This window comes from Pinus tabuliformis, chromosome 4_2 (assembly GCF_031772625.1).
Source record: "Pinus tabuliformis cultivar Carrire ecotype Pingquan chromosome 4_2, CPIR1, whole genome shotgun sequence".
Classification (NCBI taxonomy): domain Eukaryota; kingdom Viridiplantae; phylum Streptophyta; class Pinopsida; order Pinales; family Pinaceae; genus Pinus; species Pinus tabuliformis.
In genome coordinates, this window is record NC_142304.1 from 430,888,612 (window position 1) to 431,032,790 (window position 144,179).

The 144,179-nt window shown below is 38.5% G+C and overlaps 1 pseudogene; it reads right to left on the reverse strand.

The window, feature by feature from the left end:
- Positions 1-103,902: 103,902 nt before the first annotated feature.
- LOC149169804 (malate dehydrogenase, glyoxysomal pseudogene) lies at positions 103,903-104,694 on the reverse strand (annotated as a pseudogene).
- Between the last annotated feature and the right edge of the window lie 39,485 nt (positions 104,695-144,179).

Here is a 144,179-nt window from a genome sequence, read left to right on the forward strand (position 1 = left end):
TTCAGTTTTAACTGAACCTAAGATCACAAAGCTTGAGTTGAGGGCCCAACCTTCGACTCCACCAGAGGTTAAAGAGAAGTGCGAGGCTACTATCAAAGATGCAGTTGCAACAGTGGATGCTGCAGTGAAGGATTTCACTGCGCTCTTCGAGCAGTCGCTCGAAGTAGTTAACAGTCTGTAGGAATATCACAACCTGCAGAGATTAGAGACTGAGGTGAGGGAATTGCAACAAAGGTATGATGAGGTCAAAGTGACAACGCGCATTTTCGCCCTTACGCAGAGGTTGGCAAAGCTGTAGGAAGCAAAGGCACTGAAGGAAGAGGTGGATGCAATACGACACAGGGAAGTAGTACTGAAGGCCAGATTGGGGTCTTGGCTAGATGAAGCCTATGTGCTCATGACCACCATTGAAGGAAAGCTAGTGAACATGTAGACGACACAACAACAAATCATGGCAAATAGTGCAGGACCAACAACAGAGTAGCTGGTGGAATAGGTTAAACAGGTGGCGACGTAGTGTGCTGCCGAAGTTGCAGTGGTCCAAGTAGACCTGGGAGGTCTTCACGATAAGATCTCCGCACCAGTAGAGTGACATGGGGGCGAGTCGCCATATTTGTGTTGCAGGCCTGTTGGGAACGAGTCCCCTAGGGTCAGTTTTGGGGCAGAAAGCCCAAGTTTTGCATAAGAAATGCAAGTTCTCTGTTGTGGCAACAGAGCGCGAAGATGTAAAGAGTCAATAAGGGTTTTTGCCCTTATTTTATGTAACTTGTGTCGGCTTTAACAGATCCACCCATGGTCCGCAGACCATGGGATTGTATAAAAAAGGAAGTCTTAGAAGAGTCTAAGACAATTCAATTTTGTGAGTCTTGCTATGTTTTATGTAACGGGTATGTGAGAGATAAGAGCAAAGAGTCTTAGCGTAGGAAAGAGGCTCTGCAGTTGTGTGCACAAAGGCCTAGGGTAGAAGTCCACAACTGAGTGCACGGAGCCCTGTAGCTGTGTGCATAGGGTAGTTGGTGTCTATAAAGAAGATCTGAACATCAATAAAAATAATTATTCTAGAATTATCTATGAGCTATTTTACTTATGTTATAAATGCATGCGATTATGTTATGACAACTACTGTGTTTATGTTTTAATGCTATATTGATGCGTGAATCTATATGTTCTACTTTGTTGTATGAACGTAAGTAAGAATATTTGTTTATGTGAAGATAGTCATAATACATGTTAAAGTTATCCACTACTTAAGCTAATTTGGGTAAATACAACAATGGAAGTAATTACAGAGGTGCGTAAGTGTCTGATCCTCCTATCTAGGGTATGCGAAGGACAATCGTAGACCTTCGCGAAGGTTTGAAGAGTGGATAAGAGAAGTATATCAATAAGCCCTAAAAGGCTTATTGACCTGCGCGGAGGAAGACTTGGGGTATAAAAATGACATCACTACCATCTCTGGGTGTGGAAACTTGGTTTTTGCATCCCCCCATGCTACTTCGGGTAGGGATTTTCTTGGCTAATTAACGCTGAACCTGGGTTAGGGCCCATAAAACCAACATGAATCCAATATGATGTTGAGAAATGTAGGACTACAACAATACCAGTCATGGAAAGATGCACAGAAATAGGAGGCCCACCAGGAGGTTAAAAAAGAGGCTCCAGTTCATGATTCAAATCCTTAAAATGGAGAACAAGTTCAAGAATGTAGTAATAAAGTTTATGAAGATTCTCTAATTTATTATTCATATGATTCAGAAGAGGACGAGATGGTTGTAGATTGTCAAAGTGTTCTACTTACAAACAAGTGGGGAGAAGACTACCAACAACTGCTCTTTCAAGAGGAGCCCAAAGTTGAAGAGCCAAGCAATGTCTGTGGTTGCCTGTTGCAGAAAGATACCTCCTTGGAAACTATTCAAGAAAGGGATGCAACTATAATTTTTTCTCATTCGTTCCATGATCGAATAGTCTGAATTTCTTATGGGGTGCATGACTATTTTAGCCACTGATTTTCAAGAACACAACTCAATCATAAGATTCATGGAGGAGATTAAAATGCTTGTTTTAATTATTAAATTTATAGAGAATGAAGGCATAAGGTCTAGTACCCTGATGTTGAGATGGTATCATTGGAAGGTCAAATTCACTTGGGTGAATTGAGCCTTGTACCTAAGTAGGATTTTACATAAATAAGCTCACTAGCTGAGAATTTGTAGTGAAGGGCAGGGATTTATGTGATGGATGAGTCGGTAGCTATGATTCCACAACATCACCAAGGAAACCATAGTCAATCACTCTCGACTCTAGAAAGTGGGAATTGAAGTGGTTAAAGACCACGGAAAATTTTAGGGGCTAATATTCACAGGTGGGATAATTTTCCATGAATTTTCCAAAAAAAAGATTTGCCAATTTCCATTTTTTTCTTAAATGATTCCCCCTAATTTTATAGTACACCATTATTTTACCTTAAAAATTGGAAAAATATTATATCGAATAATATAAAATCATTGGAAATATAAATATTTCTACGAAAATATCAACAAATGTTTTACAATTTGCATACTAGGCACTAGTAAGATTCGCTAAGGTTTCTAAATTTTAAGATAAATTTCCATCCTTCAAATTTTCCCTGTTAAAGATGAAAGTAACAGGAATTGACCGAATAGAAAGGGAGGCACATCACCGCAGAGATTGGTCGGATCAGAGGCCATCATAGGGATGGAAGGCAGCTATTTTCTTCATCTATCATTCTGTTTTCCTTATTTCCTTTTATTCCGTAAACTCTGTATTTTCAAGAACAAAATCAAATCCGAATGCAATGATTTTGGGCAGTAGCCATCGCACGTCGAGAGAGCTAGTCAATGAGACAACTCGACCTAGGGCTGAGATATTTTCATAACTATTTTACAAATCTCCCCCCCTCCTTATCCAAAAGTCGAAGAAACACTTAACGTAGGTTCCAAAATTTTGCATATGAGGGGTCCAAATTCTGTGATTCCACTTTGGTTCTATTTGTTTGTTCATGAGGTCCTTGAGTGATAAAAATGTAAATGTAATGGATTGGTGATTTGGACTCATCATGAAGGATTAATTGATCTCTTTGGTGATTCCAATCAGAGCAATGTGTAGTATGTTTCTCCTTTGTTTGAGTCACTTAATGTAAGTTTTCTCCCTTTGAAATAGTGTAATGAAGCTGACGATTCCACTCTAATTCACGGTTGTATATTTGCTGCTAAGTAGTAACCGTACTTGTGGTAATTAAAATTTTACTTGTGCTATTTGATAGCCTACAGTACCTGTATGAGCACAAATTTACTTATTCTAATTAGTGACAAATGTATTCATGATGTATATATCTTGGGACCTTAATTAGCGCTCCACTATTTCTTCCATTCCACCTCTTTAGTCTTCGATACTTCTGCAGGAACATTGTTGCTTAGGATTCTGTGTTGTATCTATCCCTATGCATCGAATTCATTCTTTTCTTTGCTTCTCTTCATTTTGGTACAATGCCAATATTGAAGCTGCCTATTGTTGTGTGTCGTCCACCAGAACTAGAAATTTCTCTTTGATATTAGCCTGATTTATCCCCTGATATTTAGATCCATGTATTTGCTTGAGTTTACCTTGATGAAGGACTATTTAACCAACCCCCTTGAATTATTTCTTTTCAAACTATGTGACAGTTGGAGTGTAGCATACTTCCCTCAAATAATATTCAAAAGCACTACTCTCTATAAGATGCCCTAGGCACTGGTCTTCTTTCAACCTAGAGGCTGTTTCTAGGAGGCTTATATATATTCTGAAGCACTTGTGCGATAGGTGATAAAAAAATCTACAACACCATATATTCTTGATAGAGTGCCAAAGATACATTATCAAATGGCTTCTTTGAAATTTTTCTCAACATTAAATTTATTTGTGCTAGTTTATAGCTTTTGGAATGCATTGATTTAAATGAAATGATAATGCACATGGAAATTTATGGTAGGAGTAGGAGGCTATATTTACTTAGACGAGCCACTTTAGTGGGAAAGCATGATTACTGGTAACTACATGTTTCTTATTTTGTTTTCACACTTTTTTATGTATTTAATTGTGCAATTATAACTAGAGATTAGGTATTAATCATTGTTTTCTTATATACCATACTAATTTTGAGTTTCAGTTCTTGATTGTTCTCCAATATATATATATATACATTTCAACATGATTGAGTTATATGCCTGGATCATAATATTTGTATCAGTGTTTTATTTATTATCTAAGTGTTATATGATCTTGATTGAAAAAACTCTTGAACTATACTTAATATTGTGCTTACATGGAAAATTTGTGATTGTTTCATGCTCTTTGAATTTTGTTCCCATTTGGTGTTTTGGTGTCCATTCTTTTAGCAATATCTAGAGATAGGAGGTAATTATTTTCCTTAAAACCTTATCTTCTTATGGACCATTTTGATCTACACTTTCTTCTCAATATTTATAGAGTTTATAGTTCGTTAAATAAAAATTAAGATTTTAGAGTCTAAAACATGATTCAATCATAGTGATCATGAAGCAATGAAACAATTTGAATATGGCGAAAAATAAAAGTAAATATTTCAACATTGCAAAATTAAATTCATAATTTTAACTTCAATTGTAGCAATGATGATTTCCTTAAATGAATAAGGAATATCAAATTTAAAAGTTAGAAAACAGTAAAACATTTTGAAAAACAACTATTGTAGAACTTGAAACCCTTGAGATCTCAAACCTAAACTAGTTTGTTATCTACATAATTAGGTTTTGAAATCTAGCTACCCTCATATGTTAATTTTTCATATTGTTCTATGTTATTTCAGTTACTTCAGCTCAATTAAATTCTTCATTAAACAATGCATCCAATTATTAGCAATGTTTCCAATCATAAATAGTAATTGAAGATAGAACAATATATGCAATGATGGAGACAATAACACAACCAAAAGGAACACAAGATTGGTCAAAGACCAGGGAAAACCCCACAAGGGGGAAACCCATTTCAAATCTTCTTCTTATTAGACTGTCATAAAATGTTTCAGTAGAGAGTACAATGAGCCTAATACATAATATTTAAGTAGAAATTTACCCAATACAAATCAGAAATAGACATCTAGAATCACTGTACTATAGCGAGAAACCTTCTAGCCTTCAGACATCTATGATCAAATGTCAAACCCTAGCTTAGAACCCTGGTCGCACTCATCAATAAATTCTATGAGCGAATGTCACCTCCTGGTCACTCTTTGAGGCATTGTGAGCAAGTGACACTGAATCCCAGTCACTCTTTGAGATATTGTGAGTGTGTGACTATGGAGCAGAACATACTCAAACCCTTTGTCACTCCCTGAAAGATGTTATTTGAGCGACTATGATGCCCTAGTCACTCCCAGAGGCACTGCATGCATGCGACTATGGTAAGAGCTTCCCATATCTGATCTCAGGGCCTTGGTTGCATCCTTCAATATGATATGTGAGCGATTGTGGCTTCCCAGTCGCACTCAGAGACATTGTGAGTGTGTGATTACAGTCAGATCTGACATGTGGCGAGCGTGTGACTGGAAAACAAAAACCCTAATATGTACGAGCCTCAGACCTAAAAATTTGGACCCTAAGTGAGCTTCCTCTGACGAACCTGTGCGAGCCAAATAATTGACGAATAGAGAAAATATGCTTGATGATTATAATGTTCAAATGAGCTTGAGGTCTCTTATATTTATAGGCTACCATGAGGGCCCATTTTATGTTGACGCTTACCTATCCAGTTGTACATGTGTGTAGGGCAGACCTAATCCAATGTACATGAGTGGTTTCATAAATTCAAAAACCAACTTTTTCTTATCCAAATGAAGTGATATTTAGGTCGAATTTGGTCCTCTCAAAAATAGGAATTCAATGAAGTCATCATCTCTACCATCTGAGCTGTCCAAGGTGGAATTTGACCCTAGTTGCATAAATTAACATCATGACTATATTTCCATCTTGGTATTGATGCTTCATATTTTCACATGCAATGATGTGAAAATTACTATTAATATTCCATTGGAATATTTCATCACAAAAAATATTGTATTATGCTGAAATATTTAATTATGCAAGTTTATTTCCATATATATTTCTTTTATTAGCACTAGATTATTGCTGAAATTTGTGAAAATAATTGAAATGAAAAATAAAATAATAAGAAAATGAAAACAACATCCACATAAATGAACACAATATGTATTCTACAAAACCTATTATGGGAGAAAACCAAACTAGAAGGTGATTCTTATTCTTTGATCTCTTTTATTTAGTTATGAAAATGTCAATTCAAAGAAAGGACACTCACTATGGAGCTGCTAATGACACTAGGGATTGAATGGTTGCTACTAACTCTTTTTCCTCCCAGTATTATGCTCTTAAACCCCACTCGGAGACACTATGGGCATGAGACTATAGTCAAATCTGACTTGTGGTGAGTATGTGACTAGAAAATAAAACCCTAATCTCTGCAAGCCTCAGACCTGAAACTTCAGACCCTGAGCGAGCTTCCTTCGACGAACCTGTGTGAGCCAAACAATAGAAGAATATAGAAGAATATGGTTGATGATTATAATTTTCAAATTAGCTTGAGGTATCTTATATTTATAGGCTTCCATGAGGGTCCATTTGATGTTGAGGTCGACCTGTCCAATCGTACATGTGTGTAGGCCAACCTAATCCAATGCACATGAGTGGGTTCATACATTAAAAAACCAACTTCTACTTATCCAAATGAGATGATATTTAGGTAGATTTTGGTCCTCTCAAAGAGAGGAATTCAATGCAATCATCATATATATGATATGAGCTGTCCAAGGTGGAATTTTACCTTAGTTTCATAAATTAAAACTCCCTCTCAACTAGGAAGAATTCCACTTGCCAATATATGTCTGTTGATCATCACATCATCCTGTCATGATGTCTTTAAGTCGTGACCATCTCTGCTCAAATTTATTTGCTGAAAAATTCTTGAATCTAAAAGAAGAAGAATTAGGGAGAATTATCTTCCACCCTCTATCTCATGGGGGAGTCACATATCTCAACCTCATATGGAGCAATAGGATATCAAACACACATGGGAGAACACTCGACCTTGGAACCACATTGGGGAGAATATTCTCAACCTGGAACCATAAAAAGGAGAAAATTTCAACCCAATCCCATTGCTTGCTGATCTTCCCATAAATGACCCTCAAGAATCATGAGGTAGAACACCTACATCATAATCGACTTGGGTTGTACACCCCAAGTACACTCTCAACCCATTGGCCAAATATGGAGTGGTATTCCCAACAAGCTTGACTTGTGGGCATGATGCCAACTAGGGTATACTCTGCATAGACCAGATAAGGGAGAAACATCTCCAACGCTATGTAGATAAGGGAGTAACATCTCAACCTTGTGGGTAATCGATAGGGGTGATACCCTATTGTCCAGAGATCCCTCAACCCCAAGAGCCCTCTATATCAATTCGTCACCTTGAGAGCTCAACAAGCGGGAAGAGATGGCTCAGTGTCCTTGATCAAGGTTGTCCCTTATCAGGAGGGGTCACCTCCATCAATCCAAGCTGCTCTATGAAGACCAAGAACTTCCTTTTAAGTAAAGCTTTGGTGAGAATATCTACAATATATTAATCTGCCAATATGTGATGGAGTCTAAAAACTCCTCTCTACACCATGTATCGAATAAAGTGAAATCGAATCTCTATGTGCTTGGACTTGTCATAAAATACAAGATTCTCTACCAAATGGACCCCACTCTTTCTGTCGCAATATATCAATGTAGTGTCTAGGACCTGCTCAAAAAACTCTCCAAAGAGCTTCCTCAACCAAACTGCTTTGCACTAGCCATGCTAGTGGCAATATACTCTTCCTCGATGGTACTCATTGCTACATATCTCTATTTCCTGCTCATCCATGATATCATGGAAGATCCAAGAATAAAACAACATCCATATGTACTCTTCCTGTCGATAACATTTCCTGCCCAGTCAACATCAGTGTATTCATGAAGTTGAATATCTCCGACAAAATATATCAGACCAAGTGTGATCGTCCCATGCAAATATCTCAATATATGTTTGGCAACAATCTAATGTGCATGGAGGGGCTCAGTCATGAATTGACTCAATGTTTTTACTGCATAGCGTATGTCTAGACATGTGTTTACAAGGAATAAATTCTTGAAGTTCATTTCCATCAGGGTAGCCATGGATTTGCATTCTGTCATTCCAAATATTTCCAACAACTTCACAACATATTTTCCTTATGAAAGGAAAATATCACCAGGTCTTTGCCACACCTCAAGGCCTAGGAATTAGTGCATGAGTCCAAGGTCCTTCATCTCGAATTAAGAGGCTAGCTCCCTATTACACTCGATCATTAGAGGCTCACTACCTGTTAATATTATATCATCAACATAAAAAACCAAAATCAGTCACATACCTTGGACTACCTTGAAGTAGAGATTGGGCTCAACATTGCTTCTTATGAATCCCAGTTTCATCAAATAACTATCTGTGTGGGCGTACTAAGCTCTGGAGGCTTGCTTCAAACCATACAATGCCTTCTTCAACCTGCAAACACGCATTCTTTGATCCTCCACTTCAAATCAATGTGGTTTCTCAACATACACTTCTTCTTGTAATATGACAAGAAGGAATGTGGTCTTTACGTGCATCTAATGAAGAGTCCATCCTTGACTTGTGGAAAAGGCTACTATCGAATGGATGGTTGTGTATCGAGCCATAGGTGTAAATATATCATCATAGTCTTCTCCCTCTTTCTGTGAGAATCCTCGAGCCACAAACCTTGCCTTATATTTATCAATGCTACCATCAACTCCATGCTTGATCTTGAATAGCCACTTTGAATTCACCATAGATTTCCCCTTCGGTCTCAGCACAACATCCCATACATCATTCTTAATAATCGATTCATATTCCTCGGCCATAACATATTTCCAAACTTTTTTTATTTTACGGTTTCTTTGAATGTGGAAGGCTCGGATTGAATCATAGTGCTCATGGCTACAACATATCCCTAGTACCTGCATTGCTGCTTCCTTTCTCTAAATGATCTTCGAATGGGAATATGTCTTTCAACATCTTGTAAAGTGTCGCAGAGCCAAAGTGGTCTCTTCCTAGTAGGGGAATCACTTAGAGGAGGATCTAAGGGATCGATAGGTTCCATGGGATCATCAACAATATCAATCTTAGACTCGGGCACGAAAGGACCATCTAGAATATACCAGCCATTAGTCCTCGTCTAAGGAGGAGGAGGAGGTGGATGAAGGTTTCTTTCTTTTCCAAGAGAAACATCCTCATCGAATGTTACATCCCTACTAATTTCAACCTTATTTTGACCAAGAATATATATTCTACATTATTTATAGTTTTCACAATAACCAACAAATTCACCTTTTCTTCTTGTTGTTTCTGTTAGCACTTGAAATTTCACCTCAAGTTGAGAAAGGTAAACCTCAAGGCAACATCAAACCGCTTAGCCTCGTAGCTAGCCCTACGGGGCTGGAGAGGGCTCTCTCCGGTCTATCTCAGCAAAAAGTTTTCTAAAAGGGGCTGAGATGACTTTAAAAGAAACTGATTTTAGGCTAGTAAACTAATAAAAGGGTTTTTAATAAAATGTCAGGGTTTTTCTGGGCTGCATGGGAAAAGTAACAGCTTGAACAGAGAAATATAATAAAAAACACAGATTATCGACTGAGGCAAGGTAGGCAAGAAATTTAACATCAAATTTAGATTAAATGGGATGGCAAGACTGCTGAGGAGCTAACAAGGGCATAGGAGATGAATCCTTGTCAAACAGAAGAAAACATTAAATATGAACAAACTTATAGGCAGAGCATATAATACTATGAATTCTACCTAAACACTTCATTTGTTCAATTAGAAATGATCATGAAGTGAAATGAAACATAACAGTTTACATATGAAACAGAAGAAAAACTTATGCTAACTTTCATACCACAGGAATCTCAGAAGTCAGAGCTGTGAAATTTCATTAAAAATCTCTGTCAAAAACTGTACAATGAAGCTCTGTTACACACACCTCTCAGCACTCAGAATTCTCTCTCTCTTTTACAAAAAATTATTTTTATACATTAAATCAAATAAAAACAAAAAAAACAACAGATCGACCCCCAAAACAGGGGCGCTGTTTCAACTAAAGCCATGAAAATAGAATAGAATCCTCAATCTGCTCTTAAAGATAGATGAGCCTTCCATTATTCCAGCGTGAAGACAAAAATAGGCAAACGAACCTATGAATGCCACTTTGCAACTGCTCTCCAAATTTCCGGAAATGCATTGCCACTTTACGGAGAGGGTCAAACTGCCATATATGCTCTTTAAGATGAATCAAATGTGCACATATTGCAATGATTGCCACCTAGGAAATGCCATTTTCTTATATCATTTTTTTACGGTTTCTGCTCGTTGATAAGGATATCCATTTGGATTTCCTTTATTTCCTTTCAGAAATCTGTATTCTTTAACCAAACAAGACTGGATATGATCATTCAAAAGAAACTGTGAGAAACCAACAAACTTTTGAACATGAAAATAGTATGCAAAATTCACAGTTGTACTTATAATGCCTATTTCATGTGTTCGAATAGAGTTGGCGACATGCTTTACACCGACTGTAATCAAGTTTTTCCGGTTTGAGGCATTAGAAACTTTCTCTATGAATACCTGTGTATTTTAGATTATAAGTATGCGAAGCCACAACTATATGAAAGTCCTTTGAAAGTCCTTTGACCCTATCCGCATATCTGAGTGTATTCAGTGTATGTTCAGATGAGCCTGCATTTGGAGAAATACAGGAGATCATAACTGTGCGTGAATCACCAACAAATGAATCACAAAGCACCTCTGTCAATTTACTTCCTCGGAAAGGAATGCGGATATGATCATTGTCAAGAGCCCGAATGCACTCCTTCAAAGCCAACAAGCTCTTATTGATCTCTGTTCCTTGTTTGTCTATCATTGTCTGTCGTGTCTGCACCACGTTCACTTCCAGCCAGGTCAATAAAAGAAAGCTTCCCAACTGTTTTTCCCCTTTCATCTTATTGCCACTAACGTGTCTCTTAACAACTAGCTGTAATATAGCATGAGATCGTGAAGACTCCCCATTGGCACCTGTTGAACCAGTACTTCGGGATGCATTTCCTTTTTCAATATAATCCCTCACAACCTGAACATCTGAGATTTAAAATTCTTGCAAACCAACAATGCAAACCTGTTGTCGGCCATCTAATTTGTACATCGTGACACCTTTCATATTTTTGTAGTGTTCACGTGCTTCCTTTCGCAAATCAACTAACTTTAATAACTCCCATTTGCTGTAGTTAGAGCCCCTGCACACAGGCTTTTATGATTTACCTCTTCCATACGATGCCCAGCTACACTATATAACAGCTTCTCTGACAAGTCCATAATATACTCTTTGTCCAAGTTCTAAAGCTACTGTTGAAAGATCTGAAGTCTGAAGAGCTACAGTGAGCTCTTTATTTGTGATCCAAATAGTCAATAATGGTTCGAATTTATTGACACTTTGAGAAGTTATTTAGGACAAGTCCTAAAGGGATGTTCTGAAGCACAACGCTCTATAAATCCAAGACTTCTTATGACCTGAGCAATTGACTGTGGATTAATCAAATTTTTGGACTGTGTATAACTCAGCGCCAATCCAAATTGACTGAAGTGACAATAAAGATCAGAATTGTATGTTTCGAATCCTTTATGACAGAGACAAATATTGGGACAAAGATCTGTGGTGAGTCATCATACATAAAGTCGAAATCTAGAAGAAAGAATATGTATGATGTAAGTTTTTGTGACACAGTGATCCAAGTTCGTGTAGCATATCTCTCAATGATGATGTAAGTTCCAGTGGTACCATCTCTTTAATACACTGTTGTAATCAAGACCCCAAGGAAATCGACCTTTTATCTCTCTGTCTTTCTGCCTTTGTTACAGCTACATTAAAGTCACATGGATCCACTCGATTGAGAATACACATGTACAACCAACCAAATGAATGTGTCCTCTGAAATTTGAATCTTTGCTACAAGAAAAGCTCATACGGTCATCAAGGAAAAAGAGCGCTCAGTTCTGTGCAAACAATGGTTTATTCTCTCCTCAAAATGTACCCAGAAAACATAATAGAGGCTAGTTGCCTCAACCAACAAGGGAATACGGCTCCCACGACTCCAATCCATCCTTCAAACAATGGTAGTCGCATAGGCCACCACAATAAATACAAACCCTTCCTCGAAGATGAAACTCTTGCTCCTCCATTCGAATATTGGTAGATCCACCTTGGTCCTATCTGAGTTGCAACACATTCCATTGTCACAGGAGAATAAGAACAGGCATAATTGCAGTGAGGGCAGCAATTTCAAGAATTAATGTACCATTCAAGTTGCTGACAAAATCTTTCTTAATCTGCTTGTGAGGATTGAGGCAAGTACTGTAGGACTCCATTGATATATTATGAAAAGTGAATATTCTGAATTGTGCTTGTGCAGGGATAGGAGCTTGAAGTCGCTGCCATTTGAAGAGTTGGAGAATAAATTACATATTCTAAAAAAAAACAACATTAAATGATTTCTTCTTCAAAACCCTGTTTTGAAGAAGAATCAATCGCACACTGACATGAGACGGAGTCTAACATCGGCTCCACTTGGGATGGCAGCTGCCGCTTCGTGGAGGTGCCAAGAACCACAGAACTTTGGGAGAGCAGACAATGCCTCCACCCATTGGGCAATGGAGTCATCATCGACACAACTGAAACTGAACTCGAACTGATTTGATTTCAAGACTGAAATGACTGAACAACGACTTAACAATCTTCAAGCAAACTATAACAATATGGCTGCTTATTTATTTACAACATCTACTCTAATCTGCTGTACAAACAATAGATCAGGTAATACTGAAATGCCAGATTAACCATTCAAGTAAACCTGAGAATGATGCCGGTTGAGAAAGCTTCCACCAGGTCACAAATGCAATCGCTGGCAGCCCTTCATGCACGTAATGAGCCTGGTCACGGAAAAGACAGCCTGATCTATCAATCAAAGTGAAAAACATGTCCATATATGCTGCAATAGGATCACGGAAGCCGGACTCTGTTGGCTGTCCCAACTCTGCAATGCATACTTCCAGCTGCACATTGTCAATGTAAACATCTATAGGCGATTCTATGATATCTTGTTTCGAATGAGGAAGGATTTCCAAGAACTTTTTGGGGTCTTGGAAATCATATGACTGAATTTGCTCATCTAATTCTTGAATCTCCTGTTCGATTCTTTCAACAATTAACTCACAAAATTTAGCTTTGAAGAACTTTGAAGATTTCAACCAATGAAGCAAGGTACTGAAAAAAGCTTCATCAAATTCAGAATATGCTAACTCATTTCTTATTCCTTCTATAGCTTCACACAGGGCAGGGTTTGCCACATACTCTACCATTGCATGAGTGAATCAACAAGCACTGGAATGTCTAGATCGAATTGGAGTCGCCAGGTGAATGGTTCAGCCTGCATATGTATCTGACTGCTGTCCACCATCAGCATCAGATCTGCGATGATTTCATGTACTGGGACAAGACAATCAACAAGTCGAATGTTTTCCCCAGTATGGTCGCCAATATGTTAGCGCTTGAAATTTCACCTCAGGCTGAGAAAGGTAAACCTCAAGGCAACATCAAACCACTTAGCCTTGTAGCTAGCCCTACAGGGCTGGAGAGGGCTCTCTCCGGTCTATCTCAGCAAAAAGTTTTCTAAAAGGGGCTGAGATGACTTTAAAAGAAACTGATTTTAGGCTAGTAAACTGATAAAAGGGTTTTTAATAAAATGTCGGGGTTTTTCTGGGCTGCATGGGCAAAGTAACAGCTTGAACAGAGAAATATAATAAAAAACACAGATTATCGACTGAGGCAAGGTAGGCAAGAAATTTAACATCAAATTTAGATTAAATGGGATGGCAAGACTGCTGAGGAGCTGACAAGGGCATAGGAGATGAATCCTTGTCAAACAGAAGAAAACATTAAATATGAACAAACTTATAGGCAGATCATATAACACTATGAATTCTACCTAAACACTTCATTTGTTCAATTAGAAATGATCATGAAGTGAAATGAAACATAACAGTTTACATATGAAACAGAAGAAAAACTTATGCTAACTTTCATACCACAGGAATCTCAGAAGTCAGAGCTGTGAAATTTCATTAAAAATCTCTGTCAAAAACTGTACAATGAAGCTCTGTTACACACACCTCTCAACACTCAGAATTCTCTCTCTCTTTTACAAAAAATTATTTTTATACATTAAATCAACTAAAAACAAAAAAAAACAACAGATCGACCCCCAAAACAGGGGCGCTGTTTCAACTAAAGCCATGAAAATAGAATAGAATCCTCCATCTGCTCTTAAAGATAGATGAGCCTTCCATTATTCCAGCGTGAAGACAAAAATAGGCAAACAAACCTATGAATGCCACTTTGCAACTGCTCTCCAAATTTCCGGAAATGCATTGCCACTTTACGGAGAGGGTCAAACTGCCATATATGCTCTTTAAGATGAATCAAATGCGCACATATTGCAATGATTTCCACCTAGGAAATGCCATTTTCTTATATCATTTTTTTTTACGGTTTTTGCTCGTTGATAAGGATATCCATTTGGATTTCCTTTATTTCCTTTCAGAAATCTGTATTCTTTAACCAAACAAGACTGGATATGATCATTCAAAAGAAACTGTGAGAAACCAACAAACTTTTGAGCATGAAAATAGTATGCAAAATTCATAGTTGTACTTATAATGCCTATTTCATGTGTTCGAATAGAGTTGGCGACATGCTTTACACCAACTGTAATCAAGTTTTTCTGGTTTGAGGCATTAGAAACTTTCTCTATGAATACCTGTGTATTTTAGATTATAAGTATGCGAAGCCACAACTATATGAAAGTCCTTTGAAAGTCCTTTGACCCTATCCGCATATCTGAGTGTATTCAGTGTATGTTCAGATGAGCCTGCATTTGGAGAAATACAAGAGATCATAACTGTGCGTGAATCACCAACAAATGAATCACAAAGCACCTCTGTCAATTTACTTCCTCGGAAAGGAATGCGGATATGATCATTGTCAAGAGCCCGAATGCACTCCTTCAAAGCCAACAAGCTCTTATTGATCTCTGTTCCTTGTTTGTCTATCATTGTCTGTCGTGTCTGCACCACGTTCACTTCCAGCCAGGTCAATAAAAGAAAGCTTCCCAACTGTTTTTCCCCTTTCATCTTATTGCCACTGACGTGTCTCTTAACAACCAGCTGTAATATAGCATGAGATCGTGAAGACTCCCCATTGGCACCTGTTGAACCAGTACTTCGGGATGCATTTCCTTTCTCAATATAATCCCTCACAACCTGAACATCTGAGATTTAAAATTCTTGCAAACCAACAATGCAAACCTGTTGTCGGCCATCTAATTTGTACATCGTGACACCTTTCATATTTTTGTAGTGTTCACGTGCTTCCTTCCGCAAATCAACTAACTTTAATAACTCCCATTTGCTGTAGTTAGAGCCCCTGCGCACAGGCTTTTATGATTTACCTCTTCCATACGATGCCCAGCTACACTGTATAACAACTACTCTGACAAGTCCGTAATATACTCTTTGTCCAAGTTCTAAAGCTACTGTTGAAAGATCTGAAGTCTGAAGAGCTACAGTGAGCTCTTTATTTGTGATGCACTATTTTACCTGTGAGGGCAGATTTTCACAGGTATATTCATACCATATTCGCCTCTTATTGATCTCTGTTCCTTGTTTGTCTATCATTGTCTGTCGTGTCTGCACCACGTTCACTTCCAGCCAGGTCAATAAAAGAAAGCTTCCCAACTGTTTTTCCCCTTTCATCTTATTGCCACTGACGTGTCTCTTAACAACCAGCTGTAATATAGCATGAGATCGTGAAGACTCCCCATTGGCACCTGTTGAACCAGTACTTCAGGATGCATTTCCTTTTTCAATATAATCCCTCACAACCTGAACATCTGAGATTTAAAATTCTTGCAAACCAACAATGCAAACCTGTTGTCGGCCATCTAATTTGTACATCGTGACACCTTTCATATTTTTGTAGTGTTCACGTGCTTCCTTCCGCAAATCAACTAACTTTAATAACTCCCATTTGCTGTAGTTAGAGCCCCTGCGCACAGGATTTTATGATTTACCTCTTCCATACGATGCCCAGCTACACTGTATAACAGCTTCTCTGACAAGTCCGTAATATACTCTTTGTCCAAGTTCTAAAGCTACTGTTGAAAGATCTGAAGTCTGAAGAGCTACAGTGAGCTCTTTATTTGTGACCCAAATAGTCAATAATGGTTCGAATTTATTGACACTTTGAGAAGTTATTTAGGACAAGTCCTAAAGGGATGTTCTGAAGCACAACGCTCTATAAATCCAAGACTTCTTATGACCTGAGCAATTGACTGTGGATTAATCAAATTTTTGGACTGTGTATAACTCAGCGCCAATCCAAATTGACTGAAGTGACAATAAAGATCATAATTGTATGTTTCGAATCCTTTTTGACAGAGACAAATATTGGGACAAAGATTTGTGGTGAGTCATCATACATAAAGTCGAAATCTAGAAGAAAGAATATGTATGATGTAAGTTTTTGTGACACAGTGATCCAAGTTCGTGTAGCATATCTCTCAATGATGATGTAAGTTCCAGTGGTACCATCTCTTTAATACACTGTTGTAATCAAGACCCCAAGGAAATCAACCTTTTATCTCTCTGTCTTTCTGCCTTTGTTACAGCTACATTAAAGTCACATGGATCCACTCGATTGAGAATACACATGTACAACCAACCAAATGAATGTGTCCTCTGAAATTTGAATCTTTGCTACAAGAAAAGCTCATACGGTCATCAAGGAAAAAGAGCGCTCAGTTCTGTGCAAACAATGGTTTATTCTCTCCTCAAAATGTACCCAGAAAACATAATAGAGGCCAGTTGCCTCAACCAACAAGGGAATATAGCTCCCACGACTCCAATCCATCCTTCAAACAATGGTAGTCGCACAGGCCACCACAATAAATACAAACCCTTCCTCGAAGATGAAACTCTTGCTCCTCCATTCGAATATTGGTAGATCCACCTTGGTCCTATCTGAGTTGCAACACATTCCATTATCGCAGGAGAATAAGAACAGGCATAATTGCAGTGAGGGCAGCAATTTCAAGAATTAATGTACCATTCAAGTTGTTGACAAAATCTTTCTTAATCTGCTTGTGAGGATTGAGGCAAGTACTGTAGGACTCCATTGATATATTATGAAAAGTGAATATTCTGAATTGTGCTTGTGCAGGGATAGGAGCTTGAAGTCGCTGCCATTTGAAGAGCTGGAGAATAAATTACATATTCTAAAAAAAAACAACATTAAATGATTTCTTCTTCAAAACCCTGTTTTGAAGAAGAATCAATCGCACACTGACATGAGACGGAGTCTAACAGTTTCCAACTTGTTCCTTTTGCTGTTTGACACATGAAAATATACAGGGCATAGAAAGATACAAATATGGATAATGTCAAGCTTAAAAACTGTGAACGCTTCTTCAAGGTTTTTATTTTATAATTCTTGATGAGGCACCCTATTTTGAACATATACAATAAGATGTGTAGCTTCTCCCCAAAATAACTTTGGCACCTTTTGATCATGGAACATGGCACGGGTAGCTTCTAATATAGATATGTTATTCCTCTTTGCTAATACAATTTTTTCGGGTGTAGATGGCACAATTGTTTCCTTCTTGATCTCGTATTTCTTGAAAAATGCTATGAACTCATTTGACAAGTATTCCCCACCATTATTGGACCTAAATATTTTGATTCTCTTCCCTATTTTGATTTTCGATCAAAGCTTTGAATTCCTTGAACATTTCAAAGGCTTCATCCTTGTGCTTCAAGTAGTATATCCATGCCTTTCTTGAGAAGTCATCAATGAAGGTGATGTATTAGAGATGACCACCAATAGAATGCATAGGCATCAAACCACATATATTGGAATGAATGAGGTGGAGGATGTCATTTGTCTTGTTCTCACTAGAGGGGAATGGTCCCCTTGTTTTCTTTCCACTCACACAACCTGGACACACTCCATCATGATGGGCTCGAACAACAAGAATACCTGAGATCAATTTCTTCATTTTCAGAAGAGAATCATAATGTAGATGAGCCAATCATTGGTGCCACAACTCACTTAGATGATTGGTATTATGAACCAATGCTATAAGTGGCCTTCAAGTGACTCTATAGAGTCCTTAAATCTTGATCCTAATGTGAACACATCTCTCATAGGTGAACTAATAGACCAAGACAAATTTTTTCCCTTGATGAAGGCAACCCTCATACCTTTATATTCCAATGTGATATAGATACCAAATTCTTCATTAATCCTGACACATACTTAACATCATGCAACAAAATTGATTCCCCAAAATTTAAATGAAATTTGACAGACCTAAAATATTTCACAGGATGAGTGGAGTTGTCTCCAAGAATAATCTTCAACTTATTTTCCCTCTCTACTAGATTAGAGATAACTTCCTTATATTAAGAGAAATGATGAGTGGCCCCACTATCAACCAACCAGCTATCCCACGAATCCGGAGGAGAAGAACTAGTCAGGGAAAAATAAGAATGTATTTAGATTTATTTATAGCATTACTTTCATACTTGGGAAATCTTGACTTATTTTGAGGAGGATGATATTTTTCACGGTTGCTTGAGGTATCTCTTATTCTTCTTTCGATCGTATTTTCTTATTTTCTTATTGTATTTGATGTTGCTTCTAGTGTTGTAATGTGGTCCTTTGCTCTTGGCAGGACAATATCGTGCATAATGACCCTTCTTGTGACAATTATAGCATTCAATATGAGATGATATTCTATCATTCCTTCTTTTTGCATTTTGAGGAGGAGGATTTCTTGATGGACCTCCTTTTCCTTTCTTCTTCTTTTTTTCATGAGTGATATATGCACCGGGCTCTCCCTCTTCATGCTTTTGAATTCTTCCTCTTGATACCATCCTTGATTCTTATTGAGTAAGATTTCCAACAATTTCATCAAATGACAGGAGGAAATTGCTATTGCCTATCGTAGTAATGAAGGTTTCCCAAATAGGAGGGATACCTTTAAGTGTCACAATCATTAATTCCTCGTCAGGCACATTTTCCCCAACTCTTTTCAAATGATCTCTAAGGCAACACATCCTCATGATATAGGATCTTACAACTTCTCATTTTTTCATCTTGGTGTATTTGAGTTGATATTTCAAATTCACAATCTCGTTCAAATTGTTGATTTCATACATGCTGACTATCTTATCATACATGTCTTTAGACTTCCTTAAATTCCCGACATATGCAAGTAAATTATCTTGTAAACCATCAGCTATAATTTGTTTTGCTTTGTACTCACCTTTGTTGTACCTATTTTTGAGGGAAGCGAAAGCATTTTCTGGAGGCTTGGGAATTATTCCTTGAATGTATTCCAACACATCATTGTTGCCAGCTATGATCTCTAACCTAAATTTCCATACAACAAATTTTGATGAGTCACCCAACTTTTCATGCTCCTTAAAGGTAGAGGAATACATCTTGACTTTGTCTAGATAAGCTCCTTATACTTTCCAATGAAGATGGATTCAATGCTTATCTCCTTTTGGGATTGTCCTCATCTTAGCTCTGATACCATGTTAATTTTTCATATTGTTCTATGTTGTTTCAGTTACTTCATCCCAATTCAATTCTTCATTAAGAAATGCATCCAATTATTAGGAATGTTTCCAATCATAAATAGTAACTGAAGATAGAAAAATATATGCAATGACAAAGGAGACAATAGTACAACCAAAAGAGACACCAAATTGGTCAAATACCAGGGAAAAACCCCACAAGGGGGAAAACCCTTTCAAATCTTCTTCTTATTAGATTGTCATAAAATGTTTCAACATAGAGTACAATGAGCCTAATACATAATGTTTCAGCAGAAATTTACCCAATACAAATCAAAAACAAACATCCATAATCATTGTACAAAAGAGAGAAAACTTATACCCTTTAGACATCTATGGTCAATTGCAGTTAACTATTAAACCCTAGCTCAGAACCCTGGTCGCACTCATCAAGAAATTCTGCGAGCGACTGTCGCCTCCCAGTCGCTCTCGGAGGCACTGTGAGCAAGCGACTTTGACTCCTAGTCACTCCCTAAGATACTGTGAGTGTGAAACTATGATTCCCTAGTCACTCCCTACAAGATGTTATGCGAGCAACTATGATTTCCTAGTCACTACCAGAGGAACTGTGTGTGTGCGACTATGGTTGGATTTGCCTAGATATGATCTCAAGGCCTCAGTTGCATCATTAAATATGATATGCGAGCTATGGATTCCTAGTCACACTCAGAGACACTATGAGCGTGTGATTGTAGTCAGATCTGACATGTGGTGAGCATGCAACTAGAAAACAAAAACTCTAATTCATGTGAGCCTCAGACCTAAAACTTTGGACCCTAAGCGAGATTCCTCTGACGAACCTGTGTGAGCCAAATAATAGATGAATAGAGAAAATATGCTTGATGATTATAATGTTCAAATGAGCTTGAGGTTTCTTATATTTATAGGTTTCCATGAGGGCCCATTTGATGTTGAGGCCGACCTGTCCAATTGTACATGTGTGTAGGGCAGACCTAATCCAATGTACATGAGTGGGTTCATAAATTCAAAAACCAACTTCTGCTTATCCAAATGAAGTGATCTTTAGCTCGAATTTGGTCCTCTCAAAAAGAGCAATTCATTGAAATCATCATCTCTTTCATCTGAGCTGTCCAAGGTGGAATTTGACCCTGGTTGCATAAATTAACATCATGACAATATTTCCATCTTGGTAGTGATGTTTCATATTTTCACATGCAATGATGTGCAAATTACTATTAATATTCCATTGGAATAGTTCATCACAAAAAATATTGTATTATGCTGAAATATTTAATTTTGCAAGTTTATTTCCATATATATTGCTTTTATTATCACTAGATTATTGCTAAAATTTATGAAAATAATTGAAATGAAAAATAAAATAATAAGAAAATGAAAACAACATCCACATAAATGAACACAATATGTATCCTACGAAATCTATTATGGGAGAAAACCAAACTAGAAGGTGATGCCTATTCTTTGATCTCTTTTATTTAGTTATGAAAATGTAAATTCAAAGAAAAGACACTGACTATGGAGTTGCTAATGACACTAGGGATTGAATGGCTGCTACCGAATCTTCTTCCTCTTGGTATTATGCTCTTAAACCCCAATCCTAGTATATATTCTCTACTATGGAACAACTACAATGTTGAATAATGGAACCTCCCTTCTCTTCTTAGCATCCTAGTATTTGGCATAGCTTGATAGCCATATAGGTTTGCCTCAAACCTCAATTACTGTTACGTTTTATACCTTACATAATATTTTTAAAAGTCCACATGTGTGTATCCCTACATGTATGATTAATAGGGCTTGATGTGGCATGCTCTTAGTACCATGGTGGTCAACAATTGAGATCAACTTGTGGGAGGTATAACTTCCACATATGAGCTCTAATTGAGGTTATTTTTTCACCATTTGAAAGATCTTTCCATGTAGAATGAAATTGAGAGGCTAGGAGATAATATTTAAAACTTATAACCCAAAAAGTATCATTTGATGCCTCAAAATGGATCTATAAAGTTCAAGACCCTAAATTTCCAAATTGGCACTTGCCATTACAATGGGCCCTACAAGCCAATTCCTCCAATGTTTCCTCCTAGAAAGTAACAAGATAGATGAAAAATTATATAGTGATCCATTCCAGATCATACCTTCCCATTTAAGTAAAATTGTAATCCTTGAAATATTTTACTAAGTGAGGTGAAGAATTCCTCTACCTTCTCCCTAGAGTACCATTTTTCATTTCCTAGAAGTTTTCCTTTCAACCCAATTTATCAAAGTTTATGATGCCATTATCTAGTAGTTTGATACTTATTATACAAAACTATATCCTCTACCAAATATTCTTCAGATTCTTGTACTAAGTCCTACATGGTAGATGGGGACTTCTCCTTATTTTCTTGATCCAACACATAAGGCTTATATAGTTTCATATTTTCCACATTCACTACCACGTAAATGTTCATTTATGGTGGTAGACTAAGTCAATACACATTATCACCTACCTTTTCCAATATCTCAAAAGGGCCATACTATAGAGCCTTGATCTTCTTAACAAGACCCTATAACCTTTATTTGTTTATCTGCAACCAAAGTTTGTCTCCCATCTTGAATGTTTTCTTAGTTCAATGCTAATCATGTTGGGCGTTGTACATTTCTTTTCAATGTCTCCAATACTTGCAAATGGATTTGCATATATTTTCAACAAAAAATATCCACTTCCAATGCTTCTCTTATGATGTCTTCCCTTACTCCTCCTTATTGTCCATAAACAACATCCAAGGGCGAATGTGAAAAATAACCAAAACAAGTTTCAAAAATGGGACTTACTAATAGAGGTATGAATTGCTTTGTTATAAAAGTTTTAGAATATAGTTCATATTTCATCCTACTTCTTTGGATGCTTCTAATTACAAACCCTCAAAAGATAAACTAATATCATATTTTCATACTTCAATCTACCCACCTATTTCTATATGGATTTCCATAGATCTCTTCAACTTTATGTCCATATTTTTCAAAGTGTAGTCTAAAAGGCATTGAGAAATTTGGTATAACCATTTGCGATGATGCTCCTTGGTATCCCAAAATGTACCCATACATCTTCAAAGAACATTATTACTACTTCTTATTGTTTAATGGTATTTTTTTTTACAAGGTGTAAGAATTCACATCTTGCCGAACCTATTTACGGTCACAAGAAAATAATCATGTTCCTTCCTAGTCATGGGAAAACCACCCACCAAATTCATGGAAATTATTTCTAAGGTTGAGTGGTTACAAGTATGGATGGTATAAACCTTTATTTTTTTTACTGGGCTTGTTGGCACAATACATTACGTATCCTCTAATATATTGAACTATATCTTATACTTTATTTTGAGCCAATACACATACCTTTGTAAGTTGGAAATTGTCTTCCCAACACGAAAACATTAGCAACCTTAAAGGAGTGAGCTTCTCTAATAAGATGCAATATTACACATTTAGGGACATAGAGCTTTTATAACTTGTAGATCAACCCATTTTGAATATGATAGTCATGTTCAAAAATCTAGGGGCAACTAGATTATGTGATTTATCTTACTTTGTTAACTACTTGTGATGTATTTTTTACTTAAATTGATTAGCTTCTTATTTTTCTTGATTATTATTGTGTTTTATATCATCAAACAACTACCAAAAAATTAATATCAATTATACAACAAGACACAAAATGTACACTGCAAGCCAGGGCCAAAACCTCTTCTCTTGAGATGAAAACCCAAAAGAACTCTTCTCTTCTTATAGAACTTCAAATGACCAATTCCAAGACCTAATACCCTTGTCAAAAACCCCTAAAAGACCAAGCCAAATTTATTTATTTATGAGGAACTTTCACCTAGTAGCTTCCAACAACTTTTACCTAGAAGCTTCCAACAACTTTGACCTAGCAGCGTCCAACAACTTCAACCTAGCAACTTCCAACAACTTCAACCTAGCAGATTTCAACAACTTTGACCTAGTTACTTCCAACAAATTCGACCTAGTTTCTTCCAACAAATGACTTTCGCAATTTTGACTTCCTGAACAACAAATTATGTAACTTCGACTTTCCCATCAACTTCTGCAATTTTGACTTCCCCAACAACTTTTTCTGCAACTTCGACTTTCCCAGCGACTTCGAAAACCCTAACACAAGAGAGAGAGAGAGACAGGTCCAAAGCTTCGATCTTGATTTTATTCTTCTTTTCCTTCTTTTTATTCCTTTTCTTTCTATCTTCTAACTTATTTATTCTCGATATCAAACTTGCTTGTATTGCTCTTTAAATGAGGTTGAGTTCCTTCTTATATATAGGTTTCTTAGGAGGTCAAATTTTTGTCCGTGAGGTCAATTTGATCCTTCTTGTAGGCTGACTTGTTTGACAAGGTCTTGGAGGGCCTTTATGATACTTTTGACTTTACAAAAAAAATTCTTTACAAGATACAATATGCCCAAAGGGGACTTACATGTATGATAATGACTCTTTTGACTTCATAATTCTATGCCAAGCCTAAAAGCACTCAATGGGTGCTTGACCTACAAATAAATTTATGTTGAGCATGAAACCCATGCATCAAGAATGAAAATAATAAATTTCTTCTCTTTAATATCAAATATATAAAATCATGATTACAATAAACATTATGAAGATCAAACCTAGTTACATATTTCAACACTCCCTCTTAACTGGGGAGGTATTCATAATACATACATGGTACTTGGACATTCTCATACTGAAGAATTATCATAAGAAGAGTCAAAATGGTAAGCCATATCATAAGCTATTTTATCATCTTATATCAGTGCATCTCTTCATACCAACCAACATTGTCACATAGCAAGGCCTTGACTAACAACTCTATCTCTCCATAATATCAGAGCACAATGCTATCGATACAATGGCTAATAGTCACCATCATCATTGCCTCTTAAGGCACATACCCCACCTGAATTTTCACAAGGTATGTCCTTCTAAGACAATTCCTGTCTTGGAATATCATATCCTCAAGGATTTTCCTCTTTGACTACTCTTTCCTATTGGATGCCCTACCACATCCTCAAAGAGTATCAGAATCAACCTAAGATGCTTACCCAATCCTCCATTCTTTCTTCATAACATGAAGAAAATAATAATGTTTCTATCTCTCCCTCTCAACTATGGAGGATATACTCATTCCAGTAAAAGGAATATACCCAAGTTCCTACTTTCCTTGGAACTTTCCCAAGCTTCCTCTTAATTAGGGACTTGTCTCTAGCATAATTTATCAAATCTTTGGAGGATATCATGGTATATCAGCTACTTGTATGGATCATCCTTTCGATGTCATGAAATTCAACTTCTTCATCATGGATCCTTTATCTTATATATCTTCTTCGTAGGGCATCAACCATATTTTCCATCACTTCCCTTCAATGAAACATAGTTTTGAACCAATAGTCATGTCATCCTCTCCTTCATCAAGAAGAGACCTTCCAGTCCACATTTGGCTATTATTTATACAAATACCTCTTACAAGTCATGTTTCTTTTAGAATCTTACATCCAATCTCGTGAGCACTAGTTGTAGGTAACTTATACAACCCTCTTTTGGTAGCCCTTTTTCAACCCAACTAGATGATTTCTCAAAAATCAGAATGAATAGTAAATCAAAGTTACCTTTTTATGATGACCTTTTGTCATGAGATTATCTTCTAAAATCAACATCCTGCACATGTATGAACTCATCTCCAAAACATACATTACCAAGGTTCTCATTTTCCAGCACACATGTCAGGGTATTTATACCTTCTTCATGGAGATGTCATAGCTAACATTTCTAATCAATATTAGATGTTGATTCATTATCTTATCTTACGTAACTAGAGTTACATACTTCATGAACTCTTCTTCCTTTATTCACATATTGATTCCCCATGAATTTCTATTCATAGTTCCTTCATCATAGGAACCATAGTTTCCAACCACCTTATGAGGTCATATTGATTTAATTTTGTCAATATGTAGAAGGGTTCAAGGCATATTGTCTACATGCCTTCATGCATCATTCTAATGGAAGAGTTTCTTCTTCTTCAATCATGCTCATGAGATAGAGAATTCAACCACTCTTTCTATAAATATATGATGACATGGCTTTATCTATCAAATATATACATACCTCTTCCTCCTTTTGGTCATCTAGACTTCCTTCTAGCAACTTCCTTTCCTCGCTTGAAGATGAAAGTACTTCATCCAACTTGACATGATGCACATCTTGGTCATCATACCTTACATGTGGATTCCACACAAGGTGGAATGTGGACTATCTACGAGGCACTTTCTTCTTCTTTGTAGAGGTGAACCTTCTAATGAATATTCTAAGGGAAGATCTTGATGATCCTCATTCTACAAGTGCTTCTTTCTAATAATGATGATGTATGATGATCTCTTTTATCTTTTATCTTTATATATGACTTTTTCCAACCATATATACTATTATTTCGATTGTATTTTCATGCTTTCAATGCAGATACCATGAGATAATTCCTTTCTATCATGATGACTGCTACAACTATGTAGACTTTCTACTTCAGCTATCCTTCCATGCTTATGATGATGATTCCATCTCTATTTCAGATCTAATGCATCCTATCATTATTGTGATGATTTCTATCATGAATACTATGTTTTATAAACTTGAAAAGAACTAAGTGTAGGAGATTATCTCAGTCATAATAGAGATATTTCACTCCCTCCTTTTTATTTTTCAAGCTCTTCTATTTCTTCAGCGATATGGGCTTCATTTATTTCCTTTCTCTTCTTATTGTCCTTCTTGATTTTGGGACAATTCCTTTGAAAGTGCCTATATTCATTACACTCATAACATTATATCTTTGACATATCAATCTTCTTATTTTTCCGAGGATCAAACTTTCCAAACTTTCCTTTTATCCTAGTCATGACAACATATGCTTGAATTTGTTCATTTCATCCAACATCACTCTTTTCCTTCAACCTAGTTTCTTCAATCTTATATAATGACCAAATTTCATTGAATGGAGTGGCTTCCTTATTTCCATAGGTGCTTGATACAAAGTTTCCCCATTCATCAAGTAGTGCATTGAGAACAATGGTGGTCATTTCTTTGTCAAACATTATTTATCCTGATTCTTGTAGTTGATCTCTTAATTGAGACACCCTCATAAGGTATGAGGCTACCCCTTCATCCTCAGATACCTTCATTTTATATAATTCATTTCTAAATGATAGTTTTGGGTGTGTGTTATATTATTTCCATGACTAGCCCCATATGCGAAGCTATGCGGTTAGAGTAAGGGTGGCCAACTCCCCCTTTGTTGTGCCGGGAACAACGTGGGGGTCACATGAGGGGTGGAAGCCGCCCCTATTAGGGGGTTTGAAGGGGTGGTAGGCCCCCCCTATGGGGTCCAGGTCAGTGCGGCGGGAATTTTTTTTTGGACCCTATATTGGGTGGGCGAACCTACCTATGGTTTTGTGCATGGGTTTCGCACATGGTTTTGGGCATGATGGTTTTCTGCCCATGGTATATTGTAGATACGGTCAAGGGAACTATGGTTATGTTCTAATATAAGGTTAATGGATTGGGGTTTATGAATGCTTCAACATGTATATATATGTGTTGTAACATTGAAAGGAATATATTGAAAAATCAATCTGGTAGTCCTAGTTTTGGGATCTAGGGGAAAATGTCTGTGTATATTTGTTTTATGTTTTATGCTCTCACCATTATTTATTTTCCGTTTTTAGAATTCATATGTAGATAATTTCTGTACATGGTTAAAACCTACAAATATAACTTCTCCTGCAGTGCTTACGGAAAATAATTCTACCAACTTTTCATAGATATCTTTTGATTTCTCCAAATTTGCTACATAAGGGATGAGAGAATCCTTGATTGATTTTATGAGGAATATTTGAGCCCTTATTTCCCCTTTCATATACTTCGATAGTGCTTGAGATGGTTTGGAGATTGAACCCTTAACATATTCAATAACTACATTCTCTATGAGCATAAAATCTATCCTCTTCTTCCATGCAAGAAAATTTGATGACCCAACTAGTTTGTTGCTCTCCTTGTAGAATTAAATGTTGATAGTATATTCATACATAAATATAAAGATACTTAGTTGTCAAGTGAAGATGTTACTAGATGATGATATCTTCAACTTGATGTCTTCTTGATGATGTTGCTTCCTTGATGATATTCTTAAAGGATGTTTGAGATGTGATACTTGATACAATGCGAGGGAGATCACCTTGATTTGTTTGATGATGATGGCAATGCTTCTTCTCCCTTCCTTGGATGATAATTTAGAATGTGGAGGCTTCCCATGTTGCTTCAAATGTAGATTCATTCTTTCAATGGAGGTAGGGTTTTTGAGATCTTTTTCTTCTTCCAAGAGTTGTGATTATGTGATCCTTATGATGTGATGGATAGTCCTCTTCGATGCTTCTTAGTTTACTTGTCCCTTATGTATCCTTCTTCCAAGTGGATGATCTTCAAGCTGCCTCTTCTTGTCTTGTCACCTTAGCTCTAATACAATGTTGAGAAATATAGGGGCAACGAGATTAGGTGATTTATCTTACTTTGTTAACTTCTTGTGATGTGTTTTTACTTAAATTTATTAGCTTCTTCTTTTTCTTGATTATTATTTTGTTTTCTATCATCAAACAACTACCAAATAATCAAGTTCAATGAGACAAGAGGACACAAAATATAAGCTACAATCCAGGGCAAAAACCTCTCCCCTTGAGGGAAAACAAAAAATAACTATTCTATTTTCTTAGAACTTCAAACTACAAATTCCAAGACCTAATATCATTGTCAAAGACCCATCCAAGACCAAGCCAACTTTCCTTCTTGATGAGCAACTTTAACCTAGCAACTTCCAGTAACTTCAACCTGTAACACCCTCCTCCCACAACTACCCAAGTTAACTGGTCTGCTTTGGTAAACATGTGATGAGAAGCTACTTATGATGTGACTCAACTCCCCATTTATAGTTAAGGAAGTGGAACCGAAAAATCCAAATCAATCTGACCTTCCTCAGGAGCTACAAACCATTCACGAGGAAACCAACCCTTCCAAGTGCTTAACCCATGAGACAACTTGACATTTTACTGATATAGACCCTTAGCCGCTCCCATGACAAGCCATGAATGTGACTAAGGCCTTCTAGTCTCTCCTATATCAAGGCATGCCAACGACTATGGACTTTTTTAGCTATTTCTGAGCCACTTTTTTAGGGCTAGGTCTCAAGCCACTACCCAAAAATTCATGAAACCTTCAAAAATCATAAATGAAGATGGAATAAGACTATAAATGAAATCATTGTTACAAGTACTTGATCTAACCCCTACTAGTCATGACATGCATTTCGTCAAACATGTCACAAATATGTAATCTATAGGTCATAACAACAAATTTGAGCATAGGGGTCTCATACTTATCTGAGATTCAAAAGGAAGCATTGATGCCTTATCAAAATAGCTACATTACCATCTATTAGGTCATATATTCACTGTACATTCATTTTATAATCAACACATGATGAGAGGCATACATCAAGTTTGTCATTAAACACACTCATAAACAACATATCACCAACAAAAATAACAAGGATATAACAACCATAAGAATCACATATGAAACCATACATTTACACATGAAATACCAAGGATAAGGAGCTCTTATTAATGAATGCATAAGAAAACTAGGTCTGGGACTTCCATGAACCACCCGACCATAGATTGGGTTGAACCAAATCTTTCTTTTAGCCAATCACCCCCGTGCCATATTCCGAGCATGAATGTGGGACTCACAACAAAACCAACCAGGGCTTCCTTAGGATTTACCGTATATCCCACCACGGTATTCCTAAGCCCGAACCCTCAGCAATACAACTAGGCTTTACCGTAATCCCCACTAGATCACTAGGCCCTAAACAAACATGTATTCTTATGGATCTCTCCACCTAAACCGTGAGGAATTTTTCTGTTTCAACCTCTCAGATTTACCGTGTATCCCACCATTACTGGTCAAGGGATTCATAGGCCTACGAGGTCACCACCCTCTAGAGTTTATCGTGTATCCCACCATTACTGGTTAAGGGATTCCTAGACCTAATAAAGGGTATTCACCTCTGAGATTTACTATATATCCCACCAAGGGATTCCTAGGCTCAATCGAGGTGTTCACAACAAGGCTTTACTGTGTATCCCATCCCAAGATTCCTAGGTCTTGTGAATAATATCGGAACCACCCCACTCAACTTCAATTCCATCTAAAAATATAACTCAACCAAATATAAGAGAACCCACGGCACCATGGCTATTGGGAAATGGAAAGTCAAGGCTGAAAACATTGTCACACCTGGAAAAACCCATGCTAATGACAACAAGAGAGCCAAAAACACACATGCATGCCCAAAATAGTAAGGAAATGATACATGCAACTCGATACCTACAAGTAATCCCATTTTAGCCACTTGATCCTCCTCTTCCTTGCTTGATCTTTGCTTCCCTTTGCCTTCTTTGTCATTCATTAGATTTTGTTCCTCCAATGTTAGAGTGCTCCAAGAATGCTCTAAGCATCCACGAGTATGAGAGAGATAGAGAGTAGAGAGATATAGCTCCAAAACTAAACTGACGAAAGGTACCAACTGATCCTCAAAATCCTTTATTAATGGGGCCTCTGTTTTCTACATTTTCTATTATTTTCCTTCATTTCATCCTCACATGCAACCTGTGACCTTTCACCATCCTTTTCTCCTAATTTCCATTATTTTCATAAATAAAAGCCCAATTAATGCCTCATGCCTTTCTAAAGCATTTTCCATGTCCTTTTCCAATTTCCTTAGCCATAATAAACCAAATGAACACACACACTAGGATGTCTTTGCCCAATATTTAGCTTGGAATATGTGTCCCTCGACCTTGGTTATTATTTTCCTTTATTAACTTTATTACATGGAATTTTGACTAGGGATGTTACAGAACCCTCCCTGTTGGGGGAACAACGTCATCGATGTTCAATGACACCTCCAACCAACAAGACTGCTGAAAAGTGAAACATATTTCCCATAAAGCTTTATAATTTACCTTGTTGCAGTATTTACAATGATCAACCTGCTAAGAAGCAAACCAACATGACAACCATAACGATATGACACCCATACTACTTATTGGAACTTTATAACACAACTCATGTCAGTATTTACATCCATATAGATATATACATACACTAAAACACCACACCAAAACATATACCAAAAGACATATGCTCAACCAATGAATAGAGAAGGATACATAGCACGTGTCTGATCCGCCATCTCCCATGTAGCTCCATTAGGCCCAAAGTGCTTCCACTACACTTTAACATGCATGATTGCTCGGTTCTAAAGCATGAGCATCTTTCTTTGCAAAATACACTAAGGTTCTAGCTGGAATTATCATTCTAGCTCCAAATGCAATACAAACAAGTCAATCATGTGATTAAAATCTTTAACATACTTCGTAAGAAAGGACACATGGAAAACATAATGGTCTTTCATTGTCGGAGGCAATGCAAGTTGATAGGCTACTAGTCCAATCCTTTCAAGAATCTTGAAAGGTCCACAAAAGCACGGTGTCATCTTGGCACACGATCCAATCCTTAAGGATATATTCTTCATCTTGATGTGCAAATACACTTATTCCCCAACCTGAAACTCCTTAAACATCATGTTCCATTCTATATAAAATTTCTGTCTGTCTTATGTTACCTTTAGATTCATCTTGATTACTTTCATTTCATGTTCCATCTCTGCCAACATATCCGGTCCAATCAACAACCTGTTGACTGGATCACTCCAACTGATGGGAGTATTACAACTCTGTACATAGAGTGCCTCAAACAAACTCATCCTCAGTGAGTCTTGTTAACAATTATTATAAGCGAACTCAACCAATGGAAGGTACTCCCATCTCCTCTATAGATGCATCCCATACATCCTCAACATGTCCTCCAATATCCTGTTGACCCTATCTATCTGTCCATCTGTCTGTGGATGATAAGCTATGTTGAAGGCCAACTCTATCCACAGACCTACAAATATCTCCTTCCAAAACTTGGAAGTGAACTTAGCATCCGTATCTGACACAATACTCATTGGAACACAATGCATCCTCACTACATCTTTGATGAATTCCTGTGCCACATCACTAGATGAATACATAGATTTTACTGGAATGAAGTGCACTACCTTTGTCAATCTTTCTACCGCGACCATGACGGAATCATGCTATCTATATGTCCTGAACAAAATTGCGATAAATCCATGGAAATTACCTCCCACTTCCACTTTGGAATCAAAATCGATTATAGTAGTCCACGTGGCTACTTACATTCTTCTTTCACTTGCTAACAATCCAAACATCTAGCCACAAACTTTGCCACATCCTTCTTCAGATTCAGTCAATGATAAAAATTATTCAACGCTATCAATGTATTTTGGTATCATGGGGGACCTGAATATCGTTTTGCATGAAACTCTCGCAAGATAGTCTTATTGAGATCATTGTTGTCTAGAACATATATCTTGTACCTAAATATGATCAAAACATCTACTGTAAGATGATAGTGCACATCCTTCTCACCTGTACCCTGCTATAACCTATGCATAAGATCCATGTACCTGCCATCCTGATGTCTTTACTGTAAGATACGATCCTGTAAGTTTGTCCCATAAGAACTCATAACTGCTATATGATTCACCTGTATCCTCCTGCTAAGAGCATCTACAACCTTGTTCTCTTTACCTTTAATGTGCTTTATCTCAAACTTGAACTCACTAATCATGGAAAATCATCTAGCTTTCATGGCATTCAGATTCAGTTGGTCAAATAAGTTTCTCAATCCACTATCATCTCTCATCAATACGAACCTCCTTCCAAGAAGATAATGCCTCCACATGTTCAATGCATGGATGATCATTGCCAACTCAAGATCATGTGTTGGATAATTCTTCTTGTGCTCATTTAGTTTCCATGACTCATAACACACTACCTATCCTTCCTACATAAGGACTCCACCAAGTCCTCTCTTGCAAGCATATTTACACACCACAAACTCTTTGTTTTTATTTTTGATCTTTAACACTAGAGCATTCATCAACAACTGCTTCAATTGCTCAAAACTTGTTGCATATTCTTCTGTCCATTCAAATTTCTTACCTTGCCTCTACAATGACATAATACAATATGAAATCTGAGAGAAGTTCCTGAAGAACCTCCTACAGTAACCTGCCAACCCCATGAATCATCTTCAGGGAAAATTTTAAGGATAGAAATTTATCTTAAAGTTTAGAAATCTTGGCGAATATTACTAGTCCTTAATATGCAAATTATAAAAGGCTTGGTGATACTTTTATGAAAATATTCATTTTTCTAATGATTTTGTATAGTCTCTATAATTTTTTGGCAATTTCTAAGGTAAAACATTCTTATACTATAAAATTTGCGCAAATTATATTCTAAAAATTTGGAAATTCATGAATCTTTATTTTGAAAAAGCATGGAAAATTAGCCCACCTGCGAATATTAGCCCCTAAAATTTTCCCTGATCATCTTACCTCATCCATATTTCTAGGAGCTACCTACTCCATGATAGCCCTTATCTTTTTGGATCCGCTGCTATGCCTTCCTTGGAAACAACATGTCCCAAGTAATGTACCTCTGTCTGAAATAAATTGCATTTGCTGAGCTTAGCATGCAACTGATTCTCTCTCAGAAATATCAATACTACTACTAAGTGTTAGACATGCTCTTCCTCATTATTAGAACATATTGAGATTTTATCAATGAATACAATAACAAACTTGTCTAGATAAAGATGCAACACACTAGTCATCAAGCACATAAAATTAGCTAGAGCATTAGTCAAACCAAATGGAACTACAACAAACTTATAATGCCCATACCTAGTCTAGAAAGATATGTTGTAAATATCCTCTTTGTTAATGTATACCTGATGGTATCCTGATCTAAATTCAATCTTCAAGAAAACTGCTTCTCCCTTCAACTGATCGAACAAATCATCAATCATCGACATAGGATACTTGTTCTTAATGGTCACCTTGTTCAACTCACTATAATCAATGCATATCCTGAGAGTACCATCCTTCTTCTTCACAGACAACATTGATGCACCCCACGATGATACAATTGGCCTAATGTATCCTTTTTCAAGCATTTATTTCAACTGTAACTTTAGCTCTAATAAGTTTGGAGTGCTCATCCTGTAAGGTTCCTTCGATTCTGGTGTTATCGGGAAAACTAGTGTCTATATAGAGCTGCTAGTCCCACTAAGGCTGGTAGCTACCTTAGAAACAAACACACTAAAAAATACTTTCGTTTTCCTTTATGAGAAATAGATAAGAGAAGAATAAGGAGACCAACCTCTGTCTTGCGCTTGGTTCCTTGCTCGATTCCTCTCTCTTCTGGTAGGTCTTTGCCACTTGCTTCCTTGTCTACCCAGCTTCAAGGAGTACCTGTAGAATCAAAGCAGCATAACACTATCCAAGAACATAGATCTATTATCATAAACAATATAGGATCAGATGTACATTAACCACACAAATGCATAAATCATCAATCATACAAGAATGTGGAGGAAAACTTGAATAGATTTATTGATAATCAAGAAAGAGCAAAGAGGATTACAACCAATTGTTCTGACCCAGCATCATCCTCTCAGCAAGAAATCCCTTCTTCACCTCATGAAAAGCTTAGATCACCCAACACTATGATATTGCACCAAGAAAACAGCAACACTTCCTTACAAGATACAAAATTCCAGCCTCTGGATCTCTGGGATGAGGGATCCATATATAGATGTCTGCAAGGGAGGTGAGTCAGCTTTTGAGATTTGATTAGTATCTTCTCTCTGATAGTTATTGATTCCACTTGGAGATTGATGATCTCTTACTCATCCCTGGTCGAATTCAGAGAGGCAAGTGTCATAGGAGAGGTTTCTGGAAGATTCCATGCTCCTCCACCTTGCAGATTGACCCTGCCATTTGTCCCTTCTCGCCCATCGCACCCAATAGAAGGGTTTTTTGACATGCATCACACCTATTGTGTGTATTCAGGTGGGATGCAACGCACTTTGCCTATGGAGCAGGTGAAATGGTCCAGTTTTGACCGGTTCCGAGTAGTTTTTCATGGAGAACTTCTGGGAGATGCTGTAATCAGTTGACCTTGTTCTTTTAGGGGATGGAACAACACCTTTAGGGACTTAGGAGCCCTTGGTTTATGGACATTTATGCTTGGGGTTGCAGTGCCCAAAAATGTCTATAACAGTTGCCCCCTAAAGCATGAGGTCGTTAATCTTTTGATGTCGGGTGAAATGCTTTATCATGAAGATCCGAAGTTTTTTCGAGCTGGAAGGCGACTTGTAATAAGATACAATACAATACATTATCTTCATATTATTTTCATGATCTAGCTGAGGTGGGCATTCCCATGCTCAGCTTTATAAATTCATTTTCATGTACATAGGACAGACAATCGTCTGAGTGTAGACTGATGATTCTGGTAGAGCCATCATCCCTTAGATTGGATGATTATCTGTGCAGCAATGATGTACATTTGATGTCTTTATTTTCTTGAATATATATCGCAACCCGGATGGATGAAACTAGATCCGGGGTCTTCAATATCGTTCGATCTTCACTCAAAGTACAAGTCGATCCATGTGAGAGATGTTCTGAAGTCGAACATGGAAAGACATCGCCTGATTACCAGCCAATGATGTAAACTGTTAACAGGCGCGAGAGAAATCATCGATAATGATGATGAACCTCAAGGTACTGCAGTACAATTCACGTGGTGTGAATAAGGGACTTGGCGTCGAACACCACGTAAAATCTTTCGGTAGAAGGCCATTGATGTAAACCTGTCGTCGGAAGTGAGAAACTTGCCATTGAGGCATGCAAGCTTCAAAGTACTGAAAGGGTTGTTCCTAGATCGACTTCTTGGATAATGAGCTGATGTCGAAAAGAAGCGATCTGTCATAGGAGGGCCTTAGTGAATCCCACATCAATGACACGGAACGGAGCAAATGATTTTAGTGGAGGTGAAAATGATCTGGTGATATACGGTTCAGGGTGGCAGTCATGAAAGAATGGAGCGAAAATGTATTATAGTGGGTGAGACACAGGTGAATTCTCTGGGCGACTTCTCTTGAACATATCGACGACACTGACATGATGGATTGGTAGCATTAACCCCAAATGTGGATGGTGTGATGGAACCATGGTGATGTGACCAGTGAATGGAACAACCCAACCCGACTCGGATGCGGAGTGAAAGTGTCATGTTCAAGAGCGACTTGCTACCAACAAAGTTTCTTCAAGTTTTCTTCCCAAAATTTCCCCAGTCATTGCTGACCAGTACCTCTTTATTTTTGTCAAGCTTGAGGAGGACAACATATGCTTGTTCTATAATTTGCCCTTCGCGCAAACCCATCGCTATGTTTTAATGAGCCTAGCGATAGTGAAACTCGTTCTTGTCTGTTATGGACAAGTTTGTCGCTATTAGGTTTTAACGAGTTTAACGACAAAGATAACTCGGTCCTTTTCAATTTTAGAGAGTCTGAAAAGGGACGTAAAAGAAACTCCAAAAATCCTTTTTTGTCATCTAATCCCCTAAGTCCGAAAAAGTATAAAATAATACAAAAGGGATGAATTTTCGGTAATTTTAATGAGCCGAACAAAACAAGCGCTCGATCTTTTTGTGTAATAATCCCTTAGGTCCAAAAATATTAAAATCTAAAGGAGGGATAGCACTTCCGGTCACTTTAACGAGCTGGAGAGGCCAATGGCTCGACAATCTTTTCATATTTTACGAGTCAGTTGAAAAGAGCTTAAAGGAGACTCGTTTTTTGAGGAACGAGTGATAGATTCGGGTAGCAGCTGATTCCAGGTAAGGTTTGGAATTTTCCAATCACAGCAGTGTCACAAGGATGGCTAACAAGATCACTCTTCGCAGCTGTTCCTCAAAAGGGGTAAACAATCAAATGGAGGTGAATGATCAGCCAATACAGAGTGGAGGTGATGATGAGAACATGACCAAGGCTTCAAAGGCTGAAGTAATACATTCACGATGGTTATTTACCAGAAATTGGTTCATTTTTTAATGAGCTTAAACGCTGGGGGAAACACTTGCTCATTGCTTATGTTTATTTTTTAACGAGCTTGAATTCCATGTTAAAACTGCTCGATATAACGGTCATTTCTTGACTTTACCATTAATGACTTTGTTCCTTCAAAGGTTGTGCTGCATGCTCAATTGCTTCATCAAACTAGTTAGAAATGAACAATACATGTTTGGAAAATGAGTTAAGACACTAATATTTTACTTGAATTACGTAAAAAGTAATTTAAAAGTGCTTTTACCCCTCATTTTACCATTTCATTTGAACTTTGGTCTGTTGGAGCCTTGGAGGTGCTTTCCCCCTTGATTTTCACTAGCTGTTCCGGGAGATCCTGTGGACGATTTTTGGCACCGTCTGGACCAGGTAGGAGCTAAACCTGAGCTCTTTCATTTCATCCTTTCCATTTTGCATTCTGAGCCTGATTTCTGGTTTTTCTGAGCCTCTGGGGTTTGAAAAACTCGCTCTGGCTCCATCGCACCCTTTCTATATCGAAAGGTGCATTGCATGTAGGCCTACCCACTGGACAATTGGCATGCAATGCACCCAGAACACTACTGGGGGTGCGATGGGCACAGGGAGGGAAATTTGTGCACAATTTTCAATGGAAATTTTTGCCTGTTTCTCACCAAATCAAGATCTAACTCTTCTCTTGTTTGTTTTCAGAGATTTATTGGAGCAAAATGCCTATTACATGGCGAGAACGTGAGCATGAAGAAGATGACATGCTTGCTTTACATGATCTGGCTACGGTAAATGCACTGCAGAACTGTGGCCTGTTCAAGTTTTTCCGCATCTCTAGCATGAGGCAACAAATCAACTTGTTGCAGTATTTGCTCGATGCCTGGGACCCTACCAGCTAGGTGTTCCAGATTAGGGGCAAATCCATCCCCTTGACTGTCGTGGAAATCTATTTTTTGACCGACTTATCGAGGCGAGGTGCCCCTATCTCCTTATCAGGTTCGGCCCGTGGGGGTGAATCTGTGAGAGATTACATTCACAGGTATTGTAGAGAGGGATCTCAGCCGAGTAAAGACGGAAAGATCATCATCCGAGATGTCACTGACAGGTCCCTGAGGACCATTCTGTTCACCTTTGGTAGGATGGCTGGTAGTGTGGCTCTTCATGTGGCCAACCGGTCTTATATGCAGTATGCCTTAGAATGCCTCGAACCGAAGGTGTTCAACTGGTGTGATGCAGTACTCTTTGTGATGAAAGAACAGTTGACCAAGGTGAAAAACAGAAGATTGAATAACTTTGGATATGGTTCTATTTTGACCGCCTTTGCCTTGGAAAAGATCCCGTTGATGCAGCCGCAGTATATTTCACTTGGTTTACCTCCACCGACTGAACCACGGATGCACAGATGGGTCGACCATATGTCCAGACATGCTGGTCAGTCTCAGGTTTCCTTTTTTGATACCTTCTTCAAGTGGTTCGATCGTCAAGAGATGGTTTTTTCCAAGTATCCATATGCTGGTATGGGCTTCCTGGGTGACCCGGATTTGGTACTGCCGGCTGGCGAGCAGTGGGGTGCCATTGGTAAATTCTTTGACCATATTTCTATTTATCGTTTCTCTTTATAATTTCCTTGTGTTTTATTCTGTCAAGACTAATTAGAACTCATGTGCTCATGTAGATGTTGGTCCCGTTCGGCCAGTAGTATGCCTGAGAGTGCCAGCTGCCGCTCCAGCAGGAGACGCTGTGGGAAGGGCTATCCTTCGCGACCTTGATGTGGCCGAGACTCTTTCAGCATTACAGGATTAGGTTGAGGGCCATTTTGTCACATGGAATAAGTCGATCTTGCGGACAAGATAAACCTTCCTAGAATCTAAAGAAGACCTAATGACAAGCAAACCAACCAGACGCTATCTTTCTCTAAATATGCTTTTATGAACAATGGCAAACAAGTGTTTTTAGGGCCTACCTTAGGTCCAACGCAATCTTGTGGATGCCCTCGCTCCTTCGATCCAAATGAGCTCCTTTTTCGCGAATCTACAAACACAAACAAGACAAACAAATTAAATAGCACCTGAAAAGCCAAAATCATAAAACATATTTAACATGAAAGTCAAGGAGTCCATGAAACAAATAACATAAGATACTTGTTGAGAAAAATGAGTTTGATTGTATTAATTAAAAAGAAGAAGAACTTTACAACCTTTTCCTTGATGCTGTACAAGCTCCTCCCAGGGTCCAGCAAGAAGTCTCCTCTACTTTGACAATTTTCACTCACTCCCCAATGAAGCCAAAAAGGTATGTGATCTCTCCTCTTAAGCTCAACTAGGAAGTCTTGATTTCACCAGCATTTACCCTAAAAAATGTTCAGCTTCTAACCTCCCCAGCAACCAGCCCAATGCCTGTATTTATAGTGCAATGGAGGGAGGTTACTAGGTCCTCCTTCAAAGGGATAAAGCCCTCCTTCAAAGGGATAAAGCCCTCCTTCAAAGGGATAGCTCCTCTCATCAAGGGATTAGCTCCTTCTCTTTTGGGATGCATGAACCACCTCAGAGTGAACAATCCACGTCAAAATTCCTTCTAGAAACCTCTAGAATTAACCCAAAGTGAGTTTTTTAAGATAAAACTTGCGCCTTTTGACTTTCACAGGGGTCTGCACCTACACCGTTAGGGACAGAGCGGGCAGGTCTGCAGTTTTTGTACACAGAAGGTGCGGGATCGCAGGTGACAATGAGAGAAAGTGTGGAACCAGAGTTACATTGATTTTTAATGTCTTTCTCCCATTTCCAAAGCTTGAATTGAAGAGCTGAGGTCTGAGACTTGCTTAGGAGGACAGTACAAGTGATGATAGACCCATACTGACTGCAAATAATCATGGTGACGATATTTTTGTGTAACAGATTGCCCCCTAAAGTGCGAAGTCTGTAGTAGATGAGGATTTCATTGATCATTTAGGAAGAGTGAAGTACTTTATCATTTCAAGGATCATCTTGTGGAGAGCCCGGTTGGAACCTTTAAAAACATTCAATGAAAGATATATATATGAGATCATATCATCGCTGAGGTAGGCATTCCCATACTCAGATCAAAACTGACTAGAAAAACTAACTACTGCTCTGATATAGGAATGATCTTGTAAAAAATCACAAGTATAGACTCAGGTGGACACAGTATGGACGCAGCCATATGTTTATGAATAGTCCATTATATAATGAATACAAAATTCCTCGTAGCCTGGATTGTGGAAACCAGATCCAGGGTCTTCATTTCTACTTCCCGAAACAGTACGATTCTATCCATGCGAATGAATGTGTTGATGTCGAACATGGTAGAAACCACTTGATTACTAGTCAATGATGTAAACTGTTAACAAGTGTGAGAGAAACCACCAGTGATGTCAATGGCTCTCAAAGTACCTAGTACAATCCATGAGATGTGAATAAATGTGTTGATGTCGAACATGTCACGGAATCCTTTGATCGAAATTCAATGATGTAAACTGTCGTCAAAGGCGAGAAACCTGCCATTGAGGCATGCAGATCTCAAGGTACTGACGATTTCTAGATCATCTTTCTAGATAATGAGCTGATGTCGATAGAAAGCGATCCGTCGTAGGCAAGCCCACAACACGAAATCATAGATCAAGTTGAAGAAATTTAGTTGCAAGGAATGACTAAGGGATGGTCAAGATGGATGACAGATATTTTGCAGATGAATGTCTTATTGGCAGTGACCTCTTGAACACATAATGACACGACAGATGGTTTGGTGACAATTGACCCAAAGTTAATACCCAGAAATCGGCTGAAGACTTTCAATGTGGTTTGATCAACTGTTAGGCAAAGGATTTCCCAACCCAGGTGAATAAAAGTGTCGTGTTCAAGAGTGGTTACAAAGTATGACAAACAGATTCATTTTTCTCTCTTTTCCCCCACCATTTCTGGCAAGTACCTCTTTATTTTTGACAAGCTTGAGGAGGATAACATTTGCTTGATTATAAGCTCATCCTTCAGATGAGTCCAACTTAGTTTAAATTCGAACCCTAAGAAGGAGTGGTTTGTTCCTGTTTGTAATTGAACAGGTCCTTTACTGTGAAATTTTAACGAGTCCAGTATAGGAGAAACTTGGTGTTTTTCAATTTTAGAGAGTCTGAAAAAACTTAAGAGGACTCTAGGGTTGACCTTTTTCGTAAATTTGTGTCTCCCAAGCCCGAAAAAGTATAAAATAATACTTGAGAGAACCGCTTTATCTTTTACGACCAAGGAGTACTTTTCGTCATTAGTGCCTTTGACCCATAAAAGTAAAAAAGCGATCAACGACACGTCATTTTATAAACAATATCGAATTTGAAACGACAAAAATCCGGCGATCTTTTCATGTTTTTACTGTCAGAAAAGAGCTGTAAGTGGACCGTCTTTTAATTCCATTTTAACGAGTTTAAAAGAAACACTCGGCAATCTTTTCATGTTTCAGGAGTCAGAAAAGAGCTTAAAGGTGACTCTAAATGTTTTTTCGTCGAAAATGATAGATTTCACCCGAATAATCCGTTATCCTGCACAAAAACACAAACATTACTCATACCTGTTTGAAATAGATAAAAATGTCGCAAAAATACCTTTTCAAACTGAAACATAAACAAATTTGCAATTTATTTACTCAAAAAACTTATAAAAAGGGCCTTCGTCAATTCATTTTTACCGTTTGAGTTTGGGTGAGAAAATAGTGCTTTTGCTCAGAAAACTTCCCATGAAGATTGCGGAAAATCCAACCGTCAGAATCGAATGCCGCCTTCTCCAGGTAATCCACATCATCCTGCTCTTCATTTTCAACCGTTTCATTTTTTGTTTTAGTCATTTATTTTCATTTTTGGGAGGGTTTTTAGGCATAAAACCCGTGCGTGGGGGGCCGCAGGTTTACCACTGCTGGCCTGCAGACCCCGACTTTTTCTCCATTGGGAAAAAGCTCGGGTTCCGCACCTTCCATGTAGACAAAGTGCAGTCCCACGCACTGTGTCTAACCCGGAGGGTGCAGTCCCCATCGCAAGGGTTTTTAACCCAAAAATTCTCAAAAATGGACCAATCAAAATAATTTCTATCAATTTAATTTATCCTTATACTTGATGCAGAGAGTACATCATGCTAGATTGGCGTGAAGGAGAGCATGAGGACGTGGATGCCGCTGCATGGAATCATCAGCCTTCACTTGATGCTTTGAGGGCGTGCAGCTTGTACAAATTCTAGGCCATTCCTGGAATGAGGGCTCAGGTGGATTTCTTACAGTGGATGGTTGACAGATAGATCGTACAGGACCAGTGCTTCTTCATTGGAGGTCACTAGCTCGAAATCGAGCTGGAAGACATATATTTCTTGACTGGTTTACCTAAGAGAGGTGAAGACTTGACTCTATTTGGGGCTAGGGCAGGTGGCCAGTCTGTCAATAGCCTCAGGTTAGAGTACTGCAATAGCCAGGCTAGAGACAAAGGGATAGACATAAAGACCATATCCCGTCCTGAGCTCATGGTGATTGCGTTCACTGTCACCAGACTTTGCGGGGCTGCCGCATTACATATTTCCACCGGATCCCAGATGCGTATGGCAATTGATTGCTTTCGAGGCACCATCTTCAACTGATGTGATGCTGTGTTGGCCAATATGAAAGGCCAACTGACCAGGGCCAAGAACGGATGACTAAAGACCTATGGTTATGGGGCTTTAGTCGTGAGTTTTGGCTTGGAGAGGGTTCCTATGTTGATCCCGCAACACCTTACTGTTGGAGCTGGGCTTCCTCGAGAGCCCAAACTGATGCGATGGGTCGCAGTTATGACCCGTCACCCGGATGAGAGGACAGAGGTTGCTCGATTCAAACCTGAGTATTTCCAATGGTTGGAAAACCAGGTCTTTTCTATTCAAGACTTCCCTTACGCTGGGATAGATTTTTTTGGTGACCCAGACATGGTTCTTCCACTAGGAGAGCAGTGGGATGAGTCAGGTAAAATCCTTTTCAACATTTTTCCTATTTTAATTTTTTTTTGTTATTTTTCCATCGTCTCAAAACTGATAGCAAAAGTTTCAAATGCAGATGTGGGTCCACAGCGACCAGCCACTCTCCAGCCTTACGAGAGGAAGCAACCAGTTGCACCCGCGCCAGCCCCACAGGACGAATCAGCAGAGGTTTTGGCCGAGTTGGAGGGTCATCTCGAGTGTTTGACAGGAGATATTCCGGAGACCACTATAGATGACATTCCTCGTCGACTTCAGCGCTATGTGATTGGGGTCCCGGGACCTTTTAGGAGGTTCCTTTGCAAGGTGGCCCGTGCAGTGGTTTCTTATAGAGATCATCACCAGTGATAGGATGATCGCCTATTGTGGGCACATGTGACATTTTTGTTTTTTGTACTTATCATTTTTGCCGATCATAAGGTGTTTTTCAACCTATGATTGAGGACGATGTATTTTTTGACACACTCCTATATATATATATATATATATATATATATATATATATATATATATATATATATATATATATATATCACTATTACCGACTTATCTCGTAAATCATGTTATGGAATGGTTTTAAATTTACATGTATGATTATTGCAAATGTCTATTTAACATTCGAGAGGCAATTGCATCTGCTAATGTATTTAAAGATCTTGGAATATGCTGATATTCAATGTAATCAAATTCATGTTCCAAGAGACGCACTCTCAAAAATAATCTTAATAACACTGGATTTCTAATGGCATACACTCTATTAAGCTGTAATACAACGAGTTCAGAATCTAACCTCACTATCAAACTTCGAATCCCAAATGAAATAGATTTAGGTAATAACTCAATCACTGCACTATACTCGGCAATGTTGTTCGTTGTTTGACGGAGGCTTACCCCATGCATAGATACTAACTCGTCAGAGGGCGAATAGATAACCCAAGTTGCGGAAGAGATGTTCCATGTATTACGACAAGCACCATCAGCGAAACCAATGTATGTTTGGAGAGGCATTGACATCTGCAATATCAAGAGTAAAACCAAGATAAGCAGGAATAATGACAAAAAAACACTCTCTAATCTAAGCACACTGTTTAAACTAAAACACACCAGCTAGAAAGAAAAACTATCCTAACTAAAAATCTCCATACCCATCCGTTAAGCATAATACCTCTTCAAGTAAAGACCATTTCTGGGTTTACCCAAAGAGTCCCCGTCAAAGTCTACCAATTCATAGGCCCCTTTGGCTAGCTTTCGCTTGACAACATAGGGACCATGCCACATAGGAACAAATTTTCCAGCGCCTAATTTATCATTAGCTTGATTGTAAACTAAGACTAGATCTCCTTCTGAAAAATTTCGAGGGGTCACATTTCGATCATACTAAGCTTTCATGCATTTTGCGTGAGTCTTGATCGCCAATGCAGCATCGCGTCGATTCTCATCTAATTGAGCCAAGTATAACAAACGTTTTTCCTCTTCGGAAGTGGCTGGAAGTAACTTGATGGCCATTTGCAGTGACAGTATTTCGCATTCAATGGGTAACACAGCTTCCAAACCATAGACTAGTTCGAAAGGAGTGAACCCTGTTGATGTTTTTATTGAAGTTTGGTACGCCCAAAGCGTTGAAAATAGCATGTTGTGCCAATTTGACTGATGAATCCCAATGATTCGTTGGATCATGATAACTAAAAATTTGTTGATGGATTCAACCAGACCATTCGCTTGTGGATAATAAGGGGTTGAACTATCGTGACATAAACCAAGCTGGCCTGTAAGTTCGGTCATCATAACGTTTCGAAAATGGTGCCCATGATTAGTGATTATCGCTTGCGAGACACCAAACCTAGCAATTATATGATTGAATATGAAAATTGCAGCTGTCTTGCCGTCTGCCTCAAATGTAGGCATCGCCTCGGCCCACTTAGTAAAATAATCTATCGCAAGGATGATATACGCATGCCCCCCGGGCGAGTGAGGGTTACATGTAATAAAACCGATACCCCATTTGGCAAAAGGACCAATAGCAATTATAGGGTGGAGAGGAACAGGTGGAGCGCGCATCTTTCGATAAAAAATTTGGCAGTTGTGGCATTTTCGGACAGCCGTAATACAATCTTTAAATAAAGACGGCCAGAAGTAGCCAGCGCGAAATATCTTCTGGGCTGTGGCAAACCCAGACATATGACCGCCACAGGCTCTAGAGTGACAGTCATTTAGAACCCTTTCAGCTTCCTCGTGAGTTAAGCAACGCCGAAAAACAGAGTCCGCCCCATGGCGATAAAGAGTATCTCCAATAATCCTGAATTGTTGGGACTGGAATCGAATTTTTCGACGTTCTGACCTTGAAATTTCTGGCCGAAAGGATTGGGTCTGGAGATAAACGATGATATCCCCATACCACGGATCTAAAGTGCTGATTAGAAACAAGGATTCGTCCGCAATGGGCTCCTTCGACACAGTTTCCGTGTCAGCACGCAGGAAGTCACACATTAACTCTGCAAAAACTAAAGATTTCTTAGACTTGGATTTTTCGAATTCCAAGTCGAACTCCTGCAAGATAACGATCCATTTAGAGTACTTGCCCCCTAGCAATTGCTTGGTCAAAATGTAGATCATAGGGTTGCAATCCGAAATTACTGTAGTTTTACGTAGTAAAATGTAGTGACGAAAATGTTGGACAGCTTGAACGACTGCCAATGCCAATTTCTCCACATGTGAGTATTTTAGCTCAATTGGATTTAAAGTCCGACTAAGGTAATATATCACATGTTCAGTTTCGAATTCATCTTCCTGTACTAAGACCATTCCAATGGTGGAATGAGAGGCGGCGAGATACAAGAAGTAATCCTGGTTGTAGTTGGGAGGATGCAACAACGGTGCATGGGTCAATGCGTGTTTGAGTGCATCAAAATATTTCTGAGCTACCTCATCCCAATAGAATGGAGTATTTTTCTTCAACAATCGGGTAAAACCCTTTGTAACCTCGGCGTAGTTAGGAATGAATCGTCGTAAAAAGTTTGCTTTTCCTTGCAAACTTTGGAGTTGGCGAAGACTCGAAGGAGGAGGCAATTTGATGATAGCTTCGACCTTCGAGGGATCAACGCGAATGCCGGCTTTCGAAACTACAAACCCCAGCAATCGACCCGTTTCTATACAGAAGACACATTTGTTTGTGTTTAACCAAATCCGATAATGCCTACACCTCATAAAGATTTCTCGTAAATGGACGAGGTGATCAGCTCGATGTAATGAATGAGCAGGTAGGTCATCGAGATAGGGTTGCACAATGTGCTTGATGTCATGAAACACATAAGACATTGCCCTTTGAAAAGTTGCTCTAGAATTCTTAAGCCCAAAAGGTAATTTTCTATAAGCAAATGTTCCCCATGGACAAATGAAAGCCGTTTTTGGTTGATCGACAGGTAGAATATTGATTTGATTGTATCTGGAAAAACCGTCCATGAAGGAGAATATTTCACTGTCGGCACAATCATCAATTATTTGATCGATATAGGGAGTTGGGTAATTGTCCTTTGGACAGGCTCGATTAATGTCCCTATAGTCGATGCATATTATTATTGTTCCCTGTTTTTTGTTAACTGGAACAATATTCGATACCCAATTCGTTAACGGGATCGGATAAATGAAACCTGCTTTCAATAATTTTTCAACTTCTGCTTTAATTGCAGCAGCTTTTTGTGGGTGAATCTGACGCAAACGTTTTTGGATGGGTTTAGCGTCCGAGTAAGTCTTGATCTCATGAACAACAATCGCGGGATCAATCCCTAGAATTTCCTCATAGGACCAGGCAAACACGTCGCGGAATTCTTGAAATAGGGCCTTATATAGTTGAATTTCATCATTTGTACATGAGGCACCTATATGAATGTTCTCAACAATTCCGAGCTTAACCGAAATGTTAATAGTAATAGTTCGAGAGATGTTTCCCAAATTTAACTCTGAATCAGGATGTTGCATTGGATTCTGAGGTTCCTTGACATATTCAGTTGTAAAAATTGATGAGAAATCATTTTCAAAACGATCAATCTCGGGTAAAAACGAAGATCTGTGATGGAGATCTTCCCATGGTAAATCATCTACACATAGGATTTCACAAATTTGCTCATCAGAGTGAACAAGTTCAGAAAACGTGATTAAATCCGAGCTTGAAGTGAAAAGTGATTCCTCATGGACCACATTCATTAAGTCATTTTCGGTTGAAAATGGGTTGGCAAAAGACTGCACGGCTTCATAGGCAATTTCATATGGACTCAAAGGCATGGCATTACCAAATGATTCTATCTCAGATTCAGAAGGAATGATCCAAGGATCATCATAAACAATGGTGTCTGATGTAATTATATGAATGGTTGTAAATGAAGACGATGCGTTGATCGGAGGAAAAGGAAAAGTTCCCAGTAAACCGACATCTTTAACTAGTCCTACTCCAACATCCTTATATGGGATAGTAGTTTTACCGACATGCTGAATACTCTCAGAAGAGGCTGGGTCGGATGAAAAATAAGCCAGCTGGTCTATTGTTATGATCTTTCCATTATGTGGAAACTTTATTACTCGAAAGACCGATGAAACGACCGCTGTCATAGCGTAAGACCAACTTCGACCCAAGAGAAGGTTGTAATCTAGAGGGGCATCAACCACCTCCACATCTAGACTAACGATTTTTCCTTCAACCCCTATAGGCAAATCCTGTAGAATGCCAAAAGGATGAAACCCACAGCCATCAAAGGCCTTTAGAATTGTCGGGGATTGATTTAGCGAAGGAGAACCAAGCGATCGCCAACACTGTATCGACATAATACACATTGAGGCTCCCTCATCAATTATAGTCCGATGAATAGGCCTGTTTTTGACTATCACTAGAATCTGGAAAGCCATTTGATGAGGCAAACGCGGTGTACTATTTTCTAGATCGAAAATTATTAGGTTCGAGTCCTGAACGTCAACAGCTCCTATAGCCGACAAAAGTAATTTACGTTGTGCTGGACATGATTGCAGCACTTCCAAAGCCGACATTGCTGAGGGTGAAACAGCTAAATCCTCAACAATGTTATAATTCTGAGCTACTCTCGCATGTGGATTGAAAGCTGACTTTCGAAGTATACCCTTGGCGGGCGGTTTGATTACCAAGTCTGGATTAGGTTTCTCGATCTGTAGTGGATCGGAACCGAGAGATGAGGTTGATGGATTAGAATGAGAAGATTCTGCTTCTTTACCATCAACAGGACTTTTACTACCATAATCTTGCGATCGAGTAGCAATCCTAACATGGGACATCATCAGTATGGGTTCTTCATTGGCACTCGAGGATGAACCTATCATCTTACTGTCTTGAGCCGGAAAAGGATCCTTCAAAACAGCAGGAGTTTGGGAACCCTTGACAATCTTCACAACCTCTGCACGATGAGGGCAGTCTCTTGTAAAATGTTCATCGTCACAAATGAGACAAGGATAACGAGGTTTGCGCTTTTCATCATTGGATTCCACCTTTTCAGGTTTCTCCTTTGAACTTTTGTCCGTTTTATTCTTCTTCTTTCCTTTCTTCTTTCCACCGGATTTTGATTTGGCTGTAGATGACTCTACAACGTGAATATCGGCAGAAATCTCTGCAGAAGAATCTCCTGTTGGGGAATCAGGCAAGGTTATAATAGGAGAAGAATTCTTGGAAGATTTCTTCTTACTTTTAGTGTTAATCGCACCAATCATACCATCGGCGGCATGAGATCTCGAAGGAGCTGCAGCGATTTGATTTTGCTTAGGAAGATTGGGGATTTTCTCGTGTAACGTACCTGACTGAGTATAGACCAAGTCAAGGTATTGTGCTTGAGCAATCACTTGCTCCTTAGTAACAACTCCAGCTTTAGCTACATCTTCAGTGATCTTTGGCAACAAAGATTTTACAAACCACTCGGCCAAAATCTGATCCGGAATAAATACCTTCACTAAACACCGTCGACGTCTCCACTCATGAATATGATCTGAAATATAAGTTGATGTCGATTGTTTTAACGAAGTTAACAATTCCGTGCCATTGTCATATCGGACTGGCAACTGAAAATGAGTTAAAAACGAGGTAGCTAACTGACTAAAATTATAAAAAGTGCCTCGTGGTAACTCAATGTACCACTTGGCCGCGAGACCAATTAGAGTGCGCTGGAAAAGTCTAAGATGGATTGAATCATCTGAAATGGAGTTAGACGCACACCAGAGGTGGTAAGTCATCACATGGTTCGACGGGTCCTCTCCTGATTTACCTTCGAACTTGGGAATGTCACTGGGCAACTTATTCGGCAATGGCGGCCAAAACGGAAGATAATTAATGGGATCGTTCGTTAGGCGCGACAAGTTAGGCAAGTCCAAAGTTGCGATAAATGGTAACTGCTGATTAAGATCCCTAAAACTATGGGTCATTAGACTAGCCCCAGGAGGAGGATATCCAGGATAACTAGGAATAGGAATTGCATTCAGGATATTGTATCCTCCCAGAAAACCAGGATTAACCAGATTGTACTGGGGTTGTTGAGGTTGATGATAAGTGTACCTAGGATACGGTTGATACTGATAGACTGGTTGCTGCATGGCAGGACCGGATTGGTACTGTCCCTAGTATGGTTGATAAGTAAATTGTGGTTGACTTGTGACAACCGTACTTGAACCAGGTTGTCCTACAGGCATCTGAACTGAAGTTTGAATCATAGATCCAGACGGTGGTAAAGATGTCTGAGGAGTAGATACAGGAACAGTAGAAACCGGAGCTGTCGATACTCCAGAAGTAGGTGGGGTAGATTGAACAGATGTTGCAGCAGTTGTAGCAGTCGTTTGAGGTGGAGTACGAGGTGTACTAGGCCCAGGCTGAGAAACTACCAAAGGTACAGAAGTTTGAATGTTAGACTAGATTGGTTGCTAGGGTGAACCAGAAACTAAGGGTTGTCCAGTTTGATATGACAACTATACACTTGGCTGCAACACCTGTTGAGTTTGCGATGGATCCCACACTATATTCATTTCGGGGTACTGACCCATAACAGGTTGAGAATACTAAGGACCATAACCGGGTTGAGGGTAGGATTGATAATTGAAAGGTACATTTCCCATTCCTTGAACATACGTTTGACCGGAGGGTGGTTGGAAACCTTGGTTTGAGTACTGACCTTGGGGTTGATACCCTTGAGGCACATACTGATACTGGGGTTGACTTTGAGGTATAAATTGATACTGAGGTTGACCTTGGGATACATATTGAGTCTAGGGTTGACCTTGAGGACCGTACTATCCCATAGGTATGTACTGTCCTTGAGGTTGCCCCCCAGGCGTTAATTGAGGCTGCCCCCCAGGCGGTAACTAGCCACCTTGAGGTTGAGGATTGGGAATAGAACCTGACATCATAAGAATGTCTTCTACACTCAACGACTTAGTACCATTGCTTCCAGTTAATAACCCTTGCTCAATGGGTTGAGGAGATGCTCCCGAAAAAGTACTAGAAAGGGACTGATACCCGGAGGGAACAGAAGGACCGCCATACAAAAAGGATTCGGGCAATTGAGTAAACATGGATGACTATCCTGACATATTTACGGGAGTAAAATAACCTCTAGGTGTTGGGTGATAAGGAGCACAAGGTGGTGAAAAACTTAACCCTGAGTTTTCTAAGAAATTAGTCAAAGAAAGATACCAAGAACTGCTCCTAAGTGGACTGTAAAAAATTGATTCACGCTCCCTTAGCTCAATAACAGGTTGATTTTCAGGGATAGGGATGCCTACTTCTTCTTTCGGAGCAAGTTCTTCAATAGCAATAAGTCCAGAAGGAAGATCTTGGGTGATTACTCTTTCTACCCTACATGAACCAGGACCACTAGAAGTTGGAGAAACAAACCCCGATGTCGGAGTAGCAGCAAATTCACTTTCAGGCTCGGATATTTCAGGTTCCTCACCTATATCACTAGTAGATGAAAAACTACCAGTAACTTCGGAAACAGACACTGACTGTGGATTATAATCTGCTACTAACGGTTGAAAATTAGGATGTACTATCAAAGAAGATTCTCCTTCTTCAGGTGACCCAACTCTACTGTCTCTAGGAATTACAAGGACTTTCAAGCCTTCAAGCTGGCTCGGTACTTCCTCAGGAGGTTGGCCCCGAAGTCTACGGGACTTCCTTAGTAACTCAGCCACATTTACAAACTCAGGAGATTGGCCCCGAAGTCTACGGGACTGCCTTGGTAATTCATCCACAGTTAAAGATATTTAACTACTTCACACGAAAACAAAGTAAAATCTCAATGAAAACCACCTAAAGTCTCTAAATAACCAAATAAATTTGAATCACACGCCTAAAGAATCTAGGAGATCAAACACACACAAACAGTAACTTTCCGTACTGAAAACACTAGTTGGTGATGAAATCCAACGTCGCAGAGTTCAATACAAAAATGGTGGTTGGAACAGTTACCCCGACAACCTGCTTAATGAATAGACTAGCACAAGTTCCTCCACTTAACCGTCTCGAGTGAAGAGAACCCCCTAGAAAATCCAAGTGAGTCTAGCCGAGGTCTGCTCCAGGTACAGTGGGATCTTCCCACCACTGTCACCTCAGGAAGAGTCCTAAAGAATATGGCCACTAAGGTTACCAACTGAGACAAATATACATGGGGGAGCAGTCTACGATCCGATACGCACACAAGGGTAGAGTAGCAAGCTCAATCCCCTTGAAGGCTCCTTGACATAATCCAAGGTTTACCAACAAGTGACCCCAGGCTCCTCGACAATGGTTAATCCGAGGTTTACCGTTTTTAATACTTGAATATCTAGCGTCGTTCCCAATGAGGAAGGATTGATTCCCACACTGGTTCGGACACGATCTCGTGCTTCTCCTTTAAGAGGAGCTTTCCCAGAGCATAAATGCAACAATTGGATTTCTTCCCTACCACAAGATACAACTACTTGTTTGTTTTTACTGTCTTGGAGAGTTAATTACTCTCCTACTCCAAGACACTAGCCTAAGCTAAGTTGGTGTATCAAAGCCCTAGAAATAAAAATGTTTCTAGATGAATTTTACTTTAAGCGTTATTTTTTATTGGTTTTTGTTTAAGTCCAAAGGTGCGGAGATGAAACTCGTGGTTTGAAGACTCGACTCAAAATCACTAAAAATGCACCTAAGATGATTTAAACAATCTTTTTCTCTTTGATGAACTTCTAAACTAAAAAAGAGTTTGAGAATGCAAATACTTTGTAAACACAAATCTTTCTTAATCAAACAAATTAAAAGAAGAGCTTTTGTCCTTTTCCAATGCACTCAAAACGAGACAACTAGTTATTTCACAAAAATTTCCCTTTTTCGTTTCAAAGCACTCAATCACTACAAAACAAACTTTTTCCAAAAGAGATTTTTATATTTTTTATATTTTTTATAGAACACTCAAAACTAACGAAAATGACTAACTTTGAGATCTACAAATTATAAAAACCTATTTGAAGTCAAAGCCTACTAAAAGTCTTTTTTAAGGATGTTTTACTTAGCTAGATGTAAGCTAAGGACCAATTTATGCAGAATCACAAATAAGTCAAGAACAACCAATTTTGTTTTCTTTTTGAAAATGAAAATCCAAACTTTAAACACAAGCTTTTCGAAGTTTTGTAAAGAGAAAACTCAAAGCGGGTTCCTCAACAAGGGGATATTTCATAAATGGTCAGACTCATAAGAAGGCTGGTAGACACTAAGGTGATCTGAAGTCCCTACAGCTTCTAAGCTCATAGCCACTACACAACCAAAATGAAAAACAAGCCCAACAAGAAAAACTCCTAGGAATTTCACCTAAAACCCTAACACTAACGAAATCAACCTAAGGAAAGTTTTTGACAAGTTATATGCAGGTCTGGGCAGTGGATAACAATTTCTAAACAAAAAACTAAGCTGACTAACAGAGGAAATCTTAGGTTTTTCAAAATTTTGACAGGGTCCGCAGGCCCACAGTTGACACAGGTGCGGTCCCGCTCTGTGCTAAAAGCCAAGATGCGGGTAGGTACGCACTGTGTTAAACGACTAGGGTGCGGTCCTCTCCCAAAGCTATGAAAAAAAAATAACCCTGAATCTACAAACTCTACCCAATTTTACACATAACAAGCCAAAAACAGAAACAAAAACATAGTTTCTCAGGTCAAAGTAAAAACAAGGAAAACAATCAAGTCCCCAGTGGAGTCGCCATTTTGTCACACGGAATAAGTCGATCTTGCAGACAAGATAGACCTTCCTAGAATCTAAAGAAGACCTAATGACAAGCAAACCAACCAGACACTATCTTTCTCTAAATATGCTTTTATAAACAATGGCAAACAAGTGTTTTTAGGGCCTACCTTAGGTCCAACGCAAGCTTGTGGATGCCCTCGCTCCTTCGATCCAAATGAGCTCCTTTGTCGCGAATCTGCAAACACAAACAAGGCAAACAAATTAAATAGCACCTGAAAAGCCAAAATCATAAAACATATTTAACATGAAAGTCAAGGAGTCCATGAAACAAATAACATAAGATACTTGTTGAGAAAAATGAGTTTGATTGTATTAATTCAAAAGAAGAAGAACTTTACAACCTTTGCCTTGACGCTGTACAAGCTCCTCCCAGGGTCCAGCAAGAAGTCTCCTCTACTTTGACAAGTTTCACTCACTCCCCAATGAAGCCAAAAAGGTATGTGATCTCTCCTCTCAAGCTCAACTAGGAAGTCTTGATTTCACCAGCATTTACCCTAAAAAATGTTTAGCTTCTAACCTCCCTAGCAACCAGCCCAATGCCTGTATTTATAGTGCAATGGAGGGAGGTTACTAGGTCCTCCTTCAAAGGGATAAAGCCCTCCTTCAAAGGGATAGCTCCTCTCATCAAGGGATTAGCTCCTTCTCTTTTGGGATACATGAACCACCTCAAAGTGAACAATCCACGTCAAAATTCCTTCTAGAAACCTCTAGAATTAACCCAAAGTGAATTTTTTAAGATGAAACTTGCGCCTTTTGACTTTCACAGGGGTCCACACCTACACCGTTAGGGACAGAGCGGGCAGGTCCACAGTTTTTGTACACAGAAGGTGCGGGACCGCAGGAGACAATGAGAGAAAGTGCGAAACCAGAGTTACATTGATTTTTAATGTCTTTCTCCCATTTCCAAAGCTTGAATTGAAGAGCTGAGGTCTGAGACTTGCTTAGGAGGACAGTACAAGTGATGATGGACCCATACTGACTGCAAATAATCATGGTGACGATATTTTTGTGTGACAGACCATTCTGTTCACCTTTGGTAGGATGGCTGGTAGTGCGGCTCTTCATGTGGCTAACCGGTCTTATATGCAGTATGCCTTAGAATGCCTCGAAACGAAGGTGTTCAACTGGTGTGATGCAGTACTCTTTGTGATGAAAGAACAGTTGACCAAGGTGAAAAATGGAAGATTGAATAACTTTGGATATGGTTCTATTTTGATTGCCTTTGCCTTGGAAAAGATCCCGCTAATGCAGCCGTAGTATATTTCACTTGGTTTACCTCCACCGACTGAACCACGGATGCAGAGATGGGTCGACCATATGTCCAAACATGCTGGTCAGTCTCAGGTTTCCTTTTCTGATACCTTCTTCAGGTGGTTCGATCGTTAGGAGATGGTTTTTTCTGAGTATCCATATGCTGGTATGGACTTCCCGGGTGACTCGGATTTGGTATTGCCGGCTGGCGAGCAGTGGGGTGCCATTGGTAAATTCTTTGACCATATTTCTATTTATCATTTCTCTTTATAATGTCCTTGTGTTTTATTCTGTCAAGACTAATCAAAACTCACGTGCTCATGCATATGTTGGTCCCGTTCGGCCAGTAGTATGCCTGAGAGTGCCAGCTGCCGCTCCAGCAGGAGACGTTGTGGGAAGGGCTATCCTTCACGACCTTGATGTGGCCGAGACTCTTTCAGCATTACAAGATTAGGTTGAGGGCCTCACTCTTGGTATTCCAGATGTGAGGACTGACGAGCTGCCTCTGAGGTTGCAGCGACATACTACTGGCGTGCCAAGTCGATGGACTAGGCTTCTACGCATGATTGCACAGGCGGTGACTTGTTATCACCAGCATCATTAGACTAGGGTGCCCCCTAGCGTTTTGAGTTTTGGGTCATTTGACCAATTTTGTCTTGGTTACAAAACATTATGTGTAAACCATAAACAGTTATATATATATTTTTGATTTTTGGAGTTTTATTTTGGTTAAGTTACATGATCCGAATGCAAATATTGATGAAATGCTTCTTTTTATAAATGTTGCAAATGTCTATCTAACACATAATTTTCCAATGGGTCAGTTAATGTGTTTAAGCTTCTGGAAATATGCTGATATTGAATAAAATCAAATTGCCTTTCCAAAATCTTGACCCTTAGGAACATGCGATAGATAGATGGATTTCGGATGGAGTAGATACCAATGAGTTGTAGTATGACGAGCTGTGAGTCTAGCCTGACGACAAGTCGGCGTATGCCATGTGTGATGGCATCAGAGAGAAGTTCTATCAATGCACTATATTCAGCGATGTTATTCTTTGATCGACCAATACATACCCGTCTGAAACTTACTAACTCATCGCTTGGATCAAAAATGGCCCAGGCTACAGAAGATAGGTTCTGTGAACTACGACTTGCTCCGTCGGCATATCCAACAAAAGATTCCAATAGGTTCAACATTTGCGACAAATGTAAAAAGTGGATTTACTTGACCAAAACAATTACCCTTAGCGAAAACAAAAATGTAACAAAAGCATATAGGTTACCACACTGAATCATGCATAGTAACGCTTAAGGTACAACCCGTTACGGGGTTGTGCCAGTGGAATTCCATCGTAATCCATTAACTCGTAGCCTCCTTTTGCTAATGCACATTTAACAATATAGGGGCCCATCCATAAAGACTTTAATTTACCTGCTCCCAATTTATCGGATTCTTGGTCGTAAAGTAAGACCAGGTCACCTTCTGAGAAGACACAGGATTTGACATTCTTGTCGAACTGCGCCTTGACTTGTTTCTTATGGGCTTCGTTAGCCAAAGTGGCATCACGATGGGTTTCATCTAATTGGATTAGTTCCAAGAAATGAGCCTCCTCTTCTGATGTTCCGGGGAGAAGGTCGATTGCGAGTTTAAGGGACGAGATTTCACACTGAACTGGTAAGATTGCTTCTAGGCCATACAGCAGTTGGAAGGGTGTAAACCCGGTTGCATTCCTTACCGATGTTCGGTATGCCCACAAGGCCGAGTACAGGATCAGGTGCCAAATCCTTTTGTGGACTCCAATCATCCTTTGCAGCATGCACTTCAGGACTTTGTTGATTGCTTCAACTTGTCCGTTGGTCTGCGGGTAGTATGGAGTAGAGCTTTCATGAGACAACCCTAATTTGGCAGCTAATTCGGCCATCATGTGATTGTGAAAATGCGATCCATGATCTTTGACTATAGCCTATGGAATGCCGAATATGGCGACTACATGATTGAAAAAGAAAAGGGTAGTTGTTTCACCAGTGTTATCTAATGTAGGCATCGCTTCGGCCCATTTGGTAAAATAGTCCACTACGACTATGATATACCCATGCCCCTCGGTCGAGGTGGGGTTACATGTCATGAAATCAATGCCCCATTTGGCGAATGGCCCAACAACAGCTATTGGCTGCAGAGGTGTGGGTGGTCTTCTGGTTTTGCTATCGAAAACTTGACAGGCATGGCAACTTCTGACTGTGGTTATGCAATCTTTGAACATTGTTGGCCAGAAGTATCCTGCTCGTAAATTTTTTTGTGCTGTAGTGTAACCAGATTGATGCCCCCCACACACGCCTAAATGGAAATCATTTAGGACTTTTTCGGCTTCCTCATGGGTGAGGCACCTCCTCAGAACTGTATCGACGCCACGACAGTAAAGTGTATCACCGATGATCATGTAGTCTTTTGATTGGTATCGAATACTTTTTTGTTTGGAGCGGGAGGTATTAGGCCTATATTTTTGGGTTTGGAGATAGATGATTATATCTCCGTACCACGGATTGCTTGAAGATATCAGAAACAAAGATTCATCCACGATTGTTTCATCTAACGTTTAATCGTTGGATGATGATGGGAGATCGCATAGTAATTCTGCGAAAACCAGGGCTTTCTTTGATTTGGATTTTACAAATTCCAGATCAAACTCTTGTAGAATTGCTATCCATTTTGAATATTTGCCCCCTAGCCTTAGTAAGGGGTATACGTCCATCTGTCAAATGCTTTTAATGTCGTCGAAGATCGCGACAAGGTTGGAGATCCTAAAGTTTTCCAGCAACTCATTGACATAATACATGTAGATGCCCCCTCATCAATAATTGTTCGATGAACAATTTTGTTGAGGGCTTTCACTTGAATGAGGAAAGCTAGTTGAGCTGGTAACTGAGGATCGTATCCTTTATGATTAAAGGACACAAGATTAGAATCCTTTGGGTCTATCCTACTGATAGCTGATAATAAAGCCTACTTTTGGGATGGGCAATTTTGCAGTACCTCAAGTGTCGACATAGCAGATGGCGATTGGGCCAGATCTTCCACTATATTATAATGATGTGCTGCTCTAGCATGAGGATTAAATGTTGACTTGTGTACTACTCCCTTTGGCGGTTTTATTGTTAGCTCAAGAATGATGGGCGGTGCAACTTCTGTTGAAGTTGTTGTTGAACTACTAGGTTGATCTTTATCCTTGTTGTTCGACAACTATGGATTCCTGTAATCTTTGTTCCTTGTCGATATCAAAGCATCATTTTGCTGTTTCGAAACCGACAACATCCGTACTTGGGACGGGGAAGAATTTTCACTAGCAACCAGATTTGTTCCTGGATTTGGAAACGGATCAGTCAATACGGCCAAGGTTTTTGAATTCTTGATGAATCTTTTAAGCTCAGCCTTATGTGGACAATCTCTTGTCCAATTATCCTCCTCACATATTGTACATGGATTTTTCGGTTTCCTATCTCCAGGAGGGTTTGCAGAAGATTTTTCAGGTGATGATTCCTCCTATTTCTTCTTCTTCCCTTTGTTTTTCTTCTTGCCTCCCGGTTGCTAGGTTTCTTTGCCTTTACCTATCGAGACGGCATTTACTTCCGAGGCGAGAAGTTCTTCTTTTTCATTTTGACTGGAAATCTTACGAGCCATTTTAGATTTAGCCTTTGTCGATTTCGTGTCTGTCGTACCAATCACGCCATCGCCGGCATGAGAGTCATTGTTCGATTTAGGAGGAGGGGGGATAGAAAATTCCGGTCTGGGACCGTCAGGGATTTTATCGTAGAGCATGCCAGACTGAGTATAAATCAAGTCTAAATATTGCGGATGAGTAGTAACTTGCTCTTCAGTGACGACTCCTCCTTTTGCCACATCTTCTGTAATGGAAGGTAATAAAGGCTTAATAAACCATTCAGCTAAAAGCTGATCAGGAACATATGTTTTTACCATTCTACGACGACGTTGCCACTCATGAATATGATCGGATATGTGAGTGGCCGTTGTTTTCTTGAAATTGGTAAGAAGTTCTGTTCCCGTTTTGTACCTTATTGGTAACTGAAAATGGGTTAAAAAGGTTGTGGCTAGTGTACTGAAGTTGTCAAACGAAGCTCTGGGTAACTCGATATACCATTTTGTTGCCGAACCAGTTAACGTCCTCTAAAAAAGGCGAAGCCTAATCGAATCATCATTTAGGGTGTTTGATGAACACCACAGATGAAATGTTATCACATGATTCGACGTGTCTTCACTTGGATTTCCATTAAATTTAGGAATATCTGACGGAAGTTTATGCGGAATCACTAGCCACCAAGGGGCGTAAGCAATTGGATCGTTTGTTAACCTATTTAGATCCGGTAACTCCAAATTTGCCACGAAGGGTAACTGTTGATTCAGGTTTGGCAAAGCATACCCAGGATATGACAGAATTGCCTGAGCAGTTGGTCTTTGCATACCAGCATAATGCATTTGATGCTGGTAACTTTGGTAAGGTTGATGGGCATAACCATTGTAGAACGATTGATTTTGACTGTTTTGAATATACGGCTACCCACTATTTGCAAAGATTTGTTGCTCAGATCCTTGGTATACTTGTTGGAATTGCAGTTGTTTGTATTGCACCAGCCATGGTTGTGAAGCCATGTGTTGTTGTCCAATACTGACTGTTTGACCAAGATGAGGGGTAATTGTACCCATTTGGGCCTGTGTCATTCCACTAGTTGGCGATTGTGGTTGAGTCGTAGGGACAAGAGGCTGTTGCATTACCACCTGAGAAACCTAAGGTTGGCATACAACAGGCAGCGCTTGTACTTGCGACACCGTCACAATAGCTGGCGTAGTCGGTGTATTTGACATAGGTAAGCATTGTTGCATCGAATATACAACTCTTGGTTGTTGAGGCAGTATCGACACCCAACCGCTAGATGTAATTCCAGCATAACCTAAATATTGTTGTGAACTCCCGTATGGTTGTCCTCCCGGAGGAGACAATGAAAGGGTATACTGCCCCCCATATGGCAATAATCCGGTACTTAAAGGAATTGTTTGCCCTTGAGGACCGGACTGCCCAAATTGACACCCTAAAGGATTAATTTGCTGAGACTCAACATAAGAGTTCCCGGATACTATTCCAGATAAATAAACAGGAACAGACCATACTGTCGAAATAGCCTCTGAGTGGGCCCTGTCTAGCGATTGAGAGCTAGTTGGGACAGATGGTATGCCGGCGAACATTGTTGGAGTGACAGTAGGAAGTTCTGCCTTCGCTATGTTGGATGACACAGTCCTAGATGTCGATGGTTGTTCAGACATTTCTAATCTATCCAAAAGATTGCCTAGCGATTCTATAGGAGCTTCCGATGGCGGTAGGCTAATTTCTGACGAAGAAGGATATAGAGTGATCCCGACTCCAAATCGTGATGGAGTACTAGATGGAGGATCCTCCACAATCTCTTCTATAGCAATCAGACTAGGTGGAAGAGGTAGACCGTCAGGTCCGTAAAATATTTCTGGTGCTGAAGAAGGTATAGAATTTGTAGCGACAGATGTTTGGGGAATAACACTTTCTGAATCAGCTGTAGATGGAGCTGGCTCGACAACACAAGTGTTTACCTTCACACTAGGATCAGTTCTACTATCCTTTGGTGGCTGCTGAACTTCTTCTGTAAAGGCAGGGATACCAGAAATTTTTGGAGTAACCGGAGTCTCTAATGGTGTCGGAACACTTGTTCTAACTTTACCAGGGGACTTGGAACCGGTTAAACGAGTTCGCTTTGTCCGTAACAGTTTCGACTCTGGAGACAAATACGGTTGACTCGTAAGCCTCTGTGAATGACGGGGTTTCAATTGAATTTATTCCACGATTGCAGATTACTTGATCAACTAAAAATCAAGGGGAAGTATGTTTCCGAATTAGATGAATTTTAGACGCTTTGACACAACTTGTTTTTTCAATTTTTAAGAGTCGAGAAAAAACAAAAGATGACTCTAGTCGCCTTCAATTTTTAATGAGCTTGAAGTGACAAGTTCTTAGATGGACCTTTTCTGTTAAGGAGTCTGAAAAGGAATGAAAGGGGCTGCTCTAGAAATCTAGACAGAGGGATTACCAAACCAATCGCAAAACTGCAGAATACTTTTTACGGTACGGTAGTCAATCTTCCCGAATGTTGTGTTCAGTGCATTGCTATCGATAGGGCGACAGACATGGATTCCTATGGATAAAGGATAAACATACTCAACGGTACGTGGGAGCACAAGTCCGTACTGGCACTTATCGTCTCAAAGTGGAGGAATCACCCAACCAACAGTGAAAACAACAGTTACCAGGCTTTACGACGCCGGAATATGTCTCTAGCCTAGACTTCTAGATGTTGTGCGTTAGGTTCAAAAGCGTTTTTATATTCATTAAATTTATTTTATGGTTGATCTTGCTTACGAAATTTTCCTTTCAGGTTCACCGCGTGATGTAGATGTACAATTCCTAAAATGCAATCTAAGATGATAAACAATCATTTAATCTTCTTTTTGCAATAAAAATCCTAGCTACTAAGGAAAGAGAGATGGCGTTCTTTCAACAAAGAGCAGAGAGCACACACTATATGCACTGTCCTAAATCAAACTAAAAAACAGTCTAAATGAAAATGCACATGCATGTATTTGTTTTCAGCCTTCTTAATGTGTGAATGATAAAAAGAAAGCTAAGCGCAAATCTGAATTATTTTCCAAAGCGACAATTACTAACAAGTTTCTTTTCCAAAAAAAATGAGGACAATGATGACACTTTGTTATTTGGAATTGAAAACTTGATTTAGACACTTGAAAAACTACTAAATCAAATCAAATACAAGAGTAACAGTGTAATTGACTATCAAGAACAATCAGATTCTCTTCTATGACTGAAAACGACACTTGCGACACTTTCAAATCAAGAAACAACTGTACAATTACGCTACTTCTTTGTAAAGGAGAACTGAAAATGACTCAAAAATACATAAAAACATTTACATTTCTTTGCACAATGGAGGTGGAATAACAACAAGGAAAGGGGTTTCAATAGAGGTGTATTGACTACAGGCAGCAAAACTCCTAAATAGAGCTGAAAAGAGTGAAAACAGAAACCAAAATTTAGGAGCAAGGCCTTGTCTGATCAGCGCACCTGTAACACAGTGAAACTGAAATGCAACGCACCTACTACACTCGGGAAGTGCGATGCATTTGAAGTTCACAGAATAGATAGTGCACTGGACCAGGGACAAGACTTTGATTGGATTCCGGGTCACAGTTTGCAGTTCAGTTCAGGTATTTAGGCCGAGCAAGTGGTAATCAGTAAATCAATCATAGGGGTAGATCTAAGGAGGTTACTAGAGCCACCACGAGGGCAATTAGAGAGCTTGTAAATCAATCGTTTAATTCATAAACAAAACCCAGAGATAGACTGAAGCAACGTTGATCTACTTTGCACTTGCATAGAAAATGCAGTTCAAAGGCTAGTTGGCTTGACATCAGGCTCCGTCTGTAAGTTTATAAAGTAAACAAATGTAGATGAACAAACAATCTATTCGCTCCCTAGTGGAGTCGCCATTTTGTTATTGGGAAAAATAGTGTCTATACAGAGCTGCTAGTCCCACTAAGGCTGGTAGCTACCTTAGAAACAAACACACTAAAAACTACTTTAGTTTTCCTTTATGAGAAATAGATAAGAGAAGAATAAGGAGACCAACCTCTATCTTGCGCTTGGTTCCTTGCTCGATTCCTCTCTCTTCTGGTAGGTCTTTACCACTCGCTTCCTTGTCTACCCAGCTTCAAGGAGTACCTGTAGAATCAAAGCAGCATAACACTATCCAAGAACATAGATCTATTATCATAAACAATATAGGATCAGATGTACATTAACCACACAAATGCATAATTCATCAATCATACAAGAATGTGGAGGAAAACTTGAATAGATTTATTGATAATCAAGAAAGAGCAAAGAGGATTACAACCAATTGTTCTGACCCAGCATCATCCTCTCAGCAAGAAAGCCCTTCTTCACCTCATGAAAAGCTTAGATCACCCAACACTATGATATTGCACCAAGAAACCAATAGCACTTCCTTACAAGATACAAAATTCCAGCCTCTGGATCTCTAGGATGAGGGATCCATATATAGATGTCTGCAAGGGAGGTGAGTCAGCTTTTGAGATTTGATTAGTGTCTTCTCTCTGATAGTTCTTGATTCCACTTGGAGATTGATGATCTCTTACTCATCCCTAGTCGAATTCAGAGAGGCAAGTGTCACAGGAGAGGTTTCTGGAAGATTCCATGCTCCTCCACCTTGTAGATTGACCCTGCCATTTGTCCCTTCTCACCCATCGCACCCCATAGAAGGTTTTTTTGACATGCATCGCACCTACTGTGTGTATTCAGGTGGGATGCAATGCACTTTGCCTATGGAGCAGGTGAAATGGTCCAGTTTTGACCAGTTCTAAGTAGTTTTTCATGGAGAACTTCTGGGAGATGCTGTAATCAGTTGACCTTGTTCTTTTAGGGGATGGAACAAAACCTTTAGGGACTTAGGAGCCCTTGGTTTATGGACATTTATGCTTGGGGTTGCAGTGCCCAAAAATGTCTATAACAACTAGTGCTACCCTTGGTACCAAATCAATGGAAAAGTCCACTTCTCTGTGAGGCGAGAACTCTAAAATATCTACTAGAAACATATCCTGACAATGATGCAATATCGGTTACTTTCTCAATACCTCTGCATCCTCAACATCCTTACCTTTATCACTAGAAATATGCACTGCAAATAACACACACCCTTTTCTGTGACTGCGCTTCACTTGCATAATTATCACCATTCTAACTAATGTTTCCTTCTTCTTACCCTACAAGAATCTTTGTTCTCCATTGTCATCCAAGCACTTAATAGCTTTGTCATAAAAATCCACCTTAGTCCTGTGAAGATACAACCATTCCATACCCAAAAGCATACTATATTATCCCAATGGCAATACATTCAAATGTGCTGATGTAGGAAGACCATTCAACTCGAATGCACAAGCTCTTACCCAATGATGCACTCTCTTCTTTATACCTTTAACCAACTGCACTAAGCAAGATTTTGCATGCACTTATTCATTCAAACCACACTTATCCACTAAGTCAGGGTTAACATAACTATAATTAGATCTAGGGTCAATCAAAATAGAAACAACTTGATGAGAAAGCTCATCACCCATCTTGATAATGGATTCCTGGTGATCCACCTACACGCTATCCAATGTTGCATACATACGAGGAATGCTCTGCCCAACATCCCCAACAATTTGTGCCTCCTTTTTCACTGTAGGTATGAGGCCTACCACCCTGATACTGCGAGAATTCTCTCTTGAGATGCTCCTTGTCACATATCCAACACTACAACGGTTCCATACCATCACCTCTATTCTGCTTCCCTCCAGGCTGTGACCCATGTCCCTATCTAACTAAATTGAACTTATTATAAGGTGTAACATTTTGTTTCTCACCTGCCTCTTGAGGCCTTATTCTTTTCGGTTGCCATTTACCTTTAGCTTTGTCTTTTCCTTTCCAGCCCTGCCGAAATTTTGTCTTACAATTTGACAACTCATTACAATGCTTCAATTCCCCAATAAATTCCTAAATTTTAGTTTTTGTAGCATCGAATGTGTTCTAGACTTGGAATTTTCTGGATAGGATAAAATACATGAGATCTCAAAAACCAAGAAATCGTTTCTAGAAATTATGCCTAGAAATGGCTTAATAATATTATTAGTCAGTTTTTGAATATTTCTTAAGTTTAAACTTAGGGAATATGAATAATTAATCAGAATTAATTAAGTTATGGTGTGAATGTTCTATAAACTCACACAGATTGACTTCAAGTTAATCCTAGCCATCAATTAAGATCTAATCTTAGCCATTGAAGTCTCAACAAAGGATTATAAGAAGAAGTTGGCGGGCCTTGGAGAAATAACTTAAGCAATTCGATTTCATGAGCATATCGATTTCCAGTAGCAGTCAGTTATCGGAGAGAGAGAAAGTGAAATCGAAGCAGTGAGAGAGGGGCAGGGGTAGTGAAGCCAGAGGAAGGATTCTAGTTTTGGTGAGTGAATTTATAGAGAGGCAAGTAAGCCACAATGAGGTTGATGCAGAGTAGCATAGTAGCCTCTAGATGAAATTTAAAATATGTTGGGGAAAAGCAAAGTTTCAGTGCCAGAAGCTGGGCAGAGGTTTCGGAGGCTAGGAAAGACATTTTCCAAGACAGAATTAGACCAAATGGCTTGAGGAGAAGCTGGTTCAAGCTACGTGCAGAAGTGACTGCACTAGGGTGATGCAGTAGCTGCACATAGCTAGTTTGGACGACTCAATTTGAGCTGAGGTTTGAGCTCGAATTTGCTCGTGGAGTGAGGAGATTTCTTGACTAGATTTTTCTTACCAATATTTCTTTGTAGGAATGCTATTTTTTGCATCTAGTTCTACTTATATTATTTCACTGCTGCATAATTATAAAGCCCTCAATTGCTACACCATTTTTCCCTAGTTGTGCTTTTCCGAGGACATTGGTCCAAAAATAATTATGTTGTTTTATGTGTGTGTGATAGTATTTCTTCCAGTGTTTATTTATTCCATAGTTTATTTGTATAGGTTGCAGTGTGATTGATTCAATATTTGTTGTTGTTCTAGACATTTTTGGGCCCTACAACCCCAAGCATGAAATGTCCATAAACCAAGGGCTCCTAAGTCCCTAAAAGTGTTGTTCTAACCCCTAAAGGAACAAGGTCAATAGATTACAACTTCTCCCAGAAGTTCTCCATGAGAAACTGCTCAGAATTGGTCAAAACAGGATCATTGCAGCTGCTCCACTGGCTAAGTGTGTTGCATCCCACCTAAATACACCGTGTGGGTGCGTTGCATTTCAAAAATCCCTTCTGTGGGGTGTAATGGGTGAGAAATGACAAATGGCAGTGTCATTCTGCAAGGTGGAGAGGCAATGGAAGCTTCCAGAATCTTCTCCTGTGACACTTGCCTCACTGAATTCGACCAAGGATGAGTAAGAGACCATCAGTCTCCAAGTGAAAGCAAGAACTATCAGAGAGAAGACACTAATCAAATCACAAGCTGACTCATCCCCCTTGCAGATATCTATATATGGATCCCTCATCCCAGAGATCCAGAGGCTGGAATTTTGCATATTGTGAGGAATTGCTGTTGGTTTCTTGAGACAAACATCAGATTGTTGGGTGATCAAAGCTTTGTTTGAGGTGAAGAGGGGCTTCTTTGCTGGGAGGTTGATGCTGGGTTAGAACAACTGGTTGTAACTCCTCTTGGCTCTTTTCTTGTTTATCAATAAAAGTTATTTGAGTTTTCCTCCATGCTTTTGTGTCATTGATGCTTGCTACATTTGTATGGTCAATTTACATCTGATCCTAGATTTTTTATGATTATAGATCCATGTCTTTGTATAGTGCTATGCTTCTATGATTTTATAGGTACTTTGTGAAGCTGGGCGTGCAAGGGAGCAGGTAGCTGAGGACTATCAAAGAAGAGAGGGATCAAATCAGGAGATTAGCGCAAGACAGAGGTTGGTCTTTCTGTTCCTCTTTATCTATAATTCATAAAGGAAAAACGAAAGTAGTTTTTTTCTATTTGTTTCTAAGGCAGCTGTCACACCTTAGTGGGATAGAGCAATTCTATATAGACACTTTTCCCTGTAACAAAATGGTGACTCCGATGGGGAGCTAATTAGTTTGTTTGTTTATCATTCTTTGTTGTTTGTTTCATAAACTTACAAGTAGCGTTCGAACTGCATTTGCCATAACAAATGCAAAGTAGATAACTGCTACTTCAATCCATCTACTAGATCTGTTTATGATTTAAACAACTGATTCACAAACTATCTAATTTCCCTTGTGATAGCTCTTAGATCCTCCTTAGATCTACCCCTGATTGTTGCATTACTGATTGCTTTTTGCTAGGCCAAAACCCAAGAACTGAACTGCAAACTGTGACCCGGAACCCGAACAGAGTCTCGTTTCTAGCCCAGCGCAGGTACTGTTCAGAGATTCTGAATTTCAGCGCACTTCTCGAGTGGAAAACCTGCGCTGCATTTCAGATTCTCTGTGTTACAGGTGCGCTGATCAGACTAGCTCTGTGCAGTAGTGGCTTCTGTGGTTCATTCTTTCCAGTTCTATTCCTGAATTTTGCTGCCTGTGATCAGTATATGTCTGTTTGAAACCCCTTTTCCTTGCTGTTATTCCACCTCCTTTGTACAAAATAACTGTAGATGTTTTTGTGTGTTTGTTGAGTCATTTACAGTTCTCCTTTGCGAAAATAGCGTAATCGTACTGTCGTCCTTTGATCTGAAACTGTCGCAAGTGTCGATTTCAATCGTAGGAAAGAGTTTGATTGCTGTTGATGGTTGATTATCCTATTACTATTGCTTTTGGTCTGAATTTGTAATTTTCTAGTGTCAAGAACAAGTATTCATTTCAAAATCGTAAGGTGTTGTGATTGTCTCCATTTTTTGATTTCGAAAAGAAACTTGTTGATATTTGTCGCTTGAAAAGAAATTCAGATTTGTGCATCAACTTTCTTTTTAGCATTCATATACTAAGAAAGTCGAAAAAAAAATACATGCATGTGCATTTGCATATAGACAGTCTGATTGGCTTGATTTAGGAAAGTGCATTTAGAGTGTGCTCTTTGCTCTTTGTGAAAAGATTCTGTCTTTCTTTTCCCTAGTAGCTAGGATTTTCATTGCATAAAGGAGATAAAAAGTTTGTTTATCATCTTAGATTGAATTTTAGGAATTACATCTACATCTCGTGGTGAACCTGAAAGGCAAACTTCATAAACAAGATCAACTTAAAATAAATTCAATGAATCTAACAACGCTTTGGAACTTAATGCACAACATTTAGAAGTCTAGGCTAGAGACATATTCCAGGGTCGTAAAGCCTGGTAACTGTTGTTCTCACTGATGGTTGGGTGATTCCTCCACTTTGAGATGATAAGTGCCAGTACGGACTTGTGCTCCCACGTATCTTCGAGTATATTTTGGGAGACCCCAATAGGCTTAATCCTTTATCCATAGGAAGCCGTGTCTGCCACCCTATTGATCGCAATGCACTGAACACATCATTCGGGAAGATTGACTGCCGTACCGTGAAAAGTATTCTGCAGTTTTGCGATTGGTTTGGTAATCCCTCTACCTAGATTTCCAGAGAAGTCCCTTTCATTCATTTTCAGACTCCTTAATGAAAAGGTCCATCTGAGCACTTGTCACTTCAGGCTCATTAAAAATCGAAGGAGACTAGAGTCATCTTTTGTTTTTTCTCGACTCTTAAAAATTGAAAAAACAAGTTGTGTCAAAGCGTCTAAAATTCATTTAATTCGGAAACATACTTCACCTTTATTTTAGTTGATCGAGTAATCTGCAATCGTGGAAGAAAGTCAATTGAAACCCCATCATTCGCGGAGGCTTATGAGTCAGCCGTCTTTGTCTCCGGAATCGAAGCTAGTACGGACAAAGTGAACTTGTTTAACCGGTTCCAAATCTCCTGTTAAAGTTAGAACAAGTTTTCTAACAACCTTAGAGACTCTGGTTACTCCAAACATTTCTAGAACCCCTGCCTCTATAGAAGAAGTTCAGTAGCCATAGAAGGATGGTGATACTGATCCTAGTCTGAGAGTAAACACTTGTGTTACCGAACCAGTTCCATTTTCAACCGGTTCGGAGAGTCTTGCTCTTCAAACATCTGTCGCTGCCGATTCCATACCTTCTTCGGCACCATAAATATTCTACGGACCTGACGGTCTTCCCCTTCCACCTGGTCTGATTACCATAGAAGAGATTGCAGAAGATCCTCCAATGAGTACTCCATCGCAATTTGGAGTCGGGATCACTCTATATCCTTCTTCATCAGAAGTTAGTCTACCACCAGCTGAAGTTCCTGTAGAATCGCTAGGTAATCTTTTGGATAGACTACAAATGTCTGAACAACCGTTAACATCTAGGACTGTGTTGTCTGACACAGCGACGGTAGAACTCCCTGCTATCACTCCAACAATGTTCGCCGGTATACCATTTGTCCCGACTAGCTCTCAACTGCTAGAAGGAGGCCACTCAGGGGCCATTTCGACAGTATGGTCTGTTCCTGTTTGTTCATCCGGAATAATATCCAGAAACTCTTATGTTGAGTCTCAACAAATTGATCCATCTGGATTACCACCGTATGGGGGGCAGTATACCCTTTCATTATCCCCTCCGGTAGGATATCCATACGGGAGTTCACAAAAACATTTGGGTTATACTGGAATTACCTCAAGCGGTTGGGTACCAATACTACCTCAACAACCAAGAGTTGTATATTCGATGCAACAATGCTTACCTATGTCAAATATACCAACTACGCCAGCTATTGTGACGGTGTCGCAAGTTCAAGCGTTTCCTGTTGTATGCCAACCTCAGGTTTCTCAGGTTGTAATGCAACAGCCCCTTGACCCTGCGACTCAACCACAATCGCCGACTGGTGGAATGACACAGGTTCAGATGGGTACAATTACCCCTCATCTTGGTCAAACTGTTAGTATCGGTCAACAACACATGGCTTCACAACCATGGCTAGTACAATACCAACAACCACAATTCCAACAAGTATACCAAGGTTCTGAGCAACAAGTCTTTGCAAATAGTGGACAGCCATATATTCAAAACGGTCAAAATCAACCATTTTACAATGGTCATGCCCACCAACCTTACCAAAGTTACCAGCATCAAATGCATTATGCCGGTATGCAAAGACCAACTGCTCAGGCAATCCCATCTTATCCTGGGTATGCTTCACCTAACCTGAATCAACAGTTACCCTTTGTGGCAACTTTAGAGTTACCTGATTTAAATCGGTTAACAAACGATCCAATCGCTTATGCCCCTTGGTGGCCAGCGATTCCGCATAAACTTCCATCAGATATTCCTAAATTTAATGGGAATCCGGGTGAAGATCCATCGAATCATGTGATGACCTTTCATCTATGGTGTTCATCAAGCACCCTAAATGATGATTCGATAACACTTCGCCTCTTTCAGAGGATGTTAATGGGTCCAGCGGCAAAATGGTACATTGAATTGCCTAGAGCTTCGTTCGACAACTTCAGTATCCTAGCCACAACCTTTTTAACCCATTTTCAGTTACCAATAAGGTACGAAACGGGAACAGAACTTCTTCCCAACTTCAAACAGACAACGGCCACTCACATATCTGATCATATACATGAGTGGCGACGTCGTCGTAGAATGGTAAAAACGTATGTCCCCGATCAGCTCCTAGCTGAATGGTTTATCAAGTCATTACTACCTTCCATCACGGAAGATGTGGCAAAGGGGGGGGGTCATAACAGAAGAGCAAGTTATCACTCGTGCGCAATATTTGGACTTGATTTACACTCAGTCCGACAGCTACGATAAAATACCTGACGCCCCAGACCGGAATTCTCAATTCCTCCTCCTCCTAAATCAAACAATGACTCTCATGCCGGCGATGGCGTGATTGGCACAACAGACACGAAATCGACAAAGGCTACATCCAAAAAGGCCCGTAAGATTTCAGGTCAAAATGCAAAAGATGAACTTCTTGCTTCGGAAGTAAATGCCATATCGACAGATAAAAGCAAAGAAACCAAACAACCAGGGAGCAAGAAGAAAGGCAAAGGGAAGAAGAAGAAACAGGGGGAATCATCACCTGAAAAATCTTCTTCAAACCCTCCTGGAGATAGGAAACTAAAAAATCCATGCTTCATATGCGATGAGGATCATTGGACCACAAATTGTCCACACAGAGCTGAGCTTAAGAAATTCTTGAAGAATTCAAAAACCTCCGCAGTGTTAACAGATCCGTTTCCAAATCCAGGAACAAATCTGGTTGAAAGTGGAAATGCTTCCCTGTCTCAAGTGCTAATGTTGTCGGTTTCAAAACAGCAAAATGATGCTTTGATATCGACAAGGAACAAATATTACGGGAATCCACAACTGTCGAACAACAAGGATAAAGATCAACCTAGTAGTTCGACAACAACTTCGACAGAAGTTGCGCCGCCCATCATTCCTGAATTGATAATAAAACCGCCAAAGGGAGTAGTACACAAGTCGACGTTTAATCCCCACGCTAGAGCGGCACAGCATTATAATATAGTGGAAGATTTGGCCTAATCTCCATCCGCTATGTCGACTCTTGAAGTACTACAGAATTTCCCATCCCAAAGGAAAGCTTTATTATCAACCATTGGTGGGATAGACCCAAAGGATTCCAATCTTGTATCCTTCGACCATAAAGGATACGATCCTTAATTACCAGCTCAACTATCTTTCCTTGTTCAGGTGAAAGCCCTCAACAAAACTGTTCATCGAACAATTATTGATGAGGGAGCATCTACATGCATTATGTCGATGAGTTGTTGGAAAACTTTAGGATTTCCAACCTTGTCGCGATCTTCGACGACATTAAAGGCATTCGACGGAAGGACATATACCCCATATGGTATTTTAAGTAACTTGAAAGTTGAACTAGGAGGGAAAACAGTAGAAGTAGATGTTGAAGTAATCGATGGAAATCTTGATTACAACATCCTACTAGGAAGACCATGGATATATGCTATGGCTACTGTTGTGTCGACCTATTTTAGGAAGATTGCATTTCCCTTTCAAGGAGGTATTACAATCTTCAATCAACAAAACTTCCTCCCCAATGGTTCTCAAGTTACAGGAAGCATTCCCATGATCCATGGAAGCCCCCATTCGCTTCAAAATATCGGAGTAGGCCTACTAAAAGATCCTATACTAATGGGAACTTTCGCCCTTCCACCTCCAATCAACCTGGCGGAAGTAGCGTCGGTAGGAACCTGCAATATGATATCTTCTAAAAAGATCTCAGAAAACGATATCAACATGGATCATGCAATGGTTTTGCCCCCAAGCCCAACGGAAATATTGTAGCAATCAATGTTCCTAGCATGGGAGGCAAACCCAAATCAACGCTCATCAAGCGTTTGGATAGATAGGTCTAAAGAATATGGTACCCCTTCAGATCCTTGGTCGCGAGTGCATGTCACCGACGAAGGAATTGTCCAATCAATGGTAATTGAAGGGGCACCATGGAATGATTCCCACCATCGTTCCCTTCTTCCGGATTGTGGAGAAGATACTCAAGATGACCTTTATCATCCTTCAGTTTTTGATTTCCTACCAAACACTGTAAACATGGTGGATTCCAAGCGAAACTTGTCCAACATTGAAGAGACTATCACCATAAGTATCTCGACCAAAACAGATGTTGTAGAGAATATTTATGTTGGAAAATGTTGTTCACCTTCAGAACTGGAAATATATAACGCTCTTTTTCGCGAATTCAGAGATGTCTTTGCTTGGTCATATAGTGAAATGCCAGGCATTGACTCGAGTATCGTTGAACACGAAATTAAGATGTATCCAGATGTCAAACCAGTACGACAATGGCTACGGCAGGTACACCCCAAGAAAGGCACTGCCATTAAGGCAGAAGTTGAAAAACTTCTCCATGCTGGTTTCATCTACCCGGTTCCTCTAACTGATTGGGTATCGAATATTGTCCCTGTTATGAAAAAACAAGGAACAATCAGAGCGTGCATCGATTATAGGGATGTAAATCAAGCTTGTCCAAAAGACAACTACCCTACGCCCTTCATTGACCAGATAATTGATGAATGCGCCATATGCGAAATCTTTTCATTCATGGATGGATTCTCCGGGTATAATCAAATAAATATCCGCCCACAGGACCAATCAAAGACTGCATTTATTTGTCCGTGGGGCACATTCGCATATCGAAAATTACCCTTTGGTTTAAAGAACGCAAGGGCGACGTTTCAGAGGGCAATGAATTATGCCTTCCATGACATCAAAAACATCATTCAACCATACCTCGATGACCTTCCGGCTCATTTGTGAAAGTGGACTGATCACCCGCAGCATTTAAGAGCGATATTTCTATGTTGCCGACACTACAAGATACGACTCAATCCACACAAATGTGTATTTTGCGTCAGTTCTGGTCGTTTACTTGGCTTTGTAGTCTCAAAGGACAAGATTCGTCTCGACCCATGTAAGGTCCAGGCAATCATAAATTTGCCTCCACCTTCGAATTTGCTTCAGATTCAGAAACTCCAAGGGAAAGCGAACTTTCTGAGGAGGTTCATTCCAAATTACGCCGAACTTGCTAAAGGTTATACACGTCTTTTGAAAAAGGAAGTGCCCTTTGTCTGGGATCAGGTTGCGCAAGCTTCCTTTGATGCTTTAAAAGAATCCCTAATGAAAGCATCATTAATGTACGCTCCTGATTATCAAAAAGATTTTAACCTGTATCTGGCTGCAGCGGATACGACCATCGCAATGGTTTTAGTTCAAGAAGTCAATGGAATTGAACATCCTATATATTATTTAAGTAAAAACTTAAATGATACAGAAAGCAAATATTCTTACGTTGAAAAGCTAGCACTCGCAGTTGTTCAAGCGATACAGAGATTTCGACACTATGTCCTCTTTCGGAAAACTACCATTCTGTCAGATTGCAACCCCATGACTTATATATTGTCGCGACAGTTGCTGGGGGGCAAATATTCAAAATGGATAGCAATCCTACAAGAGTTTGATCTGGAATTTGTAAAATCCAAGTCGAAGAAAGCTTTAGTTTTTGCAGAATTATTGTGTGATCTCCCATCGTCGTCCAACGATGAAACATCCGAAGAAACAATCGTGGACGAAAGTTTTTTTCTAATATCTTCAAGCAATGAGTGGTATGGGGATATAATCATTTATCTCCAAACCCAAAAATACAGGCCAAACACCTCCCGCTCCGAACAAAAACGTATTCGATACCAAGCAAAAGACTACATGATTGTCGGTGATACACTTTACCGTCGTGGTATCGATACAGTTCTGAAAAGGTGCCTCACTCATGAGGAGGCCGAAAAAGTCTTGAATGATTGTCATTCAGGCGCGTGTGGGGGGCATCAATCTGGATATGCTACAACACGAAAAATCTTACGAGCAGGATACTTCTGGCCAACAATGTTCAAAGATTGCATAACCGCAGTCAGAAGTTGCCATGCTTGTCAAATTTTCGATAGAAAAACCAGAAGACCACCCGCATGTCTGCAACCAATAGTTGCTGTTGGGCCATTCGCCAAATGGGGCATCGATTTCATGACATGTAACCCCACCTCGACCGGGGGGCATGGGTATATCATAGTCGCAGTTGACTATTTTACCAAATGGGCCGAGGCGATGCCTACATTAGATAATACTGGTGAAACAGCTGCCCTCTTCTTTTTCAATCATGTAGTCACCAGATTCGGCGTACCACGGGCTATAGTCACAGATCATGGATCGCATTTTTGCAATCACATGATGGTCGAATTAGCTGCCAAACTAGGGTTGTCTCACGACAACTCTACTCCATATTATCCGCAAGCCAACAGACAAGTTGAAGCAATCAACAAGGTCTTGAAACGCATGTTGCAAAGGATGATTGGAGTTCACAAGAGAAGATGGCACCTAATCCTATACTCAGCTTTGTGGGCTTACCGAACATCGGTAAGGAATGCAACCGGGTTTACACCTTTCCAATTGGTATATGGCCTGGAAGCAGTCTTACCAATCCAGTGCGAAATCTCGTCTCTCAAACTCGCAATTGATCTCCTCCCCGGAACTTCAGAAGAAGAAGCTCGTTTCTTGGAATTAATCCAATTGGATGAAACCCGTCGTGATGCCACTTTGGCTAACGAAGCCCATAAGAAACGAGTCAAGGCGCAGTTCGACAAAAATGTCAAACCTCGTGTCTTCTCAGAAGGTGACTTGGTCTTGCTTTACGACCAAGAATCCAATAAATTGGGAGCAGGTAAATTTAAGTATTTATGGATGGGCCCCTATATTGTTAAACGGGTGTTAGCAAAAGGAGCCTACGAGTTAATGGATTATGACGGAATTCCACTGGCGCAACCTCGTAACGGGTCGTACCTCAAGCGTTACTATGCGTAATGGTAACCTGTATACTTTTGTTATGTTTTTGTTTTCACTAAAGTGTTTATTTTGGTCAAGTAATCCACTTTTTACATTTGTTGCAGACGTCAAACCTATTGGAGTCATGTGTTGGATATGCCGACGGAGCGAGTCGTAGTTCGCGGAACCTATCTTCCGCAGCCTGGGCTATTTTTGATCCAAGTGGTGAGTTAGTAAGTTTCAGAGGGGTATGTATTGGTCGATCAACAAATAACATCGCTGAATATAGCACATTGATAGAACTTCTCTCTGATGCCATCACACATGGTATACGCCGACTAATTGTCAGGCTAGACTCACAACTCGTAATACTACAATTCACTGGTATCTATTCCTTCCGAAACCCAACTATTTATCGCATGTTCCTAAGGGTTAAGATTTTGGAAAGACAATTTGATTTTATTCAATATCAACACATTTCCAGAAACTTAAACACATTAACTGACTCATTAGCAAATTATGTGTTAGATAGACATTTGCAACGTTTATAAAAAGAAACATACCATCAATGTTTGCATTTGGATCATGTAACTTAACCAAAATATATATATAACTGTTTATGGTTTACACATAATGTTCTTAACCAAGACAAAATCGGTCGAGTGACCAAAAACTCAAAATTCTAGGGGGCACCCTAGTCTAATGGTGCTCGTGATAGCAAGTCACAGCCTGTGCGATCATGCGTAAGAGACGAGTCCATTGTCTTCGCACACCAGTAGTATGCCGCTGTAACCTCAAAGGTAGTTCGTCAGTCCTCACATCTGGAATACCAAGAGTGAGGCCCTCAACCTGCTCCTGTAATGCTGTGAGAGTCTCGGCCACATCAAGGTCACGAAGGATAGCCCTTCCGATAGCCTCTCCTGCTGGGGCGGCAGCTGGTACTCTCAGGCGAGCTACTGGATGAACAGGACCAACATCTGCATGTACACATGAGTTTGATTAAAGTCTTGATAGAATAAAGCACAAGGACATTATAAATGAAAAACAATAAACAGGAATATGGTCAAAGATTTTACCAATGGCGCCCCACTGTTCGCCATCCGGCAGTACTAGATCTGGATCACCCCGGAAGTCCATGCCAGCATATGGATACTCGGAATAAACCATCTCCTGACGATCAAACCACCTGAAGAAGGTATCAGAAAATGAAATCTAAGACTGACCAGCATGCCTAGACATATGGTCAACCCATCTTTGCATACGTGGTTCAGTAGGTGAAGGTAAATCGAGTGCAATATACTGCGGCTGCATCAGTGGTATCTTCTCCAAGGCAAAGGCGGTCAAAATAGAACCATACCCAAAGTTCTTCAACCTCCTGCTCTTTATCTTGGTCAACTGTTCTTTCATCACAAGAAGTACTACGTTGCACCAGTTGAACACCTTCGGTTGGAGGCATTCCAAGGCATACTGCATATAAGATCGGTTGGCTACATGAAGAGCCGCACCACCGGCCATCCTACCAAAAGTAAACAGAATAGTCCTGAGGGCCCTGTCAGTGACATCACAGATGATGATCTTGCCATCTTTACTCGGTTGAGATCCTTCTCTGCAGTACCGGCGAACATAATATCTCACAGAGTTGCCTCCTCGGGCCGAACCTGATAAAGAGATGGGGGCACCCCGCCTCGATAAGCCAGTCAAGAAATAGATGTCTACTATAGTCAAGGGGATAGATTTGCCCCTGATTTGGAAAACCTGATTGGTAGGATCCCAAGCATCGAGCAAATACTGCAGTAAGTTGATCTGTTGTCTCATGCTAGAAATACGGAAAAACTTCAGCAAGCAATAGTTTTGTAGTGCGTTTACTGTAACCGGATCATGTAGGGCAAGCATGTCCTCTTCTTCATGCTCGCATTCTCGCCATGTAATGGTCATCTTACTCCAAAGATCTCTGAAAAACAAACAAGAGAAGAGTTAGATCCTGATTTTGGTAAGAAACAGGCAAAATTTTCATCAAAAATTGTGCACAGAATTCCTTCTCTACGCCCATCGCACCTACATTAGTGTTCTGGGTGTGTTGCATGTCAGATAGCCTTTAGACAAGCCAACATTCAATGCACCTTTCGATACACAGAGGGTGCGCTGAAGGTAGAATGAGTTTTTCAAACCCCAGAGGCTTAGAAAGACTAGGAATCAAGCTCAGAATGTAAAATGGAAACCATGAAATGAAAGAGCTCAGGTTTAGCTCCTACCTGGTCCAAACGGCACCGAGAATTGTCCACAGAATATCCCGAAATCAGCTGATGAAAATCAAAGGGGGAAAGCACCTCCAAAGCTCCAACAAACCAAAGTTCAAATTAAATGGTAAAATGAGAGGTAAAAACACTTTTTTCATTACTTTTTACATAGTTCAAAGTAAAATATTATTGTTCTGGCTCGTTTTCAAGCATATATTGTTCATTTCTGACTAGTTTGACGAAGCATTTGAAAATACAGTACGATCTTTGAAAGAACAAAGCTATTTATGGTAAAATCGAAAAGGGACCATCCAATCGAGCAGTTTTAGCACATAGTTCAAGCTCGTTAAAAAATAAACATAAGACATGAGCAAATGTTTTCCCCGCGTTTAAGCTCGTTAAAAAATGAACTATTCCCCAGTAAATAACCATCGTGAATGTAGTACTTCAGCCATTAAAGCCTTGGTCGTGTTTGCACCGTCACCTCCACTTTTTCATTGGCCGATCATTCACCTCCATTTGATTGTTTACCTATTTTTGAGGAACAGCTGCAAAGAGTGATCTCACTAGCCATCCTTGTGACACTGCTGTGATTGGAAAATTCCAAACCTTACCTGGAATCAGCTGCTACCCATTTTATCACTCGTTCCTCAAAAGACGAGTCTCCTTTAAGCTCTTTTCAACTGACTCGTAAAATATGAAAAGATTGCCGAGCCATTGGCCTCTCCAGCTCGTTAAAGGGACAGGAAGTGCTATCCCTCCTCTAGATTTTAATCTTTTTGGACCCGAGGGATTATTACACAGAAAGATCGAGCGCTTGTTTTGTTCGGCTCGTTAAAAGTATCGAAAATTCATCCCTTCTGTATTGTTTTATACTTTTTCAGACTTAAGGGATTAGATGATGAAAAAGGAATTTTGGAGTTACCTTTACGTTCCTTTTCAGACCGTCTAAAATTGAAAAGGACCAAGTTATCTTTGTCGTTAAACTCGTTAAAAGTATAATAGCGACAAACTTGTCTATAGACGAGAACGAGTTTCACTATCGCTAGGCTCGTTAAAACATAGCGATGGGTTTGCCCGAAGGGAAAACTATAGAACAAGCATATGTTATCCTCCTCAAGCTTGAAAAAAATAAAGAGGTATTGGTCAGCAATGACTGGGGAAAATTAGGAAGAAAACTTGAAGAAACTTTGTTGGTAGCAAGTCGCTCTTGAACATGACACTTCCACTCCGTGTCCGAGTCGAGTTGGGTTGTTTCATTCACCGGTCACATCACCATGTTCACATCATACCATCCACATTTGGGATTAATGCTACCAATCCATCACATCAGTGTCGCCGATATGTTCAAGAGAAGTCATTCAGAGAATTCACCTGTGTCTCACCCACTACCATACATTTATGCTCCATTCTTTCATGACCGCCACCCTGAACCTTATATCACCAGATCGTTTTCACCTCCATTAAAATCATTTACTCCATTCTGTGTCATTGATGTGGGATTCATTAAGGCCCTCATGTGACGGATCACTTCTTGTCGACATCAGCTCATTATCCAAGAAGTTGATCTAGGAACACCCCATTCAGTACTTTGAAACTTGCATGCCTCAATGGCAAGTTTCTCACTTCCGGCGACAGGTTTACATCAATGGCCTTCGACCGAAATATTTTGCATGGTGTTCGACGCCAAGTCCTTTATTCACACCACGTGAATTGTACTGCAGTACCTTGAGGGTCATTATCATTATCGGTGATTCCTCTCGCACTTGTTAACAGTTTACATCATTGGCTGGTAATCAAGCGATGTTTTTCCATGTTCGACTTCAGAACATTTCTCACATGGATCGACTTGTACTTCGAGTGAAGATCAGATGAGATTGAAGACCCCGGATCTAGTTTCATCCATCCGGGCTGCGATATAGATTCAGGGAAATAAAGACATTAAATGTACATCATTGCTGCACAAATAATCATCCACTCAAAAGGATGATGGCTCTATCAGAATCATCAGTCTACACTCAAACGATTGTCTGTCCTATGTACATGAAAATGAATTTATAAAGCTGAGCATGGGAATGCTCGCCTCAGCTAGATCATGAAAATATTATGAAGATAATGTATTGTATTGTATCTTATTACAGGTCTCCTCTCGGCATTGAAAGAACTTCGGATCCTCATAATAAAGCATTTCACCCGACATCAAAAGATTAACGACCTCATGCTTTAGGGGGCAACTGTTATAGACATTTTTGGGCCCTACAACCCCAAGCATGAAATGTCCATAAACCAAGGGCTCTTAAGTCCCTAAAAGTGTTGTTCTAACCCCTAAAGGAACAAGGTCAACAGATTACAGCTTCTCCCAGAAGTTCTCCATGAGAAACTGCTTAGAATTGGTCAAAACAGGATCATTGCAGCTGCTCCACTGGCTAAGTGCGTTGCATCCCACCTAAATACACTGTGTGGGTGCGTTTCATTTCAAAAATCCCTTCTGTGGGGTGCGATGGGTGAGAAATGACAAATGGCAGTGTCATTCCGCAAGGTGGAGAGGCAATGGAAGCTTGCAGAATCTTCTCCTGTGACACTTGCCTCACTAAATTCGACTAAGGATGAGTAAGAGACCATCAATCTCCAAGTGGAAGCAAGAACTATCAGAGAGAAGACACTAATCGAATCACAAGCTGACTCATCCCCCTTGCAGATATCTATATATGGATCCCTCATCCCAGAGATCCAGAGGCTGGAATTTTGCATATTGTGAGGAATTGCTGTTGGTTTCTTGAGACAAACATCAGATTGTTGGGTGATCTAAGCTTTGTTTGAGGTGAAGAGGGGCTTCTTTGCTGGGAGGTTGATGTTGGATCAGAACAACTGGTTGTAACTCCTCTTGGCTCTTTTCTTGTTTATCAATAAAAGCTATTTGAGTTTTCCTCCATGCTTTTGTGTCATTGATGCTTGCTACATTTGTATGGTCAATTTACATCTGATCCTAGATTGTTTATGATTATAGATCCATGTCTTTGTATAGTGCTATGCTTCTGTGATCTTACAAGTACTTTGTGAAGCTGGGCGTGCAAGGGAGCAGGTAGCTGAGGACTATCAAAGAAGAGAGGGATCAAATCAGGAGATTAGCACAAGACAGAGGTTGGTCTTTCTGTTCCTCTTTATCTATAATTCATAAAGGAAAAATGAAAGTAGCTTTTCTCTGTTTGTTTCTAAGGTAGCTGTCACACCTTAGTGGGATAGAGCAGTTCTATATAGACACTTTTCCCTATAACAGTTGTCGCTCACAATAAATAAATTGTTAAATTTATTAACAATTAGGAAAATTATTTCTAGTTGGTGCAATAGGATTCAGGTCTCTGAATTTTCACATGGTTTTATAGCACAATTGATAAAGCCAGAGAGCTCAGTAGTGAAGGAAGAGGGAGTTTCACTGTTCATTGAGGAGCAACAGTTAGAAACCCCAGAGGTAGTGCAGTCACCTTGGCCAAGAGGACAAATTCTTGAGGATAAATTGATTTTTCTGAGAGAGGGACAGAAAAATTCGATCTGTCCAGATTGGGTGTTTGCAGAGGCAAAGCGAGCAACCAATATTTTTCACAGAGTAGATCTCTAGCTGGAAGCAACAGTTTTGCAACATTTTCTAGAACAAAACTAGCATCGGGAGGAAGAAGAGCACACACTGAGAAGGAAAATTTTCCTCAGGGAACTTCTAGTCTGAAGGAGTTCGAATTCCATTGCAAATCAATAGTTGTCTAGTAGCAAAAAAGACCGAGTAGAAGCAACGGCTGAGTAGCAGCAATGACCGAGTAGTAGCAATGACTGAGTAACAACAATGATCAAGTAGCAGCAATGACCAAGTAGCAGCAATGACCAAGTAGCAGCAATGATCAAGTAACAACAATGGTTAAGTAGCAACAACGAATGAGTAGCATCAATGATTGAGTAGCAACAACGGTTGAGTAACAACAATGGTCAAGTAGTAATATTAGATGAGTAGTAGCAACGATCGAGTAGAAACAACTAAGCAGAAAGGGAAGAGGAGATTTTTGACATCATCTGAGATGGCCATTGCCAGACTTTGAGATTAGGATAGGTTGGACAGTGCTTCCAACTATGTCATCTGGAAGGAAAGGATGTCTTTCCTTTTGGATGAATATGGCCTGAAGCTATATATTGATGTAGTGGTAGCTACCCCCATGGATGTAGATCAACTAAAGGAATACCAAAAGGAGATAGTGAGGGTGAAGAGATTGATCCTATATAGTGTCTGAGATCATGTTGTATCACACATAGCAGCCAAGGGAATGACCAAGGAGATGTGGGATACAATTTCCATGCTATGCCAAGGCACTTCTGAGCACCGAAAGATGTACTTTGAGGAGAAGCTGAGATGCACCAGGATGCAGAAAGGGGAAAGCATAGACCCCTTCCTCACCAGGATTAAGGGGATCCGGGACCAGTTGTCAGCTGTTGGGGTAGCACCTCAACCCACAAATCTAGTACAATTGACACTCAACAATGTCTTGGAGGAGTGGCAGGTATTCGTCCAAAGTATCTTGGGCAAAGAAACCTTTCCAAGTTGGGATAGAATGTGGGCTGATTTGTAGCATGAGGAGTTGAGATGAGCTCTATTGAAGCAGGAGAAGGAGGAGGAGAATGTGGCCCTCGCATCAAAGGGTCCCAGTCAAGGATAGGGGGAGTAGGGAAAGAAGAAGAAGGACTTATCAAAGGTCAAGTGCTTCAGATGTGGTAAGCTTGGCCACTACGACACCCAGTGTCCTCTCAGGAAGAAGGACATGGAGGAGAAGCAGGACCAACATGCAACATTAACGTAGATTGATAGGATTTCCTTTGGGCTGGAGGATTACTTCGCCATGTTTAGTGACACACCCCTAGGAGTGAAATGGGGTGACTTGGTTTTATAGCCTCAGAGTGCTACAAATGGGCAGGATTCTTGAGAAGGTCCACCTCTTGAATCGATATATTGTTATGAGGGGCCCACAATATTTTGTAGTTGGATGGATCAGTGGCAATAGATGTAGGCAGATGCTAGAGTGATAAATGAAAATACTAGTTGTAGTCATATACTGGGTAGTGCAGTGAAGAGTTGGCAGTAGTGCAGAGTGGTACACTATAGAGTCAGTAGCAGTGCAGATGCCTCAATGGTAGCATAGATACTAGCAGTAGTCAGAGACCCGAGAGACAAATTCATCATACTGATCACATTCAATTCAGTATTTAGGGTGCTTATCAATTGAAGTTATTGTAGTTGCGACAAAAACAGGTAGAGAGGGAGTTGTAGTGCAGATGCAGTGTTGATAGTAGTTCAACAAGGTCAACAACAACACATATGCAACACATATCAGAGTTGTGTAGTAATTGGTGGGAAACAATAGCCAGACATCAACAGCATGACCATTATGGGAATTTTGAGGCCTAAAATTGGCATCCTAAAGAAATTATAAAATAATAGTGGAAATAATAAAATAAGATTAGATTGCATCATCAAATTTTAGAGGGAAAAAATGAAAAACTATCTTTTCAACTCGTATTTTCAACTTATCTCCCTATGGGTTTACTCAAATTTTGAGTGGAAAAACTCGTTGGATGCAGAATTTGATTCCTAATCCAAGGAGTATCCATGTTGCATACTTTTGATGAACCCTGCTACATGAAAAATGAGAAATACATGAAAAATGTGACAACAATCATGTTTTTTCAAGTATTTCTCATTTTTGTGTAGCAGGGTCCATTGAAAGTATGCAACATGGGCACTCCTTGGATGAGGAATTATTTTTTACATCCAATGAGTACTCTCGCTCTAAATTTGAGTAAAACCTTAGGGAGATAAGTTGAAAATACAAGCTCAAAATGTAGTATTTATTATTTTTTCTTTTTTACTTCGAAAATGGTGAATCATCCCCCATGGTTGACATCATCATATTGAATCCTATTAGTTCTTATAAATTTTATTTTGGTTGTACATTTTTCTTAGAAGGCCCATTTTAGACCTCAAAATTCCCCTAATGTAGGAGATGATGTAGAGAGAGGGTGTTGCTACAAAGGGCAACAACACTAGAACACATTCCTCACGGAGAGGAAGTTTTAGTTTTTGTAGCATTAGATGTGTTATAGCCTTGAAATTTTGTGGAGAGGCTATAATGCATGAGATATCCAAAACCCAGAAATCGTTTCTGGAAATTTTTCCTAGAAATGACATAATTAGATCATTAGTCAGTTCTTAAATATTTCCTAAGTCTAAACTTAGTGAATATGACTAATTAATCAGAGTTAATTAATTTTATGTGCGAATGTTCTAGAAACTCACATGGATCGACTTCAAGTTAATCCTAGCCATCGATTAAGATCTAATCTTGGCCATTGAAGTCCCAACAGAGGATTATAAGAAGAAATTGACGCAGCTTGGAGAAATAAATTGAGCAGTTCAATTTCATGAGCAGATCGATTTCCGGAGTAGTAGCAGTGAGTTTCCAGGGAGAGAGTAAGTGATATCGAATTAGTGAGAGAGGGGTAGGGACAATGAAGTTTAAGGAAGAATTCTAGTTTTGGCGAGTGCATTTGTAGAGAGGCAAGTAAGCCATAGTGAGGCTGACGCAGAGCAACACAGTAGCCTCTAGAGGAAATTTCAAATCTGTTATCACTCAGATTTTCCTAGAAGTTGTTGGGAAGAGGAAAGGGGTCCGAGGTAACCACAAACCAACTTTTAAGTACAAATTCTAGTCAATCTGTACTTAGAGAGGGTTCTCTCTTTATGATTTAGCTTGGTTTTTAAAAGATAGTAGGCTAGTTGTGAAGTTTAGGGGTTTTGTTTGAGTTTGGGTGGTGAGATTCAATAGCAAAGGGGTAAGACTGAGTAGCTTAGTCCATTGGGCTGATGGAGTCAAAGAAAATGGCTTAACTAGACTTGGTTTCTTCACAAAGGATGGTTTAACAGAGCAAGGTAGTCAAACAGGGAACAATTAGAGACTGAAAGATGGAATGGGCTTAAAGGGTTAAAGGGAAACTAAGAATCCTTTAACATACTTTAAAAGAGAAAAACATGACTAACCATCAATAAAGAGCAATTAAGAATTCTTTATTAAATGATTAAAATGAACAAACTAGGAAACAGGAGCAATCAAGAATTCACTGTTTATACTAGTTCAGAAGAAAACATTGAGAATAATAACGATTGAAAACAGAGTGCAATTAAGCATATTCTGAGTTATTCTTTTTCGTTTATCATTCAGATGTGAAACATAGATGATATTTTAAATAAGGAAAACTTTAAAACACAAGGTATAGATGAACTTATTGATCCGGTGTTTGATTCAAGAATTCTAAGAAAAGTCCTTAGCTCCAATTATTCATCCAACAAGCCAAAAAGTTGGTCCAAACAACACTTTATTCCAAAATAGTCAATATTACAACAATGTCTAAGAATCCACCCTCAATACTCCAATTGAGGGGGTATTTATACAAAAAATCTTTACAAAAATATCTCATAACAGAGTGAGATATATTCTAGTGATGACTAATTATTTTTACAGAAAAATAGAGACACTTAGTCTCGAAGATAGGAGAAAGGTGAACTGATGTTGTGCTGTTCCTTTTCTCGCTGAATGTGCTGGAGGCAGGCCCTTTTATTTGGCTTGCTGTTGTCCTCTTTAGTAACTCTGTGTTGGCTGCCCTGTTTTGACCAATATTTTTCACCTGTTCTAATACACTTCGACTTGTTTGACCACTCTTCATCTTTGTTCATCTTGCTATGGTAAAAGCCCAAAATTTACATTTTACCAAAAGTAAATTTCCAACATATCTTCCCACCATTTTGGCTCTGGCAATCTGTGTTTCTAAAGTTTCCTCATAATCTCATCAGTTTCTGTATATCTAAAAAAATTAGGCTGGAGTTGAAACAAGTGCTTTACCTCATGTTCAATATAGAATAAGTTCTCCAAGCTATCATAGAGAACTCGGCCTGTGGGAAGTGCTTTTATTCCTGATGCACTTGTTGATGAAATAGCTTGATCCCCAACATACTTATTCAATTTATCTACATAATCAATGTGCTTCATTAGCTTGTCATTGATGACCAAAGGACTTGGTAGCCCTTTATTTTGCAAAACTGTGAACTTCTCCATAAAAGAATTGATTTCCACCTGCATATCTTGACATCTTCTCTTTAGATTCTGCATCAAAGTTCTTTTGGTTAACACCATTTTGATTTCCAAAATAGTGTTTGTCCTGTCTAGGATGCCAAGTGCTTCCAGTTGTTCCTTATTTTTGGTATTCAAAAAATGTATAAGCCGGTTGGCTTGTTCAGGCATCTGTCCTAACTGTGCTCTTGTCTGTTGAATTGCTCCATGTGCTGCTTTTACTAAGTCCATTTGCTCATAGATCACTTGGATGGATGGCCAAACATCATTCATAGATTGAGTGATGTTGGTCCACAAGATTTTCTTGATCTCTACCAAAGGCTTGTCAAAAGTGAGATCCTTTTCTAATGCTTTAATTTTATTCTCTAATGCTTTAATCTCCCTTGTCTTTTCTGCAACACTTATTTTGGAGGCATCATACTTCTTTTCTATCTTAGCCAATTGTTCTTTTGCCTGTTTTAACTCTGAAATTTGTAGTTTCATTTCTTCCATGGCCTTTATTAATTCTTCTATGCTTAAATTAGCACTGCTGCCTGATGCTGTTCCTGCTATTGATGTACCTGTAATCACCTCTGTTGTGCCTATTGGGATGTTTGGAGCCAATGCTGTTCCAAGTGCAGAAGGGACTGTTGTTGAGACTATGGGAATTACTTCAGGAGGCTGAGAGGTCGACTCTCCCTGCCTGTCCTTCAATGCCTTTTCTAATGCCTGTTCTGTATCATTTAATCTTTCATTAAGTTTCAGAAGTAGATCCATCATCTCTTCATCAGATTTCTGCTTCACAACCTCAACAGTCTGTGGGTGCCTTGAAAGAGGTAGCTTTAGCTGTTTCCTCAGGGCAACAATGTCTTCTTCCTTCTTCTTGATTAATGCCTCAACGCCTTTCATATCTTTGGGATAATGTCCCAATCCAATGATGATTTCTTCTAATGATTTTATTCTATTATCCTTGGCTAGGGAGGAGGCTTTTTCCAAGTGGAGTTGAGCAGCTGTATTATCCAAGGAATTTTGTAGCTTGTGGGCCATCATTGCTTTGTCAGCCAATGTGGAATAGACCATTTCCCCAGTTTTCTTGTGAAGTTCAATTTGGTCCATAGGATGAATATCTTTGGCTAAGACCTCCAAATTTGTTCTGAAGTAATCTGCTGCTGACTGGGGTTGTTGCACCTTTGGCTTAAAGTAACTCATTATCATTTTTCCCTCTTTGATGTCATAAGCTGACATTAATCTTTGTTGGTTTGTGGGGGCCATCTTCAGGTACTGATTATAAATTTGAATTCTTACAGGATCATTTCTGGCTTTTATCTCTGTGAATGTCTTTTTGATATCCAAGGCCTCTTTTCCTGGAGGTTTGTGAGATGAAACTTTTGAACTTTGTTGCCTTTCTAGCTCTTGCCTCTGTGAGCTAAGGGATGTTTCTCCCATTATTTCCTCTTCTGACAGAGGGTTTAGTCTCTGTCTCTTGGTACCAGGTTGTTCTGTAGGTCCACTAGCAGGGGTAATGGTTTCCCTGTCCCTCTTTTTGCTTCTTTCCTCATTTAGAGGAGTTTGTAAAGCTGGGATTTCTGATATATTGGTTTGAGCTGGAGGAGTTGGCCCTTGACCCTGTTCTTTGGAAATTCTAGGCTGATCTGTCATTGTGGGTTGTTCTGTAGTATCTATTTCCTTGCCTTTGGTTGTTCCTGTGGCTGGTATGTTGACTTGCTGTGGAGGTTGTTGAGAAGTCCCAGCCGTGGATAGCTGGAATGGTACCTGCCCAAAAGAATCCAAGTCAAGGGTTTTCTCAAGATCCCTCATAACATTTTCCATATTGACCTGCTCACTTACCTCTTCTACTAGAGTCCCTTCTACCCATTCATCCAAGTTTGCAAACTGCTCAATTTCTGGCATCCTATGGTGAATGTATGAGGATAACCTGTTCTTCATCCTTCTGTCACAGATAAAACTGTTGGGGTCATATGGTACCCACCTAAAACTCTTTCTTAGTCTAAGGTGATCTTCTAAAATGATTTCAGCTTCTTTCCATGCATCCCTAGAGTTGATGACATAAGGGCCTAGCTGGTTCTTTATTCTTAGTTGTGCTTTCTTCTTTACATTACAAAAATGGACTAAATCTGCATTTATGATCTGTCTGAAATACTCCAATGCAAATAGTCTCATAGGGACATACTTGGGTAACTTGAAAGGGAAAAGTTCACACCCATACATCCTGATCTCTGTGTGATTTTCATATAGGTACCAGTCACCTGTCTTGTACTGTTTAGAGAGCTGGAGAATTTTCTTCATGTCACCATTAAGCCTAGGAGGGGAAACTCCTATCAATAAAGTGGTTGCTGGATGTACAAACCAGTCAATGAACTCATTATAAGTGTAAGGGGACTCATAGGTATTATGGAAGATTGAGCTCCAAAAGATAACAGACCTAGGGTTTCCTTTGGTGTCCAGTTTCTTGATAGGGAAAGGAAAGCTATCTGGCTGATGATACAACAAAAGATGGTATATGAAAGAGGTATATTTGAAAACTCCTTCCCTTTCCAAATTCAGGAATTGATCATGGATCTTGTTGGCAATAAAGGTGGCATAGTTATATCTGACAGCAGGGGGTTGTCCTGGAGTAAAGATTGATAATAATACTAGGGTGATATCATCCACATATTCACTAGTATTGAACCCCATAATCAGGGCTATCATATCAACAATGAGTCTTCCAGTTTCAGTGAAGAAAGTCCACAGATAAGGAGGTGGACCTTTGGGCTGGTGCTTTGGCAACATGAAGGTTTGAGCAATATGAGTCACTTCTGATTGGGACAACTGAGATGCTTTTTCAAGTAGATATCCCATGGAAAGAGGGGTGAGGGGCTGACTGGAATGGAATTGTAACATCTCATTGATGGACTTAGCAGTTATGGGAAAAAGAACAGTTTGGGATGGGGACATAACTGCTCTATGGACAGGGTCATAGTTGGCACAACACTGATGAATGATGTCTGGGAAAACGTGAACTGAGGGGAGAAAATACATGGGAAGGTTAGACTCCCACAGTCCAAAAATGTCAGATTTATTTAGATAACTGTCTCTGGTTTGGAAAAAGGCTTTCAAATGATTATAATCAGTGGTTAAGTCCTTTATTTGAAAATCTTTATCTGCAAGAGGTAGATAATCTAAGTCTTTGTGAGGAGCATTCATGGGTGCGACATTCAGGGCTACAGGGGTTTCCATCTTTGGTTCTTGTGGATTCAAAGATGAAAATAGGGGAAATTCTGTGAACAATAGGCAAGACAATAGGTTGGGAGATTTGTATGGCCAATACAAATGTGGAATAGACCTGAATTTGGCTGTTTCTTGTAGAATTTTAAGCAAAAAACCAAAATCACTGGGTTTTAACGTAGCTTGGATAAATACCTGTTTCAAGATGGTGAATAATGCTTGAATGGGAGGATGACAGGTTCTGGGCAGCGTCACAGCAAGGTTCTTAACCAAGTGGTGGTCTGCAAGCTCGAACAGTCGATTGGGATGTTGTTTTGCATGGGAGCATAGTTTGTAGTGAATGACAGTGAAAATGACGTTTTTTTGATATATTTAACAAAAATAAGGTTGGCGGGACTTTTTGGCTTTATTGGGTGGATGACGTAAGCATGATGTGACTCTTTGTTGTTATGCATAGGTTGGTAAGCGGTTTGCTCGCATCACTTTTAGAGTCAGGCGGTTTTAGACAGAGGGCGAGCGAACATATGGAACAGGCGATGCGTGGCTTTGGTACAGGCGGAAAACCGCTGGGCGATCACGAGTTAAAGCGAGGTGGGAAGGGAGGTCGCAATATCACCGTCGACCGTTTGATGAAAAGGCGATGATCAGATGGCTGATGGGCGTGAGATATGGCAGGGATTTAACGTAGCAGGCCCGACATAATAAATAAAGTTTTAATCATATCGGGAGCGTTTTGATGGGTCAGGGGATGGTTATTAATTAACCCAAATGGTTAATTAATCCCGTATTGCGTGGCGGAGAAGGTTATTAATAAACTCCGGATAAGTTTATTAATCCCTATTAACTATATAATGGTTATATACCATCGGGGAGGGAATTATTAAAAGCATGGGGGTTTAATATATTTACATATTACGGGAGGGGTTAATTTTTCAATATTTATATAATAATTGTTAAAAGTTATATGAAATAGAATGATAAGCGCCAAGTTAAAATGTTAAGAATTTACATTTAAAACTTAGACTAAAGTGGGAAAAGGGGTTTTTCAAGCGATATTATGCATTTCCTAAGTAAAATAGGTTTTTTACTTAGGCAAAATTTATGAAATGAAATGAATGACGGATGGATGATTTATGAGTACTCAGGCTTTTATATCATTGGGCTGAGGGTTCGGCCTCTCCAGAAGTCAAAGAAATGCTCTGAGCCCCTTTGATTTTCAAAGTCCTTAATACTTTAGGGGAAATTGGTGAAATCTTTAGGGAAGAATGTGAATGGAAATTAGTTATTTGACCTTGTCATGCTTGAATTGCATCAAGTGTAATATCTACCTTGCACTGGTTAGAAAAGTAAAGATCAACACATTTAAAGGAATTTTTCATCACAAGTATCATTCTGTAACATCATCTACCTACCCTACCTACTTTAGCCTGACATTTTTTCTTCTTTATTTGGGTGCACTTGAACTGGCAAACCCTTATCACACTTTTTCTTTTACATATAGAAATATATCTAAATCTAACCTTATTACATCCAAGGGCTCATTTTAAACTGTTGAGCTCCTTTTATTCACTCTATCTATCTACTTATCTGCCAAGATTACACTGTTTGGTCAGATATTTATCCTCTATTTCTACAACATGAAATTGAAAAATGAACGAGCCAAGTTTAACCAGTTTGACTCTTCATCAATTGTGGCATAAGATTAACAAGTTGCACACAATTTCTTATTACAGAAAATGAACTAGTAGTGGCATTTTGGACTTGCACACTTTCCTGGTCTATTTTTGTTTGGGGTTCATTTCTTCTCATTTTTTGACCATTTTATTCTTTTTACCCTTTGATTTTTCTTTTAGGGTATACCCTCTTTACATTTTTTATATTTTTTGATTTTTTGAAAATATGGAAAACCTTTGCAACAAGAAAAGGTATGAACATATTATAGAGCTCATCAAGTCAATCATGAAATATGACACCTATTGGTATAGGAGCATAACAGAATCTACTGGGGAAAAGTAGAGTTTCAGTGCCAGAAGCCAGACAGAGGTTTCAGAGGCTAGGAGAGACATTTTCCCAGATAATAGCAAACTAGATAGCTTGATGGGAGTCTTGTTCGAGCTGAGTGAAAAAGTGATTGCGCTAGGGTGACGTAGTAGCTGCACAAAGCCAGTTTGGACGAATCAGCTTGAGTTGAGGTCAGAGCTCGAATTTGCCTATGGAGTGAGGAGATTTCCTCATTAGATTTTTCTTGCTAGTATTTCTCTGTAGAATTTTCAGTTTCGACATCCAATTGTACTCACATTATTTCACTGCTGCATAATAATAAAACCCTCAGCTACTCTTACACGTCAATTTTTTGCCATGACACTTGATAAGTTTATGGATATTTTTACCATACATGAACATGTTGAAACCAACTCCCTTAGAAGTCAAACAACTCAATATATGTTGAAGTACATGATAAATTTGGGTCAAATAGCTCTCACACCTTGTTAAGTTCCACCTGCACTGATTTCTCTAGCATTTCCCACGCATGCGCTGAAATTGACTCTGAGAAGAGTGTAGAGCTACGCTCTGTCTGTAACTATAAACCCGTGCAGGTGATTTCTAGAAAGTAAAAATAAAAAGTACATTCTAGAAACGTAGTTGGTCGAATATTTCCCAACTAAAATCTTTGAGGTGATGACTATTCAAATTATAACCCTCATAGGATGCATTTCCATCCCTTTTCTCATGGTAATCTAATCCTTCATTAAAGGAGGTTCGTATTCTTCTTAGGGATCTGAAACTTCCCCCTCTTTGATCTATAAAAGGACTAGAGGGTTGAGGGATGAAGGAGGTCAGAATTCAGAGAATACAAACTTATGTTGTTAGCTTGAGATTGGAGAGCTTGTCGTCTGGGGAGGAGATTGAAAGCATTTGGGAGGGACCTCACAGAATTAAGGAAAAGGTTGTAAGGATCCTCTTATCTTATGATTAATAGAAATGAGCACTTTCTCCCATTGATTTTGTCTTTTGTGAATGTTGAATAGTTTACAATTGTTTATTATGTTCATTAAGGAAAATTCAATCCCTAATTTCCTTGATCATTATGCTAAGTTGTTTGAATTATTATATCACATGTATTTTTGATCCTTTTTGGTTTATGTTTGCAGGTGCTATCAAGCATTGAATAGCTACATCAAGTCACAATAAGTGATCTTCATCAGGCATTTCGTGAACCCGATAAGAGGTCTATCCATTAGCTAGATTGCTTATAATTTGAACAAGTTCAACTCAGGGAAGAGTTAGTTCATTTGTCATGATTGTTTCTAGTTTCCATTTAGGATCTAGGGAGATCACTCTTGTCCACAAGAGGGATTGTCCAATGTAACAAACTGGCGACCATACTGGGGAACATCTCTGTTCTCGTCTTTTTCCTTAGCCTCACTTTCTAATTTTTTTGATTTATCCAGACCTGAGTCTTCATAAATTAATGGCCTTTTAGATCTAATTGGTTGATTCTTGAATTTTTTATTTTTTCTTTAGGTTTTCCTCCCTGCGTTGTTTTTGTTTGTACACAAAGCGCAACTTTGTGCGATTTTACCATAGCAATTGAGCGCATGTGCTCTGTTTTCTACTGGAAACCCACGCAGGCCTTGAAATTTTTTGAAAATTTCATGCTAGCTTCAACCCAGACCTAAATTTGTCTTTCTGAAAGTGTCATTCTATTTGTTTGGACTGTGTGTTGTCTTTTCTGAACTCATTTGACTATTTTTTTGATGATTTTTCTAAGATTAGGTCTTTTTGAAAGAATACCATAGGGTTTTGTCTGGTTGATTTGCTGATTGATCAAAACAAGTTTGAATGTCTTTTTGTAAGTGATATTCTTATTTTGTTCCATCAAATACACTGGTTAAACCTTAAATATTTCTTATTTGTAGTCAAAATCACTTTGAATTGCAAATTAGGGTTTTTGAAGACCTTGTGCTTTTGTGAAAGAATCATGGTTATTTTTTCTTGATAAAAGGAGTTGTTTCTTTCATCTTGGGAAAATTTTCATGATTGCACTGTTATTTTTTGTAGTACTATCTTCTGGAGTCATTGCATTCATGTTTGATTGGAATCGATGTTTCGAACCAACCTCTGTGGTTCATCATCAGGATTAGATCCATGAGTGAAATAAGTCAGAACTCAATGAGGTTTAAATAAGGTTAGGGTTGGGATGGGAATGAACAATGGCCGACATGTTAGATGATGTAATTTCGCTTTATAATTGTTTATTTTCATTTTTATTATTAATTTAGTCATTGTTTATTGGTTTTTAATACATAATTTAATATCTAGTGTTTTTTTTTTTTTTAATTACGATTATAGTTATAAATATTAATTAGTGATTATTAACTAACCAATAATTAATTGCATACTTAATTAATTTTATTTATTTATTTATTTTTGAAATGAATAATGAATATTAATGATATGATATGGTATGATTGAATCAAAGCATTCATAGGAGAATAAGTCTTTTCTTCAACCTTCTTGATTGATTTCTGTATGCTTGAAAGTTTTGAGTGATTAGAACAAAATAGTGTTTTAGTTTATTTTGATAATTAGGGAAATTTGAAAATTAGTTTGTTGATTGCGTTTTTCATTACAAAATAGTGAATTTGGTTACTTTAAGAAAATTGGAAAGTCGTGAGTTGTTGCATTCTATTTCTCAAAATCAAAGAAAACTCTTTATTTTTTCTAAATAGAATTTCATCGAAATTGGAAGTTGCTTTTGCATTTTAGAGTGCATTAAGATTTTGAGTCATGTCACAACATCATAAGTTTCACCTTCATCACCCATTGAGTAAAAGAACAACTTAATAATACAACGTTAATTAAAATTCACCTTTAATTTTATGTTTTTTAAGGCTCTTTTCACCTACAATAGCTTAAGTGTAGGGCTTTGGAATAGGGAAGGAAGTAAAATTTCCAAAGCTACAAATGAACAATAGAATATTGAGTTAGGGAGAGAAAATCCAATTATTTCCATTTTTTTCTGGGAAGCTCTTCTTACACATGAGTTAAGAATGAGGTCATGTCGAATCTAGTGAAGTGATCCGACCCACTTCATTGGCCTAGATACAGTGATTTACATGTATTACAACAGTACCAAAAGGTACTTGGGGTCACTTGAAAGTAAACCTCTAATTGATCATGTGGAGGAGCCTTCAAGGGGATTGAGCTTGTTACTCTACCCTTGTGTGTACGTTCAATCTATGACTATCCCCCCAGGTAAAATTGTTGTATTTGGTGAACATAATGACTATAATCCTAGGTCTCTACCTAAGGTGACGACAGAGGGAAGGTCCTGCTGTACCTAGAAAATTCGTTGGCTAGAATCACTTGGAATCTCTGGAGGGTATCTTTTCTCGAGATGGTTTATAGAAGAGTTACTTGCACCAAACCATTTCATTAAGAAGGTTGTTATGGTAACTGGTTCCAAACAATCATTTTCTATAAAAAATTTCATCTTGATCTCCTCGATGTTGGATTATATCACCAACTAGTAAATATTGATCTTTGTGAAGAGTAAGTTTGTATGGTTTGAATTCCTAGATTTTTTAGCGTGTGTTACTTTCTGCGTTGTTTTTTACTTTTTAGAGACTTTAGGTGTAATTTAGATATTGTGTGATTAATGAATGGAAATTTTTTCATTTTGGCGGAACTACCACGACAATCACATAGGATACTCGGGGATCCACTGAAAAATCTAAAACATCTGAAACTCGAATTGTAGTAGAAACTGAAGCTAAATCATCTGAAACTCGAATTGCAGTAGAAACTGAAACTTCTACTATTATAGATTCTAATGTAAGAGGAACTAAAGTTAATGAACTTATAACATCTACTATTTTAGGCCTTGAAGTAACAAAAACTGAATTTGATCAAACTGAGAATTTAACATCACACTTAACAACAACTAACTTACAAATTATTGAACTCATTCAAACTAAATCAGATACTGGGGAATCTTCCGATAGAAGCCCCGTTTTCGAACCAGATATTGAAGAACCTGAGTCTGATATTTCTGAGCCTGAAATTCATACACCTACTACAACACATATTCCAGATTCTCCACTTTCACCATGTGTGAAACTTATCATTACTGATAGTCTCCCTCCCGTTCTCATTGCCATTGAAGAACTTGTTTCAGACGAAGAGGAAGAACCTATAGTTTCTACCAGTGAACCTACAGATATCTTAGAACTTTTTAATCATCTGAAACTCGAACTGTAGTAGAAACTGAAGCTAAATCATCTGAAACTCGAATTGCAGTAGAAACTGAAACTTCTACTATTATAGATTCTAATGTAAGAGGAACTAAAGTTAATGAACTTATAACATCTACTATTTTAGGCCTTGAAGTAACAAAAACTGAATTTGATCAAACTGAGAATTTAACATCACACTTAACAACAACTAACTTACAAATTATCAAACTCGTTCAAACTGAATCAGATACTGGAGAATCTTCCGATAGAAGCCCCTTTTTCGAACCAGATATTGAAGAACCTGAGTCTGATATTTCTGAGCCTGAAATTCATACACCTGCTACAACACATATTCTAGATTCTCCACTTTCACCATGTGTGAAACTTATCATTACTGATAGTCTCCCTCCTGGTCTCATTGCCATTGAAGAACTTGTTTCAGACGAAGAGGAAGAACCTATAGTTTCTACCAGTGAACCTATAGATATCTTAGAACTTTTTTTCGATATCTTCACCCTGAACCTTAGTAATTTACACCCTTGAACTTTTTAGGGTAAGGGATTCCACGTTACATGACTCCTTATTCTATTATACCTGGTTTTGACTGGTCCACAATGATTCCTAGAAGTGTCGTGTCAGATACATCCATGTATTCCACTTCTCTGGAGTCCACATTGTATGGTGGTTTTTTACCACTAGGATATCACTCTCTCGCAGGAGCTTATTCAAGAGATTCTTCCTTGAAATCATCTTTAAACATGTCAACAGGTGTAATTAACCCTACTAATGAAGGTTTGGAATCTAAACAAGTCACTAATATGATTTCTGGTAATGTTGGTAATGCACGAGTTAACCCAACAAGTGGTTATTATCTACCTGGGGGGAAACCATTATATCCTCCACCCGGAGGAAATTTTTTTCGTGGATCTTACCCTACAGCTAGGGGGAAACCCCTTGTCAGAAACTACTTTAATTATGTTCAAATTCCTCAAACTAGTTTTGGTAAGCCTGTTATGCCTCAACCCGCCATTGGAATGCCTTACCTTGGATTGAATACAATTTGGAACCCTTCTCAACAATCAATACTTATTTCTTCTCAAGTGCCTTTGTATCAACCTGGCCAACCTCTTGGACAACCTATGCAACAATTGCCTTTTCATGGTATGTCTTCTCAAGTCCAACCAACCGTCCAGTCTAACCCATCGACACCTGCCTAGTAATCGCTTTATCAACCTGCCCTGAGCACTCATCAAACCGTGGGGCAGTCTACTATGTCAACGACTGTTCAGAACCCAAGTTCAAGTTCGCCTAAAACTCCCATTCTAGGAGTATCACAAATAACTATCCTGCTTACATCACATGTTACTATGCAACCACTTGTTTAGTATTTACCTCAGGCATCTGGTGTTCAATCCATTCCTATGATTTCGTCAGCACCTCAAATACCTATTGTTCGACCTAGTGTCCCATATATGCAAGTGCCTTTTCAAGGGCTACCTTTCCAAGGTTTACCCCAGAGTCAGTTTGTTCAAGGTACACCTTTTCAAACTCCATTTCTACAAGGTCAACCCTTGCAAAGTCAACCCTTTCAAGGATAGTTTCTTCAAGGTCAAATGGGTCAAAATCTCCCCTTCCAGAATAAACTGTACCCAAGTCATACATTTCAACAACCTATTCAACCGCAATACGATATGGCTCATCCTGGATACCCAGGAGGTATGCAAATTACAATTTCTCAGGCTATCCTAGGATATCCTTGATATCCTCCTCTCGTACGGGACTCGCCCCTTAGTGTTATAAATATCCATCACAGGACCCTAATCACTAGTTTCCCTTCATTGCAACTTTGGATTTTCCTAACCTCTCTCAGTTAACTAATGATCCACTTCTTTATTTACCCTATTGGCTGGCTATTCCTACTAAGTTTCCTAGTGATATTCCTAAGTTTGAAGGTAAGTCGGGTGAAGATCCATCCAACCATGTCATGACCTACCATCTTTGGTGCACACCCAACTCATTAAACGATGATTCTATTAGATTATGACTTTTTCAACGAACCTTAATCGGTTCGGCAACCAAATCGTATGTAGAATTGTCATGCGCTTCCTTGAACATGTTTAATGCCCTTGCTACAACCTTTTTGATCCATTTTCAGTTACTGGTTTGGTATGACAATGGAACTAAACTTTTGACTTATTTAAAGTGGTCAACATCAACCCATATCTCAGATCACATTCACGAATGGAGATGAAGATGTCATCTAGTTAAAGCTTACATTCTAGACTAGATTTTGGCCGAATGGTTCATAAAGTCGATTTTACCAGTAATAACTAAAGATGTGGCCAAAGAGGGTGTTGTAACTGAAGATCAGGTAATCACGAGCGCTCAATATCTCAATCTTGTTTATACTTAGTTTGGTACTTTGTATGAAAACATCCCAAATTTACTCCAATCTACTCCAAGTAATCCACCTCTTCCAGGATCACATGCCGCAGATGGCATGATTGATTATGTGAGCCAGAAATCTAAGAAAAAAAAGAAAAATTCTAAGAATGTTCAGGTTTCAGCTCTATCTGATTTACCTGACAAAGATCCTCCTCCAATAATTACTTCCGAAATCAACACTGTAGATTCATATACTGGCAAGGGTATGTCATTCAGAAATGAGAAAAAGGGAAAAGGAAAAAATAAACAAGACAACCACTCTAAGGAGAAATCAATCAATAACGAACCATCTGATGAAAAGAGGAAACCTCAATATGCTTGCTTGATTTGTGAGGAAGATCATTACACTAAGGAGTGCCCTCATTGGGCCAAATTTTCCAAATTCATTAAAATTTATCCCACACCCGCTATTTTAAAGGATCCGTTTCCTCCTCAAGATAGTAAAATGGTCTCTCACGACAAATCCTCCTCATCCCCATAAAAAGATATCATGATGATGTCTTCCAAAGTTATGGTAGCAATGAGATCCAAAGATTACATGTCAAAGAGTCCTATTAAATGGAGATGACTCTAGTTCACTTGGTCAAACTTTCGCATCTATTCTTGCTTCTTCTGAACCATTACATATTGAAAAACCAAATCCTGATATGATAATTTGTCCACCTCCTAAGGGTATGCTTCGTAAGTTAGCCTTTAATCCTCATGTGAGGGCTGCCCAAAATTATAACATCGTCGAAGATTTGGCTATGTCACCTTCGACCATGTATGCCATTGAAGTGATGCAAACTTATCCAACACAAAGGAAATTATTATTATCAACCATAGGAGTTGTAGATACTCAAGACTCCCATTTAATTATTTTTAATCTCGAGAATCATGTCCCGCGTCTCCCACACCAAATGGATTTTAAATACCAGTTCACGTCAAAACTTGATGAGTTTTTCGAACAATGATTGACGAAGGAGCATCGACATGTATTATGTCCATTGCCTATTGGAAAGCCTTGGGTTCTCCAACAATCAATCAATCTCCCACAACTTTTAAAGCCTTCGATGGAAGAGGTTTTCATCTGTATGGACTTTTAAATGATTTTCCAATTGAGTTAGAGGGAAAAATAGTTGCAATAGACATTGAGGTTGTTGATGCTCAACTTGACTATAACCTTTTGCTTGGTTGGAGTTGGACTTATGCCATGGCGGAAATAGTCTCATCATATTTTAGGATGATTATGTTTCTTCACAAAGGAAGAATTTTGAAAGTAGATCAATTGTCCTACTATACCTCTGACCCTAATTCTACCGGAAATATCCCGTTTGTTGGAAAATCCACCACTCCATATGAGGAAGTTGGTGTTGGTCTGCTCAAAGACTCATCTTTGATGGGAACTTTCGCATTCCCTCCACTTTTTCTTCTTCATAATGACGCATAGATTAACATGATTACATCAAGTACTTTCGAAATGGGAGATCCATGGAAAGTACCGTCGGAATCAGAAATAATCTTATATGGCAATGAAATGCCTCGTAGTCCTTTTGAGTTATCCTATGAGGCCATTCAGTCTTTTTCCAACCCATCAACATCTGATGATTATCAAATGGATATGATCATTGATGAATATTCTCATTTGTAATGCTTGGAACCAATCTCTATGCCTAATCCTTAAAAAAAAAAAAATTTAACTGATGAAGGGATTATGGAAGTTATGACCTTGGATGAAATGCCATGGAATGATACTCATCATCGTTCAAATTTCTTACCATACTTTGATAAAATTGAGAATAATTTCTCATCATTATTTTCATCTGAGACAACGATCCTCCAAATCCAATATCTACCCTTTCTTCTAGTTTTGAACAGAATTTATGGAACATATCATCAATGGTACCTATCGATATCTCAGTGAAACCCATAATAATTGAAAATATTTTTTTTTTCTCTAGTTAAGACTAACCTAAGTACCCACGGGGGATTTGAACCGGTGACCTATCGCAAGGAGTGCCTTAACATCGCACCCATTCACCGTCAATCCAAAGCCCCGTGGGCATTGAAAATATTCATATAGGAGCCCCTTGTTCATTAGAAGAGATTTCAACTTACAAAGCCCTATTTTAGGAATTCCGTGACATTTTTTCTTTGTCCTACTAAGAGATGCCAGGAATCAACCCTAGCATTGTTGTACATGAAATAAAAACTTATCTAGATGCTAAGCCAGTTAGACAACGATTACGTCCCATACATCCATGAAAAGCTACTGCGATCAAAACTGAGGTTGAGAAATTGCTGAAAGAGGGATTCATTTACCCTGTTCCTTAAACCGATTGGGTATCAAATATTGTGTCTGTTAATAAAAAGCAAGGAACTATTCGAGTGTGTGTTGATTACCGATATATCAATAAAGCTTATCCCAAGGACAATTATCCAACTCCATATATTGACCAAATTGTCGACGACTGTGCCGGAAATGAAATTTTTTCCTTTATGGATGGATTTTTTGGCTACAATAAGATAAACATACTCCTTGCTGATCAATATAAAATCGCATTTATATGCCCATGGGGAACTTTTTCTTATCGCAAACTCCCATTTCAACGAGTAATGTCTTATGTATTCCACGATATCAAGCATATTGTTTAGCCTTATTTAGATGACCTCCCAGCTCATCCCATGAAATGACAGGATCACCCATTGCACTTAAAAGCGATTTTCATTAGGTGTAGGCATTACAATATTCGCTTGAATCCACACAAACGTGTCTTTTGTGTATAATCGGATTGAATTATAGGTTTCATTGTTTCGAAGGAAGGGATCTATGTCGATCCCCTCAAGGTAAAGGAAATTTTCCTCCTTCTAGCCTTACTCAACTCCAAAGTTTGCAAGGGAAGGCAAAATTTTTGCATAGATTCATCCACAATTATGTTGAACTAACATAGGGTTTTACTCAAATATTGAAAAAGGGTATTCCATTTTTCTGGGATGAGCTTACTAATAAAGATTTTGATGCATTAAAGCATGCACTGACTAATGTACCTTTACTGCATCCACCTGATTATCATTGAGACTACTTTCTATACTTCGCTGCATCTGATGTTACCATTGGCATGGTGTTAGTCCAAGTGGATGATTCTAGCAGCGAACATGTGATTTACTATTTGAGTAGGAGTCTCATTAAAACTGAGATTAAATATGCACATGTGGATAAGCTAGCCTTGGAAGCTGTACAAGTTGTTCAATGATTCCATCATTATATACTTCTCCGAAAAACCACTATTATTTTAGATTGCGACCCCATGATGTACATTCTCACGAAACAAATGCTAGGGGAAAATACTCGAAGTGAATAATCATTCTACAAGAGTTTGATCTAGAATTTGAAAAATCCAAATCAAAGAAATCCTTGGTTTTTACCTAACTATTGTGTGACTTCCCCCATACTGATATAGAAATTGTAGCAGAAGCTTCTTTTGCGAACAAATCTCTCTTTCTTATTAGTACGTTAGATCCATGGTATGGAGACATCATTATATATCTCCAAACACAAATTTTTAGGCCTGAGTTATCCAAAATTGATTGTCGGCGAATCCAATACCAATCCCAACAATACAACATTATTGGTGACACTCTTTATCATCATGGTGCCGATTGTGTATTCTGACGTTATTTAAATTTTCAAGAAGCTGAAAAAAATTTAAATGATTGCCACTCTGGAGCATGTGGTGGTCACATGTCTAGGTATGCTACTTCCCAAAAGATATTATGCGCTGGCTATTTTTGGCTATCAATGTTTAAAGACTGCATCACCACAATTCGAAAATGCCATAATTGTCAAATTTATGATCGCAAAATGTGATCACCCCCTGCTCCTCTTCACCCAATCATAACTATCGGTCCTTTTTCCAAATGGGGTATTGAATTCATCACTTGTAACCTTCACTTAGTCGGGGGGCATCGATATATCATCCTTGCAGTTGATTACTTTACAAAATGGGCCGAGGCGATTCCTACATATTGAGAAGACCATGAAACTGCAACTATTTTCATTTTCAATCATGTGATTGCTCGGTTCAGCATTCCACAAGCTATTGTTATAGACCACATATTAATTTTTGTAACTTTAACATGGTTGAACTATCCACAAAACTCGACCTCCGCCATGATAGCTATACTCTATATTATCCACAAGCTAATGGTCAGGTTGAAGTTGTCAATAAAGTTTTAACTAATATGATTAAATGAATAATTGGTATGCATAAAGGAAACTAGCACTCTATGCTCTTTTCAACATTATGGGCTTACCACACTACTATAAAAACGTCGACCAGTTTTACCCCTTTCCAACTTGTTTATGGTTTGGAAGCCATATTACCTATTGAATGTGAAATTCCATATCTTAAATTAGCTATCGAATTATTACCTGCTACCTTTGCAGACGAAGAACACTTTGTACATTTATCCCATCTAGATGAAAATTACCGTAATGCTATATTGGCTAGAAACACGTCAAAGCCAAATACAATAAAAAATTTAATCCTCGTACATATTCAGAAGGTGATCTAGTCTTGGTATATGATCAAGCTCATGATAAGCTAGGTGCAAGGAAATTCGAGCCCATGTGGCATGGCCCTTACATCATAAAACATGTATTAGCTAAAGGTGCTTATGAGCTGGTTGATTACGATGGTGTTCCTTTGGGAAAGCCCAAAAATGGTCTTTACCTAAAGAAATATTTTGCGTAAAACTCTCATGAATATTTATACATTATTTACCATTTTTAGGTATGTGTGATAAATTAGTGTTTTTTACTACTTCTCCTACTTATCTCATTTCTACACTTGATTTGTAGATGTAGGTGTTTTCTCCAATTTACATTGCCTTTGCTGATGGCACTAGTCATAGTACTCAGAATTTATCTTCCGCGGCCAGGGTTATCTATTCACCCAGTGACGAGCTGGTCTCTATTCACGCAATATGTCTCGGTGAAACAACGAAAAATATAGCAGAATATAGCGCAGTCATTGAGCTATTAGCTGATGCCATTACAATTAGTATCCGACGTTTGATTGTTAGGTTAGATTCAAAGCTCGTAGTATTACATTTAAACAATGTCTATTCAATAAGGAGTCCAACCATGTTAAGGGTGTTTTTATGAGTCCATCTCTTGGAAAGGAAATTTGATTATATTGAATATCAACACATTCCAAGATATTTAAACACATTGACAGATGCATTGGTGAATCATGTGTTAAATAGACATTTGAAACATTTGTAAATTAAAAACAATATTCATTCATACATTGATCGAGATAAACATAGATTTTTTTTTCCAGTGGAAAAATCGGTAACTTTTTATTTAAAAAATGAAAAGTTACACTAGTAGATGCTTGAATCATTTCCATAAGACGCCCATTGGGCTCGAGTGCTTTTGCACCCCACGCAATGTTACAAAGCTAACGTGCAGATGAAGAAGAAGAAAGGGAAAAAAAGAAAAAACAGAGGAGGAGGCAAAAAAAACTGAGTTCGACATCAAGTTTTTCTTCCCTTTTTCTTTTCGACCTTGCGCCACTCTCCTTGGGTGGGCTCGATCGAAGCTATGACTAACTGTGTTTCTACTTTCTGGGATCCTGCTTCCTTGTCTGAATCCGAGGTATCTGAGTGGTGATGCCGTTTGATCCCTCCCATGCTCTGATCCTCGTTTGTCTTCTCTGCCTGATTTGGATGACGCTGTAAAGCCTTGTTGTCTGATGTGGTTTCCTTCTGTGTCTCCATTTCTTGGGATACCTCAGCATTCTCTGCGGGGGTATCTTCCTCTTCTGCTTCTGATTCTTCATCTTCTAAGTTATGGGGAGAAAATTTCCATCCTTTCCTCTTCTTCCCTTTCTGCTTTCTTTTACTGTTTGCTTTCTTGGCTTCTGGGCATGTGCTTTGCAGGTGCCCTGTTTGCCTGCATAGCCTGCATCTGAAAGCTGTGTTTTCGTAGTCTAGTGCTTGCTGCCAATTTTGTTGTTTGTAGATCAGCCTTATGTTGTCTGGCACCCCTTTACTTAGATCTACTTCCACAAATGCGTGCAAAAGTGTAGACCCTTTCATCAATTCTCTCCAGATCTGTTTTGATGTATTTCCCTATGCTGTTCCCAATTCCTTCCAAAACTCGTTCACTCCAAAAGTGAAGGGGAAGGTTGTATAAACGGACCCAAACCGGCACTTTGGATACAGTCATTTTGTTTGGATCGAAATTTGGAAACCATGGAGTCATGAACAACCCTGATGTTCCCCAGAACCAAGGTCCAGCACTGATGATTGTATCCCTGACTTCCCTGGATGCAAATATAACTATGAAAAACCCCTTGGAGCATAAAATAATATCACATTCCATGGTCCAACTGGTGAAAATCCAGTGAAATAAATCCGATGGTTTTGGCCAAAAACTGTTGAAGCGACAGATTAGAGCCTGCGTTTCATAAGACTTAACGAAATCATCAAGCCCTGTAGAATCAAGGTTAAGGGTTGGAGTTTGCCCTAGCTGATCTACTATGTATGGCCTGGATATATATCCGCCTTTATCTGGAGAGGACCCTGAATCTCTGTTACCTTGTAGAATATTCTTGTAGGAGAACCCTCCCTTGGGTTGATGCTGAGATGCTGTCTTTTTCCCCTTGTCTCCTCCTGAGAAGCTTGGCTGTCCCTGAGGCAGAGCTCCTCCTCTCAGCCTGAGGTTTAAGACAATGGTTTTTTCTGGACTAATCTCGTAGCTTCCCAAAGTTCTTCTGTCCTGGAGAGACCACTTACCACTGACCAAATGTTGGATCTGAACAGGATATCCGGTCAAAACCCAAATTTGCTGTTTCAGCTGCCTGATAGTGCTTCCTGCATGTACCCATACTATACAGGATTTCCTTTCAGGGGTTTTAATAAAAATCTGAAAACGAGTTGTTGTTACCTGAAATCTGGGTTTTGGCTGAGTTCCTGATCTGCCTAAGCCGATGTCGCTGCTGATTGCCATGTGCTCTAGCTATAGGCAATCTTCCAGATCTAGCCTCTTATTGGATCGAACTTCCATTTTCATGTCAAGATCTGCATCCCCTCTACTCGATTGATGCATATTTCCACCGATCTGCTGCCTGGGTTTTGGTTGTCTTCTAATATTGGTCAGATCGGATGGATCCTGCGCGGATCTGCAGTATTTGTGCCAATCCATTGTGAGAGGGAGCAGATCTGCAACATGCAGATAGACACCGGCTCTTTTGAAACCCTCGGCTGCAGTTGGCGCAGTGGAATTGACTGGATTGCTGATAATATTCACAATTTCATTGGGATAGCATTTGGCTACCCCTTCGCACAGGGTGCGGACGATTCCCGCATTAATATTGAAGAAATCGTCCCTAGTCATCCCAGGTTTCCGTGGAATTCTTGCAGGGATGATCACGAGATCCATTCCCACCAACGCTACTTCCAGCTGCTCTTTGCCCACAAATCCCTGCACAACGGCAGTGGAGTCCATATGGCTGATATCTGCAGTGACTCCGGGGGTATTGACGACATCATAGAGGTGAAGGACTGAGACCAACGGATTCATTTTCATGAGCATGGAAAGGGGTTTTCCGATGCCGCCTGAGTCTCTGAGGACAGCCACCTTGAATCCAGATGCCCCGCCTTTCGATCTGCAATCGATGCGCCCGAGTACTCCTTCATTCTGCAACTGTGAATGCCCTGGATGGACGAGGTGAGTAGCAATTCGAGAGATTCGATCTCTGGTCACCATCTCTGCTCTGTGCCCTAATTTCCTGGGTGTTTTATTTTCCATCGAGATAAACATAGATAAAATTAGTATGTTTTTTCATTAAAATAGAGTTTGGGTGTGGCTATAAAATATGTCATCCGAGGACATAAGGTCCCATGACCTTTTATTTTTCGAATATGCTGATGCCAAAAAGTAAAAAATGGTCCTAGAAACTAGAAGAGCTAATCTTGATGATGCTCATGATAACACACGATAGCAGGAGCAACTCGATGCAATAAACGTCTGAGAGGCCATAGAACCCCAACTACATGCCTATGATAGGCACGTGGAATGTCGACTCCAGTCTCTGGGATGTTGGTAGTCAACCTCTCAAGGTTGTGCTCCAACTTTGTCAAGATTTCATGTGCCTCTGGGTTTGTTGCCCCAACTCATCCCAGCTGGTCGGGTTGGACCCACATCTGCACATGCATTTCAGATAATTATCATCTGAAGAAAAAGCACTTAAAAAATTGAAAAAATTAAAAATATGTACAAATGATAAATTCTTACCTAGAGCACCCCATTGAGCTCTAGTTGGAAGTGGGATATCAGGATCACCTCTATAATCCATCCTGGCATATGGAAAGTCCTAGATCGGAACAATCTATTGGCTCAACCAGTCGAAAAACACTGCCATATACCTCACTACAGGGCCATCACTGCCATGGTGTGCCATTAGTGAAACCCATCTCATTGAGCATGGATCCCTTGAACGCCCCTCATTTTCCCAAATTTGTTGTGGCCGAAGAATAGGAACCCTCTCTAGGGAAAAAGCAACTAGAATGGCACCATAACTGAAATTTTTTAGTTTACCATTCTTGCACCTAGTCAACTGGCCCTTTATATTTACTGCTACTGCCTCGCACTAGTTTTATACTGTGGACTCCCAACATTCCACAATCGTCTGCATCTGTGCCCATGTGGCTAGATGAAGGGAAGCACTGCCACACAGTTTGCAAACAATGAAAACAATGGTCCTCAAGGGTAAAAGTTTGATGGATTGAATGTCAATCTGTCCATCTTTGGGCGGTGCACCCCTAAAAAAGCACTATATGTATCCATCAATAGTATCTCCCCCTGCTCTCGATCCAAATAGTGAAAGATCAACTCCTCGATGAGACAAACTAGTCAGGAAATAGATGTCATTGCCATCAATGGTGAGGCGATGATCAACAATCACAAAACATTGTTCTTGGATGTTCCAGGTCCTCACCAACCATGTAATTAGATCTACTTGGGCTTTCATCCCATGGATTAGCCAATATTTCAGGAGGCCACAAGTCATAAGAGCCTGCAAAGTGGACGGATCCACCAAAGCAACCAAATCATTGGCTTCATGCTCTCTTTCCCTCCACTCCATTTTTGAGCAATCAAATGTGTTAGTGTCAGTGTCTTCACACTGCTGTCAGTGATCAAAATTTACTCTTTTGCATTTCATACTAGGAGTCCCATTCAGATGAGTTGCATTCCATTAGGTCATGGACCAACTGATGGTAGGGTTCATTTTAGTTTTCTCCCTCATGACACATATCTGCTAACCTCTTTTCATATTGTTCAATCAATGGTTCATGTTTAATTTTAGTTCATTTCATCAAATAGGTCTTAGGTCTTAGGGTTTTAGTCTCATTAAGTATTAGGGTTTAACTATGGTCAAATTTCAAGGACTATTGATTAATAATGGCTAGCAGACACATGAGGATGACAATAATCATCAGAAAAGTACTAATTTCTTAATTTTTAAGCTTAATAAAGTTCTCACCTCAAAACTAGTTTTGAGGTGAAAACAGAGCATTGGTATATTATTTGTAAATTTCTTGTAATTTTATTGATCCTATATGTAATAAATGGTTCCATGCTGCTCTTGGTCACTTGTGATATTACCAAGTACATGTGACTGCAAAAAGTCAAAGAAATTGAGCATTAGTTCACCTATCTAAGAAAAAAGTCATATATCAGAAAAATAGAGTATTTGAAAAAGGCAAAAAGACATTACAAAGTGGGTTTTGTACATCAAAAATCAAAAAGTGGAAAAGCTATATAAATATTATCCCTCTATTGATCATTTCATTGTTTGAGTTGAAAATCAAGAGCTAAAAGGCGCTTTTGAAGTGTCATTGCACAAAAGTGTGCAAGTGCTGCATTTTTGGACAAGTTCAGATTAGCGCTATGCACCAGAGGCCGACGCTACACACCTAACTAGCACTATGTACCTAGGAGATTTCCTCAGTGTAAAAGTGAATAGGCGCTATGCACCTAACTAGCGCTATGCACCTGGGTGAGGCGCTGCACACCTGGAAGCCAAGCTCCAAATCGTTCCAAATCGCCCCAGTTCGCCTCAAAACTCCCAAATTACCTCTTTGCAAGTAAGTAACTCAATCATTCTTGTTGAAAAGGGTTTTTGCATCAGTCTTTGGTGATTTTGTCTCTCAAGAAGTCAAACCCTAGTTTTCACCAAACTGTCTCATAAATTTTAAAGCTCACTCATTTATTGTTGTCCTATCTCATCCATTTGATGTTCCTAAACCCCATTCCCTGATATAAAATTCCCTAAACATCATTCCCTCATATATTTCCCCAATTCCCAAACCCTATACATACACCCCAAACCCTACTCACTCCCTAAATCCCATTCACACTCTCATTCACCCTCACCTACTTACCTATAAAATCTCTTCACACTCATCTTACATTCATTCACCCTATCTCTTCATTCACCACAAGAGAATACAACTATAAAAACAATGGAGAGAGACAGTGAATATGAGCTTGAAGAAGACACCCTTAGTGACAGTTCCAGGGAGAGAAACATATAGCACAGGAAGCCTCATAAAGGAGGAAGACATATCATAGAGGAGACTACCAGTTTGAGGGAGCTGCAAGCCTGCCCATTTTCCATTTCATTTTTTAAACACCAGTCATGTTTTGGTTTTTGTGAAATTGTGGAAAGGGTTAAATTTCATCATGAATTAGCAAGGTTGTTTATGACACATTTGGACAACAATGAAGTAAACCTTGCTAGAGTTACATTCACTTTGTCACCAGTTGTTATTTCAGAGGCTACGGGTATTCCAGATGTGGGTGAAAAGTGGAACAAAGGTCAGGATATTGATAGGGGGTACTATGAGCCTTACATCAAGGCTAGGTACAAAGACAAACTCAAGAGAGTATTCCCCTTTAAGTTCCTGGAAGACAGGTTTGCTCCATTGATGAAGATCATCATCAAGTACTTTACTTGTGAAGGTAGGTTCTCCTGATTGTATGCTTACCACATTAGACTACTGATGCATTTTACTAGAGTAAGGATGATGAATATCCCTTACTTCATGTTCAGAAACATTGAGAAGATGGCACTTTTTGTAAAGAAGAAACCATATCCCCAACAGTTGACTAGAATTTACCACTTCTCTTTGTTTAAAATCATTGTTCTACATCAATTGAACCTTCTTAACATGTCATGGGAGTCTTTCATTTCTCATGATATTTTCAAAGGCCCTCAAATCTTTTCATAAGTTCCTCATGAAGAAGGTGGACCTTCATGACATGAAAAGGTCAAAGAGGTTGAAACTCTTGGAGTGCCAGTGTTTGTGACATATAAGAGGGGCACTAGGAAAATTTTTGTAGCTGCTAGGTGAGTATTATCTCCACAAAGGGTTGAAGGGATCTTGCCTTCATCATCAGGCTACAGGAAAATGCTATCTCCACAAGGAGTGGAAGGGGCTTTGTCTTCTTCTTCAGCAAAACAGGTACAGGTTGAGTAGCAAAGCAAGGGAAAAAGTAAGGGCAAGAAAAATATGAAAAAGAAGGACCTTAGTGATGATCCACTTAGGATTTGCAGCTATTTTTATGGGATACTTGTGGTAAAGTGTTTTTGCATAGTTTCTTCTTCTATTATTAGTTTTTCCTCATGTGTTATGTGTGCCACAGTCTAATTTATCTCTTCTAGCTAGATGAAATCAAGATAGATAGGTAGAATACATTGGTTACAGTGCTCTGCCTTGGGAATCCATTTAGTTTTGATGTTTTATACTGTTTGAAGAGGACTCATGATCTTTGCATGCCCTCCTCAGCTCCTCACCAATCTTATACCTACCATCTCACTCAATTTCAAGTGCTAAAAGACATACCTACCTCGCCCCATAGAACACCCTACATCCTGACTTGATTTCTTGGACCCAAAACTGCCTAGCTCCATTTGATCCAACAAAAAAACCAACAAAATCAATCAAAAACCCTAGAACTACTATACCTAGCCTAAAATCCATATTTGATCCAGTCATATTGACTAAGATTCACAAGGAGAGAGCCCTCTCCTGACCTGGTAGGGCTAGCTACCAGGTTAAGCGTGGTTTGTGGTTACCCTAGAATTGCCCCCCCTTCAGCCTGAGGTCAATCTAGGCTCTAACATAGTGGCAACCATACTGGGGAATGTAGTTTTATGTTCCTCAGTAAAATGTATCAAGCTTAGATCCGATTGTTGATGGTGGACAACGATCAGACACCAAAAGGCTGAAATCATTCACCTGGCAACTCTAAATCAGTTTCGAGATCAGATCCAAGGACTCCATTGGAGGATGAATCTGACTAGTAGAAAAATGAAAGGACAATATGGAAAGATCAGGTATTTAAGTTGGAATTTCATCCATTTCATTATGTTCTTTGTTATGAATTATTTCTTCTCTTTTCTCGAGAATGTCAAGAAGGCTTTACAAAGTATACTGTATTTGAGAAAAGATCCTAGACCTGCATTTGATTCTTTCCCTTTGAAGATTGTGACTACAAAACATTCGCATGCCTTTGATCTTGATCAAGACCTTTCTTCTAAATCTTGTGATGAACGTCTTCAAACTGATGAACCTCAAGAGACTAAGACTGATTCTGCAGCTTTTGTACATATTCCTATACCATGTAAAATTTCGGATAGATACAACCGTCTAATTTTACCTCCTATATCCCATGCTTTCCCTAAAAATCATTACCTATATCTACCAAGATTTGACAGTGACTGTGACAACATCACTGCTAAGAGACATGTACTGAATTTTGAGTCTTTTCTTGAACTTTTTGAAGTTGATGAAGAGGATGTCAGTATTAGGCTTTTTGCTCTTTCTTTGCAAGGAAAAGTTAAGAGTTGGTTCAAAATATTGCCTGATGTGAGTATCTCAGATTTCCAGTAGTTCGTCAAAGTTTTCCTCGACAAGTGGGTGGTCAGAAAAAAACCATTTCTCGATTCTAGAAGAATATAACCAGCTAAAAAGACTGCCAGGGGAGACAGTACAACAGTTTTCTGCCAGGTTTAACCAAGTCTATTTTTCGATGCCTGCTAATATAAGACCTCCTCCTAGATCCGCTCTCTTACACTACCCGGAAGCCTTTGATCCGGAAATGGAGTTTTAGCTGAGGGAAAGGAACCTTGCAACACTTGAAGAGATGAAAAACAATGTAGTAGATGTAGAGGCTAATCTGCTGATCAAAAGGGCAAAGTTGAAGGAAGAAGAGATGAAGAATCCAGAGGAATCGACATCTTTAGAGGTAAAGCTCAACATTTTGGTAAGTACAATGGAAGAGATGATGCAAAAGATCACCACAAGGAATGAGTATGATGTTCAAGACCATGGCTCACTGATTTAAGAAGAACAAGTGGTTGATCCAAAACATTTCCTTTCTTATCCCAGTTGTCATAGATCTGATAATGATTGTTTTATAGATCATCTTGGAGAAAAGAGATCTCTTGACCTAACATGTATGCTTGATGATGTGTTTTATACTAATGATTTCCCTAAGTTTGATCAGTATGATGATGATTATGTTCTCCAAACAGAAGATAGTCTTGCAGACAAATCAGAAGCTAGTTTGTGGAAGGAGGAAGTTCACTTTCAGCAGCTCGAATACAGTGATCAACTGATGCATATCAGCTATGGAAGTGAGGAGAAAAGTGCAGAAAATTTTGAAGTAAGTGAAGGATCTTTGCCTTTTTGTTTTACTTCATTTTAGTTCATTAGAGACAACTTTCATGCTATTAGAAATCAACTGTCGATAAATTTCGATCTTGACCATCTAGAGGGCAATGAAATCCTTGTTCAAGACTTTTCATATCTAGATTTGCAACCCCCAAATGCCATTGAATGTCAGGTTGCAGATGAAGACTTGGAAGCTGGAACATATGATCAAATGATGCAAGATGATTCTGTACCATTATGTTTTGAATCATTTCAGTTTTTGAAGGGAAATTTGCATAGTATATCTTCAAATGAGCAGCCTATAGAAAATCATGCAATCTCATTGGAAACAATATAAAATGGGTTGCAACAGTCTTTTCAAGTTTTTCACGATCCAACAGCTGATGTGTTGGATGATGTATGTAGTCAAAGTCCTTCATTAGCTAACTATGAGCTTGAAAAAAGTATTGATACAAACTTGATCCACCAGCCCATTTCTTTGTCATTATCAATAGGAGTCTCGTCACAAAGCTTAGATGAAAGTTTGCATTCATGGTACGAGGAGAAGAAAAGTAATCCATTGGATGAGCTAAGCCCTAGTGCACATGAATTTCAAGATCCTTATGCAGTATTTTTGGAGTTCGATAGAGAATCCATATTATTCAAGGGATTTGTTTACAAGTTTTCATGGGAGTTGCATTTCAGTAGTTCTCTCTTGTTGTTCATAAGAAAGCACTTGCAGAGAATTCAAATAGCAGCCAACATGCTTACTTGGTTGCATTGGTTGTTTCATTTCACCTGATCAGGTGCTAAATGGATCACTTAGAGTAGGGTGTGATTAATAAGCTCACAGAAGTGAGCATGGTTCAGTCAGTTTCAGAGTTAGTTTGAGTCTTGAGTCAGTTTTCATAGTGTCAGTTTCAGTCTTTGAAGTATCTTGACCGTATTGCCCAATGGATGAGGCACTAGTCTACTTGTCCCAGAGATCTATGGTTCTTGGCACCTCCAAGGAGCTACCATCCCCATTGGAGCCAATGTTAGTGTCAGTGTCTTCACACTGCCATCAATGATCAAAATTTACTCTTTTGCATTTCATACTAGGAGTCCCATTCTAATGAGTTGCATTCCATTAGGTCATGGATCAACCGATGGTAGGGTTCATTTTAGTTTTCTCCCTCATGACACATATCTTCTGACCTCTTTTCATACTGTTCAGTCAATGGTTGATGTTTATTTTTAGTTCAATTCATCAAATAGGTCTTAAGTCTTAGGGTTTCAGTCTCATTAGGTATAAGGTTTTAACATGGTCAAATTTCAAGGAATATTGATTAACAATGGTCAGCAGACACACGGGGATGACAATAATCATCAGAAAAGTACTAATTTCTTAATTTTTAAGCTTAATAAAGTTCTCACCTCAAAACTAGTTTTGAGGTGAAAACAGAGCATTGGTATATTATTTGTAAATTTCATGTAATTTTATTGATCCTATATGTAATAAATGGTTCCATGTTGCTCCTGGTCACTTGGTGATATTACCAAGTACATGCCACTGCAAAAATTCAAAGAAATTGAGCATCAGTTCACCTATCCAAGCAAAAGTCAAATATAAAAAAAACAGAGTATTTGAAAAAGGCAAAAAGACATTACAAAGTGGGTTTTGTACATCAAAAATAAAAAAGTAGAAAAACTATATAAAGATTATCCCTCTATTGATCATTTCATTGTTTGAGTTGAAAATCAAGAGCTAAAAGGCGCTTTTGAAGTGTCATTGAACAAAAGTGTGCAAGTGCTGCATTTTTGGACAAGTTCAAACCGGTGCTACACACCAGAGGTCGGCGCTATGCACCTAACTGGTGCTACGCACTTGGTAGATTTCCTTAGTGTAAAAGTGAATGGGTGCTACACACCTAATTGGCACTACGCACCTGGGTGAGCCAGTGCACACCTGGGTGAGGCGGTGTGCACCTGGCAGCCAAGCTCCAAATCATTCCAAATTGCCCCAATTTACCTTAAAACTCCCAAATTACCTCTTTGCAACTAAGTAACTCAGTCATTCTTGTTGAAAAGGGTTTTTGCATTAGTCTTTGGTGATTTTGTCTCTCAAGAAGTCAAACCCTAGTTTTCACCAAACTGTCTCATAAATTTTAAAGCTCAATCATTTATTGCTGTCCTATCTCCCATTTGCTATTCCCTAAACCCCATTCCCTCATATAAAATTCACTAAACATCATTCCATCATATATTTTCTCCAATTCCCAAACCCTATACATACACCCCAAACCCTAATCACTCCCTAAATCCCATTCACACTCTCATTCACCCTCACCTACTTACCTATAAAATCTCTTCATACTCATCTTACATTCATTCACCCTGTTATCACTCAGGTTGTTCCCAAAAGTTGTAAGAAAGGGAATACGGCCGAGGTAACCACAAACCAATCTTTTAGATATAGTTCTAGCCAATCTGCATCTAGAGAGGGCTCTCTCTTTATGATTTTGCTTCATTTTTTAAAGGTGTTAGGCTAGTTATGAAGTACACGGGTTTTGTTTTGAGTTTGGGTGGTGAAATTCAATAGAACAGAGAGGTAAAACTGAAGAGTTCAGTCCATTAGGCATGATGGAGTCAAAGAAGGATGGTTTTCCTGGGTTTGGTTTCTAATAGGGGATGGCATCATAGAGCAAGGTAGTCAAACATGGAACAATTGAAGGCTAGAATCAGATGGAATGGACTCAAATGGATGAAGGGCAGTTAAGAATCCTTCAACATATTGACAGGGGGAAAATGGATGATTACTGTTAAGGAGCAATTAAGAATTCCTTAGAAAATAAAAAGATGAAATAACCAAGAAACAAAAGCAATTAAGAATTCATTGTTTATGTTAATTCTGAAGAAAACACAGAGAATAATAAAGACTGAAAACAGAGTGCAGCTAAGCAAATTTTGAATTAATCTTTCTCTTTATCATTCAGATCATGAAACGTAGATGACATAATAAACAAGAAAACCATAAAACACAAGATAGAAAGTACTCATTGATCCATGGGTTGATTCAAGTATTCTGTGACAAGTCCTCTGCATCAATTCTTCTTCTAGTAAACCAGACAACAGTTTGATCCCAACAACTTTTTATTCCAAAGTTTTAGTATTATAGCAAAGTCTAGGAAATCTACACATACCCAACCTCTTCAAAACTCTGATGAAGGGGGTGTTTATACAACAAAATATGTACAACAGGTATCTCATTACAGCTGTGAGATAATATCTAAGTTTAACCTAAAGTAATTTACAAGCAAAGTAGAAACAACTAACTTATGCTGTGCTGGAGGCTGGCTCTTTAGGGTTCAGCTTGTAGGTGTCCTTTGTAGCTCTGTGCCGACTATTTGTATTAACTGTTCTTTAACTTCTGATCTGATTCTCTTAGTCGGCTCCAATATTGATTAATTTTGATTTGATTTGCCTTTAATTCTGCACTGATACACTTTGACTTGTGATCAGATACACTTTAACGCTGATCTAACCCCCGCTCACCACTTTTCTGGCAAAAATAAGACTGCAACATGTCTTCTCACTGCCTTTCCTCTGGTAATTCATGTCTCTACAGGTTCCCACTGGCTGGGGTTAGCAAAATATCCCTGTAAATCTTCATTTCTTTCTTCTGCGAGCTTGGAAACTCCTCTGTTTGCTTTCAACTATTTTAAAGAGAAAGACTGCACTGCGTAGGTTGAGTGGTAGGCTGCAGAGCTAGCCAATACAGCTTTTCTGGTCGGAGGCGGTCGAAACATTGGAAATGCGAACTCGACCCCTTTTACGCCCGAAGTGCTATTTTGCAGCAAAATTACAACAAAAATGACTTTTTTACCATACATTTGACAAAAAGAATTTTGGAGGGAAAATTTTGGTTCGAAGGACGGATGATGTCAGCATGATGTCAATGGGAGTACAGGACAGATGACGTGGCAGGTGACATGGCAGTACGGATGGTGACATGGTGGGTGACATCAGCGAGGGGTGATGTGGGAGGATGATGTCAGCGAGGGTCAGCAGGAGGGTGGTAAGATGTTTTTCCCGCACCACCTTTGGGCTTGGGCGGTTTTGGGTGGAGGGGCAACGAACAAAGCGGGCGGTTAACACGTGTCCATAGTACGGGGCCAAAACCACCATTCCCCTGGGCTTAACGTTCGGCGACAAGGGGGGTCGCGAAATGGTTAATAGCCATCGGATGGTGAGGTCTAGATTGGATGGCGGGCGCTTAGCGGAGATGGTGGAGGTTTAAACAGCGGGGGCCCAATCATATTTAACATTTTTTAATGGTGTCGGGACTATTACAATTGGTTCGCGGGGTTTGGTTAGGTTATTAATTAACCAAAGGTTAATTAATCCCGAGGTTTTTGCGTGGCGAAGGCTATTAATAAGCTCCTGATGAACTATTAATCCCTCATTTATACAGTGCTATGGTTATATTTTAACTAGGGGCGGGATACGTAGTAATGCAAGGATTTTATGTTATATATACATAATATGGGTAGGGCAACATTTGCAAGGGATTTATATAATATAAGTTAATCAGTTAATATGAAAAAATGATTTGAAAACAAGCGCTAAGTTGTAATGTTTAAAACTTAGGCAGAAAGGGGATAAAGGTGTTTTGAGGGATATGGCTACTTTTCTAAGTAAAACAAGGTTTTTACTTAGGCAGTAGATGAAATTGAAGGAGTGGTTTTTTTGGGGATTTTAAGCAGATCTTAATATCTCTGGGGGAAATTAGTAAATGATTTAGGGAAAAATATCAATGGGAGATTAGTCATGCCTCACTTGATCTACTCCAAGAGTAATGTCTGCCATAGTACTTTGTGATAGAAGTGTAAGTTAACACATTTTGAGAAATAGAGACCATCACAAGTCTCATTCTGTAACAACAATCTACTTACCCATCCTACTTTGCCTAGCATTTTTTTTTCTCTTTCTTTGGGTGCACTTAGACTGGCAAACCCTCATCAACTTTTCTTTTCATTGTAAGCCTACCTAAGTCTGCATTTATTTCTTCCAAGGGCTTAGATTAAACAGTTGAGCTCCTTTGCTTCTCTACCTATCTACCTATCTGCCAAGATTAAATAGTTTGGATAGATTTTTATTCTCTATCTCTAAAACATGAAATTGAAACATGAACTGGCCAAGATTAAGCTGTTTGGCCATTCATCAATTGTGGCAAAAGTTAACAAGCTGCACATAATGCTTTATTTGCAAAAATGAAATAGTAGTGGCATTTTGGGCTTGCACACTTTCCTGGTCTTTTTTATTTGGGGTTCATTTCTTTTCATTTTTTCTTTTGACCATTTATTCTTTCACCCTTTGATGGGTATACCCTCTTTACATTTTTTAATTTTTTGATTTTTTGATAATATAGAAACATTTACAGCAAGGAAAGGATGAACATATTACAGAGCTCAACTAGTCAATCATGAAATATGACACCTATTACTATAGGAGTATAACACACCCTATCTCTTCATTCACCACAAGAGAATACAACTATAAAAACAATGGAGAGAGACAATGAATATGAGCTTGAAGAAGACACCCTTAGTGACAGTTCCAGGGAGAGAAACATACAACACAGGAAGCCTCATAAAGGAGGAAGACATATCATAGAGGAGCCTACCAGTTTGAGGGAGCTGCAAGCCTGCCCATTTTCCATTTCTTGTTTTAAACACCAGTCATGTTTTGGTTTTTGCGAAATGGTGGAAAGGGTTAAATTTCATCATGAATTAGCAAGGTTGTTTGTGACACATTTGGACAACAATGAAGTAAACCTTGCTGGAGTTACATTCACTTTGTCACTAGATATTATTTCAGAGGCTACAGGTATTTTAGATGTGGGTGAAAAGTGGAACAAAGGTTAGGATATTGACAGGGAGTACTATGAGCCTTACATCAAGGCTAGGTACAAAGAAAAACTCAAGAGAGTATTCCCCTTTAAGTTCCTAGAAGACAGGTTTGCTCCATTGATAAAGATCATCATCAAGTACTTTACTTGTGAAGGTAGGTTCTCCCGATTGTATGTTTACCACATTAGATTGCTGATGCATTTTACTAGAGTAAGGATGATGAATATCCCTTAATTCATGTTCATAAACATTGAGAAGATGAAACTTTTCATAAAGAAGAAACCATATCCCCAGCATTTGACTAGCATTTACCACTTCTCTTTGATTAAAATCATTGTTCTACATCAACTAAACCTTCTTAACATGTCATGGGAGTCTTTCATTTATCATGATATTTTCAAAGGCCCTCAAATCTTTTCATCAGTTCCTCATGAAGAAGGTGGACCTTCAGGACACGAAAAGGTCAAAGAGACTGAAACTGTTGGAGTGCCAATGTTTGTGACATATAAGAGGGGAACTAGGAAACTTTTTGCAGCTACTAGGCGAGTATTATCTCCACAAGGGGTGGAAGGGATCTCACCTTCATCATCAGGCTACAAGCAAATGCTATCTCCACAAGAAGTGGAAGGGGCTTTGCCTTCTTCTTCAGCAAAAAAGGTATAGGTTGAGTAGCAAAGCAAGGGAAAAAGTAAGGGCAAGAAAAAGATGCAAAAGAAGGATCTTAGTGATGAGAAAGAGAGAGATTTTAACCTTGTTGATCATGAGGAGACACAACAACACTTCAATTATCAAAGAGTTGATGTCATTGACTTGGAAACTTAGGATCCAAAATCTGTCAGAGACATGATCATAAAGGAACAAGAGGTTGAGATTCAATCCTTTTCAGATAACTTAGAGAGAGCTAAGTGGATCATCAAATATTTATAGCATGAAAACAAACAATTGAGCGACAAGTAAGTCCTCATGGAGCTGCAAATGATCAAGGAGAACAAGCAAAAGGCCAAGGAGGAAAATGTCAAGTTGACTTCAATTGAACAAGAGATTGAGAATGACAAGGAAACATAGCTAGAGAGGGTTAATATACACCTTGAGTGGCTGATTGAGAAGGCTAACAGAGACAAGAAGATGCTTCTCCACATGGCCTACCACTACATGACATGCAACAGGATCTGCAACATAAGAATGAGGAAGCTTAAAGCTAGGTTGAGGAAGGCCTTAAGGAGGAAAAAGGAGAAATATAAATTGAAAATCTTGGTTGAAGCCTCACTAGCCCATCAAAGCAACTAATGATGGTGCCTTGTGCCAAATCTGGGCGAGTTTTGACAAATTTTGGTCATTTTCAATTTTTGAAATTTTTAAACACAGAAAATTGCCCTATGTGTGTAGTGCCACCAGTGCTACGCTTTTCACTGGAGGAATTTTTGAAGAAATTTCTTACATATATAGATTCAGCATGATGAGAGCATCAAAATTAGAAAATCTCAGCAATTTTGGAGCAAAACTATTTCACGAAAAGGGAAAAAAACTACCAATAAATGACCTCTTTTCCTCTTTTTGGACACATAAAAGCAGCCTTGGAAGATTTCACTTTTGATGGGAAAATGAACTCCAAATGAAAAAATTCAAGATGTTACAGAAACTAGATAGGAATACCTTTCCAATGAGCTATCTTGGGCTTAATTTGGCTAAGGGGAAGGCCTCCAAAAGTGGCTGTGAAGTGGCACTACGCACCTGGCCAGTGGCACTGCGCATAGAGCCAATTTGCCTAAAAATCCAGTTTTCGCCTTCTTTCACTGCAAGTTGACTTTTTCTCTCTTCATGGATGAATTTATGATTTTAATTAATGCCATGATATGTAAATGTAATTGTGAAATGACCTTAGAGGGTAGATTCATCATTTTGAGGTGGTTTGGGGGTCAATGAATCAGTTTCCATGCTTATAGAGGCAAGCTGTTCCACTGCCTATATTCTTGTTCCTTGTTTGGAAATGGTTGTAACAGTTCCTTATCTCTTGGATTCGACCCCTGATGGCTAGCATAGGTGGTTTTATGTCTATATTATGTATTTTTTTCAGTCATTAGCAAAGGTTGGACTCTCTTGGATGCTCTGAGCTATATTGTACACATTTATCAGTAGTTTGGCAAGGAAATAAACCAGGATTTGTAGCTATTTTTATGGGATACTTGTGGTAGAGTGTTTTTGCATAGTTTCTTCTTATGTTATTGGTTTTTCCTCATGTGTTATGTGTGCCACAATATAATTTATCTCTTCTAGCTCAATGAAATCAAGATAGATAGGTAGAATACATTGGTTACAGTGCTCTGCCTTGGGAATCCATTTAGTTTTGATGTTTTCTACTGTTTGAAGAGGAATCATGATCTTTTCATGCCCTCCTTAGCTCCTTGCCAGTCTTATACCTACCATCTCACTCAATTTCAAGTGCTAAAACACATACCTACCTCGCACCATAGAACATCCTGCATCCTGACTTGATTTCCCGGACTCAAAACTGCCTAGCTCCATTTGATCCAGCAAAAAAATGAAAACAATCAATCAAAAACCCTAGAGCTACTATACCTAGCCTAAACCCATATTTGATCCAGTCATCTTGACTGAGATTCACAAGGAGAGAGCCTTCTCCCGACCTGGTAGGGCTAGCTACCAGGTTAAGCGTGGTTTGTGGTTACCCTAGAATTGTTCCCTCTTCAGCCTGAGGTTAATATAGGCTCTAACAAAATGACATGGAATGACCATTTTAAAGTAGTGAGAAGCATTTTTGAAATTCATTTAATGTTTTTTGGGCTTCAAAATTTGTTTTAAAAATCGCGCATGACGCTTGTGCGACCAACCTTTTATGGATAGGGCACAGCTGCATGGATATTTCCAGTAGAATTCCGCGCAGGCCGAGAATTTCCATATGGAAATTTTTATTGGACTACGTGGGTCTAACTGAAAAAAACCCGCGCAGGGCGGAGGGCGCATTTTTGGACAAACCTTTGTCCCAAAAAAACCAAATGAAATCTTAAAATGAAAAAATAAACAAATAGAAAGATAAGTTGTGGAGATATCTTCTACCTGGAGGAAACAGTGTGCGATTTCATCCACCGGTTGGCACATAATTACTCCTGGAAGTTTCACAGTAAAAACCACTCTCTCTGCTTTGAACTGGTGAAAATGAAAATGGTAAAAATAAATTACCTTTTCTCATTTTTATAACTTTTTTAGCTTAAAAAATATGATTTTTTATATTTTGAATATTTTTAAGGGGGAAAACACCCTCTGGAGCAGTTATGACAGGTTATTGAGTTTAAATGTGCAGGATTGTTTACGAAGTCAAGATAAATCATTTTTGACATTTTAGCAGACTTTTATCCCTTTTTATGCTCTTTAAAAATGTTGAAAAGAGAAAATAATGGAGTCTTCTTTTAAGCCCTTTTCAGACTTTTTCAAAAATGAAAAGATTTTCAAGTACTTGCTTGTTTGAACTCGTAAAAGTAAATGAACAACCGTCCCCGCAGTATAATTTTACCGCTTTTATGGACTAAGCCAGGACTGTTTATGAAAAAGGTATACATTGATCAAACATGGTCAATAGAGTTCTCTCTTGTATTATTTTATCCTTTTTCGGACTTAGGAGACTAAACTTACAAAAAATATCTGATGGAGTCTACTTATGTTTTTCTTTTGACTCTCTAAAAATGAAAAACGCCAAGCTTTACTTTCTCTGGGCTTGTTCAAATTTTACGGTTAAATATTTGAATGAGTTTTCTTTTTGTGTCTTTTTCAAACTCTTAAAGGAAAATGACATCGAGTTACCCCTTTACTGGACTTGTAAAAAACTAAACAATATAAGACTCATTGAGCATGACGAGACCAAACCATTCCTTCTTAGGGTTCACTAAAAATACTTTGATGGACTCATTCGAAGGATGAGCTTATAGTCCAAGCATATGTTATCCTCCTCAAGCTTGTAAAAAATAAAAAGGTACTTGCTAGTAGTGGTGGGGGAAAATTGGGGAAGGTTTCTATTCTACAACATCAGTTAAAAGGTAGCATGTCACTCTTGAACATGACACTCTGTCACATTCATGTTTGGGTTGGGAAATCCATTTGCCTTACAGTTAATCAAACCTCATTGAAAGTCTTCATGGTTTTGGGTATTATCGTTAAGTCAAATGATGCCAAATCATTATAGCGTCGTTATGTGTTCAAGATAAGTTTAACTTTGTTTCAAATCCTTTTGCAAAATCTTTACCTCCATTCATGTCGGCCATCCTTGAGTCAGTCCTTGCAATTATTTTCAAAACTTGATATCATGATAATCAATTCCTATCGACTTTAGATCATTATCTAGGAAGTTTATTTAGAATCCTTCAGTACCTTGAAGCCTGCATGCCTTAATGGAAATTCTTTCACTTTCACCGATAGGTTCTCATCATTGGCCTTCAATCAAACAATTCTATGAGTGTTCGACTTCAGATCACATATTCACACTCCATATATTGTACTGAGAGTACCTTGAGAACCATTGTCATTATTGGTGGTTTCTCTCGTGCTTGTTAACAATTCATATCATTGAATGGTAATCAAGTGGTTTATGCCATTTTCAACTTCAAGACATTCACTCGCATGGTTAGAATCATAATGTGGATCAAGAGAAGGAGATCAAGACCCTGGATATAGTTTCATCAATCCAGGTTGTGAGAAGATTTTATATTCATGATTAGGTACACAGATGGTTGTGTCCATGCTGTGTCTACCATCTCTATGTTCTTAGTTTTTCCATGCTTATTCATTGAGTTCGCTTTACTCTGAGTATGGGAATGCCTACCTCAAAGATGATTTTTGATATATATTTTGCATTGTGTTCCCTTGAATGTTCCTTGTATGTTTCTGACCATTTCCTCCGATCCGATCCTTGGGATGATAAAGTGCTTCAATCTTTTAAACTTATTTTTCAAACTTCGCTCTTTAGGGGGCAATCTGTTACACGTCAATTTGTCACCATGACAATTGATTAGTTTATGGATATTCTTACCATCCGTGAACATGTGGAAACCAACTCCCTTACAAGTAAAAAAAATCAATATTTGTTGAAATACATGAGAAATTTGGGTCAAATAGATCTTACACCTTGTTAAGTTCCACGTGCGCTAATTTCTCTAGCGTTTCCCATGCATGCACTAAAATTGTCTCTGAGAAAAGAACAGAGCTGCACCCTTTCTGTAACTATAAACCTGTGCAGGTGAATTCTAGAAAGTAAAAATAAAAAGGACATTCTATAAACATAGTTGGTCGAATATTTCCCAACTAAAAGCTTCCAGGTGATGACTATTCGAAATATAACCCTCATAATATTCATCTCCATCCATTTTCGCATGGTAACCTAATCCCTCATTAAAGGAGGTTCATCTTCTTCTTAGGGATTTGAAACTTCCCCCTCTTTGATCTATAAAAGGACTAGAGGGTTGCGGGATGAAGGAGGTTAGAATTCAAAGAATACAAACTCATGCTATTAGTTTGAGATTGGAGAGCTTGTCATATGAGGAGGATATTGAAAGCATTTGGGAGGGACCTAATGAAATCAAGGTGAAGGTTGTAAGGCTCCTCTTATCTTCTGATTAATAGAAATGAGCACTTTCTCCCAATGATTTTGTCTTTTGTGAATGATGAATAGTTTACAATTGTTTATTATGTTCATTAAGGCAAATTCAATCCCCAATTTCCTTGATCATTAGGCTAAGTTGTTTGAATTATTATATCACATGTGTTTTTGATCCTTTTTTTTTTATGTTTGCAGGTCCTATCAAGCATTGCAGAGCTGCATCAAGTCACAATAAGGGATCTTCATCAGGCATTTCGTGAACCCAGTAAGATGTCTATCCATTAGCTAGACTGCTTATAATTCGAACAAGTTCAACTTAGGGAAAGAGTCATTTCATCTGTCATGATTGTTTCTAGTTTCCATTTAGGATCTAGGGAGATAGTTCTTGTCCGCAAGAGGGATTGTCCGATGTAACAGTTGCTGCACCGGTTTTCCCGAGTTGGGTTTTTCCGGGGACATTGGTCCAAAGATCACTGTGTCATTTTATGTGTGTGTACTAGTATCTCTTCTGGTGTTTATTTATTTTGTAGTTTATTTGTGTAGGTTGTAGTGTGATTGATTTAGTATTCTCTGTAGCTCACAACAAATAAATTGTTAAATTTTATTAACAATTAGGATAATTATTTCCAATTTCTACAATAGGATTCGGGTCTCGGAATTTTCACACTCAAGCGATCGAGGCTCATCATACTCAATTTGATTTCTAAATTCTAATGATATTCCACTAACAAATCATTGAGCTTTGACCTTCTCATCTTTAAGATACAATACATACTTCAATAAGTCCAGAAACTTGGTTGTATACCCCTCACCTGTCATCGATCCCATATTTAGTTCATTGAATTCCTTAGATCTGCTATTATAGTAACTTTCTAACAATTATTTCTTCCTGAAAAGTCTCTTGAATTCATGCCAACTTAACTCTTCCATCCTGATGTTTTTGACCCACTTCAAATCTTCCCACCAGATGTCTACTTTCCCTTTGAGGTTGAAGATAACTATTTTGGCCTTCATATTGTCTGTGTACTCATGCATCTCAAATAATTTCTTCATCCCAAGTAGCCATGCTTTTGCATCCTTCAGCTTCTTCAAATAACCATCAAAGGTAGGTGGCTTTGCTTTCTTAAAATCATTTGGAAAATAGCCCTTGCCACTCCTCCTGTAAGGATGATAATGATGATGATCATAGTGCTAGTGAGAACCATAACTAGAATAGAACATGTGTCCATCACCTCTCCTATTCAAAGTATCCAAGAGCCTACCATCTCTGATTGTGTCATCCCTATCCAACTTGCACCCACCATGAGATCTACTTCCATATGCCCCATTAGTCCTAACCTAATCCCCTTTCCCTCCTTCTCCTTTACCCCTTTCCTATATCTTTTCCATCACCCCGCCGCCGCCCACCCCCCCCCCACTTATAATTAATTTCTTCCCTTTAATGTTTATCTCCCCACCCCTTCCTTATGATCCAGTTTCATTTATTTCCCTTACTTTTTATCCTCCCTTATCATTCTACTAATAAAAATTATTTGGTTTCCATAAATTAATAATAATGGTTTTTTTTCCTAGTAACATTAATTATCTTGTTAATAGTAGTAATAAACATTATTACTATTAAAATTATAATTAATACTAATAATACAATATTATTATTAACCTATGTTGTCTATTATTATTCTTAATAAAACAATATAATAAAATATGTCCTTAAAAATTCTAATTATCTAATTATTAAATTCCATTCTATAAATAAACTAAAGTTAATTTATAAATTAACTTAAACAATTTATATTATTAAATTAACATTAATATTATTGACTTTTAAAAATATAATTCGAAATTAAATATAATAATAAAATTGTAATTACAAATAATAATAATTGTAAATATAAATAATAAGTTAAATTAAATAAAATAATAATTTATGTCTTGTTTTCTCATTTATTTTGGTTAGGTTTGCTAGTTGGCTCTTTTCCTTCTTTCCTTCTTTCCTCATATATTTATCTCATCCTTTCTCTCCTCTTCTTTGCAGGTTTTTCCTGATGATGAGTCATGGTATTGACTCAAAATATCGAAACTTAAAAATGAATATTGTGCATGCTCTGAGATTGCAAAATCATAGTCCTATCCTCTTGCCCATGGTTGATCCAAAGCGGCCCCTGCCTTTGCAATTCTGATAAAATTTGAAGGATTACTACATTGAATTATACTTGTTTCACCTGTGCCTGAATGAATTTGTCATTATCTGCTTTGCAACTTCTTACTTCTTCCTTCAAACTTCTCAATGTGTCTGCTAAGTCCAAACAATGCCCACCACAACGCTGCTCATCTGACCCATAGGGAGAAGCTCGTGAACTATAGTCTACCCACTTTCTAGTAATCTTTGATCTTCTTCATTGAAGTATACCATGTCAACTAAGGCAAAACATAACATAATCAACATACCTCAGTATAGTTTAGGGGAGGATATATTTTCTGCAAGATTAACCAGATTAGCGCAATACATGTATAAACGTAATCATATAAGCATCTAATCACCATTTCAACCATTATCCAGTTATCAATGCATGACCATACTGACCACATACCATGACCTCATGCATGTCAACTGTCACCATGTTAATGTATGTATAACAACATATAAGCACTAAAATGCATAACCGACACACACTCATGAAAACCACATCCAAAAACATCACCATCAACTTTCACATGGTGACACAACTGTAACCATGACCATCGCCATGCATAAACAACAAGCACATATACCACAAGCATAAAGAACACATATGCAATCGACATGTATGCATGACCAACACATTGTCAATCTAGTCCAAGGGGTGAACCATAATCTGATACCACTCTATAACACTGTCCTCCCACATTTACACAAGTTAACTATTCTGTTGCAGTAAACATGTGACAAGAGGCTACTTATGATGTGATTCAACTCCCCATGTATAGTTAATGATGTGGAACCAAAAAAACCAGACCAGTCTGAACTTCCTTAGGAGATACAGACCCTTAAGGAGGCAACCAACCCAGGACAGGTGCTTAGCCCCTAAGATAACTTGACATTTTATAGATCTTGACCCTTATCCGCTCCCATGACAAGCCATGCCTGCGACTGAGGCTTTCCATTCGCTCCCACACTAAGGCATGCTAGTGACTATGGACATTTTAGCCAATTCTGAGCCAATGACCCTGGATTTTGAGCCACTTTTTTAGGGCCAGGTCTCAGGCCACAACCCAAAAATTCATGGAACCTTTAGAAATGGTAAATAATAATGGAATAAGACTACTAATGAAATCATTGGTACAATTACTTTATCTGACCCATAATAGACACGACAGACACTTCTTCAAACATGTCACAAATATGTAATCTATAGGTCATAACAACAGATTTGAACATAGGGGCCTCATACCTATCTGAGATTCGTAAAGAAGAATTGATGTCTTATCACAATAGGTGCATTACCATCTATTAGGTCATCTATTCATTTTACATTCATTTTCTAATCAAATCATGATGAGAGTCATATAGTGTCTATCATAAAACATACTCATAACCATCATATAACCAACAAAAATAACGAGGATATATGATCCATAAGAATCACATATGAATAAGTAATTTTACACATGAAATACCAAGGCAAAGGAGCTCTTATTAATGAATACATAAGCCAACCAGGTCTGGGACTTCCACGAACCACCCAACCATAGATTGGGCTGAATAAAATCTTTCTTTCAGCTAATCACCCCTCTGCCGTATTCCATGCGTGAATGTGGGTCTCACAACAAAATAAACCAAAGATTCCTCAAGATTTATTGTATATCCCACCGAGGGAATCCTAGGCCCGAAACCTCATCATTACAAGTAGGCTTTACCACAATCCACACTAGATCACTAGGCCCTAAACAAGCATGGGTGCTTCCAAATCTCTCCACCTAAACTGATCTGATTGTAAAATTGCAAGTAAAATTTTATGTATTCAAGGCAATGTATCATTTTGAAAAACACATTAAATTATAGTTTTTAAACTTAGTTAACAACATAAAACAAAGGCACTATACCATATCAGAAACACATAACAAAAAAATGATAAAGGTGTTCAACCCTCTTGGGCTACATCTCTTGGTCCAACTTCCAATGTTGTGCCTCTTTCATTAAGTGCTTAAATTTGTTTTAACATGGATTTATAGTTCTCAGAATGTAAATATTATGTCTCCAATGGCTTTAGAGCTATTAAAAACCCCTAGCTGGGATCTTGTTGAGCTTAATTTTCCAAAAAAGGGAGAAGTTATGCTCTCCCAAAGTTTCTTCGGATAATTGAACCACAAATTGCACTAGACTGCTAACTGATCTACAATTTCCGCTTTTCCAAGGCATTCCAAGTGACAATTTCGCCTATAGCTGGTGAACATCAAGTTGAAATTGGTGCATTTTATCACTTGAATAAATTTCCCAGTAAGGCCTTGGGTGAAAAACTAGGGCCACATGAGGCCATGCGCCCAGGGGTTGGGGCTAACCACCCTCCCTTGTCCGCATAGCCCCTGGGCCTTCGACAGTTGGTTCTATTATGGCATAAAACTGGGGGCAACTCCAAAATTCATGTGCCTAATCCAAAACTCTATGCTAAGCGCTCTGCGATGTGGCATGTGGTTACATGCTGCAATGTGACCCGAAGCTGGTCCACTTTTTTCATGCTCATTTCTATTGGCTTTGTGTTGTTTGGCATATTTTCCGGTGGATCATGTTTAATTGTGCTAGAACCTGGGGCCAGGGCTAAGCCAACACACCTGGCTCTCTCACCTGTAGTCCTATGGTTGTGGGGTGACCACAGGACAGGGATTAGCCCTGACCCCATCCCCTAAATGTTTAATGGTTAAAATTTAAATTGAATCATGCCACCAATATAGTTAAGTGACACTACTGGCTTGGAGATAATGTGCCTTGCTACCAGACTAGAGGTTCTGCATTCAAATCCAGCTAGTTGCGGTTTAGACTCAACCCAAAATTTTAGTGGAACCTAAGGTGCCATGTGGCATACCCCCATTGGTCCAACAGAAAAATAAACCACCAATAAAAATCAAACAAATTCGAACCAATAAAATTTGTACACTTTTCAACCTATCATTAGCCCAATTTGTATAGTTAGCCTGCCCATTTAGTGTATGCACTACCCAATTAGTAGTCCTACAACCAATCAGAATTTTTTTTACCTTTTATGGAAAACGATCAGAACAAGATATCAGGAGCATACGTTATCAGTTTTGAGTGATTCAAGTTGTGTTAGATTTAGGTTGTCGAGATCTACACACTGGTATAGGTTTTGAGCACTTTTGAACACTTTAATTTTGAGCACTTTACTAATCCCTTGGATCACTCCTCTCCACTGGAAGCTTTTGGACCTCCAAAAGACTACTTTAATTCAACATACAGATGAGGGTATAGTTCCCTCACCCTTCCAAGCTCAATCCATTGGATTTTCTTGGATTTGTGCCTTTGAGTCCAACATGAAGGTACTCCAAATTCCCTCATTTTGAAGTTCTTATTCTTCTGTCAAGGATTGTATCTTGCTGTAATTCTTCAAGAAATTGTGGAGAGAAATTTTCCATTGAAGGAATCTAAACATGCTATCCTTGATCATCAATCAAAGGAGGCTCATATAATATCAAATTATCAACATTAACATCTTTATAAATTTGCATATATGGATGCAAATCCAACTGGAAGGAATGATTACCAATCTATTACCAATCTTTTCTAGAATCTTAGAAGGTCCATACCTTATTGGTTTTAGTTTTTACCTTCTCCTTTAAGCCTCTCCTTGCTAATGTAAACCTAAACTTCACCTCCAACCTGAAAAATGTGGTCAACATGATGCTCACCATGCCTTGTCTTGTACCTGGCTTGGCTCTTTTCCAACTATTCTTAAACCATCTAATGCACTGATTGAACTTATTCAATGAATCACTTGACCATTAATAGAAACATCTTTCCCAAAGCATGCCTCAAATGGAGATGTTTGAGTCGATGAATGCTTTGCTTGATTATAAGCATGATGAATGTAGTGTAGGTGTTCATCCAAAATCTTAGGATGTTTGCTACAATAATCACGAAGAATATGTACTACCATTCTGTTCACCACTTTTGTCTGACCATTTTTTTGTGGATGGAACACTGTACTCTTTTTCAACTTGGTGTCCATGAGTCCGCATAAGCTTGACCAAAATTTACCAATAAATTGATAATATCGATAAAAAATAATGGATTTGGGCAACCCAAAATGTACCCATACATGTTGAAAGAAAATTTGTGTAGTTTGTTCAGTTGTAACCTGCTTCTCACAAGGCATCAAAGTACACATCTTGCTGAAACAATCCACCACAGCATAAAGATAATTGTGATTTTTCTTAGACATAGGCAGTCCTCCTACAAAGTCCATAGAAACACTTTCCTGAGGATGGGAAGGAAATAGAAGTGGAGTATACAATCCTAACTATCTATTGCTAGGCTTACTTGTAGCACATGAAGAACATCCTCTTACATATTGTGACACACTTTCATTCATTCTAGGTCAATAACAATACCTTTGTAACTGTGCCACCATCTTGCCTACACCAAAATGGCCAGAAATAAGAGAAGTTTGAACTTTCCTTGTGATGTTGACTCTTTCCCTTCATAGAGTGCATAGCATGCCAAGATGATACAAAATTTTATCATGCACATGGTAATCCAATTCCTCTACTTGGTTTCCTTGACACAAAGTTGCATATAAATATTTAAAATCGTCATCTAAAGAATACTGTTCAACATAACTCTCATGCATGATAGAATTATACTTAAGAATAACTGAAGCACTAACAATTGGTCTAGAAAGCATGTCAACAACCTTGTTATAGATACCTTTCTTCTACCTTATCACCAAGTGGAATTGCTGCAAGAAACCCATCCATATGAAATGCCTCGCTTGCTATAGCTTAGTTTGTGATTGTAAGTATTGCAATGGTTGATGGTCAATGTGAATGATAGTTTCCTTTCCCATCAAATAATGTTTCTGTTTCACACTTTGCATAAATTCATACAGTTCCTTATCATTTGTATGATAGTTAACTACTGCACCACTAAAAGTTTCAAAATGGTAACATATGGGCTTACCATGTTGCATCAAGACTGCTCCCATGGAATAATCACTTGCATCTATTTGGATATCAAATGGATGTCTTAAATCAGGAAGTGAAAGAAGTGGAGTTGTGCTAATTCTTTCCTTCAATGCATCAAAGGCTTTTTGCTACTTGCCTCCTCACTGAAAAACACGCTTCACACTTGTTAAGGCATGTAATGGAGCTGCAATTGAAGAAAAGTTAGAAATAAACTTTCTCCAATATTGGGCTTCTCCCAAAAAGATTCTTACCTCAGTTACATTATTGGGCTTAGGCCAATCTACAATTAATTTTACCTTTCAGGGATCTATCTTCAATTCACCCCCTCCAACAATATGTCCCAAATACACTAACGAGGTCTTTCCAAATTCACATTTAGACATCTTTAAAAACAACTTTTCTTTCTTCAAGAAATCTAACACTTGCCTAACATGTTTGACATGTTATTCACGAGTTTTACTGAATATCAATATGCCATCTAAGTAGACAATCACAAAATCATCAAGAAAAGGCCTTAAGACATCATTCATAAATCTCATGAATGTTTCAGGAGCATTACAAAACCAAAAGGAATTACTAACCATTCAAACAAACCTTTCTTTGTTTTGAAGGTTGTCTTCCATATGTCTCCTTTAGCAATCCTAATATGATGAGAGCCACTTCTCAAGTCCAACTTAGTGAAATACACATCATCTTTCAACTGATCAATTAAATCATCAATTCGAGGAAGAGGGTAATGATTCGTTACCATAATCTTGTTCAAGGCTATGAAATCTACACACATGCGCCATGTATCATCTTTCTTTGGTACTAAAATAATTGGTGACCCGCACGATGATGTGCTTTGTCTGATGACCCCTTTATCAAGCAACTCTTGGATTTGTTTCTTGATTTATACATTCTCCATAACTGACATCCTATACATGCCAATGTTTGGAAGAGGACAATATTGTTGCAATTGGATCTCATGTTGGATTCCTCTTTTAGGAGGCAATCCTTTGGGTTCCTGAAACATCTCATCATAGGTGTTAACAACCTCATACAAATCAGATTTTAATATTGCATCACATCCTTGGAAGGTTTCATTTTCAACATTCTCTTTGGGTTTGATCATCAAGAGTACAAAGTTATTACTAACATTAAAAAGGCTCTTCATTTGTCCAACATTCACAAGTGATAAATTCAACTACTTGCTATGTTCTCTAACAATGTACTCAACCCCATATTTAAACATGTGATATTTGTTCTAATGGTTATGCAAGATGGCTCTCCTATCATATAGATATGGGATTCCCAAAATAATACCACAAATTTCAAGTGGAATAACATCAAGCTATACCTCATTTATAATGTTTGCAGTGGTGGAAAACCTCAATTTACATCTTTTTGTCCCATGCAATTTCACATTGTCACATATCCAACCTAAAGGATAAGGTATAGGATGAGGAGTGGTTTCCAAATTCAATTTCTTAACAATGTCTTCAGAAATAATGTTTTCTTGTGATCCACTATCAAATAATGTATCTATCTTGGTAAGTTTGGAAATGACTCTAATGTGGAAAAGATCTATTCCTTCTTTTTCATGTTGAGTTGCATTGAGGCTACTTGAAGAAATAGTACTTGCAATAAAGTCCTTACCTTTAAATCCCATGGTTGCGATCTTTGTTTCATCTCTGGAATCAGACCCTAAATCATGTTGCGTAGTTGCAACATTATTTTTTTTCCCTTTGTTGTTAAAATATTTGGGTCTCATTTCAGGATGAAGTTTCCAACATTGGTCTTCATCATGGCCTTCTTTTTAACAATGTTTACATGTGAGTTTTTCTCCCTCTTTCTTGAATGAAGCATTCTTCTTCCCTTTTCCTTTGAATTTCCCCTTTCCTTTGTCTCCACTCTTGAATGGATTTTTTCTGCCCTCTTGAGGAGCATTATTCCCTCTTGCTTCTAAATGAGTTGCTTGTACACAAACTTCATCTAGTTTTGTAGGGTTAAACATGAGAATTGTGTGTCTCAAATAACTATGCAATCCTCTAATGTATTTGAGTAGAGTGTCTTGAGAGGATAAGTATGTACCCAAAATCAAAGTTCCTTTTCTAAATTATTGAGTATAACTTTGAACATTTTGAGACTTAACTTCCTTAAAGTTTTTCCAATCCATGATAGCTTTTTGCATAAATGCTAATGGATAAAATTTCTTTCTTATTGCAACAAAAAAATAATTACAAGAGGATAAAACTTTACCATGTTTCTTCATGTCATCTTTAGTTTTGGCCTCCCACCAAATAAGTGCTGCACCTTCCAACCTAAGAGAAGCATGATGAATTTTTGTCTCATCATCCTTGATTCTTTGTATCCTGCAATACTCTTCAATCTATCGAATCCAGTTAACTAATTTCTCAACATTTACCTCTCCATTGTACATAGGAAATTCAAACTTAATGTCAAGCTTTAGAAAAGGAGTTTTACCATGTCCCTTTGGATAATTTGGAGGTGTTTGTGAAAGGGTAGAAGTAGAAGATGAGGATGAATATGAGGATGGTGATGGAGGTGAAGTTGGTGGTTTGTCACCATTTCCTCCATTTCCTTTTGGAGGTTTGTTTCCTTTTCCTGCATCTCCCTTTGGAGGTTTTGAGCTCTCTCCTTGTAGCCTTGAATTCCTCTCTTCATAAAGAATTTTTACCATTTTAGACATCTCAAACAAGGATTTTCTTAAAATTCTTTCATCTTCAGACATCCCTTCATGACCTTCCTCGTGTGCCATGACTATTGAAGCTTGAGGTGTATGTGTTCTCCTTGAAACAATGTGAGGCCTTGACTCCATAAGTTCTACTTCTCCTCTTTTAAGCTTCAATTTTATAAGCATCAGAAAACACTTGCAAACAAAATCAAACCTTCACAATAACCTTGAGATTTGATACCAAAATGATATGAAATCCAAACTTGAAGGTGATAGTAAAATTGTAAGTAAAATTTTATGTATCATAGGCAATGGATCACTTTGAAAAACACATAAAATTATGGTTTTTAAACTTAGTTAACAACATAAAACAAAGACAATATACCATATCAGAAACACATAACAACAAAAATGGTAAAGGAGTTCACCCCTCTCTTGGGCTACATCTCCTGGTCCAACTTCCAATGTTGGGTCTCTTTTATTGAGTGCTCAAATTTATGTTTATATGGATTTACAGTGATAAGAATGTAAATATTATGTCTCCAGTGGATTCAAAACTATCAAAAACCCCTAGATAGGCTCTTGTTGGGCTTAATTTGGCCAAAAAATGAAGAAGTTATGCTCTCCCAAAGTTTCTTCTACTAACTTAACCACAAACTACACTGGACTGGTAACTGATCTACGATTTCTGCCTTTACAGGGCATGCTGAGTGACAATTTTTCCCTACACTGATAAAAATCGTGCCAAAATTGATGCATTTCATTGCTTGAATAAATTTCCTAGTAAGGTCTTGGGTGGAAAACTAGGGCCACATGGGGCCATTTGCCCGGGGCCCGGGCTAACTAGCCGCCCTCATCGGCATAGCCCATGGGCCTTTGACAGCTGGTTCTATTAAGGCATAATACTGGGGGCAGTTCCAAAATTCTCACGCCCGATCCCAAACTCTGCGCTAAGCACTCTGTGGTGTGGCATATGGTTACATGCTGCAATGTGGCCTAGGGTTGGTCCCCTTTTTCCATGTCCATTCTTGATGGATCTGTTCTATTTGGAATATGGTCCAGTTGATCATGTTTAATGGTGCCAAAACCTGGGGTCGAGGCTAAGCTTGCGCCCCTGGCTCCCCTGCCTGCAGTCTTGTGGGTGTGGGTTGACCAGGGGCCAGGGCTTAGCCTCGACCCCATCCCCAAATGTTTAATGGTTAAACTTTAAATTGAATCGTGCCACCAATATAGTTAAGTGACACTGGTGGCTTGGTGGTAAGGTGCCTTGTTTCCAAAACAGAGGTTCTACATTTGAATCCAACCAGTTTTAGTTTGGTCTTAACCCAAAATTTTAGTGGACCCTGGGCTGCCACGTGGTAGCCCATGATTTGGCCACATGGCATCCCCCCATTGGTCCAACACAAAAATCAACCACCAATAAAAATCAAACAAATTTGAACCAATCACACTTAGACACTTGTCAACCTGTCATTGGCCCAATGTGTACAGTCAACTTGCCTAGTCAGCGTACAGACTTCCCAGTCAGCAGTCCTACAACCAATCTGCAAATTTTTTACCTATTTAGGAAAACAATTAGAATGCCATATCAGGAGCATATGATATCAGTTTTGAGTGATTCAAGTTGCATTGGATTCAGGTCATCGAGATCTAGACATTGGTATAGGTTTTAAGCACTTTTAATTTAGAGCACTTTACTAATCCCTTGGATCATAAACTCTGAATAATTTTTCCATATAAACCTCTCAGATTTACCATGTATCTCGCCATTACTGGTCAAGGGATTCTTATGCCTACAAGGTCACCACCCTCTAGGATTTACCATGTATATTTCCATTTTTGATCAAGGAATTCCTAGTCCCAATCAAGGGTATTTACCTCTAAGATTTATCGTATATCCCACCAAGGGATTCCTAGGCTAAATTGTGGTGCTCACAACCAGGCTTTACCATGTATCCCATCCTAGGATTCCTAGGCCTTATGAATAATCCTGAGACTACCCCACTCAGTTTCGAGTCCATCCAGTAATTTAGTTGAACCAAATACAAGAGAACCCATCACACCATGGCTATCTAGAAATGGAAAGGCAAGGCTGAAAGCACTGTCACACATAGTAAAACCCATGCCAATGACATCAAGAGAGCCAAAAACACACATGCATGTATCATGCATGCAAAAACTAGCAAGGAAAACATTCATGCAAGTTGATACCTGCAAGTAATCCTGTTGTATCTGCTTGATCCTGATCTTCCTTGATTGATCTTTGTTTCCATTTTCCCTCTTTTTCCTTCCTTAGATTTTCTTCCTCCAATGATAGAGTTCTCCAAGAATACTTTGTGTCCAAGAGTATGAGAGAGAGATCTTAAACTTAACTGACAAAAGGTACCAACTGATCCTCAAAATCCTTTTTATTAATGAGGCCTCTATTTTCTTCATTTTATATTATTTTCCTTCATTGTCCTCCTCACATGAAACTTGTGACCTTTCACCTTCCTTTTCTCCTAATTTCCATTATTTTCATAAATAAAATTTCATTTAATGCCTCATGCCTTTCCAAAGCCTTTTCTATTGCCTTTGCCAATTTACTTAGCCATAATAAACCAAATGAATACCCACACTAGGATGTATTTTCCCAACATTCAACTTGGAATACGTGTCCCATGACCTTGGTTATTATTTTTCCTTTATTAAATTTATTACATGGAATTTTGACTAGGGATTTTACACAACCTAGAAATTGTCAACAACTTAGACTTGCCCAACAACTTCTGCAATTTAAATATCCCCAACAACTTCTTCTGTAAATTTGTCTTTCCCAACAAATTCTGTAATTTCAACTTCCCCAACAAATTTTTCTACAACTTCAACTTTCCCAACAACTTCTGCATTTTCGACTTGCACAACAACTTTTTCTGCAACATTGACTTGCCCAATAACTTTTGAGAGCCTAACACAAGAGAGAGAGGTCCAAAACTTTGATCTTTGTTTTCTTATTCTTGTCCTTGATTTTCTTCCTTTTCTTTCTATCTTCTAGCTTCTTTCTTCTAGAGATTGAACTTTCTTATATTTCTCTTAAAATGAGGTAGAGATCCTTATTCTATATAAGCTTTTTAGGAGGTCAAATTGTTGTCCATGAGGCCAACTTGATCCTTCTTGTAGGCCAACTTGTCTAACAAGGTCTTGGAGGGTCAGTATGCCACTTTTGACTTTACAAATTTTTTCTTTACAAGATACAACATACCCAAAGGGGTCTTACATGTATGATAATAAATCTTTTGACTTCATAATTCTATGATAAACCTAGAAGCACTCAATGGGTGCTTGACCTACAAATAAATTTATCTTGAGTATTAAACCCATGAATCAAGAATGACAATAATAACTCTCTTTTCTATTTAATATCAAATATATAAAATAATTATTACAATATACATTATGAAGGCCGAACCTAGTTACATATTTCAACAAGTCAATCTTATTTTCACCTTCTTCTACAAAGATTTAGCTTCGTAGTTATTGAAACACCTATTTAAATTCCTCATATTCTATGCATTCCTCTTTATATGCATCACAGTAAAAGACTCCCTATGCATAATCATTCCAAATTTTGTAATCTTGGATGCAAGTGGCCTTGAAAGAATGCTTTTCAACTTATTAACATTCCCCTTCTTATATTTGATGACTTGATGAAACTGTTGCAACAACTTGATCCTACTATAGTGTTTGGATTGTTGATACTTTGGGCTTGTAAATACTATAATGGTTCATGATAAATGTGTATAATGGTTTCCTTTCTTGTTCGATAGTGCTTCAACTTCTTAACAACTTAAAATAAGACATATATTTCCTTATCATACAAAGGGTAATTCAAGACTCCCCCATGAAACACTTCCGAATGATATCATACCAACTTACCTCCTTTGATTAGGACTGCTCCCATAGCATATCCACTTACATCATTCAAAGGATTTTTCAAGTTAGATAGTGCAAGGATTGGTTCCTAACTGATCTTCAATTTCATCCCATTAAAATCTTGTAGATGATTCTTTCCCTACGAAAAACTCTTACCATTGGATGTTATGGCATGGAGTTGCAAAAATATGATTAAAAAGTGATGATATGAACTTTTGTAGGTAATACACTAACCCAATAAAGTTTCTAACTTCAGTGAAATTAGTAGGAACTATCCACTTGATGATGACTTCCATATTTGCAGGAGCTATCTTGGGTTCACCTCCACTAATCATGTACCCCAAACACACCAATGAATGGTGAGAATAACCCCATTTCTTGAGGCTAGCCTGTAACTCTTTCTCTTTTAGAGTCTCTAAAATTTTGTATAAGATATGAGATATGATATTTTTAGGTAGATATATAAGATAATATGTTATCCAAATACACTATTACAAATGAATCTAAATAGGGATGTAACACATCATTCATTAATCATGTATATGTAGCTACTACATGGAATAGATCAAAAAGCATGAACAACCATCCATATAGGCCTTGCCTTGTCATAAATGTAGTCTTTAGGTGTATTTTTCTTTAACATGTACCTAGTAATATCCCTATTGATATCTAACTAACTGAAGTACTTGACAAGCTGCAACTGATCTAACATATCATCGATCTTTGGCAGATGGTATTGGTTTTTGGGTGTGATTATGTTTTTGTATGAGGAAATTGTTGCTAATGTGAGGAAACGAGTCTCCTCTAAGTAATGAGAAGGATGAATGTTATTAATAATAGAAAACAATGAGAGATAAGATGTCTAATGGGTTAGTATCTTGAATCATAATCAAAATAGAGAAATTGACATGAAAAATAAACCAAAAATGATACATTGAAGCAAATTATGCCACTATTACCCAATGGATGAAAGGAAAAAGGCCTTATGAGACACCAAGAATAAGTGTTAAATGATTATATTGTTCTCTTTCTCCTCATGAGAGTCCTTGGTGATCCTTTATGGGCTCTCTCTCTCTCTCTCTCTTAGGAAAATGCTAATGGTTCTCAAGAAAATGGATCTCAATAAAAATTTCTATTGTAAAAATGTATTTGAATTCAAACTATCATTTTTAATACACTCCCATGACTCTATTATATAGCAAAGGTTTGGTACCAAGGAAAATAGAAGTTCATGCACCTAATACCTGCTTATTTTGATAATTGAACGTTAACTTAACTCAAGATTTTCCATGATTTTTGATGTGCAATGAACCTATTTTTTTTTGAACTGAGGCTTCAACTATCGTGTATGGATTTTTTCCATCATGGAATAAGCCACATTTTCACACTTTTATTGGTTTACATGAATATCAAGGGATAGTCTGCACAAATTGTGTGGGTTCTCTAAAGGAAACTTGTGCAAGTATACAAAAGCCAATGTTTCATAGTTTTTGAGAAATTCATTTGATTGTTATGTTAATTCCATGGTAACATTCTTAGTTGTTGGGTGTGGAGCCTGATTATCTCCTTTATTTAGAGGTATCACGACATTGGACCCCAGTTCGTAATATGGCAGCAACCCTACTCATAAAATGTATGCTCCAAGGGGGGCAGCGGCTGTGATCTTTGGGAGCCCCCTTGGTGGGGGATCGGGGGTAGCACCCCTAAAGCTAAAAATAGATGTAAATTTGCCTTGTAAAATGTTATAATTTCGTAGTCAATCTGGGCTGTTCATTAGGCAGAGATCTGAGAATAGAAGTTATGTTTAATTTAGGGTTTTTTGCCCTAGAAGGCAACCTCTCGCTATATATGAGGGAATTGTATTGCGTCTATGTAGATCAGTATTCTCAGTGAGAAAGAGAGAGGAGATTGTGTGAGAGCAAAGAGGGAATTATAGCAGATCTTCTGTAGGTTTTATCTCTTAATTTTGCTAAATAATATAAAAGGAAGGATTAGTTGTTTCTCCATGGACGTAGCCTAAACTGGGTGAACCACCTATATCCATGTCTCTCTTGTTTTATGTGTTTTATGTCTTTATATTTCTACAATATTTTATGTGTTCCATTGCTCTGTAATATATAATTTTCTAACAACTGGTATCAGAGCCGAAGGTCTATTTGGTTGAAAAACTTGCAGGAGAGAAGGGTTCCTGGTTCGAGTGGGAGAAATGGCGGAAGATGGTAGGTTTAGGGTCGAAAAATTTAATGGCCAAAACTACCAGCTGTGGAAGATGCAGATGGAATATTATCTGTATTACAAAGATCTATACCTACCATTGAGTGGAAAGAAAAAGAATCCGACAAGTATGACAGACACATAATGGGATATTCTCGACAGAAAGGCACTTGGAATAATACGACTGTGTCTAGCGATATTGGTAGCCTTTAATATTTCAAAGGAAACGACAATGGAGGGTTTAATGTCGACATTGGCCAAACTATATGAAAAACCCTTGGCCTCAAATAAGGTATTTCTTATGAAGAATTTATTTAATATGAAGATGTCAGAAGGTGGATCTGTTGCTGATCATTTAAATGAATTTAATATAGTTACCGATCAATTAAGTTATGTAGGAGTTACTTTTGATGATGAAGTTAGGGCTTTGTTATTTCTATGCTCATTGCTAGAAAGTTGGAATGGTTTAGTTATGGCCATTAGTAACTTTGTCTCTGGTTCTAGTACTTTAAAGTTGGATGATGTTGTCAGTGCAATCCTTAGCTAGGAAATGCGATAGAAAAGCTCCAACGAGACATCAGGTAATTCTTTGACTGCAGAGACTAGGGGAAGAAAAATGGAAAGAGGAAAGAACCCAGGATATCAAAGTAAGTCAAGAAAAGGTAGATCCAAGTCTACATCAGGGATAGTGTGCTAGAAATACGGGAATAAATGACACTTGAAGAAAGATTGCAAGTCTTGGAAGGGAAAAGGAGATGCGCAACAAGAAAACAATCATGAAGTGAATGTGATAGGTGATGTGTTGCAAGATGCTTTGATTCTTTCATTAGAAAATATTATTGATGCCTGGGTGGTAGATTCAGGGGCCTCATTCCATGCCACACTTGATAGGAAACATTTTCATGATTATGTTTAAGGAGATTTTGGACAGGTTCGATTGGGTGATGATAAACCCTATAAAATCATTGGAATGGTTACATTTTTTATAAAACAACATGTTAGGTTCCTATACCAATAGGAGTCATAATTTTGAATGACTAAGGTCAAGCCTTGTAATATTGTACATACCTTTTCTTTTTGCAAATGTTTTCCATATAAAAAAATTAGAAAATGTAAAAAGCATATGTCCTAAAAGAAAAATCAAAGGACAAAAAGAATAAGAGGAGGTCAAAAAATGAAAATATATGAACCCCAAAAACAAAAAGAGACCATGAAAGTTTGCAAGTCTAAATGCCACTAGTTTTTACTTTTATGCATAATAATGATTGTGTGCAGCTTGTTATTCATGCCACAATCCATGGTAATAAAACTGTTTAATCTTGGTTATTTCATGCTTTGAACTTTATGTTAATAGTTAGAAAATAAAAACTGACCAAATAGTTTAATCTTGGCAAAATAAAAGGAGCTCATCAGCTTAATCTGAGCCCTTGGATGATATAAGGTTAGAAATAGATAGTTTATTTTATAAAAGAAATGATAATTCAAGGATTTTCTAGCCTAAATGCACCCAAAGAAATGAAGAAAACATGTTAGGGTAAGAAATGGGTAAGTAGAAGAAAGGTTGCTGGACTACAAAGTTGATTGGATCAAAACACATGCATCATGCTTAGACATATATTTCAACATGTATGATCAGTTATGAAGTTAAAAGACAAAGGTTTCCAAGCTATTGTGATTAACTCCTCCTCATTCATTTTTCCTCTTACTCACTAATTTACTATCCACAAGTATATTCTAGCACTTTAAATCCTTCAAATAAAAGAGGTTCAGAGCATTTATCTGACTTTTGGTGGGACCAAACCCTCAACTTAATGACTTATGGACACAAGTGCTAGAATCCCCTTCATAAAATCCATTCCCCCTTCATTACCCTAAAAAACCCCTTTTCCTAAGGTTAAACACCATTTGCCTAGGAAAAGTGAAAACCCCCATGTAAATCCCTTTTCACCCAAAAACCCACAAAAAACACTTTATCATAAGTATTGGGTATATGTAAATAAAGTGCGCAAACACATACATTTTACCTTTTTACTTAAGGAAATACCCACCCCGCCCATCGAATTTCATATTAACATGCTAACCTAATGTATTACCTCCCAACCCTTAGTTTTAATAAAAACTATACAATTCACCCCATATCTCGACAAAACCCCTTAATACACCCCTGTGCGATGAACCTAAACTAATTCCTCGTATTAATTAAATCCCTTATGAAATATCTCAACCCGTAGTTTTAATAAAAACTATACAATGCACCCCATATCCCAACAAAACCCTCTTAATACACCCTTGCGCGATGAACCTAAACTAACCTCGTCATTAAGCCCCACCCGATCGCTTTAAACCCATGATTAAATCTTAAATAATCACAATCTGCCATGATCAAAGTTCTGGGCTCCCCTGACACCTCAGTTAATATCACCTATGCGCTTCCCTTGCTCGATTACTATCTGATCACCATCCCCCTCATCTGATGGTCCACAGCCATATCGACTGTGCCCGATGACCGATCATTACCCGCCTGGTAAAGAGGTTTTCCCGTGAACCCCAAATTCCATGTGTTAAGCTCTAGACTATATTGGGTGACCCCTCCTAAAAACTGCCTTCGCCTCATAAGCGGTGCGACAACCTATAATACCGCCCCCCCCCCCCCCCCCCCACCAACCCATAAAACCACTTATTATCCATTGATATGAATTTTTGCGCCATATTCAAAAAGTTGCCCATTAAGCTTAAAACCCTAAAAACCTTCGTTTTCGAGCCTTTCGCCTGTTTCACAGTTAAAACCATTAAACCGTTCAGTGCCACCCTGAACCTCTGTAACATCATTTAACCTCCATTTACGTTCAGAATGTTGCCCCGACTCCTTCCCTGTGAACCTATGTTTTCTTAATAATTGTTGAATTTTGTAGGTAATTTGTAGAAGACTAGACCTTGGATAAACAATTCTGATACTAGTCACAGAACTTGTTTACTCCAAGACTCGGTAGGAAGCCTATTCAAAATCCTATATTCAGAAGAAGAACACAATTATACAAGGAACAAAGAAGAAGAAAATTACACATAGAGCCGAGAAGAAAACATTCATATAGAGCCTTGACTGTCAAAACAGAGGGACCATACAAAGTATGCAGTTAGAAGACAAACAAATGAAACATACAGAAAGTTGATCGATATCCATTACCATACACTAATACATATAAAAGACTAAATGATTTACTGTTGAAATACACAGTAAAAAGTAAAAACACAGTAAATTATATTAACATGTCATCAAATTAAAAGTGTATCAGATGAAAGAGTATCAGTAAAAGTGTATCAGATTGAAAAATAAAAGTGAAAAAGATGAAATTAGAACATAAATGGTACATTTTCCAGAACTTTCCTGTTTAAGTCATAATAATTCAAAAACTATTGTGGCCAATCCAAGATGCATTTTGTGAAACTAGAGGAGGCTTGTGTTCTCAATAGGCCAATATACAAATATATCTCACTTTTTACACAGGTATTACAAAACGGGAGATAAATGCATATCTTTAGAGCCTATTTTTTGGACTGTGTAAAGTCCTGTTTTTGACATCTTTTTGTAGAGAATATTGTGAACCGCTGGAGATGCAATTTGGAAAACTGAGAGAATTTTATCTCAATAACATACTTATATACAATAAAATCTTTCACATTTTACATATCTATCTTGGATTGAGATATAAAGAGGTATCACTAGACCCTATTTGTGTAGAATTTTTGGGGTAGAATGCACAAAGGAATGACTTAGTTAGTGACTTGGAAGCCTCATCATCAATTAAGAGTTGCTATCAAATTCTAATTTCTCTTATTTTCCACCATCAATCCATAAATATAGTGCCAAATAGATTCATTAGTTTTTGAGTGTCCTTTATTTAAGTTCTTTAATGTAAAATAGTTTGAGATATTTGTAAAACCAATCTTGATATTTTCTCAAGATATTTTAGTTTAGAATTTGTATAAATACTTCTTCATTTGAAGTATTTTAGTGTGGATTCTTAGAAATTTCTATAGACTTCTTGATCAAAAGACCATAAAGCCATTGGGGCATTGACTGAGCTAGCAAGCTAGATTGATGAATAAAGACCAGATATTTCAAAGGATTCATGTGTTGAGTGAAGTGTAGACAAGTATTTTCTCGCAATGTTGTTATATTTCTTAAATTTTTTCCATAATGTACATCTGAATATGAATTCTATAACTGGAGTATTATCTCAAAATTTGTTTAATTACACTTTGTTTTAACAGTTAGAAAAATACATGTTTTCTACTGATATCTAAGTTAAGGAATTCTTAATTTCTCCTTAGTTTAGGTTGTCTCTCTGTAATCTATAGCAAAGGATTCTTAATTGCCCTTTGTTTCCGATTATCCTCTGTTCCTCGTTTTAATCCTGGTCTGAGAATTCTTAATTGTTCTCTCACCCTGGTTAAGACCTTTTCACCCCTCTGGCCCAAAGACCTGCAATTTACTTTGCTAGCTTGCCCTTTGAACACTCCCTTTAGTGAGTTAATTCCAACTCTGCTGCCCTTCTGTTGACTCCATAGCCCAATGGTCTAAAGACATCATTCTATCCATCTGTTTTAAGAATCCCACCACCCAGTCTCAAATACAAATCAAAAAAACCCCTGAACATTCAGAACTAGCCTAAAATCCTAGCAAACAAAGCTAAATCATATAGAGAGAGCCCTCTCTTAGCTTAGGTTGGCTAGAGCCTATGCCCAAAGTTGGTTTGTGGTTACCTCGGTGATTTCTTTCTTTAAACTTGAGAAAATACTGAGTGATAACATAGTGGCGACTCTTTCTTTAGAAATCTTTTACATGTTTAGATCTGATCTATGATGGTGGATAGTGATCAGACACATAAAGGTTAAAATCATGCACTTTGCGACTCCAAATCAATTTCACAATCAAGACTCCACTGGAGGAATGAACCTAAAAGAACAATATGAAAAGATCAAGCTTTTAACTTGGATTGTTATCCAAGACATTATGTTCTTTCTCATCAATAAAGTTTTTCAATGTATATTGTATTTTAGAGAAGATTTTAGATTAATTTTTTATTATTTCCCTTTGAAAATTGTAGATATAAAGTCTCCTTAAACATTTGAGCAGCATTCTTCTAACTCTTATGAAAATAATTTTCCAATTGAGGATAAAACAATCAAGACTAATCATACAATCCATGTACATATTCTTGTACCTTATAAAGTTCCTGATAGATATAAGCCACTCATATTACCTCCTACACTCCATGCTTTCCCTAACAATTATTACAAGTATCTCCCTAGGTTTGATGGAGAAAATGGTATCACTCCCCAAAAACATATTCAAGGTTTTGAGAATTATCTGGACTTATTTGAGATTGATGAAGATGATGATAGAATCAAAATTTTTGCTCTCTCTTTGCAAAGTAGAGTAAAGAGTTGGTTCAAGAATTTACCTATTACAAGCATCTCAAATATCCAACAGTTTGTCAAAATTTTCCTTGATAAATGGATAATCAAAGTCAATCTTTTTGTGATCATAGAAAAATATAATCAGTTAAAAACACATCCAAATGAAACAATACAACAATTTTCGGACAGATTTAATCAAATCTACTATTCAATGTGATAAAATATAAGACCTCCTCTTGATTAAGCTCTCTTGCATTATTCAAAAGCATTTGATCTAGAGATAGAATTTCAGCTAAGAGAAAGAAACCCCTCAACACTGGAATAGATGCAAAACATTGCAGTAGATGTAGAAGATAATCTGCAAATTAGAAGAGAAAAGTTGAAAGTAGAAGCAGAGGAAAACAACATTGCAGAGGTAAAACTTGACATTTTGGTAAGAAAAATAGAGGAAAGGATACAGAGGATCACCATGAAAGATAACTTTTTTGCTCAAAATCACCATGACACATTTATTTCACAAAAAAAGAGGTTGATAGCCATGAACAAATTCTTGCTAATTCCAACTACCATAGATCAGAAGATAGATTTATAGAGCAAGATGTGGAGGAGCAATCTCATGACCTAATGTGTATGTTTGAAGACATTACTTTTTTAATAATTTTCCCAAATATGATCAT